At 38.9% G+C, this 144,179-nt stretch overlaps 1 protein-coding gene and 1 long non-coding RNA gene across 31 annotated transcripts; both read right to left on the bottom strand.

Annotated features, from left to right (window-relative positions):
• Positions 1–17,625: 17,625 nt before the first annotated feature.
• On the bottom strand, positions 17,626–19,230 carry LOC149125623 (uncharacterized). The gene is made up of 2 exons (XR_016210922.1): positions 19,181–19,230; positions 17,626–17,941 (listed from the first exon to the last, which is right to left on the bottom strand). It is a non-coding gene; the product is annotated as an uncharacterized LOC149125623 (long non-coding RNA).
• Positions 19,231–23,852: 4,622 nt separating this feature from the next.
• ZNF644 (zinc finger protein 644) lies at positions 23,853–139,968 on the bottom strand. 30 transcript variants are annotated; one of them, XM_070078070.2, is made up of 10 exons: positions 139,599–139,732; positions 138,204–138,805; positions 137,441–137,575; positions 99,199–99,259; positions 98,509–98,634; positions 52,706–55,737; positions 51,929–52,531; positions 49,894–50,016; positions 29,169–29,271; positions 27,620–27,876 (listed from the first exon to the last, which is right to left on the bottom strand). In XM_070078070.2, the coding sequence occupies exons 6-10, from the start codon at positions 55,704–55,706 to the stop codon at positions 27,660–27,662; spliced, it is 4,047 nt and encodes a 1,348-aa protein (XP_069934171.1). In that variant the 5' UTR covers positions 55,707–55,737; positions 98,509–98,634; positions 99,199–99,259; positions 137,441–137,575; positions 138,204–138,805; positions 139,599–139,732; the 3' UTR covers positions 27,620–27,659. The 30 variants fall into 30 exon arrangements, 29 of the variants coding, with proteins under 29 accessions (XP_069934182.1, XP_008263123.1, XP_069934176.1 ...); XM_070078068.2 differs by lacking the exon at positions 137,441–137,575 and having other exon boundaries at positions 139,599–139,901; XM_070078063.2 differs by lacking the exon at positions 98,509–98,634.
• Positions 139,969–144,179: the final 4,211 nt, after the last annotated feature.

Genomic DNA, 144,179 nt, shown 5'->3' with positions numbered 1-144,179 from the left:
TCTTGGAATCCAGCCATGTTGAGAGGAATCTCAGTCTACAAGGAGATGCCAAATGCAAGCATTCCTGCTAAGGCTATCCCAGTTTACAGGCATGTGGGTAAAACAAATGTCTTTATTTCAAAGCCACTACTAATTTTGAGCTGACTTGTTACACAGTAGGTAACTGGAACAAAGTGGTCACTTTAATTTGCATTTTCCTGATGACTAATGAAGTTGAGTGTGTTTTCACATGCCAGCTGGCCACTTAGATATCTTCTTTTGTAAACTGTTTATCCAAAACTGTTTTTGAATGAACTAGTTTATCATCTTAGTAAGTTATTAATCTTGATGCAAGTCATTTTAAAAGAATTATGTATTGTGATTATATCCTCGCAGTCTGCATATCCTTGGTGTTGTCTTCAAAGGGTAGAAATTTTCCATGTTTTACAAAGTAAAATTTATCCTTTTTTGAGTACCTACAATGTTCTATGTGCATTCTGTGTATTATCTTTAATCTCCACAAAGTTCTTGTTTTAAGATTTATTTTATTTGAAAGGCACAATTAGAGAAAGAGGGAGAAACTCAGAGAGAGAAATAGATCTTCATGTGTTGCTTCACTCCCCAATTGGCCGCAATGGCCGGAGCTGAGCCAGGCTGAAGTCAGGAGCCTGGAACCGCATCCAGGTCTCCCCTGCGAGTGCGTGGGCCCAAGCACTTGGACCATCTTCTACCGCTTTCCCAGGCACATTAGCAGGGAGCTGGATCAGAAGTGGAACAGCTGGGACTTGAACCAGCAACCATATGGGATACCGGCATTGCAGGCGGGTCTTTACCCACTATGGCACAATCTCCACATCTTTCTGAGAGGTTAACAGTGCCGTCTTGCAGATGAAACTGAAGGTTAGAGAGGTTAATTTGAGAGTAAGAAATGAGGTCAAATAGTAAGAAACAGTATCAGGGATCCATCCCAGGTGTGTAAGTTACCAAAGCACAGACTTTTCCCTACCATCATGCAATAAACTTTAGCAAAGCCTGTATTTGAAGCTTGTCTCTTTGGCTCAATAATTAGGATCCTGGAAAAGACACTACATCTCTAGCAGCAGGCCTCAGTGGAAAATTCTGACAATTTCTTTTGTTCTTTTATCCTGTTAAGAATGCTATCAAGGTATTATTTTTCTTCCCCCTTTACACTGTAAGATTATTCTTAAACTTTATAAATATAGAAGATAGCATATTTTTAATTGACATTCCCTTCAAATGCCAAGCCTACTTTCCTCCTGTTTACTTCTAATTACCTTCTATGTCCTTTTAAGATCTGTTAGTAAATACAGACAGCAGATCTCAAATGATCCAGACCCATAGAGTTTACATCCCATAGAGACGAACATTGCTCACCATACAAATCCCACTTGCGCCCAGGGGTGGGCCCGGGCAAGGCCAGCACAGCCAGGCCCAACAACTGTGCTTACTCAGACACCCATGTGGGGTGGTGGTGGACTGCGGCTGACACCAGAGGTCAAGGTTACATTATAGGTGGGAACTGCACAGCTGTGGAGGTTTTGCACCATCAGCACAGGAAGACTGACTGATGCTCACCAGTATGTAACCTCCTCAATTTTTTTTTTTATATTTATTTATTTGAAAGGCAAACTTACAGAGAGGCAGAGGGAGAAAGGTCTTCCATCCACTGGTTCACTCCTGCAGTGGCCACAATGGCCGGAGATGGGCTGATCCGAAGCCAGGCACCTGGAGCTTCTTCCGGGTCTCCCATGCGGGTACACAGAACCAAGGACTTGGGCCATCTTCCACTGCTTTCCAAGGCCACTTATCGGAAGTGGAGCAGCCAGAACTCAGACCAGCGTTCGTATGGGATGCCGGTACTGCAGGTGGTAGCTTTACTTGCGACACCACAGTGCCAGCTCCCTCAGTCTTTTCTACAGTTAGCTTCCTCCAGGCTCTTAAAAATGGATAACACTGCTTGTACTAAACTTCTTTGGGGCTACTAGAAAACACCTGCTTAACTAGACTCACTTTTTCTTCAAACTTCTATTTTCTCAAATCATCCCTGGGCATATCGAGGATATGCTGGGTTGAAAATCCGTAGGTATTTGAAGTTAATGAGTCAGTTACTTTGATATTTAAAAAATAGAATTTTAGGCTGGTGCCGCGGCTCACTAGGCTAATCCTCCACCTGCAGTACCGGTATCCTGGGTTCTAGTCCCGGCTGCTCCTCTTCCAGTCCAGCTCTCTGCTGTGGCCTGGGAAGGCAGTGCAGGATGGCCCAAGTGCTTGGGCCCTGTACCCGCATGGGAGACCAGGAGGAAGCATCTGGCTCCTGGCTTCGGATCGGCGCAGCGCTGGCCGTGGCAGCCATTTGGGAAGTGAATCAACAGAAGGAAGACCTTTCTCTCTGTCTCTGTCTCTCAATAACTCTGCCTGTCAAAAAAATAAAAATTAAAATTAAAAATATAATTTTAGATTACTGTTTTTAAGTACTCTAAAATTAGTAAGCTAAGGTATATTTAGTGTGACTTTTACATGTGTTATAAATTTACCTTGTTTCCAATAATTTCTAATTTTATTAAGTCGAACTGTATATTCTGTAATCATTTGGTAGGTCAAAGATGGCTTAATATTAGCAATTCTAATTATGTGAATAAGTAATCTCCCTTTACATGGTGGAAACATCCAATTTACCTATTATTTCTACCTACCTTCTAATGCTCTTAACATTGTCCTTCCCAACCTTAATATTTCTTTTTTTTTTTTTTTTAAGATTTATTTATTTACTTGAAAGTCAGAGTTACACAGAGAAGAAGGCAGACAGAGAGAGGTCCTCATCTGCTGGCTCATTTCCCAGTTGGCTGCAATGGCCAGAGCTGTGCCGATCCAAAGCCAGGAGCTTTCTCTGGGTCTCCCACGTGGGTGCAGAGGCCCAAGGACTTGGGTCATCTTCTGCTTTCCCAGGCCATAGTAGAGAGCTGGATCAGAAGAGGAGCAGCTGGGACTAGAACCAGCATCCCAAGTGGCAACCTAATTGCTACACCAACTGCCCACCCCTTAATATTTTCTTATAAAGATCTCCCTGCCTCCCTCTGTGGTCGCGTCATTGTTATTTCAGTCTCTCCTAGAAATAGTTTACAAGTGCTGTTTTTTTGGTAATTCCAAAAGCGTCGTGAAATCACAGCAGTTACAAGCCTAAAGTAAGTAGTTTTTTTCCCTTTTCCTTCTTGGTCATTTAGCTTAGATGTTTAAAAAAGTAGCCTTTGTAACTAAGGTGAATCAAATTAATGTCCAACTCTTGCAGGGTATAACACTCTGTTCCATGTCTAGTGCCATCTGGTGGTTCTACACACAAATCATACCTCTAGCTCTGGCTTCCACTTAAAAAATTTGGCAGATACCACCAACTGTGGCTCCAGGACTCTCCCAGGGTTTGGAAATCAAGCACACGCTGGCCGTGGCCAGGCCTGCCCTGTATTACAGAATTCAGGGACAGTGGTTCACCTTGGAAAGCCTCCAATGAGACAACATCTTTTCTGATGTGATCTGCCTGCCGTTGAGAGCTCATTACTGTCTAGTGATCTCTGCCCGAAATCATGGAGACAGGCCTCAGAACACCTAAGTTGTGTATCCCCTGCCCCCAATGAGAGCCAGTGTTTCACTGTGCATCAACTTCACTAACTACTACAGCACTTAAGATTCCCTCAGTTAACTCCTTTCATCCACATATGGAGCTTGTAACTCTGGATAGTAAACCACAGTAACAACCATGTGAGAGCTGGACTCTGACCTAGGCCTTCCTGTGAGGCTTTACGATAGTATGTGTGGTTCACTGCCTAAGTGTCAGGTCAAGGTGAATGATCAGGAGACCGCTGTTTCACTTCTTCTAGGGAGCTAGAATGACTGTGATCTTGGTATGCTCACCTGATATTTCTCCTTCCTGCATTCTTCCACACTGTCCTTTTCCAGTCTCTCCCATCAACAAGTCAAAACCAGCCAATGAATCAAATTCAGTAGTCGGGAGCATTGCAGAATAGGTTGGATCAACTGCCTTTTTAAGTGTCAAGAAAAAGCTCAGGGAAAAATTAAGTCTTGAATATGACCTTGGACATGCAGTGGATACACTAAATTAATAAAATCTGGGTGGGTGTCGTGCACTGAGTTAAGCCACCACTCGGAACATCCACATTCTGTATTGGAGTGAATGGGATCAAGGCCCACTTTTGACAAAGCTCACTATTAATATGCCCAGGAGGCAGAAGATGGGCCAAGTATTTGGGCTCCTGCTCTGTACATGGGGTTCTAGCTACTGGCTTCAACAGCTTGGACTCAGCTATTGTGAGCATTTGGGCAGTGATCCAACAGATGGAAGTGCTCTCTCTCTTCTCTCCCTCTCTGCCACCCTACCTTTCAAATATAAAAATTTTAAAGTTATTTTAAAATAGTAAAATGCACTTAGAGTTGTGCTCACCAACTGTGATTAAGTAGAATGTTTAAACAACTAGCTAAAAAGAGCTCAGCAAGCCAAACAGACCTAACAACAGATATTATTAGGACCATGGTCATGACCTGATTTGGACTTAAATTTGCTCCTAACGTTAAAATGATGTTGTCTTAATATGAGTGTTTATAAACCCTGCCCACCGCAGGTCAAATACTAACTGGTCTTATCCATTTTGACAGACTCTATTACACCTCACCAACAGACAGCACCTCCCGCCTACTTATTGAGTAAATATGTATTGATCATTGTAGACTGGACAGTGAGGTTTTGTTACCAATGTTCTTGGGCACTGTGTAGTGGGAAGGACATTAACAAATCAATCTAGCATGAGTTATTTGACACTGGACATGTGACCTTAGCTCTGCTACATTTTCCCATCTGTAAAAGGATTCCTATCTGAGGATAGTTGTGAAGATCCATGAGCGAATGTTTTCACGTTTACTGTAAATGACATCACGTTACTATGAATGTTAGTAATAGTTACGAGCATCAGCCATACCCTGAGTGGAGTTACTGTTGCTTTAGGGAACTTGTTTTGCACTTGCCACATAATTTTTGGCGTTTTAAACATTTATTCAGAAGGCAGAATTAGAGGAGAGAGGAGAGAGAGGTAGATACTGATCTTCCATAAACTGGTTCACTCCCCATCAGGCTACAGGAGCCAAGAGCTTCGTTCAGGGGCCCAAGCGCTTGGGTGGTCTTCCACTGCTTTCCCTTGTGCGCTAATAGCAGGGAGCTGTATCAGAAGTGGGCAGCCATGTGGGATGCTGTCATTGCAGGCAGTGGCTGCAACTCCAGCACCATGCTTTTGTTTTTTAAACAAAGCAGGAATTTGTAAGAAAATGTGTTAGCAACTGGAGAATTTTATAGGCAGGAACCCAGGTCACTGGGCATTCTGATATTGCGGAGGTAAAAGTCATTTTGTTTTCTAGAGTCACAAACAGATATGCTAATTTAACAGTTTTACTGTTTTAAAAAATAAGCTTATAAATAATACTCCAGAATGGCTGTGAAATGCATCTATAGTCAGGATTTTTATTAAATGATATTTCTTGCTGTGTGATTCTTTTACATACTAAATCTAAAATAAAGCATGCTTACCAACTCTTTTGAAAACTTGTGATGGTTGTGCTTACTCATCCCAAGAATCAGTTCTACTGACTGGTAAACTGATTTCATTTTCTGTTTCTAGCACCGAGAACATGTAAGTGCCTGGGGGACATTACTACCAACAGCAGTATCACTGGAGAGTCTTCTGCTGAAATAATAAAAATCTTCAGGATTTATGGTATATACTCTTTTTTTCTTTCTTTCTTTTTTTTTTTTTTTTTTTTTTGACAGGCAGAGTGGAGAGAGAGAGAGAGAGAGAGAGAGAGACAGAAAGGTCTTCCTTTTCCATTGGTTCACCCTCCAATGGCCGCTGCGGCCGGTGCGCTGCAGCCGGTGCATCGTGCTGATCCGAAGGCAGGAGCCAGGTGCTTCTCCTGGTCTCCCATGGGGTGCAGGGCCCAAGCACTTGGGCCATCCTCCACTGCACTCCCTGGCCACAGCAGAGAGCTGGTCTGGAAGAGGGGCAACCGGGACAGAATCCTGTGCCCCGATCAGGACTAGAACCCGGTGTGCCGGCGCCACAAGGTGGAGGATTAGCCTAGGGAGCCACGGCGCCAGCCAAAAATCTTTAGGATTTAAAAAACACATCACTCAGAGAAGCCACGTGCATGGGTGCTTTTACAGTTTATCACAGGTGGGGGAAATTCTCACTGGTTCTGACACTAGTGGCTGTCACTGAATGACAAAATGATCAATCTGAACTTTGGTGCACATCTGACACAGGATCACCCATGTGCTGGAGTTAGCAGAGACAACAGTCCACACTCTTCTGCCCTCTGCCTTCAGTGATGTCACTTTGCTAGCTCGCAATCAGCCACAGTGGGAGCACGTACATTACAGCATCAGCTGACGCCACAAACAGGGTACCTGTGCACACTCTGTGACTGGGAAACCAGGTGTTAATATGAACTGGCACAGCCCCGCACAGGCACTAAAGCCTCTTGAAGGCTGTTACTGACGCGCAGGATGTGGTTCTTTAGGTTTAACACTTTTGAAGTCTAAAAATGGTAACCTACCATACCACTAGTACCTTCTAGATCTATACAGCAAAAACGGTTCAATCTTAGGACTCTAGTTCTTAGCATCTAACTGCTCAGTGTAGTACACCTGGCATCAGTCTTGTCCCCTAGAGTTCTCAAGAGTCTCTATGACAGCTTCTCGAAGTCAATCTTCTCGAAGTCAAAGGCCCTTAGATGATAAACAGTGAGTTTCCTAAAAATATTTCACTGATGCCAAATATTTGCTTGAAAATCCTCAGACACACCAGTGAGAATCAGGCTCAATTCAAAACTGTGTCTGACAAAAGGCAAAATGAAGACTGCCTTACTATCCAAAAGCAATTAGCACACTTTTCGTGGTCTGAACTAAATATAAAGATGATGGAATATATTCATGTCTCCAGTCTTGTGGTTAACGTATGTTTGTGCTTCTACCTTGTTATTAATGTGTGCATACTGATTACTGCCCAGGCCAGAAATTTCCAATTCTTGAATAATGCACCCTCCCACTGCAGGGCTACCCATGTCCCAGGCAGACAAAACTGTTTTGAGGACAGTAACGAATTTTCAAGACTATCACAAAGTTAAGATTCACTCAGTAACCCATTTCAAATAGCAATTACTTCCTTATTCATTGCCCAAACCCCTCACACTGAAGCTTATGTCTATTTCTTGTTGTTTGGAACTCAAGGGAGATGGAGAACAGCTGGTCACCATCTTTTACATAATAGTCTCTCATATTCCTATTTGGGTGGGGCTTACACCCGAGAGAGCAGCTTAGGGCCCAGTATCAAACTGGCTGAATAGACTTTTTTCTTTAAAAATGTTAACACTGCTATTACCAGTCTACTGCACTATGGAAGTTCAAGTGACTAGACACTGGACAATATCAGCACTACGATGTACTTCTGCAGCCCCCATTCACCTCACCTCACCTCACCTCACCACCCTTCACTATCACTGGGTGCCACAATAACTCAGGTCAGTTTTTAAAATGCACTAGGAGACATGTGATCAGTGCCTCCAGCCCCGAAGATGCCCAGCTTAAGTAGGCTTTCCCCAGAATTCGGTATGGTTTCTTACTTTCAAAGTTCTAAGCTTCATTTCTACCCAAATTGAATTGAACTGGCATTAAACTGAAATAACCTTGGCATTAAAACTAGCATTTCTTGCTTTCTCAATCAGACTATATTCCTTCTTGTGTTGTATCTAAAAAATACTTACATCTTTCCGCCGTTAGATACAGCTCAGTTCTTGAACAGTTTTGTTTTATTCCAATAAAGGGCCATGCTTTTATGTAACTTTGTGGCAAGTTATTTTTATCACAATTTCCACATAATGCTCCTTCTTTAGCATCTTTCTTTGTCGGAAAGAGGAGCATAGACCATCAAAAAGTTCTCTTAGTATTATCTAAGAATCTACATTTGGGGTGCTTTTCAAATGGAAGAGATATAGTCTCCTTCCCTCCCAACAGCCAATAAAATATTTAAGTCTCAGGAACGTCAAAGAACTGCTAGAATACCTTTCCATTTAGGCAAACCAGGAGGCAATGTAAAGATTTCCAAAACAATACAGACTGTACGCCAGTGAAATCACTCCGTAAGGTGGACACTAAAAAGTCAGATCCTGGAAATTCTGGAGTGGCACCCACTTGGCACCTCTTCCCAGGAGGGTGTGACGGAGAACAGAAACTCTCGTTTCTGGAGCTCTCTGCTTCAACTCCTGTTTAGAGGGTCAGGTTACCTCATCAGAAACAGTAGTTACTTCTAACTGAAAGTCTTATTACTTTCACAGTTGAGTACATAAAGAATGAAATTTTAAAAACACACTAATTGGCTTCTCAAAGCAAAATTTAAAGTATTTTTTGAACGTGTGGCTTTGATAAAAGATCAGAAGGCAGTTGTTTCAAAAATGTCCGCAACAGCGGTTACAGAATGTAAAATGGGGGTCATCTCCAACCTTTGTCATGAGGTGATGATGTGCTCATGTTTAAGCAAATTGGGTGCATCCCACTGGGTTATGTGTCATTCATGGAGATGAGATGCCGGAGTCTGGAGCCAGATGGTGGATGCACAAGTCTTTTGCTAGAATACATCTCTATAGAGGATGATGTCGCATTGGACTTGGTGACCAGGCTGACACTGAATGCAACTTGGTCACGGTATTTCAATCACATTAAGGCTCTCTTTTATTTATGGCTCTCCCTGTGATTCTGGCTGGCCTTATGTGTAATTGCTAGCCTCCATGTGGCAATATGATATGCTGGGAGTTCTTTTATGTTTGCCAAAATTCACTGTTACAAAAACCAATTATAAGGACACCTTATTTTCTTAATATATTTTCATATTCTTAATATTCTTAAAGGTGTTAGCCTAGGTACTTTCAAGTGTAGCTACAGAATTTTAAGAGTGTAAGACAAGAAATTATGTAGTCCATTCCCTAGTGATACAGAAACTAAAACCAATATGAATTCTGGGTCTCATGTTTGGCTCAAGCAGGGAACACAGGCTTAGAAATTGAATTAAAACTGGTTGAGTATTCTCTCCACTACTGCCTAGCTTCTTGCCAACAACTAAACTTCAAAATTATCTTCAGTATTACTACTTCATCATCATCCTTGCCATCACCAGCTGGCTGCAGTGGGAAATATTTATTAAAACCGCAGAAAAAAAGGCCTGTTTGCAATATTTTACTCTTTCTCATGGTCAAGGGAAAACTGTTTATTCACAAAGAGCCAACTATGGCTGTTATCATTTGAGTGTTCCTAACTAGTACCAGAGAAAATAGCTGTGTGAAAACCTGTAGTAATGACAGACAGCTGCTCTCCAAACAGAAGCCCCCTTCTATCAGCTTGAAACAAATGTTTATTTGAACATCTCCCTTTTCCTAAGCTCTAGTCTGTAAGTAAGCAAGGTTACTGGTTATTAAATTTTTCCTGCTTGGTAGATCCACTAAGGTTGAATCTGAAGCTGCTCTGAAGGAAGTGTCCTTCCTAACACCCCCTCAAATGCTGGTTCTAGTTTTTCTGATATCTATTCTTTTTAAAGATTGTAAGTCATAATTACAGAGAGGGCGAGACACACACACGCAGAGACAGAGAACGTATCATCTGCTGGTTCACTCCCCAAATGGTTCCAACAGCAGAGGCTGGGCCAGGCCAGAGCCAGGAGCTTCGAGCTTCTTCCAGGCTTTCCCCGTGGGTGCAGGGGACAGAACACTTGGGCCATCCTCTTTTGTTTTCCCAGGTGTATCAGCAGGGAGCTGAATCAGAAGTGGAGCAGCCAGGACTCAAACCCATGTGGGATGCCTGTGCGGCAGGTGGAGGCTTACCTTGCTGCACCACAGGATAGCTCCCTGATGTCTACTTTCGGAAATTAGATTCTCTTCAATCTATCCAGCCTGTAGAACCTCATCATGCTTTCCACAGCTCCTACTCAATACATACTCCCTCTGGCACAGTTCTTAGTTGTTTGGCTTCTACTTTTTCCTTATCTACATTACTGGCACTGGGATCTGTTATAAGGATTAATAATTCATCAGTTTAAATACTGACATTTACATTTAATATGTGTAAAAGTCCCTTTCCTGCAGCAGGAAGTGGCCACAGGCAATACAAATACAACCTGATTCATCAAGTAAAGCCTGGGCAACAGATTCTTAAATTATAATGTTGGCCTTCATAAGCCTTGAAAATATTTTTTAAGCCATTAACGTGAAAATGTTTTATTTACAGAAAATGGTTAGGCCAAAGCCCTAGACAGATTTCTAGTCAAACAGATTAACTCACCCTAAAAGCATACATTTAAAATTCTTAAGTCATATCTCTACCAACAAAGGTATATATTTTCTTCAGAACCCAAGTTATGTTTTAGGTATTACTCCTAAAGGACCAATGAATATTTGTTCATTCAGTTTGGTTCAGTTTGGCAAACTATTCAGCTGTGTATTTTCTAAGAAATAAAACTTTCACAGTGAAAAGTAATGTGAAAACAGTTTGATTTTCCACTATGGTTAATATGTAGCTCAATTATTTTTATTCTTTCAGTGATTCCTTTTAAAAAATATTTTATTTGATAGGCAGAGTTAGAGAGAGGGAGAGAAAGATCTTCCATCCGCTGGTTCACTCCCCAGATGGCCACAATGATTGGAGCTGGGACAATCCGAAGCCAGGAGCTTCTTCGGGGTCTCCCACATGGGTGCAGGGGTCCAAGGACTTGGACCACCTTCTGCTGCTTCCTCAGGCCATAGCAGAGAGCTGGGGATCAGAAGTGGAGCAGCTGGTACATGAACCGGTGTCCATATGGGATGCCAGCACCACAGCATACCCCTCTTTCAGTGATTTCATACTAACGCTAGCTCCTTTTAGGCAGATTGAACTTTTCATTTTGAATACAATTTCTACATTTTTACAAACTGAATGTAATTAATATGGGTACAGGACACAGAACTATAATTTATTTATTTGACAGAGTAAGAGAGAGAAAGGTCTTCCTTTTCCGTTGGTTCACCCCCAAATGGCTGCTGTGGCCGGCGTGCTGCACCCACCCAAAGCCAGGAGCTTCCTCCTGGTCTCCCATGCGGGTGCAGGGCCCAAGCATTTGGGCCATCCTCCACTGCACTCCCGGGCCACAGCAGAGCTGGACTGGAAGAGGGGCAACCGGGACAGAATCCGGTGCCCCAACCGGGACTAGAACCTGGTGTGCCAGCGCTACAGGCAAAGGATTAGCCTAGTGAGCCGCGGCGCTGGCCAGGAGACAGAACTATAATTGGGGCACGGTGGGTGGGCAAAACCTAAGAAAAGCCTACCTATTCTTTATAATGGGGATTTTAAACGATCTTCAACACAAGGGTGACGTCAGAGAATGAACAACAGGAACAAAAGATCAAAACCAACAACCCCACTCTGGTACGTGGATGGACTCCATAGCCAGCCTGTACACTCAGGAGAGGGTAAGACAATCACAGCAATCCTTCCCCCTGTCGGTGACCATTTAGGAAGGGGAGCTTTGTCATGCCTGCTAATGACAATGTGCAGTCGGCTAAAATGATTGGCTTTCCCTTACTCTTACAACATAATTTTGAGGATTTACTATTTAACATTTTCTAAGTAGTTAGAAAAGACTCATAGTGTTTAACTGAATTTCTTCTGTCCCAAAATATGAATGTAGCAAAGTAAAATGTCTTCTAGGGACATATCACATTAGGAGCTAAAGAAAATTCCAATTCAAGGGTTTTTAAATTATGGTTTTTTTTTTTTTTTAAGATTTATTTATTTGAAAGAGTTACAGAGAAAAAAAGAGGGAGAGAGTGAAAGAGATCTTTTGGCTGGTTCACTCCCCAAATGGATATTATTCCAGGGCTGGGACAGGTTGAAGTCAGGAGCTTGGAACTCCATTCAGGTCTTCCACGTGGGTGCAGGGGCCCAAGCACTTAGGCCATCTTCTGTGTTTTCCCAGGTGCATTAGCAGCGAGCGAGCTGAACTGTAAGTGGAGCAGCTGGGACTTGAATTGGCATTTAATATGGGATGGCTTAACCTGCTCAGCCATAACGCCTGTCCTCTCCCCTTCCCCCGTTGTTGCAATTCCCTTTGATAGGAAGTATAAGGCCCCTGATTTTTTTTAAAGATTTATTTGAGAGAGAGAGAGAGAGAGAGAGAGAGAGAGAGAGAGAGAGAGAGAGAGGTCTTCCATCCGCTGGTTGACTCCACAGATGGCTGCAATAGCTGGAGCTGTGCCAGGAGCCAGGAGCTTCCTCCCAGTCTCCCACGTGGGTGCAGGGTCCCAAGAACCTGGGCCATCTACTGCCTTCCCAGGCCATAGCAGAGAGCTGGATTGGAACAGGAGCAGCCGGGATCAAAACCAGTGCTCATATGGGATGCTGGCACTTCAGGACTTTAACCTGCTGCGCCACTGCACCGCCCCCCTCCCCCCCGCCTCCAGATTTTTTTTTTTTTTAACCAGAAACCTATTATACCCACAGATTCCAAAGAAGCAACTACAGAAGGAGCAATTCAGACAGAGAAATCATGCTTATCATTTATCACCCACCTCAGAGATTCTTTTTTCTGGACTAGAGATCAGGGTGAAGAGTATTCCCTATCTTTTCTTGAGAAACTCCTTTGGTTCCTATTTAGCCAACTATGCAGCATGTACAGGGGGTAGAATTTATGCTGCCACCAAAGACAGCCAGCCTTTAGTCCATTATTAATGAGCTTACATGACAGGTAAGAGAGAAGTGCAAAGTACAAAGAAACTAGAAAGTGCTAGGGGTCTGAGATTACTCAGCCTAGAAGCAATCACTTTTAACCCTCTGGTAACATGAAAAACTCCAGCTTACAACATAGAGCCTGAAAGTCAGAACCTGGTGGCACCACTCTCGTGAGGAATGACTACTAGCGAAGGTATATTGATTTTTGGAAATCAAGGTGTGCCATTAACATGTCTACAGAAGAAATGGGATTTATAACACTTTGTTCTCTTAAGTGTTTCTTTTCATCTACTCTAAAAGCAGAGTGGGAAGACTGAGAGCAAGCGAGCATGTAAGCAACTCCATCCGCATCTCCCATGTGTGTGACAGGGGACCAAACACTGGAATCACCATCCGCTGCTTCCCAAGATACATGAGCAGGAAGCTGAATCTGAGGCAAAGTATCAAGGCGCAAACCAGCACTCTCTATGGGACGTGGGCCCCTCACACAGCAGCCTATCATGTCCATCCCTCTGCTTGTTGTCATAATAGTTAGCTGCGAAGGCGCTGATGTCAAACTGCCTGTATCTGAGTATTGGCTTGACTATCTATCAGTTGCTGGGAAAGTACTCCTCATGCCTTGTTTTTCTCATTGCTAAAGATGCTCTATTCTAGTATGTAAAATGTCAGGAGCAGTGCCTGGCACGTAGCAAGTACTCAAGAGCTATCTAGTTTTTAAAATATTATCATTACAATGACTCTTACAACTGGCTAGACAAGGAGTTTTCCTTTAAAGGGGAAAAATAGTTGCTAGAAGGGACAGAAGGGGCTAAAAGAGGTTTATAATTTTTAGATGGCAAAAAAAAATTTTCAAGTGTACAGAGGTGGTTTAATTGGGGTTGGAATTTTGCCAAGATGGCACAAAAAGTTAAGAGACAGACAAGGGATGAGTGTTTGCAAGGAAGTGATCTTGATGAAGGACTAATGAACATAATTTGGGCAAAAGAATGAGGGAGAATATGGTATGGGTAGGAGGCTGAATCAGTGACAACGTGGTAAACCAATGGATGGTAGGCCCTGCAGGGTTGAAGAATTACTCAAGTCAGCATAAAAAGAGAATAAAATTAGAAGGATACAAAGTGGTAATTCAGAGAGAAGGAGTATTGAAGTATTAAAACAAGGAAAAAAATGGTGAAATTGCAGTTACAAATAACAGGCAAGGTTCACAGCAGAGGTGGAGAACCTGTTTTCTGCCAAGGGCCATTTGGGTATTTATAATACCATTTGCTAGCCATACAAAATTATAAAATCAGCCTGTTATATTATTGAATTTTGAGTCATGCCTGCAGTTCCCTTGGCAGGGACAGACCAAATGATTTCGTGGGCCTTATATGGCCTGTGGGATGGACATTCCCCACCCCTAGTTTAGAGGATGACTCTGGGAGTAAGAGGCCAAGGTTAAGTTTGTTAGAGATCCAATCTCACATTCTTTAACAATGGCACAGAGCCCCAGCACTACTACTCTCTCTCCTACTTTTCTGTTGCTTTCCTCTAGCTGTTCCTTCAACACACCAAGCACGTTTATGCTTTAGTCTTCCGTATGTGTTCTTCCCTCAGCTCTTGGTCGTTTTCCCCAAGATAATTACATGGCTAATTCCCTCACCTTCTTTGGCAACTTGCTCTAACATCACTTTCTCATGGATGACAATCTTCAAAGCTGAGGATATGAGTAGTGTTGTAGAAAGTGACCAGGAGCTAAAAACGTATCATGCTTTGACATATTGGGGAATTGTCAGATGACTGAAACATGCAGTAATATAGTCTCAAAGGATGAACTTCAACAAAGCTGAGCATTTTCAGAGTGTAGGGAGGGAAAAGAGTCTAAAAATATCAATGAAGAACAATTAAGATCAGACTTTTCTTCCCCCTCATAAGAATAAAATGAAACTTACATGACCACTCAGCTTTGGAATTGGTAGTAATGATGTGGGGAACAGATATCCTTTTAAATTCTGTACAGATTAAATAACACATAGATTATATATTCTACTAGATTGCCAATTATCACTTCAAATAGCCACATTAGCTGTGGAGAGGAGAAAATAGAACACTAGCAGGTACGTAACAGAGAAAATGGATGTTTTTAAAGTTCCCTATGAAATAATGTAAGTTTCTCCCATCTTCCCAGTGAATGGTGTTAAATCCTTAATGTACTGGCATTCCAGGGGAGAAGAGGTCTCATGAAGCTATGATCTGTGATCTACAGATCTCCCCAAGGCATTATGTAGGATAAGAGCAGGATCTAGAAAAAAACATCTTCACACATATGATATTTCTCAAACCTTTGGTAAGTATTGTTTCAGTTCCAAAATATTATTTAACAGAGAAATAAATAGCCATAAAATAACAACTTCTAAAAACAACTCCCCGAAAGCAGATTACAAACTTATATCACAGGATAAAAAAAATTCACTCAATCACTCTTGTTTATGGGGCCAGCACTGTGGCATAGCAGGTAAAACTGCTGCCTGCAGTGCCGGCGTCCCATATGGGCACCAGTTCGAGTCCCAGCTGCTCCACTTCCCATCCAGCTCTCTGCTATGGCCTGGGAAAGCAGTAGAAGATGGCCCAAGTCCTTGGGCCCCTGCACTTGCAGGGGCACCTAGAACAATCTCCTGGCTCCTGGCTTTGGATTGGCCCAGCTCCAGCCACTGCAGCCATGTGGAGAGTAAGATCAAAGACCTCTCTCTCTTCCTCTGCCTCTCTGTAGCTCTGCCTTTCAAAAAAAAAAAAAAAAAAAGCCTTTTAAAAAAAGAAATCACTGTTTAAAACAACACTTTTAGTTCTCATCTATTTCTATCATCTTTATGAAATATATATTTCTAGTGACTGCAGAGAGCAGAAGGAAAACATTGTTCTAATACCATTAAAAAGACTGACTTTGTAAACTATATGCAGAAAAAAAAAAAAAAAAGAGGAAGTGATTAAAAAGCCCACAGCTTTGAAAAATAACTACCATGTCTTGTAATATAGTTTCATAATGGCTCAGGGATACGGTATGTTACTCTAATTTTCATGAAGTATTCTCCTATGAGTTTAAAAAAGGGGAAGGAGGCTTATATTGCAGGATCCTTTAATCCTTAAAAACTAACAAAAATTTACAAAGTCCCTAACATTGTTGGGAAAGAAAAGTGTATTTTGGTTAATCAGAAATAATGAATAATTCCTGAAAAAGCAGAAGACAATGCAATCTGGTTCAAAGAGGAAACTTTAACCCACACCCTTCACGGGAGAACTGCTACCACCAATGGGAAAGGCTCTAGAAGTTGGAGTGTCTTTCAGACACGGCAGAGGGCATAGCACTGATCTATGATTTCAAAGAGTTCACATTTCTAGAAGACTCATTATTGATAAGTTGTTTACTTTCCTTATAAACAATACCAACAGGCAGAATTAATAGAATATTTCCAGAAAGGCTACCAAGGAAGCTAAAACATAAGATGTACAAAAAAGAATGAACAAAAAGGAGGCCCACACTGTAGCACAACAGCTTAAGTTCTGGCCTGAGACACCAGTGTCCCATATCAGAGTGCTAGTTTGAATCTTGTCTACTCTGCTTCTGATCCAGCTTCATGCTAACGTGCACTGCAAGGCAGAACACAGCTCAAGTGCTTGGGGCCCTGCAACTCATGTGGGAGACTCAGATGCAGTTTCTGGCTCCTGGGCTTCAGCTTGGCCCAGACCTGGCTGTTGCAATAATTTGGGGAGTGAACCAGCAGATGGAAAGTCCCTCTTTTTCTGTCTCTCATTCTGTCACTCTGCTTTCAAGTAAATAAATATACTTTTAAAAAAACAGCAAATTGGAGCACTATCCCTCTGTCTCTTGCTTCTTGAATTAAAAAAATATACAAATTAAAGAACACAGTATAAAACACCCTGTAATCAAATAAACATGTTGCTGGATTTGAAAAACACAACGGAGATGAACAGAATAGATTCCAGTTGCAGATCAATCGATTTATGATAATTTGATACATAAAAAAGATGTAGCTCAATTCTGTTGGACAAAGAAAAACTATAAAACTATTTAATAAATGGTGCTGGATATAGCTAGTTATCCATTTTGAAAGCAGAGAGAAAAGGATTCTTGTGCAGTACTGTAATTCTAGTTTGAAATCAATTAAAGGCCAAATTAAAAAAAAACACAATGTCATCAACAGAAGAAAAAACTGAAAATAAAGTATTGGAAAGAAAAAAGACAAACTTATTTCCATTTGAAAAATTGAACATTCTACCAAGTGGACTGAACAGTCATGAACCTCAGTATAATTAAAAACAATGTTTGGAAATACAGAAAGCAAAAACTGAGGATGAGGAGAAACTGACACAATAGTAATCATACTGGGGTCCTAACCTAGCTTTCACCAAATCTGACAGGTGAAGCAGAAAACCTATCTGATATGCAGCTAATTTAAACAGTATCACTGAAATCCTAAACATAGATAATTTATATAGAACATATACACAGGACATTAAAAATTTTGTGGAAATACATATTATAAAAAGGTATGCATGAATTTAAAAATCACTTAGCATCCAAAATAAACTCAGACTGATTTGTTATAATATGTCTGAATAGGATCTAGTCTGGGATACTAGGGGGAGTTATCAATGTGAAAACAGCCCCTTATCAGAGCAATGTGAATTGTTTAAATTGAAACACGAACAAATTTCAAATTTACGGCAAAGCTTGAGTAGGAGAGTGATGAAATCACTAACGATGTATAAAAAGTTTATGGGTACAATGACTCACGGAAATCAGAAGTTTATGAACAGATAACTCATTTTTTTTATTTTATTATTTTTTAATTTTTTGATAGGCAGAGTGGACAGTGAGAGAGAGAGACAGAGAGAAAGGTCTTCCTTTTGCCGCTGGTTCACCCTCCAATGGCCGCCGTGGCCGGCGCGCTGCAGCCGGCGCACCGCGCTGATCCGCAGGCAGAGCCAGGTGCTTCTCCTGGTCTCCCATGCGGGTGCAGGGCCCAAGGACTTGGGCCATCCTCCACTGCACTCCCTGGCCACAGCAGAGAGCTGGCCTGGAAGAGGGGCAACTGGGACAGAATCACTCCCCGAACTGGACTAGAACCCGGTGTGCCGGCGCTGCAAGACAAAGGATTAGCCTATTGAGCCAAAGCGCTGGCAGATAACTCATCTTAAGAAAAGACAAGAAAATGTTAAAGATGAAGCCTGCAGCCGCAGACAATTCACATCAATTGTGAGGGAAAAGTTCACCTTGCTCACGCCCATATTTAAAAGGACTGGCAATTAGCAGCAGAAATAACAGCCAACACCATAAATATCTCAATGGGTTCAGCATACATAATTCTGACTGGAAAGTGGAGCAAACTTTCAGCACAATGAGTGGCAAACCTGCTGTGCCCAGATCAACTACAGACAATAGCAGAGTTTCTATGGAAATTTTAAACAAGTGGAATCAAGATTCTGAAGCATTTCTTGAGAACTGTTGTAAGAGATGAAACACAGCCTTACCAGTGCAATGCTGAAGACAAAGCACAAATAAAATAAAGCCTACCAAGATGTGGGAAGTATTCCTGTCAAAGCAAAAGCACATTGGTCAATAGCAAAGGTCATGACAACAATTTTTGGGACACTCAAGGAACCGCTTGTTGATCTTGATTGAAGGGCCAAAGGACAGTAACACTTGCTTAGTAATAGTGTCTTGAGAAAGTTAGCCAAAGCTTTAGAAAGCTCCTTAAGAGTCCTTCTCTCCCACAGTAATGCACCTCGTTATTCCTCTCATTAAAAAGCCTAATTTTTTGAAAGTTTAGACAGGAATTCACTAGGCTTCCACTTTGGCTCCTTGAGATGTCTTTTTATTTCCTAATTTAAAAAAAATCTTAAAAGATGCTTTTTTGTTTTTTCCAGTTAATAGTGTAAACAGACTACACATGACATGATTAAATTTCCAGGACCTTCAGGTTCTTTATTAGGGATGAACCAAATGGCTGATAGCAACACTTAGAAAAGTGTCTTCAACTATGGAGATTATGTTGAAAAATACTTTGTATTTTTAACTCCATTTTACACAAACTTGTGAAGTCCCTTTATACATAAATAAACAGCATAATATATAAAAATTCCATACCCCCAAACCCAGAGATTTTTACATTATTTTCAAACACATTGAACATTATCAAACAATTATATATCTTAGACCACACAGAAAACTGAGAAATTCCTAAAGGTAGAAATTTGTTAAAAAGGAAATCAAAGTTGAAACATAATCAGTAGATAACAGTGATAGCTTTCATGTCTAAACCTGTGGGATATTGGCAAGTTAATACACACAGAAAAACATGCAGCCTTAAATGTACTTACTAGAAAAACCAGAAAGCCTGGAAATAAACTTCAAGTTCTGGAAGGTAGAAAAGTTGAGTTAATGAGTAAAATACCAAGAGCAGGTTCTTGGAAAGACTAACAAAAATACATAAAACGGTAAGTTCACTTGAAGATACAGACAGCAGTAAACATAAATGAGGAAACAATCATAGATATGAACATTAAATAACTGGTAAGAAGACACTATTAAAAAGTTTATCACACCAAAATTTTAAAAATACAAAGTAAATACTCTTTTAAGGAAATACTACTAAAATTGACTCAAAACCAGAGAAAAAACGCTTGACAACCTGTGATTATAGAAGAAATGATAAAAATAATTGAAAGATCTATTGCTCAAAAGGTAATAGATCCAAATTAGTTTGTGGATGGATATTATGTAAGAAAGCAATATGGTCCATTTAAGAAAACTATCTCAGAACAGAAATTTAAACTTCCTAATTCATTTTATGAGGGAAGCACGGTATGTTTTTATATTTATCTTTGTCTTTTAAGCCCTACAGGAAAATCCTACAGTTTTCTTCTGGAGAATTGAATATTTCTGTTAAAGTTTATTTCAGTTTTTGTTCCTACTGTATTTCATTTCAGACACAAAATCTAGACAAACAAAGCAGAAGCAAAGATCATTACTAATAAACACACATGAAAAAATTTGTCAATGAAATAGAAATACATCAAGTTCACAGTATTAGCCAATATATAATGATAAAGAAGAAATTTTGAGGATGGTTCAATGTTTAAGAATATGTGGCCAGCACTGTGGCATAGCAAATAAAACTACCATGTGTGATGCCAGCATCCCTTATGGGTGCCTGTTCAATGTTCCAGCTGCTCCAGATCGGATCCAGCTCCCTGCTTGTGGCCTGGGAAAAACTGGAAGATGGCCCAAGCATGCCACTCTTGTGGGAGACCTGAAAGAAACTTCTGGTTCCTGGTTTCGGCCTGGCCCAGCACTGGCTGTTAACATCTGGGGAGTGAACCAGCAGATGGAAGATCTCTCTGTCTCTCCCTCTCTCGCAGTAACTGACTTTCAAATGAATAAATAAATAATTTTTAAAAATGTATTATGCATTTTATTACCATCACCAGATAAAATAAGAAAAATCAAACGGCAATCTCAAAGAGTCTGAAGGAATACTGGCTAAAATGTTATTTTTCATTAAAACTCATCCCACACAAAATGAATTTTTCCAACTCAATAAACTGTATCTACAAGGGACATCCAACAAAATTACATTTAATAATGAAACAGATTCATCAGAAATTATCACTAGTATTGTACTAGCAATTTCTGATAAGAATACAATTAACAATAGAAATAGAAATATCAGAAATCAAAAGAAGTAATTATCAATTTTCAGATGATCTGGCTACTCATAAATTAAGAGTAAAATGTGAAAAAAATAATAAGAGTTCTGTAAGGTGACTTTAAATATCAGCAATATTGATATACAGAAAATCAGTAGTTTTCCTTTAGATCAGCAGTACTGAATTTGAAATTTCTAGAAAAAAAATCCATTTAGAATAAGAAAAAACTAAAATATATAGAAATAATTTTTAAAAGTAATGTGCAATTCTCCAGTATAAAACTGCAACCTTCCTGTAGGGATCAAAATACAAATAGAAAAACAAAGCATACTCCCAAAATGAAAGATTCATAATTTTTCATTTTCCACAAACTGCAGTGCAGAAGTAGTAAGCAAAATCTCAAGATGTTCCAAAGGCATAAGTTCCCAAATTAATTCTAAAATATGTGTGGGAGAGAAAAATGCTCAAGAATAACTTTTAAAAAGAAAAACAAAGGGAAAACAGATTTTATACCCCATTTAAATTTATCTTAAAATAGTTCATTCATTTAATCACTTGATAAATGCTTTACTGGGTGCAAACTTTTAGGAAAATATAAGTGAACAAAACACAAAATCTTCAACCTCAGAAAATTCATATAAATATTTCTTAAAATGCTGGGTTAATAAAAAGAAAACAATACAGGTATCAAAGAATTAACAAGTTAGTGAAAAATTACTGAGTCAAACAGCTAAGAGAAGCCAAAAACTCAGTGAAGATATCCAGGAGAGAAACTTTTCCCTTCTACCATGAGGATATTTACTATCGTAATAAACAGCTATGAAACTGAGTTGTACTTCCAACAGTATCATGGGCTCTAGGAGAATAAAATTATATCCACAAAGTAAAAGCTAAACTAGATGTATCCCATTCTTCCTATAATGCAGCTCTTATAGCCTGAATTTGGGTCATCTGAGTAGTCCAGGTAAACTCAAAATTTGAGCTCAGATTAAGGTATTCTAAACAATTAACATTCCTGGACATCTGCAGGAAGAAATGCAAATCCTCTGAAGGAAGAGGCTATCCTAGGACCCAAAATTAAACTAGGTTCACTCATAGAAGGTTAACTGTTAAGAAAAGCAAACAAATGGTTTTTAGAAAAGTGAGAATAGTGGAAAAGGTAAAGAGAGAACTGGGGGGGTTCTGGCAATGTTCTGTATCTTGTCCTTTTATAGAAATTAAAATATTTCTTTAAACAGAAACACACTGGGGCCAGCGCTGTGGTGTAGCAGGTTAAGCTGCTGCCTGCAGCATTGGCATCCCATATGGGCACCAATTTTATTCCTGGCTGCTCCACTTCCCATCTGCTAATATGCCTGCGAAGGCAGCTGAAGATGACCCAAGTGCTTGGGCCCCTGCACCTATGTGGGAGACCCCAAAGAAGCTCCTGGCTTTGGCCTGTCCCAGCCCGTGTTGTTGCACCCACTTGGGGAGTGAACTTGCAGATGGAAGCTCTCTCTCTTCTTTCAAATAAAATAAATATTTAAAAAAACAAAAAACTAACATGTTTATGTACTTTATCTCACAAGGAAATGATTTAAACAAGAGGCAATTTGTGTATACTTTATAAGAAATCTGGCTTGTAAGACTAATAGTTCAGCCTTCTAAATCCAATTTAAAATGTGTATAGATGAGTAATCAACTTTTACTTCTGATTTTAAAGTAGAAATTTTAAAGTTATATGAGGCACTGAAATACTTAAGAGAAATCAAGGTTCTACATATTACAGAGTTTAATTTATTGATTTGCAAGAGATATTTACATACTTCAGAGGTTTTAAATTAGGAAACTGAGGTTCTTGAAACAGAATCAATATACTGAATTTATAAATGCACTTGAAAATATCAAGTTTAATTAAATTATAAATGAAACTAAACATTTTCTAAAAGCTTCTTACTTAAAAATACTCACTGAAATTTACTACTCAAACTCAACAACAGAAAAAAAAATCCAAGAGTTTGACCTTAAAAGCTTAAGAAAGAACCAACTCTTTGGGTATCTTTAAGAAATCAAACAACTTGTAAGAACAAATTTCTGAACAATCTTCTACAAACTTGTCAGAAGATACAAATAGTTCACAATATCTCTTTTCCGCCACCATGCAAAAACAAAACAAAACCCTATACCGTAAGATTTTGAGGGTTAATTTTAATTAGAATTTGTGTAGAATTATTCTCAAAAACATAAACCACTTGACAGTTGACATGATGACATGTATTACTTTCAAAATAGTTACTCTTTACTTTTTGGGGGAAGGGTGCAGGGGTCACAGACCAATTTGAGTATATGACAAGTGCTACAGAACTCTCAGAAAAATGAACACAGAGACACACAAAAAATGTTGGAATCAATAAAACAGTAAAGATCTCTTGAAAATACTACAGGTTAAGGACATTCTCTATTGTCCCAGTAGCCAAGTATGATATCAGAGTTGAAGTTACTTTAGACACATTATCTAGCAGAACATAATTATTCATATTATATACTTAACATCTTAAGTTAGATATCTAATACCTGTAAAATCAAAAGTTCACATTCATTGTTTTCATAAGGTATCACTTCTTACCTAACAGTTTTATTTTGTTTGGAAGAATATAATGACAAGGACTAGAGGATTTGCAAGCCATTTACTCTCATAAACTGTAGGCAAGAATAAACAGTTATATGACCTTTCGGAAAAACAATTTAGAAATTCATATACAAAGCCACAACTAAGTGAACAATATTCAACTGTTAGATCTTGTAGAAACTCATCTTTATGATCAACAGAGAAGTAATTATATATGGTATAATAAATACCATGCAAAAATTAAAAGGATATTTCATAAAGAATATTTAGTGGCACAAAACTGTCCATGGATTTATTGTTAAGAGAATACAATATTGGGCTAGCACTGTGGCATAGTAGGTTAAGCCTCTGCAACGCCAGTATCCTACATGGGCATCAGTTTGAGAGCTGGCTGCTCCACTTCCCATCCAGCTGCCTGCTAATACACCTGGGAAAAGCAGCAGAAGATGGCCCAAGTACTTGGGCCCCTGCACCCATGTGGGAGACCCAGAAGCAGCTCTGGGCTCCAGGCTTTGGTTTGGCCCAGTCCCAGCCTTTGTGGCCATTTGGGGAATGAACCAGAGGATTGGAGATCTCTGTCTCTGCCTTTCAAATAAATTTTAAAAATAAATAAATCTTTAAACAGAATTCAGTGTCAAGTTCTATATAGCAGGGCTCATGTTTTTTGAAAACGAAAAAGTCTATAAGCAGAAATAAGAATAGTGAAGTTTATAACAAATGTTTAATGTCAGGGAATTTTATGTTTTTTTTTTTTCTTTTTAGTGTCTAAAATTTTTACAAGGAAACAAATTGGTAATTTATTAGATTATCTGTACTCTTTGTACATCCTGATTTTTGGCCTAATCTAGTAACAACCATGTAGTATGAGATCAATCTTGTAAGTTTCATTATTATTCTTGTTTGTTTAAGCAATTGAAGGCATTACTTAATAAATTTGTGAAAATCAGAACAACTCAGGTTCTACTTATCTCCAAAGGACTAAGAACTTAAAGGTATTATTTGAAGATCTGTGACTGAACTTGGCTGATCCTCAAAATACGAAAGCAAGCTCCCACTGCTGAAATTAATATGAAAGCTATGTTCTGCAGCAGAGGTGATAATCAATTCTATTCTAATCCATAATTTGAAATATTATTGATGCTGACTGGTTTTTGTCACAGTCAAGTATAAGATTCAAAAACTAGTTTATGCAATGCAGCCCTCAAATTTAGAAACCAATGTAGGAAAAAAGGATGTATTTTAGTACATTCTGATCATAACTACTGAGATAATATGAGAAAGAAATGCATAAGCTGTTAAAAGTAGATGTTGAGTGATGATACCACAGGTGATTTCCTCCTTTTTTCATTTTAACATTTTGAAAATGAGCATATATTACACTTTCTTATGAAAAAACATTTGACTAATATCTAATATGTTCTAACTGTACAGTCCCTGAGAAATTATGTATATGATCAAGAAAAGTTTGCATAGTAAATTATTACTGAAAAATTATCATCTCCCTATACCATAATTAAGTGAAACCTAAAATAAAGATATGAGTTAAGCCACCATTCTTATATTCTAAAGAAGCAAAATAGAAAACATTACTGTGTAGAAATGAACTTTTTTGTCTTGTTGCTATTAAATAAATCAACTCTTCTGATTGGATTTATATTAAAAAAGGTCCTATAGCTAAAGAAGTTTACATATCTAGGCAATGATAAAATAATTAAAATTAGTTAACACTGAGAATAAATTGTTATTAAATTAATACCACATAATATGTTGACATAAAGACCTATCATGTAAGTTGATGTTTTATACTCCTTCTTCTAGTGGAATCTAAATGAAAGCACATTAACATTACACTTGCCAAATAAAAGGTGAACTGTGACTATGTCCTAAAGAATTTGTTAAATTTTGTAATCCAAGTATCTTTACTATGAAAGATGTTCTTTACTTTTTAGAAACCTTGTTTTACTGTTTCTAATTTAAATTATTCTATTTTATGATGAATTCTTCTTACATCTAGAAGGAAAAACAATTACTTTTAAAATAAACAAAAAATTTAACATAGGTTTGATTATGAAACTGTGGCCAAACTCACTCAGATACTAGTATTCACACATCTTAGTAATTACCTTGATGAGACAAAAATCATACAATTATAAGAATAAGGCTAAAAGTGGTACTAGTGATTGCTAGCCTTCCCACCAGGAACCCTATATTTTCTTTTTTTAAAACTTCTGAACTCTACTTCCTACGTAGTTTGTCTTCCAATATAAAAAATTACATATAACTATCAATAAACACTGTTCAATAAGATATAATCAGTATACAGAGACTAGGCATATTTTCAGTCAAAAGTAATGATATTTGATGTTTTAGTCTCCCCATTATAGATAAGTGCAGTTTCTATCAGGCCATTTGCAAAACTGCAAATAACTTACATCACCCTGTCCTTATCTACTTGCCCCAGAAATCAGGAGTCTGGCTAGGAATGACTCATGAATCAATCTCCTAATTTCAGATTTAAAATGGTTCTGGATTTAGAGGTCTAATTAATTATGAAAGGGGAGAGAATCCTGTGAACATAGTAACCTGCTAAAGAGAAACAATTTGAATAAAAATGAAACAACTTTAAGTGGACTATTTCCATCCATGATAAAAATAAATGTTTCACATTATAGACATTATCATTTTAAGTTTTTTTTATTTAGAGATTTTTCTGGTAAGGATATACCATAGAAAGCGATTTCACTGGCAGTGAGGTATGTATATACTCTACCAAAATACTCCTTATTTTAACTGTTGTTAACTTTATTTACATATGAAGAATAGTATCAATGCATATCCTGGGTTCAACTATAGTATTAGCCAAACTACATGAAATAAAATAAAATGGTGCTTGCATACAAAACTGCTATTTGTAGAAGAATCTGATTTCAGATAAAAAGAACTAATCTGTTTTTGAAAAGACTTTAAAAGGATAATCACAATTTATCATGACCAAGACACCTGCACCATATTTTCCATTCCTCACAGCACATTTATTTCAGTAATTCCGTTATGTCGGTTCTTAGCATGAGCATAGTGTTACACGATTTTTGTACATATAATCACATCCAAAACAAGTTCTAAAATTTAAATTGTAAACATTCTCATCATAAGTAGAAATATTTTAATTGGTGTATTAAGTTTTGCTAACTGATCAAATTTGGAAGATAATATAAATGAGAAAGCCTATTCTAAGTTGTGTAGTGAGCACTGTTTATTAATTACATTTCTACAATGTTAAATAAAGAGGCAAACCTGTCCTGTAAGCATGTCAAATTTTAGGTAAAACATTAAAAAGAAACAAATCTGTTAACAAAAAGATGTCTTGCAATAAAGAACATTAGATTTTTTTAAATCTATTATGATACAAAAATGTAAAGGGTAAATAGCATCTTTGTTGACAAAGTAGGAGGTAGCATGGATGCACCACTTTATTGTCTGAGAAATGCAACTGGAGTAAAGAATATTTCCTTACCACAAATAATTTCCAGGACTATGTACATATTTCTTTTAGAAATACTTGTTTAAACAAATCTCCCTCCACTTTTTAGTATAAAAAAAACCGTTCCATGTGATTTTAAAAAAACACTTACACATCTAGATAGAATAATACTCTGCCCTATTTGAATGAACAGTCTCAAACTATGAAGTACATGATATTTAATGCCCTAAATTGAGTAAATTTAGTTAGCAGTTCCTGGTATTATACAAAACACTAAATACATACAAACAAAATATAATATCTTATTTTTCTATGCAAGTCTTGTGGGGAATAAACAGAGCCTTGATTCTGGTAACACTGAAGGAAACATAATTTCAATAAATCTGTAAGTATCCATGTGCAACAGTTTATAAATGGCTGCTTACATGTACTGATCTCTTACTGAGTAAACATGGTTAGCCAACAAAAGTTAGTAAGCCTTAAAAACAATCTTCCACCCTATATAAAATATATAGACTACTTACTGTTTTAAGTATTTGATTTGCTCTGATGTCACTGGAATTCACTTTTCCCCATTTTGCTGCTTTAGTAAACGGATAATTTAATGTGGCTTAAAAAAAAATTTCAAATTTACATCCAATTCAAATTTGCTATGTAAAAGGTTTTCCTGGTTCTATGAAGCTGCTTCTGCCATTAGTAGAGAAAATGAAGTTTCTGTAATGGAGGCAGGCTTTTTAAGTAGTGATGTGACTTCCACCATGCCAGCTCCAGTCCGTGGAAGATTAGCGTTTACAATGTGTCGTTGTAAGTGCTTAATCCAGTCCTCCTGAACAGACAATGGTCCTCGAAAGACTAGTCCACAAAACCTAATGAAGAAGTTGGTAATAATTCTCTTAATATGACCAATTCCCTTTTAAAAAAACCGATTCACATAAAATCCCTAAACAGAAAGAATAAACTTTACCATATATTGGAGATAACACACACACACACAAAAGTCAATTACTTAATATTCACCGTATTTTTTTTAAAGATTTTATTTATTTATTTGAAAGCGAGAGTTACCGACAGTGAGAGGGAGAGACAGAGAAAGGTCTTCCATCTTCTGGTTCATTCCCCAAATGGCCGCAACAGCTGGAGCTGAGCAGATCCAAAGCCAGGAGCCAGGAGTTTCTTCCAGGTCTTCCACGCGGGTGCAGGGGCCCAAGCCCTTGGGCCATTTTCCTCTGCTTTCCCAGGCCATAGCAGAGAGCTGGATCAGAAGAGCAGCAGCAGGGACTAGAACCGGTGCCCAGATGGGTTGTCAGCGTCGCAGGTGGAGGATTAACCTACTGCGCCACAGTTCTGGCCCCTAATTCAACATTAAAATTCCCAACTCCTATGTTTATTAACAGCTATATTGGACTTAAGTAATCTTTGTAGATGCAGGAACAATACTAGATTAAAACTAACTAAATATGTGGTACAGCAGATGAAGATACCATGTGACCCTGGCATTCCCTATTGGAGTGCTAGTTCAAGTCCCAGGTGGAATTCAGCTCCCTGCTAATGCACCTGGAAACCAGCAGAGGATAGACCATGTGCTTGGGCCCCTGCAACCCACATGGGAGATAGAGATGGAATTCCTGGCTCCTCTGGTCTAGCCTTGACTGTTGTAGCCATTTGAGGAGTAAACCAGAGAAGGTATCTGTCTCCCTCTGCCTTCCAAATACATAAATATATACATATTTTTTTGAAATTAGCTGGTCCTAGGGCTGGTGCTCTGGCTTATTAGATTAAGTGTCTAGCTGCGATACTGGCATCCCATATGGGCACCGGTTTGCATCCTGGCTGCTCCACTTCCAATCCAGCTCCCTGCTGATGCACCTGGGAAAACTGAGGAAGATGGCCCAAATGCTTGGGCCCCTGCACCCACGTGGGAGACTGGGAAGAGCTCCAGGCTCCTGGCTTCGTAAAGGACTAGCTCCAGCCATTGTGGCCATTTGGCAAGTGAACTAGCAGATGGATGATCTCTGTCTCTCCTTCTGTCTGTAAATCTGCCTCAAGTAAATAAATACATCTTTTAAAAAAATACATCTTTTTAAAAAAATTAACTGGTTTTAAAACCTACACATCTTAATTGACTTAAAACAACAATTACTCCAAAATGTGTCATTCTTTAGGAAAGACTTTTCCCTAATTCACAAATCCTTAAACTACATTGTGTCATTACTTGTTTCTTTGAGGGCCTATGAAGGAGGTATGAGGATGAGGGGAGAGAAAATATGTTCCCTATGGGCAAAATCTCAAGACTGTAAAACACTAACTAAACAACCCAAATCAACAAACCACTTTTATAATCACTGTATAATAGAGATGCTTGGCTAATGTAAAAAATTAGATTACTTGAAAAAAATTACAATGAATATACTGAGTTGAATAAAATTTTAAAACTGTTTCCAAAGTTCATTTGTAATCTAATTGTTGCGATATCCTCTGCCACAAATTAAAAAAATCTCAGTAAAATAACTGATATGTCTCAAAGCAAAAATCTGATATAAATCATCAGATATGGCCATAAAGTCATATACCTGCATCGGAGAATGTAAACCTCGTCAGCACCATGAGGTAATGTTAGCATTTTCTTCTTGCTTCCAGATCTTGACCTTGATTTCTTTTGCTTACAATCTAAAGCTAAAAAAGGAAAGAAAAGACTTAACATTCCTTATATATTTCAAAATATACAACACACATATTTCTAGAGGTCAGACCACCTAAATTAAGTTAGAAAAAGTTTGCATTCATTTTTCTATTTCCTGAGGCATGCACTAACTTGCAGTTGATTTTCCAACGGTGTAAATATTATCCACATACATTCGCCCTATATGGTTTGTTTCAACTGATGCTTTATCATGCCAAACTAGAACTGGGAAAATCTAGCTAAATAGAAACTACTAAATTAGACAATTATTACAAAAAGGGTAATTTATAATCACACATAATTTTAACATCTGGCTAAATCTTCCTTTATTTCTGGGGAAATTAGAACCTTTTAAGACTATTAAATAACTTTGTACTTGCTTACTACTCGGCTTAGTACTTCTCACTTGATTCGAAAACTTACTAAGGTAGTATCAGTCATGTAATCTAAAAAATGAAAAAAATCAATTTTCATACTGATCTGTAAATAGCTCTTAAAAGTATATACAGGTCCTATTTTTAAAATGGCAAAACAAAACTTGCATTTTAAAATTTAATCTGTATTGTATTACCTGTATAGCCATGCAATCATACAGGCTTTATCTTATTAGAAAATATAAATCCTTACAACTGAATGCAATGTTTAATGCTAACTATATTTTTTATTTCACATTTTTCCAATAGCTTATTTTTAAATGTGATGAAAAGGAAAAAGATTTTTATACCAAAACACAACAAAATGTTAATGCTAACTGTTCTTGAAACTTTTTCATTACTCGATGTTTCCTTCAATCATTTATTTTTAAAATCATAATAATAAAGAAAAAAATAAATACTTCTAATAGTTAGAAATAGATAGGATATAACATGTAATGGGTCATTGAATACAGCTACACCATTCCTTTGGACAAAGGGATGATAATAATCCAGGGTGCTGCTGGTCAATTAGCAGGAAGAGAACATAAGAGTTTACATCTGCTGATCCAAGGGAGAGGGATACAAATGTAACAGAAGAGTTACCCAAATGGCTTTTCTTCTCTTATCCTGCCCTGTGAAATTCCCTGGAAAAATTCTAAGTAAAGAGAGAACAGGAATTGGCTACTCAATGATTCTGTGAAATGAGTTGTTCCAAAAAGAACAGATGCTACTATTACAAAAACAGTAAACATAGTTCCTTATAGTAAAGTGGCAATGCTAACAGAAATGCCACACAGAAAATTAAAAACCCTGAGAAGCCTAATCTCATTTAAGCCACTAGTTTCAGCTTCTTATCATTTCCCTGTTTAAAATCTAGGATCCACAGTCTTTTCCTGTTTAGCCTGAGAAGAAGAATATAGTAAGAACTGCTGGAATTCAAGTCTTATTATTCAAGAATGACTAATTCAAAGTAAACATCCAAAATCTGGAATAGAAAACTTACAAAGTTCTCATTAGTTATTTCAGTCAAGAGCCTGGCACATAGTACGAACTCAACAAACAAACAAAAAAAGCAAAACTTAATCATTTAACCACTAGCATTTAGACAGCATCTGAATGGAAATCTGCTCTACTATGTAACATAGGTAACATTCCTAACACTTCTGCATCATTTGCATTGCTGCAATCATGTATTATTCATTATTATAAATTTAAATCACTGACCAATATAGCTTATACTACTACGAAGAGCAAAGCACTAATGTGCATTATAATCATTACTTTATTTTCCCTATATCTTCTGATGAGCAGCTTGAATGTAAGTGAATTTTAAGTGATTTCTTACACAGGAAAACAGAGTTCAGGGAACTCATCAAAGGGTAAATGTTACTAGATGTCAGTTACTGTACCTGTATAGGAAACCACACATAATCCCTGTCAGTTACATAGACTAGAGTGAGCATGTGGGATTATCATGAAATTACAGGTACAACCTTAGATGAGCTTGCTGGTTGTCAAAATTGCCACAACATATTCAACTTCTTTAAGATGCAAATAAATTACTGTAAGTTACAAATGGAATTGTAACAATTGTTAAAAAAAATTCTGTTCACAGAATGTTAGGGGTGTAACACAAATTGAGGGAGAAAGCAGAGGATGGTTGAAGAAGTAGGCAAAACAATGTTTCATCAGTTAACAATGCACCTAAGTTACACTTCGCAGTTGGGATACTTTAACTTACTCTGAAGTGCAGAAAATAAGTGTGACCTTTTCTTCTATAAAGGAAAAAAGAATTTTATGACTTTTGATGCTGTATGGAGTCAAGACAAGAAAGACAGTTTTTATGGTAATTAAGGTATTACATTTTTAGAAAGCAGGACAACTCCACCAGCACATGACTGCTAATCTCTAGCACCTAGAATTCCAAGTAAGGATAGGGAATCTCATGCATTGAGAACCCTTAGATTTATCCATAAGATAATAAAAACCTGAAATCTCTGGTAATTAAACCTAAATTTACCAGGGTTTTTATTTTAAATTCCTTATTCTCTGAAATGTTATTTAGCAAGTAAAATATGAATAAATTTTGTAAGAGTAGCTTTTCCTAATACCAATATCCAGCCTTACCCTGTAACATTTACAAAAATCTGTTTAAAAATGAGCATTTTATACACACACACACATACACACACAGCATGTCAATATGGCTATCCTATACAGAAAAAGCTGACGTGCACAAAATATTTTATGTCTATTATATAATTCATTTAAAATATTTTATTGTATCTTCAGGGAAGAGCAGTTCTACTCTGGACTGTATCGGGCATCACTAGAACACCAGACACAGCATCACTAACACATTCAGGTTTAGTACAATGGGGCTTAGCACTCATCAATATCTGATAAACAGCCAAAGGTTTAACAAAGTTGTTTATATGAACAATCTGCCAAATAGATAACACTATCATAAAGTTTTTCTTTCTAATAGGATTTTACTTGTACTTGTTAGGGTCAGAAACACAAAACAAATGAAAACAATACAAAGTGTTTTAAATCTAACGTTTATATAAGGATACAAAATAACAGATTAGTTTTAGAAACTCTTCATTTTCTTCTCCTTAAACATAACTATTTAGAAAGGAATAAATCCAGTCTCTCAAACCTTCCTGTGGTCCCTATTCAGGGTGGCAGAAGTTTTTCAGGTGATCAACCAGAAGACTGTCAAAAATATTTAAAGTTACCTGATTATATTATAAAGTATCTAAATTGTTAATAGGGATGTTTTATTTGTAAGGAGAATGAACTGTTGTAAAGTTATATACAAAAATTTTAGAAAATACCTTTCACAAGACGGCTGTTTTGTCAAACAGAAAAATACAACAGTCTTCTAAGTCCTCAAAAAGAACGCCACACAATTCAATGTTAGGAAATACAGTATCAGATTGGTGAAAGCAAATCAATAGATAATATAACAGAAATTTAAGTCTGTTTTCTGAGTAATTACTTAGTCTTACCCACGGAAGAAAACGAAATGACTTGGCTCTAACATTAAATATTTTGCCCTTTCATCTTTCTGCCCCTTATAAACAATGCTGGCCTCAATGGATTTCTGTTTTATCTTTCACTATACAAATGACTCCAGAGAATGAGGATTTATTTGATGAAAAAAAAAACACCTGAAGCTGTTTTTTTTTTTAATATAAAGATTTTATTTATTTGAGAGATAGTGTTACAGAGGATAAGACAGAAAGGTCTTCCATCCGCTGGTTCACTCCCTAAATGGTCATAACGGCCGGGGCTGAGCTGATCCGAAGCCAGAAGCCAGGAGCTTCTTCAGGGTTTCCCATGCGAGTGCAGAGGCCCAAGTGCTTGGGCCAACTTCTATTGCTATCCCAGGCCACAGCAGAGAGCTTGATTGGAAGAGGAGCAGCTGGGACCAGAACTGGTGCCCACATGGGATACCAGTGCTGCAGTCAGAGGATTAACCTACTGCACCACTGTTCTTTCTTAACTGGCTGTTGCCACCACACATGTCTGCCTTCTGTGACTACAACAGAATTACTACAGTTAAAGTATAAACAATAAGGTTATTTGACTCATGGTCTGAAAGCTGTGGAATCTAAGAGCGCAGCACCAGTATCTGGCAACAGCATTTGTGATGCATCACAGCATGGCATAAGGGCAAGCCACATGTGTGAGGCAGCAAAAGGAAACCAGCAGAACCCCTCCTTTTCTAGGAACCCATACCCTGCAGCCCTCCTGACCTAATCACCTCTAAGAGGCCCTATCCTCTTAATACTGTTACATTGCAATTAAATTACAACACGAGTTTTGGAGGAGACTTTCAAACTACAGCATTCCACCCCTGGCCTCACAACACTCGTGTTTTCATACACAAAATACATTTAAGACATCAATAGCCCCCAAATTCTTAACTCTTACTAGAACCAAGTCCACAGTCTCACCTAAATCAGCTCTGGGTGAAACTCAAGGCAGGAAACTCTCCTCACCTTAAGGAAAATTTCCTCCAGTAGCAAGCCTACCGAAATCAAAACAAGTTACCTACTTTTTTTTTTTTTTTTTTTTTTTTAAGATTTTATCTGAAAGAGTTACAAAGAGAGAGGAGAGGCAGAGAGAGAGAGAGAGAGAGAGAGAGGTCTTCCATCCGCTGTTTCACTCTCCAATTGGCCACAACAGCCAGAGCTTCACCAGGAAACCAGAAGCCAGGAGCTTCTTCCAGGTCTCCCACACAGGTACAGGGGCCCAAGGACTTGAGTCATCTTCTACTGGACTGAGTCCTGAGCAGCCAGGACTCAAACAGGCGCCCATATGGGATTCCTGCACTGCAGGTGGTGACTTTACTCACTCCACCACAGTGCCGGCCCCAAGTTACCTACTTTCAAAAGAACAGTGGGATAGACCCGGGATACATTTTCCCATTCCACAGAAGAGTCAAGGAAGGAGCAACTGTTTCAAAGTAAGCCCAAAACCAACAAGGAAAACATTAATTCTTAAAGCTCCAGAGTAATTTTTTATTCCATGTACCACCTCCTGGCACACTGGGGGCACGTGGGTCCACAGAGGGCTCATTGGGCAGCCCCAACCCTAAGGCTTCACCTCGCTCAGGTTAGTCTTGCGCCTAGTTTCCTATGCATGCTGCTGGTCCTGTACTTCTGGGGCTTCAGGAGCTACTCTACTCTAGACTCCCATTGCGCACTGCCATAGTGCAGCTTATTTTCCACTCAGCATTGCCCCAGCAGAGGCACTCTGCTCTGCCCCTGCAACAATTCTGAGTCCTCAGGTGATCTGTAATATCATCTGAAATCTAGGTGATGACAGCCACGCTCCTGTAATTCTTGCATTCTGCAGGCTTGCAGACTTAGCATCACATGGATGCTGCCAAGGCTTACCATTTTTATCTTTAAGACCTTAGGCCAGGGACCCGTGCTGTGGCGTAGCAGGTTATACTGCCGCCTGCAGTGCAGGCATCCCATATGGGTGCTGGTTCAGGTCCTGGCTGCTCCACTTCTGACCCTGCACCTGCATAGGAGACCTAAAGGAAGCTCCTGCCTCCTGGCTTTGGATAAGCGCAGCTCTGGCTGTTGTGGCCATCTGGGGAGTGAACCAGCAGATGGAGAACCTCTCTTCTCTGACTCTTCTTCTCTGTGTAACTCTGCCTTTCAAATAAATAAATAAATCTTAAAAAAAAAAAAAAAGTTAGGCAAGGGGCCAGTGCTGTGGCATAGCAGGTAAAGCTGCTGCCTGCAGGGCTGGCATCCCATATGGGCACCAGCTTGAGTCCTGTATGCTACACTTCTGATGGATGCAGCTCTCTGCTATGGCCTGGGAAATCAGTAGAAGACGGCCCAAGTCCTTAGGCCCCTGTACCCACAAGGGAGACCTGGAGAAAGCTTCTGGCTCCTGGCTTCGGCTTGGCACAGCTCCGGCTGTTGTGGCCATTTAGGGAGTGGAGGGAAGCAGATGGAAGATGTCTTGTCTCCCTCTCTGTAACTCTGCCTTTCAAATAAATAAATAAAGAGATCTTAAAAAAAAATATGTTAGGCCAAGATGCATTAGGATTTGCTTCACTAAGAGGGCAGAGACAGTGTTGTGCACTGAGCCTGCTGAAGGCACCCTGAGCCAGTTCCCCCAAACCAGTCTGCCCTGTTGGAGCACTTAGCCTGTGGTGGGAAGGGTAGCCTCAAAAATCAATGTTTTGGGGGCTGGTGCTACGGTATAGCAGATAAAACCATTGTCTGTGATGGCAGCATCTCATATGGGTAGCAGTTTGAGTCCTGGCTGCTCTACTTCCAATACAGCTTCCTGCTAATGTGCCTGGGAAAGCAGAGGAAGATGGTCCAAATGCTTGGGCCCTTACAACCACCTGGGAGACCAGGAAGAAGCTCCTGGCTCCTGGGTCTGGACTGGCCCAGTCTGTGTCACTGCAGCCATTTGTGAAGTAAACTAGCAGATGAAAGATTTCTCTCTAACTCTGCCTTTCAAATAAATAAATATTTTCAAAAAACAATGTTTTCATTGATTTTCAATTCTCCCATAGTCTTGACAAACAGCACCTGGGTTCTTCTATCTAAGATACTCTCTTTAGCAACCAATTGCTTAGCTATGCACTTATTTTCTAACCATTTCCATTCTTTACATGACCAGCTGCTTCTCTTTTTTAATTAGAAATTCCATTCTGAATCATTTCTTTCCTCTACGTGTCACTGTAAGCAGTTAAAAGTAACCATACAGTTTCCTGAATACTTGGCGCTTATGTATTTCTTCTATAAGATCCTAGTTCATCAGTATCAAGTTCTGCAGTCCATGAAGTTCTAGGATACAGACACAATTCTGAAAAGTTCTTTGTGAAACAGTAAAGGTCTTTACTGCACTTTGTACTATCTTGTTCTTTCTATGTGAAAACTAATCAGAATGGTCAGTTCTGATCATATTCCTACCAGCATTCTAGGCGTGATCACCTAAGTCATCTCTAAGAGTTAGACTTCTCCTACAGCTGCTTCTTGTTAACCCCTACTGCTCCATTCATGTCAATACAGACTTTTTCTAACTTGCTCCTCCAAATTCTTGGAGCCTCAACCCATGACCCTGTTTTAAAGCTGCTTCCACATTTTCAAATATTTATTATAGGAACAGCCCCACTTTTTGGTACCAATTTTCTTAGTCCATTTGCTGCTGCTATAACAGAACACCACAGACTAGGTCAATTATAGACACAGAAGTTTACTTGGCTCATGGTTATAGAGCTGGGAAGTCAAGCGCATGGTGCTGACATCTGGCAATGCCTTTGTGCTACACCATAATATGAGGGGAGGGCAAATAAGTGCATGTGAAAAAGAGGCAGAAGTCTATTAAGAACGCACTCCTGTGACAATGGCATTAATCTCTTCATAAAGCAGAACCCGCATAGCATAATCACATCTACAAGGCCCACTTAATACTGTTAATACTCAAGGGATGAAAATTTTTTTCTTTCTTTTTTTTTTGACAGGCAGAGTTAGACAGTGAGAAAGAGAGAGACAGAGAGAAAGGTCTTCCTTCCGTTGGTTTACCCCCAAAATGGCTGCTAAGGCCTGTGCGCTGCGCCGACCCTAAGTCAGGAGCCAGGTGCTTCCTCCTGGTCTCCAAATGTGGGTGCAGGGCCCAAGGACTTTCACTGCACTCCTGGGCCACAGCAGAGAGCTGTACTGGAAGAGGAGCAACTGGGACAGAACCGGCGCCCTGACCGGGACTAGAACCCAGGGTGCTGGTGCCGCAGGCGGAGGATTAGCCAACCGAGCCATGGTGCTGGCTGAGATAAAAATTTCTTCTCCATTTGGCCTGTGTTAAGTCTTTTTTTTTTTACAGGCAGAGAGGACAGTGGGAGAGAGAGAGAGACAGAGAGAAAGGTCTTCCTTTGCCGTCAGTTCACCCTCCAATGGCCGCCGCGGCCAGCACATTGCGGCCGGCACACCGCGCTGATCCGAAGCCAGGAGCCAGGTACTTATCCTGGTCTCCCATGGGGTGCAGGGCCCAAGCACTTGGGCCATCCTCCACTGCACTCCCTGGCCACAGCAGAGAGCTGGCCTGGAAGAGGGGCAACCGGGACAGAATCCGGCGCCCCGACCAGGACTAGAACCTGGTGTGCTGGCGCCGCAAGGCAGAGGATTAGCTTATTGAGCCACGGCGCCGGCCGTGTGTTAAATCTTTAGGTAACAGTCATTATGAGCTCATTCAGGAAGACAACAAGAAAAAGACTACACAAACCATATTCTACCACCATTAAAAAGCTGGTGGTAGAGGTGGCATTGGTGAGGCGGGCAGAGAATGTACATGTTCTAAGACACACACAAGCGTGAGATAAACTAACTCAAGTCTGATGTCACTAACCTTCAAGGCTTACAAGCTTCACATGTATAATAGATTGTGCATATACTATTTTCTTTTTTCTCTGAGGCACAACTGAAAAAGAATCCGGGCTTTTTTTTTTCCTTAAAGAATCATGTTAGCAGGCATAAAAGAGAAGAAGCCATTTAATGAACAGCCAAACTTTAATTTCTTCATTTTATGCTTTCTTTCCTCATTGCATAAAATGCCTACAGCACCAGCCTTGCACATGTACAACATATGCAGTAGCATAGAGTTGTACACTCAGTTTAACACTCAGCCATTGCGGTCCTGACTTTCTTAGTAATTTTAAGGGGTATCACTTATTTATTTTACACTGGACTCTGCAAATTACATAGTCAAGTCTGGGTCCTGAGGGCCTACATTCAGTTCCACCCCTAATCTCTTGTCTCATAAAGTAAGTAGGTATTAAGAGAAAATGTGTTAATCTCTACTATGCATTAAACTTGGAGAGAATTCTCCTACTCCCACCAACATCAATTCTCTGCTCCTGGCTATACCAATGTAATCAAGCCAATCACTATTCCCAAAATGAGAAGTTAAAATGGTTAGTTGTTATGAAAAGCAATGTTCCCCCTTCCAATCAGGAAATTAGGCATATACAATCAGTAACTTTAGAAGCATTTTAACATCATTTCCCTGAAATACTTTCACTCTAAAACTGGGTATTTATTCAGTGCTACAAGTCACTTCCATCAATTTTTAAAGTTTCCACTACCAATGACTAAAAACAACCAAACGTCTCAATTAACTCAGAATCATATAACAATCAGTTATTAAGTTAACCAGATCTTGCATGCTTTAATATTTTACTTGAAGAGGATGAATTGCAAAGCATCTGCACTTTGCTTTAGCTGAGACAGGAAGCTTGAGTTTGCCCCATAAGTAGGATGTTAAGAGTAGTAATAGCCTTATAAGCTTGGTTCAGGTAAGAGTTACGCAAATGAAAGCAGCCGTTTATTTAAACTTGGGTCTACTCAGAAGAAAAAAAGTAGAATTTGTAAAGCTTTTGCTATTTCAAAGTAGCAGAATATTTTGAGCAAGTGTATCAAGATATAAAGAGAAAAGCTAGACATAAATGATACATCATTAACATCTTCATAGAGAAATTAGAGACAAACTAGTTTAACTGGCTAGCCAAAAGCCAAAAAGGCTAATCCCCCAGCTATAAGTGATTTACTTGTCAAGTAGGAGATAACAGGATGGTAAAGATACTGTATTTCTTTGTGGAGGTAAGAAAATTCTTTTTCTTTTCAAGACAAGTTGGACTTGCATATGCTGTTTTATTAAAGCAAAATAGGTACTTGTTATGAATATTCACCACTTCTAGAACTAAATCACATTTCAAATGAGAATAGACATTAAAGTACAAAATGACAAGTCTGCTGTCTAGCTTGTGTTTAGAATGATTTAAGTGTAACCATAGACTACTTGCTCTCAAAATCTCAATATTTCTAAAATACCACTTCAGGTGTAGAAGAATAATTAAGTAATCATTCTTAATTAGAAAATTAGATAAGGAAACCACCTTATTTTAAAATTCCTTTTAAATTACCTTCAATATAATCACATTCAACTTAAATAGGGCTCACAATCTATATCACTAGTCCATAGTCCCAATGGATCTGATTTGGCTTTCTAGTTTTGTATTTCTACACATTCCAGCTAAAATCTGAATTAAAATCACATGCCCAGGGCTCACTGGGTATTTTCTGTTTAGCTAGTTTACAGCTATGGTCACAAACATACACAAGGTCTTCAAAAAGTTCATGGAAAAATGTGTATCATGAGAAATACTTTTAATTCAACTTATCCACTTTTTCATCTACTTGAAGGGCTCACTGACACACACACCTTCCATCTGCTGGTTCCCGCAATAGCTAGAAGCCTAGAACTCAATCTGGGTCTTCCACATGGGTAGCAAGGGCAAAGCACTTGAGCCATCTTTTGCTGCCTCCCAGGATGCATTATTAGGAAGCTGGACTGGAAGCAGAGGAGCAGGACTAGAACCAGAGCTCTAATATGGGCAAACAAAGCGAAACTTAACCCACTGCACCACAATGTCTGTCTTCTGATATATTTTAAACATTGGATAGTAATATTCAACTTGTTCCTCAAAACCTAGGTACAACAAAGAAATAAGGGATTCTACTTCTGTACTTCCCGATTAAGGGACTACCTATCTCAAACAAGGCACCCTCTTCCATAAACTTGAGAACAAATTCACCCTAAAAGGCTTGCAAACCATTCAAGAGAAACACTATTGAGACCTACCTGAGTATTGCCTAGACAGAGCTATTAGTTTTCTTAACCAGGTCAATCTGACTTGGGTGATATATGTGTATAAAGTCTGTTTACTCTTGGCCATCTATAGCAAACTCACACAATCCTTTGTTCCTAATCTAATATTCCTTATCCATTCCCAGAATTGTTTTTATTAGAATAGCCTTCCTTTCATAGCCTTCTTCTCAGAGATAGTACCCAGTTTCTGATGATATTTATAACCAATTATGTCTTCCCTCCCTCCCTCTTTGTAACTCTTTCACATAAAAAAAAAAAAGTCATTGGTCTTCTGTCCCCTAGTTCTAGGTCACTCATATTCTGCCTTGAATAAATCTTTTAGTAATCTTTTTTTTTTAACAGAGTCTGTTTAAGTCTTGTGTATTATTTTATTATTACATAGAGTCAACTAAAGCAGATTCCCTAAAATTTAGCTCTGACCAGCAACATGTCTATAAGGTCTATCTTAATCCAGATTATATTATAAAGAGAATTAAAAAAAACCCTCATGTTAGAATATTAATCACAGCAAATCCAACATTACAATTGAGGATATAAAGATTTTAGATGCATTTAAAAACCCCAGGGATGGGCACTGGCTCAGCAGGTATGAAATCCACATCTCATAAGGGAGCCCAGGCTCTACTCTCCATCCCCCCTGCAAATGTGCATGTAGTTGGGTCCCTGCCATCTGCTGAGAGAGCTAGATTGAGTCCAGGCATCTTGGTTTTAGCCTGGTCCAGCTCTGGCTGTTAAAGAGTATCTGGGGAATGAGCCAGTGGATAGGAAATCTCTTTCTGCCTTTCAAATAAATAAACAAAAACAGCAAACACCCACCCAATCATATAAAATGCAAACCCTAGAAAAGCAGTAAGCAACAAAATCATTAGGAATCCTAGGTGACTGATTAAGACAATGAGAAAAAAGATGACTGTCAAAAAAGACAATCAACCAAATACAACTAAGTTTTGTAACCAATGATAGTAAAAACAGGCTTATTCTATTCTCCTAAAAACAAACTTACTGATTCAGTAAGTGTGGTGGTTATTTGCTTTGGCACAGTGGGTAACTGGGTGATGATGTTGCTAGAACTTCACTGTCTTGTGTAACCATTCCCCCAGCAACAAGTTTTGAATCCTTTTGCCATCTCAGTCTCTTCCTTATTCTTCCCAACCTAACCTGCCAAGCATTGCTTACTTTTCCTTTCTTAATATTATCCCTCTTTTATAGTTCTAGTTTCTCCTCCTCCTGCAGAAATCCTTTTATTTAAAAAGCACTTTCAAAAGCATTAGATTCTTTTTAAAAGGACAATTGCTCCTCACTACAAAGTTAATTCCAAAATTCCAACAGCTTAGAATAGCATTCCATGTCCTCTACCTTTCTCCCCTTATCATAGGAACTCAGTTCCCTTATCTCCTACTTTCAAAACTTCCCACATTCTCCCTTACTACTCCCTCCTTCAACTCAGTTCCTTTCCCACCACTGACCTTTATTTCCATTTCAATTAGGTATCCTAAAAGGTTCATTTAAAAACTACTGTCCACTTCCAAAAGCCTGGCTGGGTCTCAGTCTAGATGAGAGTGCCTTCCTCATCCCCTAAATTTCTATAGTATCTCACACATGTCACCAGCACTTACAATATGCTGTTACTATGGTTATCAGTAAGGTAATTAATCAAAGTTAGCAAATTTTCTAGATAATGAAAGACTAACGCTTTAAGTGTCAAACTGGATTTTACCATTTTGATGGTAATCTTTCCAAAATGTTGTCTGATTTCTACCCTTAAAACACAGTAAACTAAAGACAATTTCAATGAATCAATTGAGTATTTAGAGCAACCTTTCTACAAGGAGGGTCTTCAAAAAGTTTATGAAAAATGCATATTATGAAAAAACTGTAGATATTTTAAAATTTTTATTTTGGTGCAAAAAAAGCTGCAACCCTACATGCTTAAGTGAAGGGCAGTACCACAGAGTTAAATTATAGCCAAGAAAATATAGAAACCCATCTGTGTCTCATGCATAGCTTTTTTAAACAGATTTATTTATTTACCTGAAAGAGTTACACAAAGAGAGGAGAGGCGGGGCAGGGGGATGTCTTCCATCTGCTGGCTCCTCCCACGCGGGAGCAGGTGCCCAAGAACCCAGGCCATCTTCCACCGCCCTCCCAGGCCACAGCAGAAAGCTGGATCAGAAGTGGAGCAGCCAGCGCCCATATGGGATGCCAACACTGCAGGCAGTGGCTTTACCAGCTACGCCACAGTGTCAGCCCCCATGGCTAGCTTTTTAAAATACAAGTATGATCTTGTCATTCCCTTATTTTAGAAAAACTTTTCAATGACATTTTCAATTTTTAGCAAGTATTCAGATCACCAAACCCATCTTCCTGGCATTACCATCTTCCCAAGCATCTATATAAGTTAATCTTCCCATCATTCTTTGAAAATTCTACCCCTGATTGGATTTCACTTCCTCTTCCAAAAATTCTTATCCATGTTCAGGGTCTCAATTTTTTTTTTTTTTTTTTTTAAAGATTTACTTATTTGTTTGAAAGTCAGAGTTACAGAGAGAAGGACAGAGAGAGAGAATCATCCAACTGCTGGTTCACTTCCCAGAAGGCCACATCAGCCACGACTGGGCCAGGTCAAAGCTAGGAGCTTCTTCCTGGTCTCCCACAGGGGTGCAAGTGCCCAAGCACCTGTATCATCTTCCATCGCTTTTCCCAGGCCATTAGTAGGGAGCTGGCTTGAAAGTGGAGTAGCTGGGACACAAACCAGCACTCATATGGGATGCTGTCTTCACAGGCAGCAGCTTTACTTGCTTTGCCACAACACCGCCCTGACACTACTTTGTGGCCTACTGCGCCTCTAAAAGGCCCGTATGGGATGTCAGCATCATAGGCAGTGGCTTTACCTGCTATGCCACAGCGCTGGCCCCTATCACTGAAATCTTATAATACTTTGTCTACCAGTGTACTTTTACTTGTCCCACTAAGTCATGATTATGTTAAATAATGACAAGAAACATACCAGCATGAATTTTTTCCCTCTTCTTTTAGGCAAATTATTAATAATGAGACAATTGTAAAGGCAATAGGAAAAAAGGAGTTCTATTTAACTCCCAGTTGCCCTCAAAAGGAGGCCTAAACTAAATAACCTGAACCCCTCACAGCACTTATGGTCAGGACACCATTTAACTGTATAAATATTGCACAGTGCTCTAATTTTGACCATTTTATGTGTTGTCAATAACCCTTTCCTACGTTCTTTAATGGCAAGGAGTTGTCTCATACTTCTCACTTATCCCCCCACAGATATTTACTTTAAGTAAAATCTGGTTTGCTCCTTTAAATTTTAATGTTATAAAGATAAAATTTTTCTACTTATATTCTTTCAGGCCAAAAGAAATCAACATACAAGCAAGTAATTTCTTGAACATACAATGTTTTTGCAAAAGACCCTGAAGAAGGGACAGGTAATTTAATGCACGTTAGAAAGCTTTTACAAAAATAATATTTTTTCCTTATCAGAGCAGGAGAGTACTTTCCACAATGTAGGAATGACTTCTCTAGTGTTTTACAAACACACTGAAGACCTGGCACTGTGCTGTATATTATCAGCACTTGTCACTGCAGACCTCTATAGCCAAATGTATCATTAAAGCTGAAAACAGCAAAGGACCTACTTTGTAACATGCAATCTATTATTACACTTATATCAAAAATAAATGTCATAAAAATAAAGCAGTTTAGTTTTTTAAAACAGAATGTATCTATATTGCACTAGTGGTACTGACAGAAAGGCTACGATACCAATTTTTAACTATTTTTTTCATAAATTATGAGTGAGTCATCTGTGTGTTGTAGAACAATTATGCTCTATTCCCAAAATGCTACTAAGAAGTGTTCTGAATACAACAAAATGAAACCTTTCCCAAATATACCACATATATACAAATATTTTTCTTAAATTAATTTTAAATAAGTAACTAGAAATCTCCAATTTACTTTAAATCTCAAAGGTCAGCATTTCATTTTAAAAATGCAATCTACAGAGGCTGACATTGTGGTGCAACAATTAAAGCCCAAACCGGCGGTGCAGACATCTCCTATGGGCGCCTGTTCAAGTCCTGGTTGCTCTACTTCTGATTCATCTCTCTGCTATGGCCTGGGAAAGCAGTAGAAGATGGCCCAAGTCCTGGGCCCCAGCACCCATGTGGGAGACCTGGAAGACGCTCCTGGCTCCTGGCTTCAGATTGGCCCAGCTCCAGTCACTGCGTCCATCTGGGGAATGAATCAGCAGATGGAAGACCTTTCTCTTTGTGGCCCTGCCTCTCAAATAAAACCTTTTTAAAAAATGTGATATACAGGGGCTGGCGCTGTGGTGTAGCGGGTAAAGCCACCGCCTGCAGTGCCGGCATCCCATAAGGGTTCTGGTTCAAGTCCTGGCTGTTCTACTTCTGATCCAGCTCTCTACTATGGCTTGGGTGAGCAACAGAAGATGGTCCAAGACCTTGGGCCCCTGCGCCCACATGGGAGACCTGAAAGCAGCTCCTGGCTTCGGATCGGTGCAGCTTTGGTCGTTTTGTCCAACTGGGGAGTGAGTCAGCAGTTGGAAGACCTCTCTCTCTCTGCCTCTCCTTCTCTCTCTGTGTAACTCTTTCAAATAAATAAATTTTTTAAAAATTCCATCAATAGATTAAAATATGAATAAAAAGAGAAAATTAAATTCACATGTTGCCACAAAAGTATTATTATTTCCAAGATATCACTATTGTTGGTTCTAGTCAATACCAGCCCCTAAGAGAACCATTTAAGGCAGTGTTTAATCTGTAGACAGTGACTTCTCACTGAATAGTAAATCAATTTACTGGCTCATGAACTGTGTTAATTTTTAATAAAAAAGAAAATAAGAGTGCATCATATTCAAATTAGGTGAGTGGAAGAGTGAACAAGGAATTGTGTATTTATATAAATGTGTTTATACACAGGGTCAAAATGTAGTCCCAATAAAATGTTAAATGCTATCACTATTAGGCCAGTGCCGCAGCTCAACAGGCTAATCCTCTGCCTAGCGGCGCCGGCACACCAGGTTCTAGTCCCAGTCAGGGCGCCGGATTCTGTCCCGGTTGCCCCTCTTCCAGGCCAGCTCTCTGCTATGGCCCGGGAGTGCAGTGGAGGATGGCCCAAGTGCTTGGGCCCTGCATCCTCATGGGAGACCAGGAGGAAGTACCTGGCTCCTGCCTTTGGATCAGCGCGGTGCGCCGGCCGCAGCGCACTGGCTGTGGTGGCCATTGGAGGGTGAACCAATGGCAAAGGAAAACCTTTCTCTCTCTCTCTCTCTCTCACTGTCCACTCTGCCTGTAAAAAACAAACAAAAATGCCATCACTATTTTTCTTTCCAAGAGATAACAGAATGCTATGTATGTGCGAAATGCATCCAGCTTACAGACACATTTCCTTTCAGTCTCTCTACTCTGACTTTATTTCTCTTTTCTCACCTGTTGAAATTTCTCACCTGTTGAAACTTATTTTGACATAAAAAGTTTCTTATTCTGGATTGAAGATTAGGTCAGTAGAATATTTTCAGTGTTTTAGAAATTTTAATAACCAGGATGACTACATAATTTATCATCCAAGCCAAGACCCTTGTGAGTATAAGAAAGACAGTTATTACCAATCTGGGACAGCAAGGCTAAACCAGCTTGTACAGTCACTATATTAATAAATTTAATATGTGTTTTTAATATTGCCAGGATTAAAAAAAGATATCATTTAATTAAGATATTAAACACAAAAAGCCAATACTTAAAACAAAGGTCAAAAGCATTTAATATAAATTGTATCATGAAAATTCTGATTTTTCATGAATTTTTCATAATGTTCTTAACAGACTGTATATAAAATTAATCAGGAAAAAACTTGTATGAACATGTAAAACAATCTAAAGAGAACAAAATCTGAAAAAGAAGCCTACTATCAGTGCAGTCCACACTAACTGGAGTAAATTCATGAAAAATAAGAAGTCTACCTTGAATTCACCATATAGAACAAAATGTAAGCTTCTTGATACTAGTCTCTTTAAATAAAGATCCATTTTTTTTAAGTTAAAATTGTTTCATAAATTATCTACAAGACATGAAAATTGTTAAAATAATTTATCTGAATCTACCCAATAGACGATAACCTGTCAGTTCTAAGCAAAATTTTAATCTGTGAAATTTACTGTTTTTGACAATTTAACTGTCCCAAGTATAGCTACCTCTTTCACTGTCAATTCAAAAGCTTTCCTACTTTCTTCATCAATCCTTTTACTAACACTAGAGAGGATGTATTTTAATTTACATGTGTGAGCACAGAATTAAATACACAGTCCTTGTATCTTAAGCATCTTCTACTCAAAACAAAACAGCTTCTTTGGGCTCCTGAGTTCTGTGTTCTTTCTACTTCATTTTTATTCTGGCATCTCTCCTTTCTTGATTTGACACCATAGGAAGGGTCCATAGATGATAGCCTTCACAGTCAAAGCATAGAAAAAATTTTTATTGGTGGATGAGAAAGTGCATGTTTCTGAGAAGGAGCCCAGAGCTTTGATAAAACTCTCAACAAGGTCAATGACCTCAAAAAAAAAAAAAAAATTAGAAGTACTTGTGTCAACAGAAAATAGATATATTGGGAAGCAGAAGGGTATCCATTTCAAGTCTATTCAGGCTATCAGAGATAATTAGTTACAAGGAATATTTCTTCTCCTCCAAAGGATATTAATTTCCAAAGAAAAGGCCAAGAGCTGGTAGCTTCTAAGAAGGCTTGAAATTTATTCTGCCACAAGTAATCCAGCAGTCCATTATCATCTGGGGTATCAAAGTTTCCCTTCAAGAATGGACTATATAATTACAAATCTGGGGAAGGGGTTGTGGTATCATGGGTAAAGCTGCGCCCGTGACACCAGCATCCCATATAGGAAACGGTTCATATCCTGGCTTCTCCACTTCCAGAATAGCTCCCAACTAATGTGCCTGGGAAAGCAGTAGAAGACAGCTCAAATCCTTAGGCTCTTGCACTCACGTGGGAGACATGGATGAAATTACTGGCTTCTACCTTCAGTTTGGCCCAACCCTGGCTGATGCAGCCTTCTGGAGAGTGAACCAGCCAGTAGATGGAAGATCTCTATCTTTCCCTCTCTCTCTGTAATTCTGCCTTTCAAATATTTTTTTAAAATTCTTTAAAAAAATTAAAAATCCACATGAACGGAGTCTGCCCTATAGTGTAGCATGTTAACCACTGCCTGCAGCACCAGCATCCCATATGCCGGCCGGTTCCAGTCTCAGCTGTTCCACTTCTGATCCAGCTCCCAGCTAAGGTGCCTGGGAAAGCAGCAGAGTATGTTCCAAGTTCTTGGTTCTGAACTCCTGGTTGCAACCATTAGGGAAGTGAACTAGCAGATGGAAGATTCTGCTCTCTCTCTGTCTCCTCCTCTCGTTGTAACATTGCCTTTCAAATAAATAAATAAATCTTTTTAAAATATCCACATGAATGAAGGTTGCTTCAAATAGAAATGTAAATATTAAATATCTTTACAGAGGCTTTGTTCCTATTTTCCCTTTATGTTGTGAAACATTTATGTTAAGGAAGGTTTTTATAAAAATGATTTTTTTATTCATCAAAAAATCATCTATCCATTCTTGAAAAGTGATGCTTGTTACTCCCACGATTATATATAACCCAGAAACCCTCTGGGACCATTAAGTTGGAACCACAGCTTTATATAAGTGATACTGATATGGAGGAAGAGAACAATCATGTGGAATTTATGAATAATCCTTTTGGGAAACAAAAAAATTAATAAAACTGGATGAAACTTTTTAGTTTGCATGAATAATCAGGAAAAATACCTTTTGTGTAGCTCTACCTGTGAAGATTTTAAAAACCAGGAGACAATGTTTCAGAATTCCCAAGGAAAGGAAGCATACATCTTTTTTTTTTTTATGATTTTCTTAAGTAGATATTGGATATGGAAAATATCCTAGGTCAGGGCTCACGTTGTGGCACAGTGGGTTAAGCCACTGCCTGCGACACTAGCATCCTATACTGGGCACTGGTTCAAGTCCTGGCTGCTCTACTTCTGATCCAGCTTCCTGCTAATGTGCCTGAAAAAGCAGTGAAGATGATCCAAGTGCTTGAGCCCATGCCACCTAAGTAGGAGACCTGGATGAAGCTCTTGGCTCCTGCTTTGGCCTGGCCATTGTGGCCATTTGGGAAATGAACCTGCAGATAAAATATCTCAGTATTTTTCAGTATTTTTCTTTCTCTCTTGCTCTCTCTTCCTCTAACTCTGCCTTTTAAGTAAAGAAATCTTTTTAAAAAAGGTACCCTAGGCCTTATTCAGCTTTTCATTTCTCTTCTCTTTGCCTAGGAATGCTAAACACTGTATTTCTTTTTAGCATCTCTGACATTTTGTTTAGCATTTAGCTGGTGATATTTTTTCCCTGCTGGCCTATTTAATATTACTTTTCTGACAATGAAGTTTTTAAGATAGTGTTCATTAGAATGAACCCTTAGTCAATGGATGGTATACTAGCAGTTATGTTTTGAAGAATTTTTCAGATGAGGTAAAAACTCTTTCTTTCTTTAATGTACTAAGAAAACCTAGTGTGGTAAAATCTTGTCTTGTTGAATATTTGCATAATCTCTTTGTATAGTCAGAATGGAGTATTTTCTCAAGTCCTTAAAGTCTAATTTAGGCCTATCCATTTCTTGAGTCCCTGTTCTTTCTAATTAGACACTTATTTTTTCAGTCTTCACCAGGATGATACCAACTTCATTTCAGAATTTTCAATTGCCTTCATTTTAAAGTAAGAAATCTAGGAAAAGAACCTCTTGATGAAGGTAGGGATATATAAAAAATATAACCCCATAGTAGGAGGACTAAGCCAGTAAAGAAAATTCACTCAACTCCCTCATTTTATACAAATGGTAAATAGTCATTCCTGGTGATTTTTATATCAAGTCAAGGAACAAAGCAAAGAAGCAGAAGAAAGAAAGACACCAGTATGAACACACATGCTTCTTTGGCATCAAGAACATTTCAAGTGCAAGTCATAAGACATGAGGAAGAACAAAAAAAGTTGGGAAAACAGCAACTAGAAGAAAGCAGAGGCAGTGATCTAAAGACCAAGACAAATTAAAAGACTGAAAAGAGAATTTTGGAAAAGGTTTATATAAATCTGTTTAGAAAAAAAGAGTATATTCTTAGATGCAAAAGAAATGAGATTTGCTGAAGCAGGGCAGGTTGAAAGATACAAATGAAAGAGCAAAGCATTTTGCAGGGTATAAGAAGCGTATTACTTATGAGTAAGCTAATAAAATTTTCACAGATAAGCAATATGAAGAGATATCTGCAAGGTTGGGCTAACCAACCAAAAATAACACAGAAATGTGCATGATAGCACTTATGTGCTTAGCTGTATTTATTAATTTTAAATAAAGTTTAGGGATATTAAAAGAAAAACCTACTCAGTTGTCAACACAGGCCATTACTGAGACTTGCCCCTTCAAAGGTTTGATGTATAGACCAATTGAAAACTCACTAGTTCCTTTAGTTTTATAATCAATCCTATATATTTGAAACTCTACTGTAATTTATTTTCTAATAAAGCATTTACAGGCTAGAAGTGTGATATTTTTCCATCAAAGAGAGGTATCTTACTGAACTCTACTAACAAAAAATAAAAATAGTAACATAAAAAAATAGAATTTAAAAATCAATGGGATTAATGTGGACTAAGAAGTTCTATACCTCTACTGGGTTTTTCTCCCCAAATCAATATGAGCCAATGAAAAAAAATAACTTGTTTAAATTATATCTAACAGTTTACAAGTTGCTGAAATTTAATGTATATTCACTCAACTGCTGCTTACCAAAGAAAACTATATATATCATCTGAATTAGCACCAATTTGGTGAGGAAAATAGTGTATTGTATCAAACAGACTTGCTGTGATATCTGTTCAAACATACCTGTACCAGTCAAAAGTCCAGCACTCTTCTTTCGTGCATAAGCGCGTAAGTGGTTGGACAGGCTAACAGCACTTGTAAACGTCGTATTGCAATGCACACATGTTCTAAGCTTCACAGGCATACCTATCATTCAAAAGAAAACTATAATCCAGTTCTCACTTCAGAAAGTGAAATTTTCTTAAAGTGTGTAGAAATGTACCACAATAAAGATGGTTTAAAAAAAAAAAAAAACGTTCATTGGATTAGGTTAACTTAAAATAAGGAGAGGGAATTAAGTTAACTATTATTAGTTGTAGTTAGTATTTAGGGCCAACCCATGCTCTTTGGATAGATGGAAGAGGAATGACTTGAACCTCAGAACTCCTCTGGATTTAACACCTATCATCACTTTCTTGCAGATTTCTGTGTTACGCAGATCATTTCTTAAACCTACTGAAATACAATCCTGTGATTTGAATACCACAGTTCTGTTGGAAGTTTCAAGCTTACAACCTTACCAATAAAAAGAATTAAAAAGTCTAGTTGACAAAGTGGTAATTAAAGTGTTTTACCCACAAAACCGTAAAAGGCTTGATACTAAATTAAGCTTTCTGATGAAGGCTGGGAGAAAAGGTGGTAAAACACACCACTGAACAGCTGTTAGACACAACATTTTATTCAGGGCATTTTATGTTCATTACTCTGAATGCGTAATCAATAATGAAAGTTAATGATTTGAAGTTTTTTGCAAAAATCTTTGTGCTAAATAAATGATCAACAAGCTAACATCTTAATCATCACTGGGAAGAAAACATCCTGAAACAATAAGAAAAACTCCTAACTTCTCAGACAACTCTCACTCCCCAACACACTTCAATTAGTTTCTTCCACATTACTGTGATAGCCACAAATACACTTCCTTCTCTGAAGTACACTACACCTCAGTCAATACAGCTAATATCCTTCTAAAATATACAGAAAACTATTGACTTTGAAGGACTCTGTTCAAGAGTCCTATAACCAGAAGGCCACACAAAATAAAACTTTTTCAATCACGTGCAATACAAGATAATCTTCCTTAAATCAAAACTGCATTACAAATATTTAGGATATTCCAATGTCTACCCAAGATGAACAAGTCAACAGTACTTTACATAATTTTATTATTAATCCTGTGGACAATACTATTACCTCTGACACACTTAGTCTAGGGTTGTAATTATGAGACCATCCAAGCAAACCTTCAACATTCTTAACCTCCAAAAGCAACCTATAAAGACACTTAAAATTCTAGACTAAAAGAATAAACCAGACTTGGCAATACCAAATAAAGCGTTGTCTACATTATGTGCAATATCGCTTGCCAACACATACAAAATATGCCTTTGGAAAAGAAAATCTTTTGGTGCACAAGCACTAAGCTAAATCATCTGTTCATTTCCATAAAGTCTAAAAGCCCAACCAAATATGTTTTACACTTAGAACAGACCTCCAAAACCAAACTACCCCGCCATACAATGAGGAAATGGGAAGGGAGAGGCTTCTTTGGGTTAATCACCATGTATAACAAGACACCAGTCCATTCAGTTTAAAAAGTCTGTTTTGTTTTGTTTCATGTAAGCAGTGGGGAAAACAACAGCTCAATCTTGAAAACATTATCACTTTGGAGCACTGGCAAATATGACAGAGGTCTGCTTTTTCAGTAATGCTGTTTTTGAACACCATCAACCTCCCATCCACAGCCATCCTCCAACCGCAGCAAAATTTGTTTACAGATTAGATTTCTGTGGTTTTTTTTTTTTTGTAGTTTTCTTTTTCCATTTGTTCTCACCTTACATTCAGACCAAGAAATGAGGCACAGAGAATTCAGTGCTGATGCGCATCAACTGATGAGTTATATAGAAATGACAGTAGAATAACCAATCTGTGTTCTGCAAAAAAAGCAGCTTAAATAAGAAGATTCTGAGAGAGTATTTTTCACATATTCCACTAAAGAAAATATAATTGAACTGTACTTAAGTTATATATGGTGAGATAGCCTTAAATGTACTCTTACCTGAGTGCATAGTCAAGTCCATTTTTTGTGGGTGATACATCAGTGGACTATCTTCATTTAATGGAAGAACACATCTCTGAACAAATCTCTTTCTTGCTGTTTGATTATGGATCTTTTGAGGAGAAATAGCAGAATTTCTTTCTTCTCCCATTCTTTTATTTTTAAGAAGTTCTATCAGTGTAAGAGACTGATTCTTTTTTCCACTGGGCAGCTCTGGTTTTGTTTCATCATATTCATTTAAGAAATTAAGCCCTTCTTCCTCAGATGCTGACACTGACAAAGCTTCAGTCTTTAGGCCATTACGGTATGCTTCAAGAGGTATAACATTTTGAGATAGAAAGTCATCACTTGGAAGTTTTTGAGCCACAAATGGTCTAGGAATAATACGACGACTGTTCAATGCCTTTAAGATTTTTTCATATTTTTCTTCATTTTGCATCATTTCATTCAGAACACAGATTGGAGATTTGTGAGCATCCCATTTGGTCTTTCCGAGTCTTTTCAAGTGGCCTCTAACATGATTTGATAATCCAATTTTAGTATCAAACCAACCACCACAGAGTTGGCAGGTATGTTCAGAAGTGGTTTCAGACTTCTCTACAGCTAAAAAAAATGTTTTAAGAGTGGCATCAGAATTTTTTGTAAGCAGACCACTTTACAATGATTTAACTCTGAAATACAAAATTATGTGATTCTAGCATAACCAGATTCAAACAAAATTTTCCTCTAAATTTGAACACAGACGTATTAACCCAAATTATCTACAAGAAAACTTACCTTTTCTAACTCGCTTAACAGGTGTCCCTGTACTAGCTCTTTTGAAATGTTGCATTTTGTCACTTGTGGCTATTTGTTCTGGTGATACAACATGACGAGCTTCATAGCTTAATCCTGCTCTGTGAAGATGACCCCGGACATGATTCGACAACCCTACACCTGTTTCAAATGTTGCTGGGCAATAAGGGCATGATTTCTTCTCAAGAGACAAATCAGTCCAATGAAAAACAGAATTATGCTTTGATAATGACGTTTCTGCATTTTCTAAATGCTGAGGATCATGAATCTCATGCAAAAAGTTGTTAGTTCCAGCATCTTCATAATATTCAAAATAAAAGCCATCATTTTGATCGTAACTTAGGGCAGCATTTTCTCCAGGCTCTTGACCTTCTACCTTGCTTTTAAATAGAGGGAATAAGTTTACATGATCTTGATTAATCTCATTATAGCTTTCATCTTCTATGGCCTGTGTAGTGTAGTCACCTAGCTCAACATTGTCCCAGGAACTTTCATCTTCTGTTTCATAACTATCTTTCTTTTCAGAATTCAGTTTTTGCAAAACAACAACAGTCATCTTATGCAAAAAATCTGGATAGCTATCCAAGTCTTCTCCTCCAACAGAACTTTCTTTCTTAGATTCTTTAAGCACTCTCTTTACAGCTACACGCCTATGGTCTTTGAAGTTTTCTGGCCTTTTGGTATCAGAGTTATGAGGATCTGAAATAAAACTATTGTGTGAATTACTTGATGATGAAAACAGATGTAGAGAATTTAAGGAACTAGTTTCTTTTTTGAAATGTACAGGATATGATTCACCTGATTTTTTGATCATCCTGTAATTTTCATATTTGTGCCTATACAAATAGTTGCTATTTGCCTTGGCATTTGATTTTTCTCTTGCTGCCTGATGAAAATACTTAGGTTTTTGGTCAATGCTGCTTTTATTCATAACAGTCTTCTGAGGAGAGTTGTTTTGATTGCACATATTTACACCTGATTGGGCAATGCTTTTCCGAGCTTTTTGTATTCTGTGTGGCCGCTTATGAAATTTTGAAAAATTACTTGATTGTGAGCTTGATCCAAATGTTCGCTTCACATCCTGTTTTAAAGCAGAGTTCTTTGGAAAAGTGGCTGACTGTTGTTTGATTAATGGTTTAGTGCCATCAACATCTATGGGCTCTTCAAGGATGTCATTTTTTCTTTTATCAAGTCCAAGAGAACTACTAAATGAATCAACACATGATGATGAATGCAAGTATTCCATGTGTTTTTTTAAAATACTTCTGGCTGAAGTAGTAAAAGGACACACCTTACATATGTAGGAAGCTGACTTTTTGGATGATCCTATGACTGAGTCTTTTATAAAAGTCTTTTTTTGTGTTTTTCTTTGCGCTATATCAGAACTGACCATGGGACATTTTACTACTGCTCCATGGGCAATGCCTCGATGACATTCCAATTCATTTTCTGTCACTGCCATGAAGTTACACTCTTCACAGCAATAGTACCTTTTATCTTTTTCATGGGTTTTAGCATGTTGCACAAATGTTTTAGGGCAATTGGTACCAAATACACACTGAGGACACTGTAATCGTGCACTTCTTCCTTCATCCTGAAGTTCTTTCAATTCACGAATTTCCTCCATCAACTTCTGTCTTCTTTCTTGATGAATAATCATATGCTTCAGAAGTGAATTGCGATCTCGAAATGTCCGTCCACATTCTCTACAAGCATATGGCCTTGGGACATTAAGATGGCGAAAGTGACTATTCCCATCCAAATGATACATCATATGCCTGTGGAGGTGCTTTTTCTCCCTAAAATTCACATTGCACTTTGTACAGGGGTAGAATGATGGCTCTTCAGTACTGAAAGTAGCAGGTGACTCAGAATCACTCTCTTCACATTTCTTTTTTAAGGTATTTGAAAGAAAAGTGCTAGTATGAACAGGTGAACTGTCTTCTCCACACTTATCTGGGTTATAAATTAGATGTTGAAAAGCCTCCACAGATTCCAAGTCTTCTTCAGCTGATTCAGGCTTCACTTTTGATAATGCATATTTCTGTGAGTCTACTGCTTGTAGCTCTTCATTCTGTTCTAGAAAGTCTACTTCCAAAACTTTTGATTTATTGGGAACACAACTGGAATCACTCAAGCAATCCTCTGTGTAACGAGTTATCTTGCTTACATCCATTTTTCGCTTTCTCTTCTTTTCTAGACCTACTTTAGAATGAACTGGAGATTTATCTACTGTTTCTTCATTAGACATAAGAAACTGAATAAACTCTTTTTGGGGATCCCAGTTTGCATTATTTTCTGACCTAAATTCATCTGTACCTGAGGAAATTCCTGTCAATGCATTGACACAATCATCTTTTACCAATAAATCTTCACTATCCTCACCCACCTCTACTTGATTTATTAAAGTGCTATCTGACTTTATACCACTCCCCACTGAATTCTGAACGTCACAACCAACTGAAGTAGAGGTAGGTAGTTTTTTAATGGAATGAGTTGGATTCTTGGCATGTGCTACATCTGATAACAAAAATAAAACTTGGTGTTGACTTGCTTTCTGTGGTGCAGACAGCTGAAGATCAGCTGCTACCTGCAAAGTTGAACAAGATTCTGATGTTGGCTGATCCACAGGCTGTCCAGTGGTTAATGAAACACTGCCTTTATTCATATTGGAAGTCTTAGTTAAGGAGGAGTGTGAAACTGGTCCATTAACAGCAGCTCCTTTAGGCAAGATAAAGTTTTCACTAGAAACAGCAGGAGCACCAGCATGTATAAATAGAGCAGACTGGCCTCCACTTAAGGCTTTTTCAGATTTGTCCTTTGATAGTTCTTCAGGCAGAGCCAACGTATTGTTTTTTTGAAATGATGTCTGACAATCTTTTGGTTTATGAACTCCACTCTCTTTCTCTGAGATAGAACTGTTGTCATCTATGAGTTCTTCTTTAGCACCAGTAATATCGGTGTTTATCTTCAAATCATCCATATTGTTGGCAAGCCCATTTAACACATTTAGTCTAGAAAATGGAAACAAAAAATTTAGATTTGAATCAAAGAAAGGGTATTATTAGAATGGAGAGTTGAAAGTATACATTTTTATTAATTTTCTGTTCTTTATATTGAGAACCTAATAATTGTCCAAGAATAAAGTAACAGTTTTAAAAACTGAAATACTTTTTAAAAGCATCTCAAAGGTTAATATCATTCTTCATCCTAAACAGCAACAATCCAATACTGCAAATATACAAAATATCTAGGGAGAAGTAACACACACACACACACACACACTAAATCAATATGCTATGGACTAGAAAAAAATTTAAAACCTCTTACATACAAATTGCTAATAAAATTTTTACACTTAGGTAGATTTATCAGGAGCCACTCAATACTAGACAATAATTTAAATTAAAGAACACTGTAGAGATGTATAAGCATTGCCACTTAAAGTTCACTGCCAGAGGAATACTAATTGAAGAACTTTATTGGAATGAACATATTTGCAGTCAACATCAATAACTTACATATTAAACAGTTTTGCCTTAAGATGTTTCAATTTCCTGGAAAGTTGTTCTACCAGTTGTAAAAGTGCTTTATTCATAGGATTTCATTTATTCCTTACTCAAATTATCCTTAATTTCAAATTAGTATAGTTAAAACTAATGAAGTTTTATGTTAAATTTACACAATCTGAATCTTCAAATTCTAAGCATTCTCTAAAAGCATGTATACCCCACTTATGATCTGGCAGAATAATGTCTGCAACACCCTAAAAAATTTTACAATGAAACATAAGTACTTACTTTTATTTCATATAAAGTACAGGCAAGTCTTTTCTGGGCATTTTTGCTAACTTGTTTAGTCATTATGAGATGGAGTTCAATATTTTCAAAAAGGAGAGTTCATTTTGGATAGAGTCACACCATGGCTGTAATTATGGCCTCTACAATGAAGAATTCCCGCATACCCTACTTTCATCCTGCCCTAATAAATGTACACTGTACTGGAATTTCCTGTCGTCTAGGAAGAAGATAAGAGTTTTGTGGGCAAGACTATAACCCAGTCAACATAGCATTCCTAGAAACTACTGCAGCACCTGGTGATTGTGCAATGTTTGTTGAATAAAGGAGTAGGTCAGTGTTGAATGAATAAAAAAGACAACTGCCAAAACCAAAGTAAAGTTCCTAAGGTTCAAGAAGGAAAAATATTTTTTCCTGTGAAACAACCTCCACCATGATTCCAACTTCCTGACTCATCCATTGTAGCAAGGTCCTCAAAATATTTAATAATCCTCATATACATCTGTGGGGTCAGTGTTGTGGCACAGCAGTTAAAGCTGTCACCTGCAGTGCCGTCATCCAATTTGGGCACCAATTCAAGTCCTGGCTACTCCACTTCTTATCCAGCTCTCTTCTGCGACCTGGGATAGCAGTAGAAAATGGCCAAAGTCCCTGGGCCTCTGCACCCACATAGGAGACCTGGAAAAAGCTTCCGGCTCCTGGCTTTGATTCAGCCCAGCTCCAGCCACTGCGGCCAACTGGGGAGTGAACCAGCAAATGGAAGATCTCTCTCTGCCTCTGTCTCGTATCTGCACCTTTCAAATAAATATAAATCTGAAAACAAAACAAAAAACCACTGTGCTTTGGCAACCTGGCATTAACTATGTGAAGTACTGGCAAAAGCTTCTCTATTTCCTTTCCTCTTGTACAGAGCAATAAGGGCAGTTTATTCATTCTCCAAATATTTACCGACCACTTACTATGTGCCAGCCTCTGCTCTAGTATTAGGGTTACAGTAGTAATAAGACAGACTAGGCTTCTGTTCTCAGATAAAAAATAAGCCCTTCATACTTTTAGTCTATTTTTATTCTGAATAATGAGTAATGAATAATATTTTAAGACAGCAGAACCTTACAATTCAATAAACTGAAATCAAAACATTTTAATCATGTTTACTATTGCTACTATGCTGCATAGTACCAAATTCAAGCTTTGTAAGACAGTAAATCTAGCTCAAGAGTAATAGTTGTTTCTAATAATCTTTCTTATAACATAAAGCAACTACTTACAATCTTATTCTTTCCATAAAATGCTCAAAACACATACTACCATTAATATTAAAAATATCTTTCTTTGGCTTTGTTATTTACACCAAAATCATTTTTCCACCCCTTGGTTTTTTAAAATTTTGTTGTGAGATTGGCAAACCTCCACAGTAATAAAAATAGACTTCCAATAAGATCATATTCAATGATACCACTCCAAAATGGTGCTAATGCAGCACCCAGCAGGAATCTCTGCATCACATACACAGAAGTTAAAAATGGGCAGCACATAAACATGTGTTAGCAAGGAGTGTGCAAATGTCAAAGAAAAGCAAAGCAAGCCTTGATGTTTTACTATTATCCATTCCTGGTATTTCTCATTGAACTAGGTACAATGCTCAATAGCAAAAATCTCATAAATTTGAAATGAACAACAATTTTTTAAAAAATGTCTGAAAAACTAGCTAATTTCTGTTCTTAGTGTAATCATAAAGGTAGACAAATATATGCTCAGTCAATTTGAAAGCCTATATTAGATTTTCTCAACAGGAAGCAACGTTGCTAACGAAGTGGTAAATTCAGTGTTAATGAGTGGCTTCACTGTTACCACCTCAGAGGTAAAAACCTTCCATGTTCTATGTTCCACCCATCTGTTCTGGTGTTAGAGGTTCAGAGATGGAACAGACGCTTCCCATTTAAAGCAAGTACATTGGTACCCCCTGAACAGCAGGGGGCCAAACTATGAGAATATCATGTCGGCTTGGGGACTGCATCCTCATTACCAGAACAGCTTTGTACGAGCTTTCAAAAGTTCTTATTTTGAAGACGCCAATCTGTTTTTCTTTAAAAACGTACAAAAAACCAGGTATGTGTAATAGATATTTTATATCTAGCAAAAGACAAACATCGAGCAAAGACAGACTCAGCTGAAATACTAGTAAAACAGGAAATGAGGTCTTCAACAATCAAAATTTTCCCTTGCACCTGCAAAATGAAATATGGATTAGTTGCTCTGAATTAAAAATTTCTACTCAAAGATGAGAGAAGTTACTCCTTTTCAGAAAAGGGGAAGACAGCAATTAATATTTAAAGATCAACTAGTTAGAAAATATACTACAACAAACTTACTTGTAAGCTTGTACTTTAGTGTTATAACAATTAAAAAGTTTCCTTGTTTAATTTTTAGAATATATTCTAAGTGTAAAATGTTGCAAGTGCACTTTTTCTTAATACCATTATTCAAGACTCAAAGCTGTTGCACTGAGATACAATGCAGAACAATGGATCACCTAACTCTTTTCAACTGAATAACAGCTAGAATTTTGACATCAAAAATTATTTTCCTACATTTGTGGAGGGTTATGTAGCATACAAACAAGACAGCATCTGACCCGCAAGCTAATTTCACACTATCAAACAGTTTTTCAACTCCTTTCAAATACATATAACAGTCACCAAAATCAATTTATATTACTGTAACAAAGTATAGACATATTTCAAAAGAGGCATTATGCATTAAGTTTTTAAAAAGAGAATCTAATAAATTAAACAAATGGTGGGTTGTTTGGCCTTCCTAAATTTCAATTCGATATATTTGCTCCATTAATTAGATCTTAGAAAACAATGTTTAGAATCCATTACTAAGGCCCTCTCACATAATCATATAGCCATAGAATTCTTTTAACTGAATTTAAAAATGTTCTTTAAAAAAAAAATCACACTCTTAAAAAAAAGCTGCAAATGGAATCTTAAATCTACATAAAACATATTTCAGTTTCTAGGAAATCATAATGAGTTCTACAGCTATAACCGCCTCTAGTTATACACTGTGAGCACTAAAAAAAAAAGTACAAAGGTCAGATCTGTCTTCAAGATGACAGATCATCACTTATATGCCTCAAGCTAGACTTATTGTCTCAGAAATCTCAAACATCAGTATTTTTGCAAACTATCAGCACTTGCTATAACACCCTCACTACACTACATCTTGAGGTTACTACAGAAGAAATGAGGTGATAATTGCATATTAACATAATTATTCTGTAATCCCTCTGAGCAAGCTTCCTAGGTCACTCAGTAATTCAGATTAGTTACAACCTTTCTGTCACCATATCTATGCTGTCCACTTTCTGTTCATAAATAATTCTTTTTAGATAGAAAATGAGTTTAATTTCACTCTTATGTACATTATTAATTGTATTTATTGCAACTAGGTTAATATTTCTGGGTACTTATTACATAATGCCAACCTTTGTCATGTAGTGTAATTTTACATAAAACTATAAGTACAAATTGCCCTCGTCCTACATTAATTCATTAACAACCATACTGCACAGCTATAAATAAATTATAATGTTGCCCACTAGCCGAGTTACATTTAAGATCTGTCAAGTTTTCACAAACCCTATGTTCATTTAAATTAGCCTCAAAGAACACATGACAATTTCAGTTAGTAATATATGAGATTGGGTCAAGGAGAGAAAACCACTTACAACTGTCATTCTAATTGTGAAACAAATTTTAATTAACTACATCCAAATCACCACAGTATACAAGCTTATATTTCCCACACAGTATACAAACATACATACCTAAATCTCATCCAGTATATCATTCAAGAGCACACAGACTACACTACATAACCATATCATCCAGATTAGCATCCTCTTCTAGATGTCACAATGACAGGAAATACATAAAAAATCATAACATTCCTAAGAGTACCCAGCAGGCATGAGAATGACTCCAAGGTCCATGCCATAAAATAAAATGAAAAGATAGGCTATACGTACAAAACTATCAATTAGCCCCATACAATTAACAATATTCAAATAGTTAAAGGTTTGATGTATAGAAGGCAGAATACACAGGCCGGCGCCGCAGCTCAATAGGCTAATCCTCCACCTAGCGGCACCAGTACACCGGGTTCTAGTCCCGGTTGGGGCGCCGGATTCTGTCCCGGTTGCCCCTCTTCCAGGCCAGCTCTCTGCTGTGGCCCGGGAAGGCAGTGGAGGATGGCCCGAGTGCTTGAGCCCTGCACCCCATGGGAGACCAGGAGAAGCACCTGGCTCCTGCCTTCGGATCAGCGCGGTGCGTCGGCTGCAGCGCGCCAGCCGTGGCGGCCATTGGAGGGTGAACCAACGGCAAAAGGCAGACCTTTCTCTCTCTCACTATCCACTCTGCCTGTCAAAAAAAAAAAAAAAAAAAAAAAAAAGGCAGAATACACAATGTGTTCAAACTGTAAAGACATGGATTTCATCTCAAGATTAAAAACAAAAACTGCACCCATTCAGCATTGCAAAGGGTTATCTCACCCAAAGTGAACTGGAATGGTTCAGCATGTTTGACTGACAGAACACTAAATAAGGAATATAGGGTTGGAGATTGGATAAGATGATTTCTGATGTCCCTTCTAACATGTACTATAAAATAATGTTATAATCCTTTAGTTAAGCTGTAATATGTTGAAAGGATGATTCTTAAGCAATGAAAATATGGCACTAAATGGCACTAACCCAATAAGGCCACAAAGCTATTTGTATCACAAAAATCTATATTACAGCCAGGTGATAATTTTCTACTGGCATATAAAATAAATCACTATATTTACCTAAAAAATTAAGATTACAAATTAAAATCAGATATAATGGGAAAATGGTGTTTTAATGCCAGCAACATATGGTACTTGCCATGACAAACTACTGATCTGTGATTTCACCACCTACCACCAAACTACACTAAACTTGATGAACAGTTTTGTACCATCCTCCTTATTTAATAGGACAATATTACAAATAGTAAGATACTATCTCATAAACACATATTAATACAAGGTGATTCTTACAACAATAAATACTAAAGGCTAAACATAATCCAACACATTTGAAGAAACTGCCATATGGTAAACTGATACTGAAAACTACAAAGATGTTAAAGGGGTTTGGGGGAATTCAGGGTGCTATGAAAGTGCAACTTTCATATATAACAATGAGAATTAACAGTAACCAAAATTTATTTTCCTAAGATGATGAGTTTTGCCAGTGAAAAAGGCAAGGCAATAAATTATTGCTGAAACCAAAGGGGAATGCTAAGTCATATTCAGCACAAATGACTGCTTGTTGTGCTGTTTCTGCTTTCATATAGTCTGAACAATGTTAAGTGATGGTCTCAGCTTTGACAGGATAAATGACATGCATATAGTTCCAATAAGAACAATTCACACTTAAAATGAGAGATAAGCCTTTGCCTATACAGCGGGACAGTGGTCTATTTTCTACTTGCTGAATTCTTTATTTACTGGAGGATTAAGCCTGTGACTATAAAATAAACTGAAAGTATATTTTGTAAAAATTAAAATTGAAAAAAGGAAAGAAGGGAGGAGGAGGTGAAAAAATATCACTATGGGCTTACAAATGTTCTTTCTACAAATAAAAACTTAAGAAAACAGTGATAACTTCTTTACATATTTTGCAAACTCATCCAATTTTTGAACCAAACTGTGTATTAACACAGGTCAGCTACTGTTAAACATATCTATCCAGATCTTTACAACTTTCAAAGGAAACAAGGTAGGTAAAATGTGTCAATGCCAGTAAGATGTCAATTTTGCCCTCCATCAACACAGAGTATATGCCATAAACTGTCATTTTACATTGAGTCTTTCAGTATTTTTTAGTGTGTGATGGGTTTGGTATTTGTGTTCAGTTTTAAGCTATTTCATAAATATTAACACATCAAGTCCATTAAGTGAAAATGAAGTGAGTGTCAAAAATTCTAAGAGGACAAAGCAATAATGACAGAGATAACAAATACCAAAAATAATGATAAATATATATGCATATGGAATGAATTGCTTAAGACAGAAATAATTCTAAGGGGTAAAGAAAATTTCATCATTAATAATTAAATTACCATGTTTATATATTTGACAATCAGTAAGAGGCAAGGAAATATGACAAAGGATGGATTTTTGAATACATATCAGTTTCTATTTGATTAAAATTTATTCAAGAAAAGATAGGAATTTCTTCAAGAACTTAAAAAGCTAAGAATTTTCAATGCTCCAACTGTGTGAGTCCAAAGGACCAAGGCAAATTAGAGTATGCAGGTCAAAGTTAGTGGAATAATAGTAAACACAAACATTGTGGCTTTTAAAAGATTCCTTAAAACAACTGAAAAGAAAATCTGTGCTTTAATAGCTTGTCAGTGTAGATCAATTTTGGGAAAAAGCAACCAACAACATTTATCAGCAAGAAGAACAGTATGACTGGACTGATGTGTCTGGAAAGTAATAAATGCATGCTATTTCTTTCTAATACTCCAAAAATTCAGCTCTTTCAAATTAAAAATTCCACAGACTTTAACTGTATACATTTCTTAATCTTTTATATATTTTCAACATTACAATAAAGCTCTTATTTAAGTTCCATTGGCTTTTTTGCTTAATTACATATTAATCATATTTTAAAAATATAAAACAGTTTACAGGCAAATAGGAAACAGAACTTGAACACTATGCCATCTAAAGAATGAATTATTTTACTGATTTGTAATTTAATTTTATCAAAGGGGGATTCAGATTAAACAATTTCTGTAAGTATGTAATAATATATGAGTACTTAACCATTCATCTGTATTACATACATTTCAACTATACCATATAAATTAAAATTTATATGTATTCAGATGGGATAGTGTGATATTCTCTTTGAGAACCAAAAAAAAGATGAAACAAAACCAGAACTTGTGCTTTCTATAATATTTTTATTGAAGGTGAACCCTTGTATCAATGTTATCTTTACTTACCTTTTTAGAAAACAGCTAGATGGGAATGCAAACTGGTCAAGCCACTATGGAAGTCAGTCTGGAGATTCCTCAGAAACCTGAAGATAACCCTACCGTTCGACCCAGCCATCCCACTCCTTGGAATTTACCCAAAGGAATTTAAATTGGCAAATAAAAAAGCGGTCTGCACCCTAATGTTTATTGCAGCTCAATTCACAATAGCTAAGACCTGGAACCAACCTAAATGCCCATCAACGATAGACTGGATAAAGAAATTATGGGATATGTACTCTTTAGAATACTATACCGCAGTAAGAAACAACGAAATCCAGTCATTTGCAACAAAATGGAGGAATCTGGAACACATCATGCTGAGTGAAATAAGCCAGTCCCAAAGGGACAAATACCATATGTTCTCCCTGATCGGTGACGACTGACTGAACACCAAGAGGGAAACCTGTTGGAGTGAGGTGGACACTATGGGAAATGGTGGCTTGATCAGCATAGCCCTGACTGTTAATGAACAACTAAATACATTATCCCTCTTAGTAGTTTTTTTATCTGTTCTACTTAATATGACTGGTTTAGATCTGTAATTGATGCACAGTTATTCTTAAGTGTTGAAAATTAACTGAAATGTGATCCCTGTTGAACATGGTGGTGGGAATGGGAGAGGGAAGAGATGTATAATTTGGGACATGCTCAGGCTGACTTGCCCCAAGTGGTGGAGTTGGAAGCATACCAGGGGGTTCCAATTCAATCCCATCGAGGTGGCATGTACCAATGCCATCTCACTGTTCCAGGTGATCAGTTTCAGTTCACAGTTGGTCATGGTGAAGGGACTGGGAGTCAAAGGGAGCACATAGACAAGTCTAGTACCTGCTAACGCTAACTGATGGAGTAAATAAAGGGGAGAGTGATCCAACATGGGAAGTGAGATACTCAGCAGACTCATAGAATGGCAGATGTCCTAAATAGCACTCTGGCCTCAGAATCAGCCCTAAAGGCATTCGGATCTGGCTGAAAAGCTCATGAGAGTATTTCAGGCATGGAAAGCCAAGACACTCTGGCAGAAGAGCTCTGCGAGTGAGATCCTAGTGGAAAGAACAGGCCATCAAAGAAGGAGGTACCTTTCTCTGAAGGGAGGAGAGAACCTCCACTTTGACTATGACCTTGTCTAAACAAGATAAGAGTCGGAGAACTCAGAGGGCTTCCATAGCCTTGGAAACTCATGACTGGAGCATAGGGAGATTACTGATGCCATAGACAGGAGTGTCAATTGGTAAAGTCAACAACAGGAGTCACTGTGCACTTACTCCTCATGTAGGATCTCTATCCTTAATGTGCTGTACATTGAGATTTAATGCTATAACGAGTACTCAAACAATATATTTCACTTTGTGTTTCTATGGGGGTGCAAACTGTTGAAATCCTTACTTAATGCATACTAAACTGATCCTCTGTAAAAAAAAAAAAAAAAAAAAAAAGAAAGAAATTATCAATTCCCAACTTGACTCTCACTGGGATTAAACATGACAATAGGTCTGCTCTGATTTCATCATCATTTAAAAAAATCATCTATTATTTTTCACTTTATGTTTCTGTGTGGGAGCAAACTGTTGAAATCTTTACTTAATGTATACTAAGCTGATCTTCTGTATATTAAGATAATCGAAAATGAATCTTGATGTGAATGGAAGGGGAGAGGGAGTGGGAAAGGGGAGGGTTGTGGGTGGGAGGGACGGTATTGGGGGAAAGCCATTGTAATCCATAAGTCGTACTTTGGAAATTTATATGCATTAAATAAAAGTTAAAAAAAAAAAAAAAAAAAAAAAAAGAAAACAGCTAGAAAAAAAAACTACCTTCTAAGAAAAATAATACAAAATAATCACTATTCAACAATTATATTTGAATTCACTCTCCCTGAAACAAATTATATTAGTATACTTCTCTCTCATACCACTATGTTAGAAGAAAAAAATACATATTTTTGTGATGGCAAATCAAAACCATTACTTCTTTTCTGATTCACATCTGAACTGCTTACAAGCTTTTACTTATTATATATTCAATTCTGGAATTTAATTTATTAAACTATAGGTATTTGTTATACATTTTAATAAATTTAAAAATGTTCCAGGAAACTGCAAAGTTTGGAAAATACAGTACTGATTAATATCAAATGTACAGTTCTAGTTGAACAATTATTATTTAAATGAATTTCCTTCAAATTTACCTATAGGAGGGAAGGAACACATAATCAAAGAGTGACAAATCTGAACCATAAAAGACTTACAGAATGAATAATTTCCAATATATCAATTCATGAAACAAAAATATTATCAATAGGACATTACTGTTTTGCAAAAGGCAACTAAAGTATACAGCAATTTCAGCCAAGTTTTAATTATTCTTAGTACTAATAAATCAATCAACAGGCATTGCTAGTAGTTTTTCATTTAACTGTACTATTGGTTATCTAACTGAGGAAGCCTATAAAGAACACCAACTTTTTTTTTTAAATAATACAGACTATACACTCTAGTCAAAGGAAAAAGGCCTTACAAAATATCACGGCCAAGAAAAACCTCACTGAAGAGTGAGAATTTTAGCTAAGTTTTATACTGTGCTAAGACAACCACTTGTTGGGAGAGGACTTTGGAGGCAGACTAGGCCTGGGTTTGAAAAATGGCTCCAGAGCCGGCGATGTGGCATAGTGGGTAAAGACACCACCTACAGTGCCAGTATCCCATATGGGCACCAGCAGGAGTCCTGGTTGTTCCACTTCTGATCCAGCTCCCTGCTATGGCCTGGGAAAACAGCAGAAGATAGCTCAAGTCCTTCGGCCCCTGAACCCATGTGGGAGACCTAGAAGATACTCCAGACTCCCGGCTATAGACTGGCACAGCTCTGGCCGTTGCGGCCATTTGGGAAGTGAACCAGTGGATGGAGGACCTCTCTCTCTCTCTCTCTCTCTCTCTCTCTGCCTCTGCCTCTCTGAAACTCTGCCTTTCAAACTTTCAAATAAATAAATAAACCTTAAAAAAATGGTTCCACAACTTGTAGCTCAGACACAGATACTCCATTTTTCTCAAGCTTCAAATCTTTCATTAGTAAAATATGGGTGAAAATTACTTAAAGGATAGTGAGGATTAAACAAGACAATGTGCATAAAACACATAGCAGAGGTCCTGGCATGTAATTTACATTAAATATTACTTCTCTATGATCCTTACCATTAACTTGTTTTATTTACAGAATGATGATGCTGAATTTTGTGCACTGCTCCTGTGTCTAAACCTACCGAGAAGTCTACGTCCCAGAGGTATAGCAAGAGAAGCTACTGTAGCTCCTGAGGAATATGCTGAAATGACTAGTGGTAAAGGACATCCTTACAAGCAGAATTTGATTCTGGAGGGACATACCTGGAAACTTCCACCCCTTGAAAGGAATAATAAACAGAATAAATGGGCAGATGCTAGCAAATCAGAGGAAAAAGCATATTTAAAGGGGCTGGTGCTAAAGCACTTTTACTCTGGTGGGGACACAGTAGGAAATAACACTCAATAAGCAATAAAATAAACGGAATTTGATAGGCTGGCGCTGTGGCATAGTGGGTAAATCTGCTGCCTACAGTGCCAGCATCCCATATATATGGGCACCGGTTCGAGTCCCAGCTGCTCCACTTCCAGCTCTCTGCTTTGGCCTGGGAAAGCAGTAGAAGATGGCCCAAGTCCTTGGGCCCCTGCACCCACATAGGAGACCCCGAAGAAGCTCCTGGCTTCGGACTGGCCCAGCTCTGGCCACTGCAGCCATTTGGGAGTGAACCAGCAGATGGAAGACATCTCCCACTGTTTCTCCCTCTGTCTGTAACTCTACCTCTCAAATTAAATCTTAAAAAAAAAAAAAAAAGTATACATACCATGTAACGTAAAATCACAAATAAAAACAGGTAAGGGCTTCTGGATTGAATAGAGATGTGAATCCCAAATAAGACAAACAAAAGAAAACTAAAATCAAATTTTATGCAAAAGAATGAATCAGAATGGCTTTAGACTTTTCATCATCAAAGACTAAGTGTGAAGTCAATAGAGCAATAACTCTGAAGTTTGGAGTGAAAATTACTTCAACTAGATTCCCATATAGAAATAAATCTAGTAATATGTAAGTACAAGGGCATACAAAGCCTCTAAGTTTACCACTAAATTATCATGTCTGAAAAATTTTTGATGAAGGTTGAATGTGTACCTGTGAAATGTGACAATTGGTAAAACAGTGTGCTAAGAGTAACTTTATTATTTTATACAACAATGAGGTTATACACTCCTACTAATTCTAAATATTGACTAAATACACAAATTTAAATGTTAAAATTATAAGTTAAATCACCGTAAGATTATAAACAGAAAGTACATATACTTAATACAGAGTATTTTAAATAAAAAAGCATACTTTTCTTTGAAAAGGAGACTGACACAGCATTTTGAAATGGAAAATTACTAGCAACAACAAAAGAACTTTCAATAGATGGGATGAAGAGAACAAGGTATTCAGTTGGGGTGAACCGAAAATACTCTTTGAGAATAAACAATTTTTAAAAAGATTGGAGAAAGGATAAAAAGAATGGGAAAAGACTTGTATTACAGATCCACAGATTATATCAAGTAATAGTTACAGAGAAGACGGGGATGGAGAAGAGGACACAAGAGTAAAAAATGTCAGAGCTCAGGAAACACGGAAATCTTCACAATGTGAATAGGGTTCAATGAGTGCTGAGCAAGAGAAGAAAAACAGATGCCATTTGACAAATCCTGGAGAAATTTCAAAACCAAGAAAGTAAAATAAAAAATTATATTTACTTTTAGAAAACAAGGTAAAAACAAAAACCAATCCATCTACAAAGGAATAAGAATACACAATTCACCATCAGTGATGGCTACTGACAAGGGATAATGATTTTTAAAAATTAATCTGAGGGGCCAGCACTGTGGAGTAGCAGGTAAAGCCACCACCTGAGGTGCAGGCATCCCATATGTGCGCCAGTTCAAGTCCCAGCTGCTCTACTTCCCATCCAGCTCTCTGCTATGGCCTGGGAAAGCAGTTGAGGATGACCCAAGCCCTTGGGCCCCTTCACCCACATGGGAGACACAAAAGAGGCTCCTGGCCCCTGGCTTCAGATCAGCGTAGCTCCAGCCATTGAGGCCAATTGGGAAGTGAACCAGTGAATGGAAGACTCTCTCTCTCTCTCTCTCTCTCTCTCTCTCTCTCTCTCTCTCTCTCTCCTTCTCTCTCTGTGTAGCTCTGACTTTCAAATAAATAAGTCTTTAAAAAAATTAATCTGAAAAAATATAAAAGTAGAACATAACTGTTACAATCTCTTCTACCTTCTCCACTCTCTTCTACTTAAGTTAGCAATGCTGATGGTCTGGGTGTGTTCTTCTACTCATTTTCTTACTCATAAAATACCTATATGTATCTTTTTAAGTTTACAGAAATGGAATCACACTATACATGTTATAATATTCATGTATAGATAACAACATAGTAGTGTATTTGATTTCTATAAGGCATTTTTTAAAGTTATACATGTATTTTTTTGTTTAATATGTATTTCCAAATCATTTCCCCAGGTTTGTAACAATTTGCATTTCAACCTCCAAAGCTAACAAACGCTGGTTTCCCCACATTTTTAGTTTTTGCCAGTACAATGATGAAAAATGTGAAAACAGCTTTCAACTCAGCAATCTATAACCAGACAAACTAGCACTCAGGTATAACAACAAAATACAAACAGTTTGACAAGTAAGAATTCTAAAGGTTCGTCATTAACACATGACAGAATTACTCCTAAAGATATTTAGGCATACAATAAAGTGAGTACACGAAAAAGGAAGACATGGGTATCTGCAAATAACAGTAAACAATGAAACCACTAAAACATACAACTTGATCTAATAACTGTTGGTCACTGTCCAAAACTAATTCATACAAAACGAGAAATACATAGTATTTTAATATCTGGGAACTAATACACCAAAAAGGTTTCAACATAGCAAATTAGACTAGTATGCACTGACTTTTAAAAGAAAACTTTTATTGAGTGTTTCACAATGTGAAGGATAATGAATTCAAACAATGAAAGATCAAATGAGATCCAAGGCAAAAAACACTGACCCTGCTAAAAGAGTATTTTATATTAATAAAATGATCTGCCATAAGATATAATATTCATTAATCTCCTTGTCACTAACAAAATGGCCACAAAATATATAAATCCAAAACTTTTAAAAGAGAAAATGACAAATGAACATTTGATACAAATACAGGTTTTAATTACTGTTCCCAAAGGTTAACAAATCAAGCACATTTTAAAATATAAGTAAGATCTGAAAGAACTTGAATTATGTAATTACTAAGATTGATCAAATACAATAGATGGTATGCATATGCTGAAGATATGCATATGCTAAAGACAGATAAAGACCACTCAAGGAAAATATAAGTATTAATAACAATTTCTGTTTCTCAACTGCTATATGTACTCTTTCCTCCTAAAAATGACCTATTTTTTCTATTTACAATATTCTAGTTCTTATCGCATCTCTCCTTTATAGCACACCATCTTATCATCCTATAAAAGAAAAGTATGGCCGGCACCAAGGCTCTATAGGCTAATCCTCCACCTTGCGGCGCCGGCACACCGGGTTCTAGTCCCGGTCGGGGCACAGGATTCTGTCCCGGTTGCCCCTCTTCCAGGCCAGCTCTCTGCTGTGGCCCGGGAAGGCAGTGGAGATTGGCCCAAGTGTTGGGCCCTGCACCCCATGGGAGACTAGGAGAAGCACCTGGCTCCTGCCTTCAGATCAGCGCGGTGCGCCGGCCGTGGCAGCCATTGGAGGATGAACCAACGGCAAAGGAAGACCTTTCTGTCTCTCTCTCTCTCTCCCTGTTCACTCTGCCTGTAAAAAAAAAAAAAAAAAAGTAACCAATCTGTAGTCTTCCTCATTTACATCAGCTGTTCAAGCCAATAATCTTCGAGTAATCTTCATTATTTTTGGCTTCTCACATCTCATATCCAAGCTATCAGAAAACCCTACTTCCATTCTTCAAAATATATCCAAAATCCAACCACTTCTTACCACTGACACACCCGGGTCTACTTTTTATCTCTCCCCTGTATTACTTCAACAGTTTCCTAATCTGGTCTTAGTACATTTACCTTTTCCTGTTCTCAATCTAAACACAGCAATCAGAGTGACTCTTTTAAAATTCTAAGGTAGATGATTTGCTCAAAACCCTGCTATGCCTCCACATTTTTTTTTTTTTTTTAAGAAAAAAGTCCTTACAAGAGACTGTAAGGTCCCAGAAATATACCACAGTAATTCTGACTTTTTTACTATTGCTCTCTGCAATCCGCTCACTGTTCTAACCTTTCTTACTATTCTTGGACCATGTTTTCTCCTACTTTAAGGTTACAGCACTGACTATTCCCTAGCTGGAATTTTTTTTCTCCAACAGTAGATAGTCAGCTCTCACATCTCATTCAAGTCTTTGCTCAACCATTATTATTTCTGAATGATTACTATCTGAACCATTTTAAAGTTACATCTCCAAACTCCCTCAACCTTCTCTGCTCTGCTGGGATTCTCAAATCCCCTTATCCATGGCATCCTTTTATTGCCATCAACATTTACCATCTTACATACTGTGTAATATACTTGTTGGGGCCAATACTGTGGTACAGCGGGTTAATGCCCTGGCCTCAAGCGCCAGCATCCCATATGGGCATCAATTCAAGTCCCAGCTGCTCCACTTCCGATCCAGCTCTCTGCTATGGCCTGGGAACGCAGTAAAATATGGCCCAAGTCCTTGGGCCTCTGTACCCACATGGGAGACCCAGAAGAAGCTCCTGGCTCCTGGCTTCAGGTTGGCATAGCTCTGGCCATTATGGCCAACTGGGGAGTGGACCACTGGATGGAAGACCTCTTTCTCTGCCTCTGCACTGTGTAACTCTGACTTTCATATAAATAAATAATTTTTTTTAAAAATATACTTGTTTACTAAGGTTATCTTGTGCATCCCTCCTCTACAACTAGGTTTCAAAGGAACAGATCTTTGTGTTGTGAAATGAGTACCGCAAGAGTTGAGAAGCAAGCCACTCAGAATCAGCATTGTGCCATGCTCTGGTACATAAAAACCTTTAGTGAACTAAACAAAAGAAGTTTAACACACAGTTTCTTAGGGAGAATATCATGGCAGAAAATATGGACTTTCGAAGGCTACAGTCTTAGATCACTGAAAAACAACTGGAAACTTTGGTATCTGTAAGTCTCTTCATATTTCTTTGTCTCTCTCTCTTATCCCCCTCTCTGTTCCCCAGTTTTAGAATTATCATTCAGAAATGAGAAGTTGTCAACAGTGTCAAATATGAATACTTTTACCTGAACTTTAAAAGTGAAGCCAGAAAATTACAAAGTTACAAAATGTCAGTTGGATTACCTGTGAAGACTTTGTTAAATGTTACATGGCAGACATTTTCTTAAAAGTCAATATAAAGATTTTACAATAAATTAAAGTAGGTATTCAATACATGAACATATAATTATTTTTATTTGTATAAAAAACGTCAAGAGCAAGGTTTGTTTGTCTCTTGTTTCCAGCTCCTGACTCCAGTTTCTTACATATCAAGAAAAGCAGAGGTGATGAGCCAAGTAACTGGGCTCCTGTCACCCATGTGGGAGACCTGGATTATGTGCCTATGTCCTGGTGCCAGCCTTGGCCGCTGCCAACAGTTGAGGAATAAACCAGTGAATGGCAGTTCTCTGTTTCTTAGCTTCTCAAATAAGTTTATTAACTAAAAACAAGTCAGTCAGTTTTTCAGACTGGGGATGTACAAAGAAAACAGTTGAAGACTACTGATCAAATATATAAGAGTTCTATTTAAAAAACTGGACAGTTTTTCCCCAAACACAAGTGGAACATTTCCAAAATCTCTCTATAAATCATAATGACCAGAGAATTTCCAGCAGAAATAGAAATCATTGTAGACAATATCCTGTAGCCACTTAGCAACAAAACCAGAAATCAGACACAACTAAAAGGAGAGTGTTACTAGAAAAAAGGTCAGAACAAAGCACCCACAGAAAAACAAAAATTTTAAAAATGAAGAGAGTAAGAGCCAAAAGGATATAGTAAAATGATCTCACACGTATTTAAACTGAAATTCTAAAAGGGGGTTTAAACAAGCAAAAGAAAAATGACACTCAAAGAGATAACGGTTGAGAATTTTCTAAAACTGACAAGATATCAAGCCAACATTTTTGGAAGCACCAGGAACTCTTAAGATGGATATATAGAAAGGAAATAACACCTAAATACATCACAGTAAAACTGATGACAATAAAAGACAATGAGAAAAATCTTACAAGCAGCCATGGCAAAAAGAATACCTACAAAGAAACAATAATTAGACTGAGGGGAAAAAAGCAGATCTTGACATCTAAGAATTAGTCTGATGCTTTCAGGCAAATCATTATTTTCCTGATGGACACAAGAATATTTCATAAAACATTAATGTTAGACAAGCTCATCATGCAACACAAACCAGCAAACATACCCCACTCACTGAAAGTATAGTTACTACCTCTACCAATTTTAAGTTTAGACAAGCTTCAGGATGACCTCCCTACAGACAAGAAATAGTAAAATGGTCTATTTTATAAGTGAAAAACACAAAATATTAAAGTTTATGGAATGCAGCAAAAAGAGTATGCAGAGAAATGTTTACAGTGTAAATATATACATTAAAAAAGAAGAAAGATCTCAGAACAGTGTTGTGGTGTAGCAGGTAAAGGCACTGCTTATTACACCGGCATTCCATATGGGCACTGGTTGGAGTCCTGGCTGCTCCACTTCTAATCCAGCTCCCTGTTAATGTACCTGGGAAAGCAGTGGAAGATGGCCAAAGTGCTTGGGCTCCTGCACCCATGTGAGAGACCTGAAAGAAGCTCCTGGTTCCTGGCTTCAGATGGGCTTAGCTCCAACCACCGTGCCATTTGGGGAGTGAACCAGTGAATGGAAAATCTCCCTCACTCTCACCCTTCTCCCCACTGTTAATCTGCCTTTCAAATAAATAAAATAAATCTTTAAGGAAAAAAAAAATCTCAAACTAACAACCTAAAATTACATCTTTAGGAATTATAAAAAGAGCAAAACTTAAAGCTACCAGAAGGAAGGAAATAATAAATATTGAAACAGAGATCAAAGAATATAAAGGTAGAATCAATGAAATCAGAAGTCAAAAAGTTATCTGAAAATATCAATAACTTGGGGCTGGCACTGGGGCACAGTGGGTAACCTGCAGCGCCGGCATCCCATATGGGCACAGGTTTGAGTCCCGGCTGTTCCACTTCTAATCCAGCTCCCTGCTAATGTGCCTGGAAAAGCGACAGAGGATGGCTCAAGTGCTTGGGAGACCAGAAAGAAGCTCCTGGCTCCTGACTTGCCCAGCTCAAGACATCACAGCCATTTGGGGAATGAACCAGCAGATGGAAGATCTCTGTTTCTCCCCTACTCTCTCTGTAACTTTGCCTTTCAAATAAATAAATCTTAAAATAAATGAAAACATCAACAACAAAACTGATAAATTAACTAGAGGAGGAACAAGAGAGAAAATACAGGTAACAAAGTAGAAACAAAAGTAGGGACATTGCTCTTAATCTTAAGAGATTTTAAAGAGATTATTAGACTATCATGAACAATCAGATGCTAACAAACTAGATAACCCAGATGAAACAAAGATTCCTAGAGGGGACAGCATTGTGGTGTAACAGGTAAAGCCTTTGCCTGCAGCACCAGCATCCCATAGGGCACCGGTTGGAGTCCTGGCTGCTCCACTTCTGACCCAGCTCCCTGTTAACAAACCTGGGAAAGCAGTAGAAGATGGCCCAAGTACTTGAGCCTCTGCACCCAGATGGGATACCTGGAAGAAACTCCTGGCACCTGGCTTCGGCCTGGCTCAGCCCTGGTCTTTGCAGCAAACTGGGGAGTAAACCAGCATATGGAAGATCTGTTTCTCTCCCTCTGTTAAATAAATAAATCTTTAAAAAAAAAAAAAAAAGATTCCTAGAAACACACAAACTACCAAAACTAACTCATGAAGAAAGAGAAAACCTTCATGGACCTATAATGGATATCTTCATGTTCTTGTTTTGAGGAAAAATTCACATAATACACAATTAACCATTTTTAATGTAAAACTGGGTGGTATTTTATGTATTCACACTGTTATGTAACCACCAGATGTCTCATTTCTGAACTGTTCCATCACCCTGTAAAAACTACCTCTATCCATTAAGTAATCACTTCTTGCTACCCACTTCTACCACCACCTAGTAACCATGACTTTCCCTAAGGATTTGGCCATTCTACTTATTTAACATAAAAGGAACCACACAGTAGGCAAACTTTTGTGTCTGGCTTTTTTCATTTGGCATGGTTTTGAGGTTCATCCAAGTTGCATCATGTACTTCATTATTTACTATAGCTGACTAATACTCCATTATATGGATATACCACCATATGCTTATCTAATTACTCCTTGATAGACATGAGTTGTTTCCACATTTTGGCTTTTATGAATACAATTGCTATAAATATTTGAATGTAAGTTTCTCTGTGGACATGAGTTCTAATTTTTCCTGAGTATATATGCAGGACTTGGATCATATGGTAATTTTGGTTAGCTCTTTTAACAAACCAAACTTATTTTCCATAACAGATCTGAGTATCTTACAGGGTATGAAGTAGTATCTCACTGTGGTTTATTATTTTTATAAAGTATTTATTTGAAAGGTAGAGATTGAAGAAAGTAGGGAAGGGAAGGGAGGGGAGGGAGGGAGAGAGAGAAACTTATCTCATCTCATGGGTTCACTTCCTCTCACAGCTACAACTGGGCCCATCTAAAGCCAGGAGCCTGGAATCCCATCCATGTCTCCAATGTGGCTGGCAGGAGCCCAAGTATTTGGACCATCATCTTCTGCTCTCTCATGAGCTGGATGAGAAGCACCATATATGGGACTTAAACCAACATTCCTATAGGGGATGCTGGCATCACATCACAAGTAATAGCTTAACCTGCTGCACAATGGCAATCCCTCATTGTGATTTAAAAATAAGAAAGCTAATCATGATGTTCTGACAACATCCAATCAAGAAAAAAATTCCAATTTCTTAAGATTCTCCAAAATCACCTAATCAAAGCTCAAATCATTTAAGAGGCTCTTTCAGAAATAATATATACAAAGACTGAGTATAAAAGAAAATAGAAAAGTCCAACTAAAATTAAGATCTTCCTGTCATCAAAAGATAACATAAATAAGGAGTCAAACATTAAGAGTCAAAGCAGAATAAATTTTTCTAACAAATGCACTGAAAACTTATATCCAAAAGGTCCAAGCTTCTAAAAATAAAGGAAAAGCACAGAGACCCCAATTGGAATAAAAAAGGGCTTATATCCATAAAATATTTTTTCTATTTCTTAAAATTTTTCATTTTTATTTTATTTATTTAAAAGAGTTAGAGATGTAGAGAAATCATTCATCCACCATTTCACTTCTCTAATGCCCATAACAGCCAGGGCTGGGTTAGGTCAGAAGCCACTTGAGAACTCAGTCCAGCTTTCCATATGGTTGACAGTGACCCAACTACTTGAGCCATCATGTACTGCCTCCCTAGGTGTGCATAAGCAAGAAGCAAAAAACAGAGCTGGAATTTGAACCCAAGTACTTTGGTATGGAATGCAGGGATCCTAAGCAGCAGCTTAGCTGTTGTACTCAACGCCTGCTCCTATAACTGCTGTAAATCAGCAAGATAATAAAAAAAATTAATAGCAATTCAAAGAAAAGGTAGAGGAAGAAGAGAATATATTTTGGGGCTGGCTCTGTGGCGTAGAGGGTAAAGCCACCACCTGCAGTGCCGGCATCCCATATGGGTGCCGGTTCGAGTCCTGGCTGCTCTACTTCCAATCCAGCCCTCTGCTATGGCCTGGGAATGCAGTGGGAGATGGCCCAAGTCCTTGGGCCCCTCACCCATGTGGGAGACCAGGAGGAAGCTCCTGGCTCCTGATTGGTGCAGCTCTGGCCATTGCGGCCATCTGGGGAGTGAACCAGCAGATGGAAGACCCCTCTCTTTTTCTTTCTTTCTCTCCCTTCTCTCTCTCTCTCTGCATCTCCTTCTTTCTCTGTGTAACTCTTTCAAGCAAATAAATAGCTAAAAAAAAAAAAAAAAAGAGAGAGAGAGAGAATATATTTCACAAAACAGGATATTCAAACAACAAATATTTTTATGAAAGAGGGTTCAATTTCATTTGGAATCAAGGGAAATACACCCTCCAGAAGGGCTTAAATTAATCAAATGTTGGTGAGGATACTAACAAGAACCCTTACATACCAATTGATAGGATCATTTCAACCACTCTGAAAAAATCTGAACATGCGTAATAAACCAATGGCCCAGATTCCATTATTGGTATGTACCCAACATAAAAGGCATGTGTATCCAAAAACAGGTGCAAGAATATTCATGACAGCATCATTCAACCCAAACGTCCTATCGTCAAAAGATAAAATGTGATAAAATCATACAAGTGACTTATAGCCAGATCTGACATTCCTGTATGTCTAAAACATAATGCTGAGCAAAATCAAAGATACAATAATAGTACTGTATAATCCTACTTCTATAAAAGTTCAAAAATAGGTTTTAAAAAAGTTACGTTCTTTGAAATCAGGCTGGTTGTTATTAGTGATCAGGAAAGGAAACACAGGGGGTGTCTATATTGCTGACAGTACCTTATTTCTTCATCTCTGGTGGTCATGGAGTGCACAATTTGTGGTGATTAACTGAGCTAGATATTTACAATATATGTACTTTTCTGTATATATACCTTAATTTTTTTTTTAAAAAAAAGATACATGGCACATTTTTATATCCTGTACATGCAAGCCAGAAAACAATACCTTTACACAAAGACTTTATATGGTATCAGATAACTGTTTAGTAATAAAAAATCATGTCAAGGAAAATAAGAACTTTCTAATTCTTACACTTCAAGACGTACTAATTAAATAAAACAAAGTATCTTGGAAAGGACTGCTTGAGTTTTCAACATGTTGTGTTGAAAGTCATAATTAAATATATTTAATTTTTCTGATTTCCTAATTTTACTTCTTTTTTTAAAGATTTGTTTATTTGAAGACAGAGTTACAGAGAGGCAGAGGCAGGGAGAGAGAGAGGTCTTCCATCTGCTGGTTCACTCCCCAGATGGCCACAATGACTGGAGCTGCACTGATCTGAAGTCAGGAGCCAGGAGCCAGGAGCCAGCTTATTCTGCGTCTCCCATGCAAGTGCAGGAGCCCAAGGACTTGGGCCATCTTCTACTGCTTTCCCAGGCCATAGCAGAGAGCTGGACTGGAAGTGGAGCAGCTGGGACTCAAACCGGCGCCCATATGGGATGCCGGCGCTGCAGGCCAGGGCTTTAACTGCTGCACCACAGCGCTGGCCCCTCCTATATTTACTTTGGACACTTGAAAACAATCAGTTTATCTTTTTGTAAAAAAAAAAAAAAAAAGAAAGAAAGAAAGAAAGAAAGAAAGAAAGAAAGAGAAAAGAAAAAAAAAAAAAAAAAAACAAAAACAAGTACTTTGAAAAATGCCAATATTAAAAGGAAGTTGAAGCCGGCGCCGCGGCTCACTGGGCTAATCCTCCGCCTTGCAGTGCCGGCACACCGGGTTCTAGTCCCGGTTGGGGTGCCGGATTCTGTCCCGGTTGCCCCTCTTCCAGGCCAGCTCTCTGCTGTGGCCAGGGACTACAGTGGAGGATGGCCCAAGTACTTGGGCCCTGCACCCCATGGGAGACCAGGAGAAGTACCTGCTCCTGCCATCGGATCAGCGTGGTGCACCGGCCGCAGCGCGCCAGCCGCGGCAGCCATTGGAGGGTGAACCAACGGCAAAGGAAGACCTTTCTCTCTGTCTCTCTCTCTCTGTCCACTCTACCTGTTAAAAAAATAATAATAAAATAAAATAAAATCTTTAAAAAAAGGAAGTTGAAAAGACTTCTCTAATATTAGAAATGTTTTCTCACATTTATAAGCAGATGAGGATTAAAACAGAATGAAAAATGACACCAATTAAAGAGGCTTCTGTGAAAAATTTACATACTTCCCTATCCAAACTAAGCTTCAGTTTATATCTTTATTCTAAGAAAACCCTATTTTATACCAATTATTTTATTTATAAAATGAGAATCAAACATTTACAATATCAAGTGGTTCAACACCAAATAGATCCCCTCTGAATGTAATCATTTATGCAGTACATTGTACAGTTAAGAATAGGCAATTTGTTTCATTTTCAAGCCACGTAGTGCCACCAAGTGGTAGCAAACACATTTTCCAAAATACCACCTTGAAGCAACAAAAAGTTATACGGTAATATTATATCTGAATGGAAAAATCAATAAACAAAATTGTGAATTATCTTGGTATGAAACTTTAAAAAAAATAAGAGTTCTTAGAGACACAGGGGGAAGCTGCCATCTATTGGCCCCATTCCCAAATGTGCACAATTGCTGGGACTATTCCCAGCCGAAGTAGAAGCCAGGAATTTAATCCACTTCTCCCAAATGGGTGGCAGGAACCCAACTACTTAAACCATCACCACTGCCTCCTAGAATGCACATCAGCAGGAAGATGCAGTCAAAAGCTAGAGCTGGGAATCAAATCAGGCACTTAAATCCTAGGCCAACACATACCCCAAGATGGAGTTTAAAAGTTAAAACTATCTTGGAAGAAAAGAAACTGTGAGTATAGTGCTGTAGGTATTTACGTTTTGTTGCTTTTTGCTTTTCTAATTCACATTTCATTAAAAAAAAAAAACTAAGTTGCTTTAGAAGTTAATAATACCCAGAGTAAAAGTTCTAGAAAGTTTCCTAATAATTACCCTTGTTAAGTATGAAGGAGTGAGGAGAAGTAAGAAAAATAACACTTTTGCTGTTTAATGCCTGTATGAATTTGCTAGGACTGTTTTAACAAAGTATTGCAGACTGAGTAAATTACACAACAGATATTTATTTTCTCACAGATCCGGATGCATAAAGTTTACAACCAAAACATCAGTAAGATTGGTTGCTTTTGGGGCCAGCATTGTGGCATAACAGGTTAAGCCTCCACCTGCAATCCAGCACCCCATATGTTCAAGTCCCAGCTGCTCCACTTCTAATCCAGCTCCCTGCTAATGGCCTGGGAAAAGCATCGGAAGATGGTCCAAGTGTTTGGGACCCTGCTACCCACCTGTGAGACCTGTATGATGCTTCCAGTTTCAGCCTAGCCCAGCCCTGGCTGTAGCAGCCAGATGGGGAATGAACCAGCAGATGGAAGATCAATATCTCCTCCTCTACCTCTTTCTCCAGCTCTGACTTCCAAATTAAAACAAAGGCAGGCGGGGGGAGCCAGCACTGTGGCACAGCAGGCAAAGCTGCTACCTGCAGTGCCAGCATCCCACATGGTCCCCAGATCAAGTCTCAGCTGCTCCTCTTCCGATCCAGCTCTCTGCTATGGCCTGGGAAAGCAGTGGAAAATGGCCCAAGGGCTTGGGCCCCCGCACCCACGTGGAAGACCCAGAAGAAACTCCTGGCTCCTGGCTTTGGATCAACGCAGCTCTGGCCATTGTGGCCAACTGGGGAGTGAACCAGATGATGGAAGACCTCTCTCTCTCTCTCTGCCTCTCCTCTCTTTGTGTAACACTTTCAAATAAATAATCTTAAAAACAAAACAAAACAAAACAAAACAAACCGGTTGCTTTTGAGGGCAGTCAGGCAAGCACTGTTTCCAGGCCTCTCCTTGGTTTACAAATTGCCATCTTCTTGCTAGGTTTTCTCACATCATTTTCCTCTATGAGTAGTTTGGTGACTAAATTTCACTTTTTCATATGGACACCAATCATAACTGGATTAGAGACTATTCTAATGACTTCATTTTAACTTGATTACCTCTGTAAAGCTCCGACATTCAAATAAGGTCATACACCATCTAACACACAGAAGTCAGGGTTTCAACATTTGAATTAGGCAAGGAATGACATTTTAATCCACAACACCACCAAATTCTATATTTGAACTTTTGGGATATGAGTATTTTTCTTATGATAATAGGATGAAAAATAGCTTCGAAAAGTTGTTAAATACCATTTTAATTTCATGAAATGTTACCAGCAAAAATAAATGATTCCATTTTAGCATAAAATTATATATATGAAATATCAAAGTGTCACAGTCTATGTCCAACACAGTTATAATGAACTTGGTCCTAATCCTCATCTCCTGCTACTCTATTTCTCACTGTATTCATAGTAGCCACCTTAATTCCTTAAATATACCCCAGGTATTCAGCACCTAATGTTTTCTGTCTGAAGTTCTTCTTCCAAATATTGTATGCATTAGTTCCTTCTCATACTTTTGCTTAACATTCCTCTTAGTTCCTCCCAAACCATCCTAAATATAATAGCACTCTTGTTAACTCTATTCCTTTCTTTGCTTATTTTTTCTTCATAGTAACAATAAGTATATCGGTATTCTAACACTTGACATACTCATAGATATTAGTTTTTTCTCACTACAAAGTGAGCTGTTAGAAGACAGAGACATGTTTTGTTCACTGATGTACCCCCAGAATCTAAAACAGTAAGTAGTGCATTGAATACAATTGGTATTCTTTTTTTGCATGTATGCATTATCATAGCATAAAGAATTTTTAAAAGTTAATGCATCTTGGACTTTTAAATGGAATCTAGTGGCCCCTTTCTAATCATTTTCCACACCATTTCTCCTACCAGTTCTCAGGGATCCAATCCATCCCACTGGGTCTCTCAAATTATTCAATGCTTCTCTTCACAGGGCCTCCATACAAACAATTTCCTTAATCTGTAATCCTTTACCCTCTTCTTCTCAGCCCTATGTCACACAAATCCACTTAACTTTAACTCATAATTTCCCTTTAGATTACAGCTCTCAAGTTCACGTACTATGGGACTTTGTGTCAAGTTATCGATTAATATCTATTCCAATAAAGCTAGGTTCCAGAAAAGTTCTTTCCCATGTCCCAAGAGACCGTGTAAGCTGTGCTTTGAACACGTAAGGTGATGGACAACCTAGATGAAGGGGAGCACATAAAAAACAGGATAACTACAAATGACCAATAAAGCTGTGCAACTTGTTGATTATGGGGAATTAAGCCAAGCAAACTTTCCTTATTCTGTCTCACAGTTCTGGAGGTTCACAGTACAAAACAGCACCACTGGTAGCACCACTGGTCTGGCATCTGATGAGAGCAGTGAGATAGTAAACTGTGCAGAGGAAGTATTACATGATGAGCGAGGAAGTAGACAGATGGGGAACACACTCCTCCTTCATGTCTATGGGTTTCTCTTAAAGCCACCAGAATTTGAACCTGGAGGCCCCACCCCAGCAATTTAATTCAATCTAATCACTTCCCAAGGCCTTGACTTTCAGACATTGAAACTGGATGAAGTCTTCACCCTTAATCCACTAACCAGTAACTTTGATCTATTAATTTACAACTTTGGGAACCAAGACCCTACCACATAGGCCTTTGAAGGACACCCAAACTAATATCAAAACTAAAGCAATAAGCTTATTTTAATATTCAGTTTTTCAATCAATTTAAAAGTATAAGGAGGGGCCAGCACTGTGGTATAGCAGGTTAAGCCTCCACTTGTAGTAGCACCAGCATCCTATATCGGCACCATTTTGAGTCCCAGATGCTCCACTTCTAATCCAGCTCCCCGCTAATAGCCTGAGAAAGCAGTGGAAGATGGCTCAAGTGCTTAGACCCCTGCTACCCACGTGGGAGACTTGCCCGATGCTCCTGGCTTCAGCTTGGCCCAGCTCTGGCTATAGCAGCCATCTGGGGAGAGAAACAAGAGATGGAAAACCTCTCTCTGTCTCTCCCTCTTTCTCTCTATAACTCTTTCAAATAAATAAATAAATAAAAAGTATATGGAAGTAATAGGATTTCATATTACACACCATATCTTAGTGAATATACACAAGTCATTTTACCCATATACTACATTACCAGTTATTTTCTAACATGCTATGTAAGCACATGACTTACAAAATGTCATCTATGTACAAGTATACTGACAGATAGCAAAAGGCTGCCTATATGACATAATTTATAATAAAATAACACCAGGCCCGTGCCATGGCTCACTTGGCTAATCCTCTGCCTGTGGTGCTGGCACCCAGGGTTCTAGTCCCGGTTGGGGCGCCGGGTACTAGTCCCGGTTGCTCCTCTTCCAGTCCAGCTCTTTGCTGTGGCCCGGGAGGGCAGTGGAGGATAGCCCAGGTGCTTGGGTCCCTGCACCCGCATGGGAGACCAAGAGGAAGCACCTGGCTCCTGGCTTCAGATCGGCACAGCGCCGGCTGTAGCAGCCATTAGGGAGTGAACCAACAAGGAAGACCTTTCTGTCTCTCTGTCTGTAACTCTACCTGTCAAACAAAAATAAAATAACACCAAAGTACATTATTTCATTGAGAAAAAATATTACTCTTCTTACTTTAGAACTAGATAATTTCCTTTCAAACTTTATATAGCATTCTTTCTAATATGCTTTCTAAAAGTTCCATTTGAGAAGCAGGTATCTCATTTTAATGTGGCACATGAGAAACAAAGCAGTCTCTAGACAATGTTTCTAATACTAACCATTACTATTTCTGGAGAAAATAAGAACTTAAATATCAGCAGCATTTATTGTTCTGTCATTAGTTTTGTGTTGCCTAACCAATTTTTATCCCCAGATTGAATTTATAATTATGACTGTGAGTGCAAACTTTTCCTTTTTTTGTTTTATTTGAAAGAGAGACAGAGAGAGAGAGAGAGAGATTCCATTAAGTGACTAACTCTCCAAATGCTCACTACAGCTGGGGTGGGGCCAGTTGAAGCCAAAAGCTGGGAATACACTCTGGATTTCTCACGTGAGTGACAAGGCTCCAAGTTTTGAGTCATCATCTGCTGTCTCTCAGAGTGAACATTATTGGGAAACTAAACTGAAGTAGAGGAGTTAGGACCTGAACGAGGCACTCATATATAGAATGTGTGCATCCCAAAAAGCACCTCAATCATTGCATGGAATGCTCAAACCACTTTTACTGTTTCTTTGTGACAATATAAGGCTAAAGTAGTCCAAAATGTATTTTTTAAAATAAATTTATACCTTATGACTATATAAATCCCTCTAGATTTATGACTCTTTTCCTAAATACTTTAATAAAACTTTCAGATATACTGATAAACAGATTTATATTTACATCCCATACCAAACCAAAAGTTAAATACCTAATTCGATGCATTACATCTTGGTATTACATTCTAAGGGTACAGTTAAACATTCACCACAAAAATCAGAGTCATTATTTTTGACAGATGTTCTTCAGTAATCAGCATCTGATAAACAATTCCAAATAATTTAACTCAATCCATTAACTCATTTGGTTATACAGGAAAGATTCTAAACTAGATCACTGTTACAGATTGAATTGTGTATACCCAATTCCTATGTTTAAGGCCTAACACTCAGTAACTCAGCAGAAGGCCCCTAAAATGAAGCCACTTGGCCATACCAATCTAACTAGTGTTCTTATAAAAAAAGAGATCAGGACACACAAAGGCACACCAAGAATGGGAACGCACAGAAAAAAGCCCATATAAGGAAAGAGCCATAAGGTAGCCATCTGCAAGCCAAAGAGATAGGCCTCAATAAAAATTTAACCTGCCAACATCTTTACCTCAGGCTTCCAAGCCTCTAGAAATGTGTGAAAATATATCTCCATTGTTTAAAGTTACCCAGTCTGTGGTATTTTCATATGGCAGTCCTAGCATAAGATACCCTCATTTTGGAAGGACCAGTGAGAGGTTTTAAACCATGCTGCCTATGAAAGTTCTACTGTGATATAAGTGAATGACTTGTTAATTTCTATCCTCTAGAAAAAAAAAAAAAAAACAAACCAAGGTCACCTTCACTATGCATTATAGAAAATACTGAGAAGTAAACAGAGGATCTGTTTGGCCATTTGAGCAGATCTGCCTAAGAAAAAAAATCAGTCCTATATACTCATCTTATTGCAAACCTACAGCAATGAGATGAATCTCTACCGACATATACATCAATGGTTACAAAAGAACATCTTATCTCTGATATACCTGATACACAGGACATACAGCTCTCCTTTCTGCCCAAACAATGGAACACAAATGTCTGGGCATCTTACAAATTATCTTAATGAAAATAATTTGCTAATTCTCCTTTATGAAGTTAAAAAAAATCTAAAGTAATGTTAAAAATCTAACTGTGCTGCAGAAAAACTTGGGAAACCTTAAACAATAGCACAACTTCGTCTCTGAAATTTTATTCAATTTCATTAAGACCTGTGGGTTTTTAGTTAAGTACCTCATACAACCCTATATTTAGCAAGGATCATCTAGAACAAAATTCTTAAATGTGTCTGTACTTGAAGACCTTTTAAAAAATACCACCCAGCATTCAGTGTCCATCTGAAAAATCTGAATCTAAGTAACAACTAGTAATGATTCATACACACACAAAATCTCCTATGGCATTGTAATGTGTAGCCATGATTAAAAATTATGATCTAAGGGCTGGTGTTGTGGCTTAACAGGACTCTGCCTGCAATGTCAGCATCCCATATGGGCACTGTTTCAAGATCCAGCTACTCGACCTCTAATCTAGCTCCCTGCTAAGGCGCCTGGGAAAGCAGCCGAAGATGGCCCAAGTGCTTGGGCCAATGCATTCATGTAGGAGACCCAGAGGAAACTCTGGGCTCCTAGCTTTGACCTAGCCCAGCCCTGGCCCGCCCTGACCATTGCAGCCATTAGGGGAGTGAACCAACGGATAAAAGATCTCACTCTCTCTCTTAACTCTGCCTTTCAAATAAATAAATAAATCTTTTAAAAAGCAGACATATAAACCAATTCAACAAAATTAGACCAGAAGTACTCATAAATCCATGCATTTATGGTAAAATGGTTTTTGCCAAGGGTGCCAGGCCTACACAAGGGGAAAAGGACAGCTTTTCTAAAAACTGGCTCTAGGAAAACTGGATATCCACTTGCAAAAATAAAGAAGTTGGGCCTTTATCTAAAAGTAACTCAAAAGATAAAGACAAGGGACTGGCATCTGGCCTAGCCATAAAGATGACCACAATCCCGTATAGTAATGCCAGGTCTGAGTCCAGGCTTCACTGCCAATCCCAGCTACCTGCTGATGCACACTCTGGGGTAGGAGGTGATTACTCAAGTAGCTGCATCCTTTCCATCATCATGGGAGACCTGGATTGAGTTCCTGGCTCCCAGCCATTTCAGGAATGAGCCAATGGATAGGGAACTCTTAGTCTGCCTCTTTCTGTTTCTCTGCCTCTCAAATGACAATTTAAAATTTTTCATTTATTTTTAAAATTTAAAAAAAGGATAAAGATTAAATCATAAGACCTAAAACTATAGACTTTTGGACAAAAACATAAAGCAAAATCTTCATGAAATTAGATTGGACAATGACTTTGTGGATATGACACCAAAGGCATAAAACCAAAGGGAAAAAATAAATCTAGTGAAAATTCTAAAATTTTGTGCAACAAAAGACAATATAATGGAGTAAGACAATCCCAGAAAAGGAGAACATATTTACAAATCATATATTTGGTAAGGAGTTAAAATCAAGAAAAGATATGGAACTGCTACAACTCAACAACAGAAAAACAAATGATAGAATTTAAAAATACTCAGGGGCAGCCACTTGGCCTAGCAGTTAAGTCCTCAAAAATCTCACAATAGTGTACCTGTCTTCAAACCCCAGTTCTGATTCTTATTTTTTTGTTTTTTATTTTACTTTATTTATTTAGAGGTAGAATTATAGACAGTGAGAGGGAGAGACAGAGAGGAACATCTTCCATCTACTGGTTCACTCCCGAAATGGTTGCAATGGCCAGAACTGGGCCAATCTGAAGCCAGGAGCCAGGTCTCCCATGCTACTGCAGTGGTCCAAGCACATGGCCCATCTTCTACTGCTTTCCCTAGCCATAGCAGAGAGCTGGATTGGAAGAGGAGCAGCCGGGAATTGAACCAGCACCCATATGGGATGCCAGCACTGCCCACAGAGGATTAACCTACTGCACCACAGCGTTGGGCTCCCCCAGCTCTGGTTCTTAATACAGCTTCTTGCCAGTGCAGACACTAAGAGGTAGCAATGATGTTTCAAGTAAGTGGATTCCTCAAGTGGGAAACCTATATTGAGTTTGACGTTCCTAGCTTTGACGCCCCAGCCATTTTAGGGGTCTGGGGACTGAATCAGAGAAAGGGAGCTCTCTGTCTCTGCTCCATAAATAAATAAAAGGGGTTGCATAGCACGTCAAGCTACTGCTTAGGACATCTGAATCTCATATTGGAGTGCCTGAGATTGAATGCTCTCTGATTCTGATCCAGCTTCCTTGCTAATGCACCTCGGAGGCAGCAGAGAACGGCCCACATGTTTGGATTCCTGCCACCCACAAGGGAGCCTCAGATGAAATTCCTGGCCTAGCCCAACTGTTACCGACATTTGGGGAGTGAATGGAAGATCAACCAACCTCTCTCTGCCTTTCAAGTAAGTAAATATTTTTAAAATGGGCAAAAGACTTGAATAGAAGTATCTCCAAAGAAGATACACAAATGGCCAATAAGAAATGATGCTCAGCATCACTAATCATTACAGAAATGCAAATCAAAACCATGAGACACCCATTAGAATGGCTATTATCACAAACACAAAGTATCTAGTATTAATAAGCAAGCAGAGAAATAGGAATGTCTGTGCACTAACGTGTACGCCAAATTGTACAGCCACTATGTAAAACAGCATGGGGGCCAGTACTGTGGCATAGTGGGTAAAGCTACAGCCTGCCATGCCGGCATCCCATATGGGCGCCAGTTTGAGTCCTGGCTGCTCCACTTCCCATCCAGTTCTCTGCTGTGGCCCGGGAAAGCAGTAGAAGATGTCCCAAATCCTTGGACCCCTGGCTGCAGATCAGTGCAGTTCCAGGCATTTCGGCCATCTGGAGAGTGAACCAGTGGGTGGAGACCCCTCAACGCCTCCCTCCCTCTTTCTCTCTGCCTCTTTCTCTCTGCCTCTGCCTCTCTGTAACTCTGCCTTTCAAATAAAATAAATAAATCTTAAAAAAAAGAGAAGCTCTGGGAAATGCACCATGTGAATAAACCTTGAAGACACTGTGCTATATGATGCCAGTAACAACAAGACAAATATTGTATGATTTTTGCCTTTTTGAAATGAAATAGTCAAATTCAAAAATAAACACTGAACAGTGGTTCCAAGCCCTGGACAGAGGGAGAATGGGAAATCACTGTTTAAGTGGTAAAGAGTTTTGGTTTTATAAGACAGCAATAAATACAGACAGTGGTGACAGATGCACATCATAAATATATTAACACTGAACTGTACAGGTATAATGGTTAAGATGGCACATTTTATGTTTATGTATTTTATCACAATAAAAAAGTTGGAAAAAATTACCAATGGGGATAGGGTGGGGACAAATAAAGAGGATGGAGAAATACATAAGAATATATGTTTATATACATTATATGCATGATTTCTTCTTTTTAAAAAAAAAAGATTTTTATTTGAAAGTCAGAGTTACACAGAGAGAGAGAGAGGTCTTCCATCCAATGGTTCACTCCCCAACTGGCTGCAATGGCTGGAGCTGTGCTAATCCGAAGGCAGGAGCCAGGAGCTACCTCCCAGTCTCCCACGCGGGGGCAGAGGCCCAAGGACTTGGGCCATCTTCTACTGCTTTCCCAGGCCATGGTAGAGAGCTGGATCGGAAGAGGAGCAGCCAGGTCTCGCTGGCACCCACAATGGGATGCCAACACTTCAGGCCAGGGTGTTAACCTGCTGTGCCACAGCGCCAGCCCCTCTTCTATTCTTTCATACCTAAATTATTTTACTGCTCAAATGAAAACAATATAACATTAAGAGCACAGACTCAAGTTTGACTACCTGGTTCAAATCCTAAGCTCTTTTGCTAAATTATTCATAATATCAATTTTGCTATCTGTAAAATGAGGATTACATTAATATGTAAAAAGTATTTACAAAAATGCCTGGCATACAGTAAGTACCATAAAAATGTTAAAAAGCCTCTGATTATGGTTCTGTTTTTCAATCAATCAGGGAAAAAAAAATCTTGAGTTTTTCAAGCACTAGCTAACAAAAAAATACTGGGGCTGGTGCTGTGGCGCAGCAGGTTGAGCCACCATCTGCAGCACTGGCATCCCATACTGGCACCAGTTTGAGTCCCAGCTGCTTTACTTCCAATCCAGTTCCCAGCTACTGCTCCTGGAAAAGCAGCAGAGGATGGCCTAATCCTGCACCCACATGGGAGACCTGGAAGGAGCTCCTGACTCCCAGCTTCAGCCTGGCCCAGTTGGGGCCACTGCAGGCATTTGGGGAGTGAACCAGTAGATGGAAGATCTCTCTCTCTCTTGCAGTAATTATGAATTATAAATAAATTTTTAAAAGGTAAACATTATAAAAACTTCTATTAAAAATAAAAACTAAGGTTATCATGGTATTAATTTTTAATCATTCAAAAAATATAGCCTGTCAACCACAGAGGGTACTACAAGAGATGTCACTTTTTATCATCTAGCTTACCATTTTATCACACTTTTAAGTCATTCAATCAATAGGTGGTTCAGTTTATAAACACTAAAGACATCAAGAGAGAGTAACTTTCTAGTGATGGGATACAGAAAATAGTACTCCAAGCTATGGCACTTTGAGCAAACAGCAGAAGCAGAAAGGTCTCTCTGATCTCCCCTGCTGTTTTCCAATCATTCATGGACCTTCTGTCTCCCTTCTCACCCATGTGATAGGTGTCTTACCCTATATGGAAGGGAGGAATGTCATGTAGATGTGAAGAACACGAAAAAAAATAAATTTTGCTAAGATCCCCCAAGACCAACTAAAACATACCCTTTTCCTTCCCAACATAATCCTGCATGACTGTCTGTAAAAATATGAGTTTTTACCTGTTTTGGGGGAGGGGTGTCTTTTTTTCTTTCATTCTTTTTTTTTTAAGATTTATTGATTTACTTAAAGTCAGAGTTATGCAGAAAGAGGGAGACACAGATCCTCTATCTGCTGGTTCACTCCCTAGATGGCCCCAATAGCCATGGCTGAGCCAGGCTGAAGCCAGAAGCCAGGAGCTTCACCCAGTTCTCCCACATGGGTGCAGGGGCCCAAGCACTTAGGCCATCTTCTGCTGCTTTTCCCAGGCCATGAATAAGGAGCTGGATTCCAAGTGGACCAGACAGGACATGAATCAGTGCCCATATGTGATTCTGGCACTGCATGCTGAAGCTTTACCCACTACACTACAATGCCAGCCCTGGGGTCTTTGTTTCTAATGGCTCCCATGTGTCATAAAATTTTCACCAAATAAAATTTTTCTTTTTCTTTTGTTAATCTCTCTCTTGTTAGAGGGATCTCCACCAAACACCTAGTGATGAGAGGAAAGAAACCTCTTCTCACCTATACCATAGATTATGTCACCTCAAGGCAAACGCAGGACTTAACACTGAGATTTTCCACATGAAATAAATATCAAGAGTAGAGTTAACCAGGGATGAGACTAGGGAGGAAGATATGAATAAATGTGAATGTGTGAGGATTTCCAAAGAACAGTGAGAGGGCTGAAGCTGAGGCATGGCAAGTAAAGCTACCATCTGCAATGCCAGCATTCCATATGGGTGATAGTTCGAATCTTAGTTACTCCACTTCCAATCCAGCTCTCTGTTAATACACTTGGAAAGCAGTGGAAGATGATCCAAATCTTTGGATCCCTGCTCCCACATGGGAGACCTGGATGAAGCTCCCGGCTCCTGGCTTTGGCCTGGCCCAGCTCCAGCTGTTTCAGCCATTCAGGAAGTGAACCAGCAGCTAGAAGTTCTCTCTTTTTAACTATGCCTTGCAAGCAAATAAATCTTTTTAAAAAAAATAAGCAATAAAGCAGCAAAATGTTTATAAAAAAAACCAGTAGCATACTAGGTTAAGCTTCCACCTGCAGTGCAGGCATCCCATATGGACACCAATTCAAGTCCCAGCAGCTCCTCTTCCGATCCAGCTCTCTGCTATGGCCTGGGTAAGCAGCAGAAGATGGCCCAAGTCCTTGGGCCCCTACACCCACGTGGGAGACCCAGAAGAAGCTCCTGGCTTTGGATTGGCCCAGCTCCAGTCTTGGTGGCCATATGGGGAGTGAACCAAAGGATGGAAGACCTTTCTCTCTCTCTCTCTCCGTCTGTAACTCTACCTCCCAAATAAATAAATAAAATCTTACACTGAACCAAATACTCTTATACATACCAAACAAGGTAAGCAAAGACAGATTTTTCATACATGAATGCAACAAATGATGTAAACAAGATTAATGGTAATTAGAATTTTGAGAAAACATGCTATATAGATAGAATAAAAGCAAAAAGACCTAGTAATTGATCAAATCTTTAAGATAAGAAAGTAAGGAATGTAAATATTCAGAGATTTTAGCCTCCATGACAAGAGAGTGGTGACCACAATAATAAAAACAAAGATTTGAAAGTGAAGGTGACCATTTCAGTTTTAGACATGGTGATGTCAGAATGTGTAAGTGAAAGGGTCTAAACTGCTCCTACTATAAGACATGTTTCATAGATCTCAATAAAAATGTTCTGATTAGACAAATACATCTTTTTTGGCACAAAAGTTGATACAAGGAAAGTAGTATAAACTGTTACAGGGTAATTTATGAGGGAAAACACTAATGAAAACTATAATCCTTCAGGTTAGCAATAAGACCTTTTCTAAGGACTAACCTTTAAAAAGCCAGTCTGCCACGATTACTTAACTAAAAATAAAATTTGGTTAGCTATTAAAGCATTGTATGTCAATACTGATTACTCCACAAATATTTATTGAGGACCTGTGTGTCGACAATTGCCCTAGAAATAGTATATAAAAGCTAACAAGACAGACAAGATCTTGTTCTCACATCTACCTTGTATCCTAATGCTTCGCTAGATCATGATTAACGTAAAGACTTCAAGAGTACCTTACCCTAAACTTTATTATTAATAATGTAAAATGTTTCCATTATAAGAATTCATATTCAGTTCATATATTTTTAGAAACTATTAATAAAATTATAAGACTTAATACACTTATATACCCTTAGGTATTCAAGTATTTTGGTCAGATTCATGTCATCAGTAGTATAATGATTTACTAATGATAAATAAAATCTTACTTAGGAAAAAGCAAAGACCAAAATCTCTAATAAAAATATCAGCTAACAAATCTATATGGATCAAATCACTTTTCAACAATCTTTAGGTAAATTTATAAATATATTTTTTAATATTTTGCAGGAATAACAAAAATTGTATCTGTAAGATATGATTTAATGTTAGTAAATCTTAGATCTCTCAAGCTATAGGCCTTATATCTGCCACCTGACATTTCTACTCAGATGTCCTGAGCTACTTCCAACTCAATATATCTAAAACTTCGCTCTTGTTCTCTCCATTATTCTTCACAGCTCCTACTTGTGAATGTAGCACCACTGCCCAAAATGGAAACATTGATCATCCTCTAACTCCTTCCTTACTCTCCTACCCCAAACTCCATTTAACTGATCACCAAAAGTGATTTATTTTATCTTCTAAATTAAAATTAAATCCAACCAGATCTTCCTAACTGCACTACTGCCGCTCTTAAGTTAGTTAGAAGTTAGACCTCCCTTTACTGACTAGGGCATCTTGATTCCAACCTATCATCTATGGTAATCTGTTCATATTTTACTTAGGTTACATCCCTTCCTCAAACTTAAAATTCCTTCAACTTTTTCTCATCACTCTGTTAATCCAAACTTCTTATTTTTTTACAGCCTCAATAAAATGGCCCAGCCTTAATCTTTTTTTTTTTTTCAAAGAGGTATTTATTTGAAAAGCAGAGTAACAAAGAAAAGAGATCTTTCACATACTGGGTCGCTCCTTAAATTGCTACAATGGCCAACCTAGGCCAGGCTGAAGCCAGGTCCCAGAAACTTCACCTGGGTCTGGCAGGCAGGCAGCAGAAATTCAAATACTGAACCATCATCTGCCTTTCCCAGCTTCATTATCAGGAATCTAGATTGGAAGCAAGGATTCGAAGCAGCACTATCTAAGGGAGACCAGTGACACTGTAGTAGCTAAACCTGCTACACCACAACACCAACCCCCAGTGGGAACATTTATGGAAAAATGGCAGGGAAACTGAACTTACTCTGGTTTTTCTTCTGTAGTTCCTTAGATTTCAGAATATCCTGTTATCAGGAATCTAGCTATTATTAAGGCGATCTGTTTATGAATCTTTTTAAAAAGAAGACATTGATTATATTGGACCATTATTTTTTTCCTTCTCTTATTACACAGCATTTTTATTACAGTGTTAAGTCTTAGTTCTTATGCCTTTGGGCAGAAAGTTTATCAGTTATTTTAAATGAATTTTTCCCTGGCTTTGAAGCTCAGTCTGTAAATGTGATATTACCACAAAAGAAAATACTTGGGTTTGCATTACTTGAATACGTGAAAACTGAAACTGATAAGATGCATTTTGTAAAGAATTAAGATTTTATTTCTGGATAAATTAGAAATGAAATAAAGATTTTTTTCTGATTTTTTTTTTATTTTGACAGAGTTAGACAATGAGAGAGAGACAGAGAGAAAGGTCTTCCTTCCACTGGTTCAGCCCCCAGTGGCCACCACAGCCGGAGCTACACCAATCCGAAGCCGGGAGCCAGGTGCTTCCTCCTGGTCTCCCATGTGGGTGCAGGGCCCAAGCACTTGGGCCATCCTCCACTGCCTTCCTGGGCCACAGCAGAGAGCTGGACTGGAAGAGGAGCAACCGGGACTAGAACCTGGCGCCCATATGGGATGCCGGCACCGCAGGTGGAGGATTAACCAAGTGAGCCATGGTGCCAGCCCCCGAAATAAAGATTTAAACTACTTAAATGATAAAAACAATGATAGTGCTTATAGGCATTATGAACCCTTTTTTGTTTGAGGTATTCAAAATTCAAGTGTTTACTAGATTTTTCTCCTGAAATCCTGCTCTTCTTTTTTTGTGCTTTATGCATTTATTCTTACTATTAATGTTGTAAAAGAGCAGGGTTAAAGTGTCATTATATCTGTGTTCACTGTGAATCCTATAGCTTTTCTAGTTAGGAAAAAAGTAGTCTCAAAAATACTCAGTGTTGGGGCCGGTGTTGTGGCATGACAGGTGAGGTCGCTGGCTGCAGTGCTGGCATCCCATAGAGATCCCGGTTCGCATCCCATCTGCTCCACTTATGACCCAGCTCTCTGCCATGGCCTGGGAAAGCAGTGGAAGATGGCCTGGGTCCTTGGACCACTGTACCCGCATGGGAAGACCCAAAGGAGGCTCCTGGCTCCTGGCTTTGGATCAGCACAGCTCCGGCCATTGTGGCCAGTTGGGGAGTGAACCAGCGGATGCAGTACTTCTCTCTCTCTGCCTCTCCTTGTCTATTTAACTCCGACTTTCAAATAAATAAATGAATCTTAAAAAAAAAATACTCAGTATCATTTTTTGGTTGATATTTTACCCACTGATATTTTAGATAACTTTAATAATTTTAATAAGATGTCTATAAAATTTTAAAACAATACATACTGTATTTGAACTAGTTCATGAAGAGTAAGGGGGAAAGCTAGCTTATTGAGACTGTAGAAGTTCCATTAGTTAAATTTCAAAATTTTTAATAAAGGACCTTTCAGAGATACATTGAAACCTGGTGGTATTGACTAAACTAGCTTCTGGGACATTGAAAAGAATCCTGAAAGTAGTGGAGGACCTGTGAGGGCATTTACTTGCCATGGTTATGGTTGTAGTATGCTTCTATGTAAATACAGGTAGTGACACACTGACATTTTTGTTGTCCAATAATCTGGAGTACAGTCCTGCATTTATCTGTACTAAAATAACTATAAATTAATGGAATCTACAAAGAAGAAACTTTATGACTGTACTGTATTTGGGAGCCTTTGTACAGCTAGGTAAAGTTTCCACAATACAAAATATTTGGATTTTAAAATTTACTATTATAAGGGAGAAGACATGGCATTATTCCATGTGCTTAAATGATAACTTGCTTATTGAGTTTAAGAAAAAAAAGTGGAATGAGTAATTGTCACTGCACTAGTTGTAATATTAAATTGGCAAGTTGTAGCATAAAGCTTAAATCTGTGTTTCTCAAACGTGAACCATAGTAATCTAATGCTGCTTTTGTATACTGTAGCTGCTACAAATAGTCTCAGCACTGGACATGTATATTTCTCAAATGAATGCAACCTTTGATGTAGGTGTTTTGATATGCCTCAGAAAGTATCTGAGCGTCTGCGAATTTATTAATCTGGTAATGAAGATACTTCCTGTTCTTTTGTTGTTGTTCCATATTTTCATGTTTGAATTTTAACATTTTTATTACTATTAATTTAAATACAATTTGTTCAATGGTTAAAATGGGGTTGTCAATGAGGAGACTTAAAAACAACCTCATTCATGTAACTGCTTAAGTAAAAACTATATTTTGTGTTCTATGTTCATACATGATGATCATACATTAATGATCTGGATCTCTGTTTAAATATAATTGATGTTGCTTAAAAAATAAAATGCATATAAAAAAGAAAGAAATACCAATACTATTGCAACATGGACATCCAGTTAAATGGAACTGTTTTTACAAAAATAGGAATTTTTTGGTTAATATTTTACCCATGTGCCCTCTGATCATATTTTCTCAAGGTCCTCTCCCAGTCATAATTCAGTTCTCTTCTTCAGGGCCTAACTCAAAGAGTCTAAAACTGAGGTATATGTACTAACTTCTAAGAAGAAAGTCTAGTCTAAAATCTTTTACTGACATGTAAGTCATGCAATAAAAGTCAAATTCCTCTGGGTCCTTAAGTCTTACCAACAAAAAAACTGAACACAAATCATCTAGCATGAAAAGAAATAGCCAAGTTTCCACATTCAGTAATAATCTAAGAAAATTCTTGTGGGAAGACAGAAGGAACAGCATAAGATAGGCACAATGTCCAACACTGTTCAACCCTTACAACAGAAGCTACATTGAGCAAAACACAAATTGATTCCAATGGGGAAGAATCTCTCCTTGCTTTGGACTTGCTATAGGGCAAGCAAACTTGAGGTATAAAAATCCCCAGATGACTAAATAACCAACCCAACTAGTCAAATTCCAAATAGAGATGAAAAAACAAGTGAAAATGCTTTAAAATTTTAGAAATGCTTCATCTCTTTATACGCATGCATGTGGATATTACATATCCACAATGTTAAAAAAAGAAAACCTTAAAAAAACACTTTACAGCAACCTTCCTGACCTACAGGAATCAAAAAATGCCATCACAGTCCCAGACTATGGTTCTTCAATATCTTCCTTAATCCCAACAGTTGTTTTTAAAGTTTTCTTTACTTCTTACATGTGACCAAAGTAATTTTCTACTTGTTGTAATCTAAAATATATTTTAAAATCTTTAAAGAAGTGACTAGTACTAACTCACAAAGAGAATACTCTTAGAAGCAAACACTTCATTTTCCACAACATAAATAAATGGCTCCACATGGAAACAGCAATCAAAGCCAATGCTGACAGTTTTATGTAAGGTCTTAACTAATAAACACAAGATTACTGCAATATGGCCAAGTCTGGCTCAAAGCTTCTAAGATGATAATTTTGGAAGATAAGCTGACAACCTAGGATAGGGCACTGACAACGGGGGAGGCAGGGAATTGTTGGGAGAAGAGTGACAACATGTACTTAAGAGTATAAAGCATTAGTTAGTTGATGGCATAATTCTACAGGGTTTATATTTATTCTGCAAGTGATGGAGGACAATGAAGGGAACAGGTAGAGAAAGAAAAACAGTGCAGGTAAGTTAACAAGTGAGACCACAGACAGAGAATCCAGTAAACAGAACGGACTTATGGTACATTAATATGAAAGACTATTAATCTGTAATTTAAAATACAAACTAATGATATATTTACAAGATGGATAAAACCCAAAACATTACACTGAATAAAAGAAACAATATACAAAAAAGTACATACTACATACATTTATGTATATGAAGTCCAAGTTCAGAGAAAACTAAACTATATTGATAGAATTCAGAAAAATGCTTACCTCAGGGGAAAGGTTATTGAATAGGACAGGAGAAGAACACAAAGAGCTTTCTAGAATAATAAAATATTCTCTATCTTGATGGTGGTTTCATGTGTGAGCACACATGTAAAAAGTCATTCAGCCTTATAGTTTAAAATGCATATGCTATAATAAATTATACCATAAAACAGAAAAAGTTTATATAATTTTGATAGAATATGGCCAAAGTAAACCAGCTTTATTTCATAAGCAATATCACACTTTGAAATCAGAACAAAGGATCTAATAGACATTACACATTTAACTAACAAATAAAATCCTTATAAGATCTAAAAGTACAAAAGTTGGGTCAGCGCCGTGGCTTACTTGGTTAATCCTCCACCTGCGGTGTCGGCATCCCATATGGGCGCCGGGTTCTAGTCCCGGTTGCTCCTCTTCCAGTCCAGCTCTCTGCTGTGGCCCGGGAAGGCAGTGGAGGATGGCCCAAGTGCTTGGGCCCTGCAACCACATGGGAGACCAGGAGGAAGCACCTGGCTCCTGGCTTTGGATCGGCGTAGCTCCGGTCATGGGGGCCATTTGGGCAGTGAACCACCGGAAGGAAGGCCTTTCTCTCTGTTTCTCTCTCTGTCTAACTCTGTCAAATAAATAAATTTTTTAAAAAAGTACAAAAGTTTGTTTTATTTCCCATTTCAAGAAGATACAAGTGTACTTAATAAGGATCATGGAAAATAGAATTAAAATATAAATTTATTTTGGTGCAAATTCGGAAATCCATGTACTTTCATATAAGCAATTATACTGGTAGAAGCAAGTATTTGCTATAATAAAAATAAAACTAAAATATTCTAAAAAAATAAATAATATCCTTCCTAAAGAAAAATGGCTTACTATTAATCAAAATATAAAAATCTTATGTATGGCAAACCCTTCACATAGCGGGTACTATGATTAATAAGGCATGAAAACTACGTAAAAGAATTGACAGCATATTATAATCTCTTCAAACTACCACTGTCATTACTATTACACAATAGCAATAAAATAGCCTCAAGGTACACCTAAACCAACAACTGAGATTATATTATTTAACTGCACATTACTCAATTACGGCACTTCCCATCCTAAACTTTTTTAAAATAAATATTGATATTAGTAAATTTTTTTTAAACTTTTTGACAGGCAGAGTTAGAAGACAGAGAAAGGTCTTCCTTTTCTGTTGGTTCACTCCCTAGATGGCCACCACGGCCAGCGCGCTGCACCGATCCAAAGCCAGCAGCCAGGCACTTCGTCCTGGTCTCCCATGGGGGTGCAGGGCCCAAGCACTTGGGCCATCTTCCACTGCCCTCCTGGGCCACAGCAGAGAGCTGGACTGGAAGAGGAGCAACCGGGACAGAATCCGGCGCCCCAACCGGGACTAGAACCCAGGGTGCCGGCGCTGCAGGCAGAGGATTGCCAAGTGAGCCACAGCGCTGGCTGAGATTAGTAAATTTTTGACAACCGAAACATATGGTTAGTTTACATACAGAAAGATCAAGTTAATTAAAATTCTGTCAGGGTATTCTTTTTACTATGTTTATAACCCGAAGGCATGTTCACTTACCAATAGATAATAAATGTATTTTGTTAACATTTCAACAGTTTATGCTATTGAAAAGCTTTCTTTCACACAGCAGGCCAAAAGTAAATGAGCACAATTTAATTTTTGAAAGTCCGCAGTCTTAGAAAGCTAATCAGAATGAAATATTAGGAAAGTTACTCAGTAAAGACATCCACAAGAAAAATATTAAATAGTAATTTACAATTCTAAACACTATGTAACAGAAAAAAGTCACAATTTGGCAAATCTAACCAACCTGTAGAAGTACTTCATTAACAGAAATAACAGTAAAATTCACAAAAGCAAAGACTACTCATATACTATGTCAGCTAAAGAAGAGACTAATGGAGCAACCTAACATCTCTTACTGAGCTGATGAACAATTTAATATGTGGTTAAACTAAATATCAACTTAATTTTCTAACACATTGGAACAATCATTGGAAACTTACATGCTTTAGGTAACCTCAACACAAAAGGAACACTAACAATTTAGTTCCATAATTTGAAAGTTGTATTTTTACTCCTATCAAATCAACTGGACCAAGAGTGTCAAAAAGCCAATTCTTGGTACTTCAAAATATTATTAAAAACTCTTTGATCCTCGACTTGAAAGTGTATTTTTAAAACACAAACGTTTTGTACTATTCTTACCTTGAAATGCAACATTAAACAAAACAGTCTCCTACTTACCTAGTTTTTGTCTTATTAACATCTCGCTGCAAGAACAATCTCATTCGAAATTAAATCAAACCTGAAAGAATATATGTAAAGAAAACATTGCTTAGTTTTTTGCTTCAAGCTATGAATGACATCTGTGACACACTATTATTTTAAATTAAAAGAGCGAATCAAATCAATTTTTTTTTCTCAGTATAACATGTTTTAAAAAGTGCCCCAAGTAAAACATGATGACTTTAACCCTCAGGAAACTACTGCTTGGGACTTTTCTTTGAGGAACAATAATCTACTTGAATGAAAAACTTTCTAGTTCTCAAAAAACTCCTGAAAGTACTATTTTTTTTTCATTTAATAGTACACCAATGACAATAGTTACAAATCAGTACATAGTTGTCCCCTCAGTGGGGCACTGGTTGCAGAAACACCATGGATATGCAAATCTGTAAATGTTCAAGTCCCTTAATATAAAATGTAGTATTTGCACATAGCCTATACACATTCTTCCATATAAAGCATTTCCAAATTACTTACAATATTTAATACAATATTAATGCTTTGTAAATAAGCATTACAGTTTTGTTAGGAAATAATGACAGTAAGAAAAATCTGTACATGTTCAGTTTAGACACAATTTTTGTCCAAAATGTTTTGAATCTATAGATGAAAATCCAAGGATATGGAGAGCCAATTATAATAAAACACACTTCTTTCCAGGTTAGTTTAATTATTATGTACATACCAGTAAACTTAAGACCATAAAACAACATACAATAATAACATGGAAGTAAATACTAAAAGTAATTATAATAATAGGTAACACTGATTAGGTACTTAAAAAAAGGTCAAACACTATTATTCCAGGCAATAACATGTTATTGATACTCTACTGCTTCCTCAATTTAATTCTAAATCTAGCATAAAATGACTTCTGACCCAACATATTGAAAGTACACTTGCCATAAATTTGCCTACTAATTTTACATTTCACAAATTCTGAAAACTCAGTCCCACCCTAAACACACGTCTTTTCCTTCCTTGTTGTTCTGAATTCTCTCCAAACATGGCACCACCTGCTTACTTCCATTCTAAGCCTAGATTGTTTTAAGTAGTGTTTTACTCCCAAACTCACTATCACCTCAAATTTCCCAAACTCAGTATCATCTCAAACTTGTCTTTCCTAGAAATATGAATAATCCTTTTATATTGTCTATCCTGAACATGTCGTCTCTGGGCTTCAAATTCAATAGTAATAATCAATAATCCCAGCTTTAGCTACCTTCAAGCACAGTATGTTTCTATCATACTACATCTCTTCAATTCTCAAAATGGTCCTATGATCTCTGAGCAGTCATGCCTTTTCACATGATGAATTCTAACTATCTACTGGAACTACTTCCTGTTTCTAACTTTGCCACCACCTTTTTACTTTTAATATTTAGCTCAGCAACCCTGGCAGATCACTCAAATTTCTTCAGCATGTACAGTTAGATCTCAAAAGCAAGTGATCAAAGTTCTATATCAACCCTGTTTACTTGTGTATTTCCTGAACTACACCATAGTGTGAACACAGTGAGAACAGGGCTTCATTTATTTCATCAATTTCATTACCTGGCACATAGCTAAAATATAATATGTTTGATAATTTTTTCTACTGCATCCCAAAATGTACTTAGAATATAAAATACAAGTTAAAACTCAGGCTAATGAGTTTAACTCACATTTTCAAGGACTAGAGGGAAAAAATATGATCACTCTGCATATGCTACTATTACTTCATGGAATAACTTCATCTAAGTGAAAGTGAGAAGGGGCAGGCAGCCATTTGGTCTAGCAGTTAAGAAGCAACTTGGGGGGCCGGTGCTGCAGCACAGGGGGTTAAAGCCCCAACCTGCAACACCAGCATCCCACATGGGCACAGGTTCGAGTCCTGGCTGCTCCACTTCCAATTCAGCTCTCTGCTATGGCCTGGGGATGCAGTAGAAGATGGCCCAAGTCCTTAGGCCCCTGCGCCCCCATGGGAGACCCAGAAGATGCTCCTGCATCCTGACTTTGGATCGGCAAAGCTCCAGTCTTTGCGGGCAAATGGGGAGTGACCAGCAAAATGGAAGATTTCACTCGCTCTCTCTGGCTCTACCTCTCTAACTCTTTCAAATAAATAAAATAATTCTTAAAAAAAAAAAAAAAAATAAGCCACTTGGACTGCATCCCACATAGGAGTGCCTGCTTTGAGTCCTTGCTGCATTCATGATTCCAGCATCCTGCTAATGCACACCTTGGGAGGGAGCTGGGAATGGCTCAAGTAGTTGTGTCCCTATCATCCATGTGGCAAACCCAAACTGAGTTCCTGATTCCTAGCTTCAGCCTGTCCCTAGTCAGCCCTGGCTAGTGTGGGCACTTGGATGGTAAACCAGCAGAGGGGAAATCATTTCTCTGTTTCTCTCTGCCTTTCAAATAAATAAAAAAGCTTAAAACAAACTGATTAAAAGCCTCATATAATCTTTTATTGCATGTTTTAATTAATTTCACTGATTAAGCAGTATCAACATTTTGGTACTAAATGTTTCTATCCCTACAGAAAACAATGTTTGTGTGTCTGAAACATTAGGCTAATTTAAGTATTCAGCTTAAAGAGAAAAGGATTGGAAAGCAAATACAGTGTTAGTACTACTCATGTCAATAATTTGGACAAGTAGTTCTGAAACTTTAATGTGCAGCAGAATCACCTGGAAGGCTTATTAAGCACAAACTGCTATGTCCTTCCTCCAGAGTTTCTAATTTAGTGGGTGCAGGTGGGAGCCTAAGAATTTGCATGCTGATGTTGTTTTGGGGACCAAACACAGAGATCTATAAACCCAAAAGGGTCTAAAGTGCCTAGAAAAGAGGAAAATACTCTCTCTACCCTCAATGCCCTCAACTCCCACCCACCAGTAACTGGACATTAGGACCTCTTACAAACTAATGTATAATTCAAAGTGAGAGCCAAAGTCTACCATAAATTATTGAGAATAACGGGCTAAAAAATGGCCCCACAAAAGATATTTACACTGTAATCTCTAGAACCTATGACTGTTATCCTGTCTGGGGTTGGGGTGGGGGAGGTGAGGAGAAAAGGTCTTTGAAGATATTAAGGATCACAGATTATCTAGATGAACCCTAAATGCAATCTCACGTATACTTGTTAACGGTGTGGGGAATATGCGACTACATACAGAGAAGGTAATGAGAAGATAGAGCAGAAAGTTTTTTTTTTGTTGTTGTTGTTTTTTTTTTGACAGGCAGAGTGGACAGTGAGAGAGAGAGACAGAGAGAAAGGTCTTCCTTTGCCGTTGGTTCACCCTCCAATGGCCGCCGCGGCCGGCGCGCTGCGGCCGGCGCACCGCGCTGATCCGATGGCAGGAGCCAGGAGCCAGGTGCTTTTCCTGGTCTCCCATGGGGTGCAGGGCCCAAGCACCTGGGCCATCCTCCACTGCACTCCCTGGCCACAGCAGAGGGCTGGCCTGGAAGAGGGGCAACCGGGACAGAATCCGGCGCCCCGACCGGGACTAGAACCCGGTGTGCCGGCGCAGCTAGGCGGAGGATTAGCCTAGTGAGCCGCGGCGCCGGCCCAAGCAGAAAGATTTTTAAATGCTGGCATTCAAGAATGGAGGACCTTTCTCTCTGTCTCTCTCACTATCCACTCTGTCAAAAAAGAATGGAGGCATGTATCCACAACCAAGAATGCCAGCAGCTACCAGTGTCAGGAAGTAGCAAGGAATGGATTCTCCTCCAGAGCCTCCAGGGACAGAACAGCCCTGTCAACACCTTTATTTTGGGCCAGAAATACTGATTTCAGACTTCAGGCCTCCAGAATAGAGAATAAATTTGTTGTTTTAAGCCGCCCAGTTTGTGGAAATCCGTTACAGCAACTGCAGGAGCCTAATGTACTGTAGATGACAGGTTCTCAAGGAAATAAATTAGAAGCACTGCTACATAAAGGATGTGAAAGACTGATTTGCACCTCATCCCAACTCCAAAAAAATCATACTGAAACCCTAACCCTCAATATGTCTATACTTGGAGACAGGGCCATTCAGGAGGTAATAAAGTTAGATGAGGCCATAAGGATGGGCTCCTAATCCAGTTTGACTGGTGTTCTAATAAAAAGAGACACATTAAGCATAAACATAGAGGAAAGACCATCTGTAAGGACACAGACCCCAGGAGAAACCAAATCTACTAACATCTTGATATTAACCCTCCAGTCTTCAGAACTGTGAGAAAACAAATTTCTATTCTTTAAGCCACCAGTATGTGTGTATTTTGTTGTGGCAGCTCTTAGACTACTACATATACAAGGATATATAATAAACATGGTTGCCTAAAAACATAAACGTACTTAATGCCATGGAATTGTATGCTTACCAGCAGTTAAAATGATAAATGTTGTAATGTACATTTTAACACAATTAAAAAATGAAAGCAAACACTATACACACGTATCAATTTTAGCTATTTTCCTTTTTTTCTTACTCTGTTCAGTTATATCACAAAAACCTTCAGAAAACTCCTAATTTGTATTTGCTGCCACAAAAACCAAACCAGCAAATTTTTTAAAAATTGATTTAATTGAATGGTGGAGTAACAGGGGTGAGGGGATGCAGGTAGAGGGTTGGATTCATCTGTTAGCTCACGCCCCAAATGGTTGCAAGAGTGAGGTCTAGACCAGACAGGAATCATGAGCCAGGAACTCCATCCAGATATCCCACATGAGTGGCAGGGTCCCAAATACATGGGCCATCATCTCCTACCTTCCCAGACACATTATCAGGAAGCTGCACTGGAAGCAGAGTAGCCAGTACTCAAACCAGCACTCTAGTTGGGATGCTGGCAACAAAAGCAGCATCTTAACTCAATGTGCCAAAACACTGGCCTCAAACCAGTACCAATGTCAGAAGACACATTTCTGAAACTTTTATTTAAGATTTTATTTTTAGTTTGACAAACAATAACTGTATGTATCATATCTTTATGGGATACCATGTAATATTTTGATATGTGTTTACTTTGTGCTATGACTGAAACACAAATTACCTTACACTTACCGCTTGTAATGAAAACATTTGAAATCTACTTTAAGTAAATTTGAAATATACAATGCATTAGTAATTATTATAGCCACCATTCTATACAATAGCTCACTAAAGTTCATTCCTCCTACCTAAACAACATCTTTAACACCTTGATCAACAACTCTTTCCCCATCCAAATCCAGGTAAACATCAATCCACTCTCAACTTCTGTTAAGCATCTGTCTTTACCTGCTTGGCTTATCTCACTTAGCATATGTCCTCCAGATATATCCATGCTGTTGCAAATGATAGAATTCCCTTAAAAAAAAATGCTAAGCTGGCACTGTGGTGTAGCAGGCAAAGCCTCTGCCTGTAGGTGCTGGCATCCCAAATGGGTGCCGGTTCGTGTCCTGGCTGTTCCTCCTCTGATCCAGCTCTGCCTGGAGCCTGGGAAAACAGTGGAAGATGGCCCAAGTGCTCAGGCCTCTGCACCCAAGTGGAAGACCTGGAAGAAGCTCCTGGCTTCTGATCGGCTCATCTGTGGCCACTGCAGCCATTTGGGGAGTGAACCAACAGAAGGAAGATCTCTCTCTCTCTCTCCCTCCGTCTGTAACTCTACCTCTCAAATAAATTACAATTTTTTTTAAAAAAAAATGCTTAATAGTATTCCAGTGCTTATCAATTCATCAATGATAGACATCTCAGTTGTTTCCATTATCTTAGCTGTTATAAATAATGCTGAAATGAACACAGCAGTGATCTTGTCAGCGTACTCATTTCAATTCCTTTGGACAGGTTCCCAGATGTGGGACTGATGGGTGATATAGTAATTCTACTTTTTTATTTTCTGGGGAGCCTCCATTCTGGTTACCTACAATGGATACCTTAATTTACATTCCCACAAACAATGCACAAGGGTTCTCTTTTCTGCACACTCTTGCCAATACTTTTTATCTTTCATCTTTCTAATGACAGAAGTTAGACATATTTGTAAAAGAGATTCTTAAATTTAATTAAAAATACCTTTAGGGGCCGGCGCCATGGCTCACTTGGTTAATCCTCTGCCCACGGCACCAGCATTCCATATGGGCACCAGGTTCTAGTCCCCGCTGCTCCTCTTCCAGTCCAACTCTCTGCTGAGGCCTGGGAGGGCAGTGGAGGGCAGCCCAGGTGCTTGGGCCCTGCACCCACATGGGAGACCAAGAAGAAGCACCTGGCTCCTGGCTTCAGATCGGCGCAGCGCTGGCCATAGTGGCCATTTGGGGGGGAACCAACGGAGGGAAGACCTTTCTCTCTGTCTCTCCCTCTCACTGTCTGTAACTCTACCTCTCAAATAAATAAATAAAATCTTTTTAAAAAATACCTTTAATTCCATACCTTACAAAGAATAAAATAATTAGAAAATTATTTTCATAAGTGCTGGGAGGGAATACAAGAAAATATACGAAGCAACTGGTATAGCTGGTTTTACCACAGCATGATTTTAAAGAGTTGAATACTAAAATGTCAAACATATCCTCCCAAAAATTTACACATTCAAGTCATGATCAAATTCCAAAAGAGGAAAATTCTACAATACATCTGGATCAACACTCCTCAAAACAAATAAGGCCATAAATGACAAAGTTTTTAGGAGTCTAAAAAGAAATGACAAGTAAATGTGATGTGGTATCATGAACAGAAGAACATTAGGTAAAAACTAAGAAGATCTGAATAAATTATACTCTTCAATTAGTTAACACAAAAAAAGTTGGTTTATTAACTGCAACAAATGCAAATATCTAACATAAGCTGTTAAAAGAAAATGAGAGAATATGGGAACACACTACACTACCCTGCTCAAATTTTCTGTAAATGTCTATTAATTTCCAAAAACATTTTAAACATATTGAGAAGACATGAATGTATTTTAGAAATGAAACACTGACAATTCAGAATGGCTTCAGAATTAAATCTAGAAGTGCAAATACACATAAAAAAAAGAAAAGGTCTATAAAAAGTTTATAGAAAACAAATCATGAAGAAACTATGCATGGACTATGGATATGAAAAGAACAAAAGTAAGGACCAAATTTCCAGGGGTCTGATTCCAGGGGTCTGATGGAAATTTTTAGCAAAGAAGTGAAGAAAAAAAAAAAAAAGACAAGGAAAGAAGAGACACCAGTGCAGCCGGCTGCGTGGCACAGCCAACTGCATGGCACAGCCAACTGCAAGCCACCAACTCATCACATCAAGGTAGGCAGAAACTGTCACACACCCTGCCGCTCACAGGTTGAGCTAAGAGGGAATGCCACAGTCATCCACTAACTTTTACTTCAGTGCAGAAAGCTGACTGGAGTCTAAGCAACTGCCTGGCATGGAGCAGGAAAGCTGCATCGCTTTCCCTCCTTCCCCCACCTTCAGAGCACTACACTCCGCAGTGAGAAGTCATGCAGCATGCCCCTGTTCTGCTCCTACCAGCATCATAGAATCAGGGCAACATGTGAAGCAAAGTACAGATCCCCCACATCCTGCAACTGTGGGAGTTTTTGGACATTAGCCCCAGAGCTACACTCATACACTCCAATGAGCCAGAAGGATTCACCTTAGCTTCTGGGGCCTAACACCAGAAGCAGCTCATTAAGAAAATCACTCCCACCCTGAGAGATCTGGGTAACAATTCCACTATACCTTGTAACATCAAGAGTCTAACAAGTTGTTCTAACTTTCCTGGGATGCCACTGGAATCTACCCAGTGGACACAGGGAAGAATGTACCTGCATTTCTCCTCTCTGGATTTACACCCCCCAGAGTGGTATCTCCTGTATACTTCGTAGTTATTCTGTAGGACTGGAACAGGGTTCAGTTCACATCACCTATGGTATTATACACCACAGCAAACAGTTGGGTTCTCCAGCAGGACCTGAGTAAGGGTCTATCTATATATCACACAGTCTAGAGCTACAGCAGTTGGCATCACAAGCCCTGGCATCACTCAGGCTTGACACAAGGACAAGGGGAAGCCACACTTGTCTCCTTCAGCACCAAGAACAAGGCCCTAGCTATTACATTCGTCAGGGAGACTGACACCAAATTCTGTGGACCAAAGACACACAGCCAAGGAAACCTTTATTCATCTCAAAGCCACACTTCTATCCTAAGGAACTGTAGCAGACTAAACCACTGCGTCCTTTACAGACACAGCTGATACTGATTAAGACTAAAGAAATCACTCAGAGTATACTCCTGGGCTCACCCAGAATCAAAGCCAAAACAACAAGCCAAGTGATACCCTGCATTCCAGCTAAACCATAACCTCTTTTCCAATAAAATCTACTCCATAAAGAAGAGATGAGTACACCAGGTGGGCAGACGTAAACGTAGGGACACAGGAGACAGGAAGAAGCAAGGTAGCATAATGCCTCCAAAAGAACACAATAATTCTCCAGAATTAGATCCTGAGCTGAAGGAAATCCATGAACTGAGAGATACAGAATTCAAATTAATGATTGTAAGGAAACTGAAGAGGATGAAAAGAATACAGATAGATTAAGGAAATGGGGGAATCAGTGAGTGACATGAATGAAAATATTACTAAGGAAACAGAACTCATTAAGAAGAACCAAATAGCGGCCGGCACCATGGCAGAAAGAGTGAGGCTGCCGCCGGAGGTGCCGGCACCCAATTTGTGCGCCAGTTCAGGTCTTGGCTGCTCCACTTCTGATCCAGCTCTCTGCTGTGGCCTGGGAGAGCAGTGGAGGATGGCCTGGGTCCTTGGGCCCCTGCACCCATGTGGGAGGCCAGGAAGACACTCCTGCCTTCGAATCAGCGCAGCTCCGGCCATTGTGGCCAGCTGGGGGACTGAACCAGCGGATGGAAGACCTCTCTCTCTGCCTCTCCTCTCTCTGTATAACTCTGACTTTCAAATAAAGAAATAAAAAATCTTAAAAAGAAAAAGAACCAAAGAGAAATTTGAGATGAAATCTCCAATTCGTGAAGTAAAGAATATAACTGAGAACTTTAACAGCAGAATATCCAAGTGGAGGAAAGAATTTTGACCTCGAGCTCAAGAATTTTGAAATAACCCAATCAGACAAAAATAAAGAGAAAATAATTTAAAAGAATGAAGAAAGTCTATGCAAAATATGAGATTCCACTAAATGTCCAAATTTTCGTATTATAGGTATTCCTGAAGGAGAATGAAAGGAAAAAGGCATTGAGAATCTGCTAAATGAAATAGCTGAAAATTTCGCAGGTCTTGAAAGAAACAGGGACAATCAGATACAAGATCAAAGAACCCCAAGCACATTCAACCAAAAAAGTGTTCTCCAAGGCATATCGTTGTCAAATTGTCAAAAACTTTTTAAGACAAGAATCCTAAAGACAGTAAGAGAAAAGCAACACATTCTATAAAGGAGAAACAATTAGATTACCATCAGACTTCTCAGTGGGAACCCTACAGGCCACAACAAAATGGGAGGATATAGTCAAGATTTTAAAAGAAAAAAACTTTCAACCAAGAATATTATATCCATTACAGCTATCCTTTAAAAGTAAAGGAGAAAATAAGTATTTTCCAGATAACCAAAAACAAGAGAATTCACCATCACCAAACTAGCCTTTCAAGAAATTCACAAGAGCAGGTAGAATCATTATCCAATCAACCACATGACAGGTGTTAATTGTTATCTGTCTATACTACCCTTGAATGTAAATGAATTGAAAAGACAGGTTGGTTGAATGGGAGGAGGTGAAAAAAACCCCAACTCCACTATATGCTGCCTATAAGAAACTCACTTCACAAAGATACACACAGACTAAAAGTGAAGGGTCAGAAAAAGATCAGGTAACTTGAAACCAAAAGCAAGCAGCCATAGCTATCCTGATATCAGATAAAATAGACTTTAAATTCAAAACTGTAGAAAAAGATAAAGAAGGATATATTTTTTGATAAAAAGTCCAATTCAGCAAGAAGCCATAGCAATCATAAAAATCAACAACAACTGAACACTCGTAAAATCTTGGAAATTCAACAACATGTTACTGAATGATCAATGGGTCACTGAAGAAATTTAAAAAGGAAATTAAAAAATTTCTTGAAATAAGTGAAAATGAAAACAAAACATATCAGCCGCCAACGGAGGCAGCACAGCCGCCCTGTCTTCCAGGGCCAGCATGAGTGCCATGCAGCGTGGTGGAGCAGCTGAAGCTCCAGGCCAACGTGGAGAGGATCGAGGTCTCCCAGACGCCAGGTGAGCTTCAGCAGTACTGCATGCAGAACCTGTAGCAAGGAAACCCAGCGGGAGGGCGAGCCAGCCGGAAGCAACCCCTTCTGGTGTGCTTTACTCTGAGGACCGTAGGGAAGAAGTTCACTGAGGAATGCCTTCAAGCACAATGACGAATGACTGCCTCCAAGTTTCTAGAAGACATTTTCTGCAGCCAAACGACTTTTAGACATTTCAGACTTCCAAAGACCTACAGAAAGGAATGAGTTTCTACTTAAATAACAGAATCCAGTGAACGAGTAGAGTTTTCAATAATAATGGCCTGAGTGGTGGGGTGAAGTGCTGTATATTAAGATAAACAAAACCTTTACCACCAAATATACCAAGTCACACATCCTCTGTGAAAATGTCTGGTGTTTCTAAGCCTAGAATATGTTGTATGTGCTATTTACATTTCAGGAAGAAAAACATTTTTGTTTATTAAACAAGTGAATATTTGTAAGTTTTTTATACCATAAAATTTTTTTCTCATGAATTTACAATCACTAAGAAAATATAAAATTAAGGGGCAGAGTAGGTTTTACTAAGCAAATGATGTCTTGATTTTTCTAAATGAGAAAACTGTTTCACTTTTAACACTGAATGAGGGAGATGTTTCATAGCAAATTTGTTTGGAAAGATTAATGTTATGTTGTGTATTAGGTTGCCCCATTCTGTGTGTGAAGCAGATTTGATCTTTGTCTTAAGTTCACTTACTTTATAGCTGTAACCATACTTTTAAAAAATGCCATTTAAAATGTGACCTACATACAGATCATTGCAAATGGTTAAAAACAATGTAATGTGAAAATATTATAACCTAAAATAATTCTTCATGTTACAAATGTTCTACTTTGATGATGTGCCTTTGAGTTAATGTGGGACACTTTTAGGATACTTTGTGTTTTAATGTTTGAAAAGCTTGGAAATAAAAATTTCTGCTTAAAAAAAAAAAGCAGTGTTAAAAGGTAAGTTAATAACATTAAGTGCTTACATGAAAAAAAAAGAGAAATGTCTCAAAGATCTAATGATGCATCTTGAAGACTTAGAAAAACAAGAACTAAACCCCAAATCAGCAGGAAGCATGAAATAATAAGAATTGGAGCAGAAATAAAGTTGAAACTTAAAAAAAAATTGAAGATCAACAAAACAAAAAGTTGGTGTTTTGAGAAGATAAACACAAGAGATAAACCTCTAGCCAGACTAACAAAGAAAAAACTCAAATAAAATTAGAGATGAAAAGGGAGACTTTATCATCAATACTACTAAAATACAAAGCATCATAAGAAACTACTATTAAGAACTATATGCTAATAAAGTGGAATTTCAAAGAAATGGATAAATTCCCAGATTCATATAACCTACCAAGATTAAATCAAGGAGCTGGTGCTGTGGCATAGCAGGTTAAAGCACCAGCCTGCAGTGCCAGCATCCCATAAGGGCACTGGTTCTAGTCCTGGCTACTCCACTTCCTATCCAACTCTCTGCTATGACCTCAGAAAGCCATGGAAGATGGCCCAAGTCCTTGGTCCCCCAAACCTGCGTGGGAGACCCAGAGGAGGCTCAACTCCGGCCATTGCGGCCATTTGGGGAGTGAACCAACGGATGGAAGACCTCTCTTTTTCTCCTCCTCCTCTTCCTTCTCTGTGTGTGTGTGTGTGTTAGTGTGTATGAGTGTGAGTATGTGTGTGTGTGTGTCTACCTCTCTCTGCAACTGTCAAATAAATAAAATAAATCCTTTAAAAAGATTAAATCAAGATAGACAACCTAAACAGACCATAACAAGCAATGGGATTCAAGCAGTTATCAAAAGTCTTCCATGAAAGACAAATCCAGGAAGGCTTTACTTGAAGGCTTTACTACTGAATTCTATAAAACATTTAAAAAGGAAGTAACTCTAGTACTCTTCAAACTATTCCAAAATATTGAACAGGATGGAACTCTGCCAAACTCTTTTTATGAGGCCAGCTTTACTTTTATACCAAATCTAAACAAAGACACAACATCAAAAAAAAAAAAAAAAATTACAGACCTATATCCTTACTGAACACAGATGCAAAGAGTCTCGACAAAATAGCAAATCAAATCCAAAACCATATCAAAAATATAATACATCACAATCAAGTGAGATTTATCACAGAAATTCAAGGACGGTTCAATATTCACAAATCAACAAACATCATAAATCACAACAGAATGAAGAACAAAAACCATATAGTCATCAATAGATGCAGAGATAGCATTTGATAATATTCAATATCTCTTCATGATAAAAAAAGAACCCTCCATAAATTAGGCATAAAAGAAACATTTCTCAAAATTATAAAGGCTATTCCACAAACCAACAGCCAATAGCATACTGAATGGGGAAAAGCTGAAAGCATTTCCTCAGATCTGGAACAAGACAAGGATTCCACTTTCACCTTTCTTACTCGATATTGTACTGGAAGTTTTAGCAACAGCAATTAGGGAGGGGAAAAGAAAGGGTATCAAAATTGGAAAAGAGGAAGTCAAATTATCCATGAAATATTGTTGTGAATGGAAAAACCTCAACACTCCAGCAAACTACTGTTAGAATTGGTAAACCACGGGGCCAATGCTGTGGCTCAGTAGGTTACTCCTCTGCCGGCAGGGCTGGCTTCCCATATGGGTGCTGGTTCTAGTCCTAGCTGCTCCTCTTCCAATCCAGCTCTCTGCTGTGGCCTGGCAAACAGTAGAAGATGGCCCAAGTCCTTGAGCCCCAGCACCCACATGGGAGACCCAGAAGAAGCACCTGGCTCCTGGCTTCGGATCGGCACAGTTCCGGCCTTTGCGGCAATTTGGGGAGTGAACCAACAGAAGGAAGACCTTTCTCTCTGTCTCTCCCTCTCACTATCTATAACTCTACTTCTCAAATAAATAAAAATCTTTAAAAAAACAAACAACTGGTAAACCAATTCAGTAACATTTGCAGGTTACAAAATAAACATATCAAAAACAGAAGCTTTTTTTGTATGCTAATGAACTCACATAAAATCAATAAAGAAACCCCATTCACAACAGCCAAGAAAAAAATATTTAGGAATAAATTTAACCAAAGAAGTGAAAGATCTCTAAAATTAAAATTATCAAACACTGATGAAAGAAATCATCAAGGACACAAAACAATGCAAATAGATTCCTTGCTCACAGACTGGAAGAATCAATATCATTAAAATGTCTACCTACCTAAAGCAGTCTACGGATTCAAAGCAATCCCTATAAAATACCAATGACATTGTTTACAGAATTAGAAAAAGCAATCTTAAAATTCACATTGAATCACAAAAGATGCAGAATATTCAAGGCAATCCTGAACAAGAAAAGTCAAGCTGGAGGCATCACAATATCCAACTTCCAAGCATACTACAAAGCTAATGTAATTAAAACAACATGGCATTGGCATAAAAATTGATAGATCAGAGGTACAGAATAGAGGGCCAAGAAATTAATCCACATACATACAGCCAACTGATTTTTGACAAAAGTGCTCATACCAAACAGTGGAGTAAGAATAATCTCTTTAACAAATGGTGCTAGCAAAGCTGGATGTGTATTTACACAGGAGAATGAAATTAGAGCCTTATCACTCACCATATACAAAAATCAACTCAAGATGGATCAAAGATGTAAATTTAAGACCTGAGACTATGAAGTTGCTGGAAGAAACTGTAGGGGAAACACTCCAAGACACTGGTGTGAGGGAAGTCTTCTTGGACAAGACCCCCCAAAGCACAAGATACAAAAGCAAAACTAAACAAAGGACTATATCAAACTCAGAAGCTTTTGCACAGCAAAGGAAAAGACCAATAGTGTGAAGAGATAGCCATTAGAATGGGAAAACACATTTGCAAACCACCTATCTGACAAAGGATTAATATCCCAAATATGTCAGCAACTCAAAAAACGCAACAACAAAATATCAATCCAGTTGAGAAATGGGCAAAGGACTTCAATAAACAGTTCTCAAAAGAAATACAAACGGCCAGTAAATATATGCAGAAAATGCTCAACATCACTAACCATCAGGGAAATGGAAATCAAAACCACAATGAAGTATCACCTCATTCCTGTCAGAATGGCTAAAATCCGAGAGAGAGTAACAAATGCTGGCAAAGATGTGAGCAAAGAGGAACACTTAGACACTACCAGTAGGAATATAAATAGTGCAGCTACTGTGGAAAATAGTGTGGTAACAGACTTGCCGTATGATCCAGCAACCCCACCACTGGGTATATACACAAAGACTTGAACACAGTGTATCAAAGAGATACCTGCACCACCATCTTTATAGCATCACTGTTCACAACAGGTAAAATGTGGAATCAACCAAAGTGTCCATCACCAGATGAATGGATAAAGAATATGTGGCATATTCATACAATGGAATATTATTCAACTGTAAAAAAAAAGAAATTCCACCATTTGCAGCAAAATGGATGCAACTGGAAGACATCATGTTGAGTAACATAAGCCTGATACACAAAGACAAATGCCACATGTTCTCCCTTATATGTGGGAGATAAAATTTTTTTTAAAAAGTCTCAAATATAGTTTTATAAAACTTTGTGGGGGGTGGGGGCTAGCGCTGCGGCTTACTAGGTTAAGCCTCCTCTGTGGTGCCAGCTCCCATACGGGTGCCAATTCAAGTCCCAGCTGCTCCACTTCTGATCCAGCTTCCTGCTAATGGCCTGGGAAAACAGAAGACAACCCAAGTGCCTGGATCCCTGCACCTACCTATGAGACCTGGAAAAAGCTCCTGGCTCCAAATCAGCCCTGCTCTGGCTGTTGTAGTAGCCATTTGGGGAGTGAACTGCTAGATGGAACACTGAGCTGTCTCTGAAAGTCAGTAACTCTGCTTCTCAAATAAATAAATCTTTAAAAAACAACACATTTTGTTTCATACCTTTGCCAAACCAATGGTTAAGAATGCTGTACTACTATAGCTTTAATGATGTGTGATTACTTTAAAATTTACTGTACACAAGTGAAATGGTCATTTTTCCATTCAATTATTGTTGACAGTCATTATCTATATTCATAATAAACTAGGTTCTTTTTGGTTTTTACTGTCAAACTTACTCTGTGAAATATTAGGCCTTTTTACTGTAATATAAACTTAAAATATGTTATTTCAAAACCAAAAAAAAAAAAAAAGAGAGAGAGAGAAGGAATGAAGAAGGGAGGAAGGCAGGAAGGAAATACTATCTTCTTAGAATTGTATCTACAGAGGCCAGTGCTATGGCAGAGCAGGTGGAGCCAATGCCTCCAGTGCCAGCATCCCATATGGGTGCCGGTTCAAGTCCTGGCTGCTCCATTTCCAATCCAGCTCTCTGCTTTGGCCTGGGAAAACAGAATTAAGATGGCCCAAGTTGTTGAGCCCCTGCACCTGCTTGGGAGACCTAGAAGAGACTCCTGGCTCCTGACTTCGGATCAGTACAGCACCGGCTGTTGCAGCCATTTGGGGGTGAACCAGTGGATGGTTCTCTCTGCCTCTGCCTCTCTGTAATTCTTCCTTACAAATAAATAAATCTTTAAAAAAAATTGTATTTACAAATCACACTGAATCTGTTAAAATTAAAAATTTTAAATGAAAAGATTTTTATATTTATTATATATAGCCAAAAAGTCTCAAATTTAGTTTTAAAAAATTAAAGTACAAATCGCAAAAAATTCAACTACAATAAACACAAAGAACTATTTATTTATTTATAAAATAATCAAGCAGCAAAAATCCAAAAAGATCATCTTGAGAACAGCCAGAGAAAACTGACTGCTTACATAAGGGAAATGACAATATAATTGATGGCTGGCTTATCGTAAGATAACTTGTGGAGACAGTGGAACATCATCTTTCTACAGTGACATCATCCTTCAAAAATGGTGACAAAGATATTTGCAGATAAGCAAAAATTGGGTTTATTGCCAGCAGATAAAACCAAGAGTTTGGAGGGTAGCTGAGGGATGAGGTAATAAAAACACTTAATACAAAAGATTGCAAGAAAGGTGAGGAAAAAGGCAGGATAAATACATCATAATTTTATAAAACCTAGATGTACTTTGTTATAATTAAAAGACAAAAGAAAGGCCGGCGCCACGGCTCACTAGGCTAATCCTCCGCCTGCGGCGCGGGTACCCCGGGTTCTAGTTCCGGTTGGGGCGCCGGATTCTGTGCCGGTTGCTCCTCCTCCAGTCTAGCTCTCTGCTGTGGCTCGGGAAGGCAGTGGAGGATGGCCCAAATCTTTGGGCCCTGCACCTGCATGGGAGACAAGGAGGAAGCACCTGGCTCCGGGCTTTGGATCGGCGCTGTGCGCTGGCCATAGCAACCATTTGGGGGGTGAACCAACGGAAGGAAGACCTTTCTCTGTCTCTCTCTCTCTGTCTAACTCTGCCTGCTAAAAAGAGAAAAGACAAAAAAGATTTAATTGAAAATAAAAACAATGATATCTCAAATAGCCCTAAAACACAGAAAACTTTAAAACAGAAGATTGAGAAGGGGAAGTAGCCACAAAAACTAACCATAACAAGGCTAGAGTGGAGCTGGCACTGTGGCATAGCAGATAAAGCCACCACCTATGATGCCAGCATCCCATATGGACACTGGTTCACGTCCCGGCTACTCTACTTCCAATCCAGCTCCCTACTAATGGCCTGGGAAGAACAGCAGAAGAGGGCCCAAGCGTTTGGGTCCCTGATACCCACATGGTAGACCTAGATGAAGCTCCTGGCTCTGGCTTGGCCCAGCCCTGGCTGTTATGGCCATGTGGGGAGTGAACCAGTAGACAGAAGATCTCTCATCTTTCCCTTTCTCTAAGCCTCTTTCAAATAAATAAATAAAAATCTTTAAAGAAAAATAACTTTTTAAAACAGGCTAGTATGCGGTAGGCATTTTGCCTAATGGTTAAGATACCCAAAAGATGTCCAAGTTCCATATCCGAGTACCTGAGTTGGAGACCCAGCTCCACTCCTGATTTCAATTCCCTGCTGATGCAGTTGCTGGGAGGCAGCATGCAACTGCTTAAGAAGTTGGGTCACTGTCACCCACATGGTAGCTGGAATGAGTTCCCAGCTCCAAGTTTCAGCTTAGTCCAGTTGCAGCTATTGTTGCCATATTATGGCCATTTGGGGAATGACCTGGCAAATGGGAGAGCACTGGCTGGCGCTTGCTCATTCTCTCTCTCTCTCCCCAAACCAAGAGAGGGAAGGAAGGGAGGAAAGAGAGGGAGGGAGAGAAGAAAGAAGATAGGGAGGGAGGAAGGAAACTCAAGAAGGTAGCTAGTATAGTTATGTTATTAACAATCAAGGTAGATTTCAAAGCAAAAAGCATTACCAAAAATAATAAGAAACAATTAATGATAAAAGGTTCAACTTATCAGAAACATAAAACTTCTAAAGACAAACTCATAATGGCTACAGATTTTTAAATCTTTCTAACATGATTAGCAAACTGACTTAACAGACTGCAGTAAACTAAATGTTTGTATCCCTCCACAAATTCTTATTGAAATCCTAAACCCTGGGGCCAGTGCTGTGTCATAGTAGGTTAGGCCTCAGCCTGTGGTGCCAGCATCCATATGAGCACCAGTTTGAGTCCCAGCTGTCCACTTTTGATCCAGCTTCCTGCTGATAGCTTGGAAAGCAGTAGAAAATGGTCCAAGTGCTTGGGCCCCTGAACTCTCATGGGAGACCCAGAAGAAGCTCCTGGCTCCGGGCTTCAGACCAGCCCAGCTCTGGCCATTAAGGCCATTTGGGGAGTGAACCAGTGGATGAAAGACCTCTCTGTCTCCCCCTCTGTCTGTAACTCTGCCTCTCAAATAAATAAATCTTTAAAAAAAAAAAAAAAGAAAAGGAAAAGAAAAAAAAATCCTAAACCCTAATGTGATGGTATTACAAGGAAGGATCTTTGCAAGGTAATTAGGCTCAAACAGTGGAGTCTTCATGAATGGGATTAGTGCCCTTGTATAAAGAACCCCAAAAAGCTGTCTCACACAAGTGAGGATTATAATGAAAAGATGGCAGTTTGCAATCTAGAAGAGGAGTCTCATCAGAACCTGACTGTGCTGGCACCTAGATCCCAGACTTCCAGTCGCTAGAACTGTGAGGAATAAATTTCTGTTGTTTGTAAGGCACAGTCTATGGTACTTTGTTCAGCAGCCCAAACTATGTCACAATACAGCACTCAAAACTGCAGAATACCTATTCTTTTCGAATACATAAACCTGGACATAAAACAAATAAAAAGGTACCTGATCACATTTAGAGTCAGAGAAATGCAAAATATAGCCACTTATTAGATATCACTACACACCCTCCAAATGGGTTAAATCTAAAGACTGACAATAATAAAAGTATAAAAACTTTGAATAAAAACTTTGCTGATGAAATTACATATTGCTAACTTTTTTTAATATCCTCTGAAATTGAACATAACTTTAACTTATAACCAAGGAATTAAACTCCCTACTAATTACTAAATATAAATGTGTACCTGTTTGCCCTAGGAAGCAAGTGCACAGCAACCCACAGCAGTATTATTCTTAAAAACCTAAAGCTGAGAACAAAACATCAACCACAAAATGAATAAACTGTGGGATATTCATATAATATGCTATACAGCAATGATTATAAATGAACTACAGATACAACCAATAACAAAGATAAATCTCACAAGCATAATGCTGGAAAAGAGCCCAGGACTCATTTACATAAAATTTTCAGAGCTGTAGAAAAAAAGGTCTAAAATGTGTTAGTAGGTAGTAAACAATACAAAAAAAATGACTACCACAAAAGGTAGGCTAGAAAGTGGGAGAAGTTTTGCTTAGAATAGAGCAATGTGGGGGATCTGACAATACTATAATCTTGAGTAGGTGGCCATTAAGCAATTGTTCACTTTTTAATACTTAAGTGGTATTTTTTCTACGTATTGTTATTTTTTATTCACAGTAAAAATGTTTCAAAACTCAACTATTTAAGGTTCTGAATTTATCCCTAAGGCACATATTTTACTCTGTAATATATCCTATTTTTAAGTCATCATAGTTATACAAATGCATGTTTTAAAAATAGGCTTTTTATGAAAAATAGCAAACTACACTTCCCTGAATCGCCCCCTATTTCTAAATAATACATTTATAGTGGTATCTTAATTTTTCATTTTAAATCCAAATACCTATTTAAGAACATGATGACTATCTTACAGTATTCCTGTAACTCCTCTAGACTGCATCACTGCCACGTATGAGTTTGGTCAGCTGATTTTTGAGAAGCTAAAAAAAACAATTCAATGGAAAAACAAACATAATAAACTAGAGAACCACACCTAAACACCTAAAACACAGTGAAACTATCAAAGAAGTTAGAAGGAAGAAAATAAAGATTACAACAGAAATAATTGAGAAACAGACAAAAATCATGAAGTCACAAGTTCTTTGAGGGGCCAGCGCTGTGGCATGGGGGGTAAAGCCACCACCTGCAGCATCCCGTCTGGGCACCAGTTCAAGTCCTGGCTGCTCCATTTCTGATTCAGCTCTCTGCTATGGCCTAGGAAAACAGTAGTAGATGGCCCAAGTCCTTGGGTCCCAGCACCCACGTGGGAGACCCATAAGAAACTCCTGGCTACTGGCTTCAGGTCAGTGCAGCTCCAGCCACTGCGGCCATCTGGGGAGTGAACCAGAGAATATGGATGATCTCAAGATCTCGGTCTCAGGGTGTCTCTCTGTCTCTCTTTCTGTCTCTGTCTGTCTGTCCGTCTTTCTCCCTGCCTGCCTGCCTCTGCTTCTCTGTAACTCTGCCTTTCAAATAAATAAATCTTTAAAAAAAAAAAAGGTTCTTTGAACAGATAAAATATGACACACTTTCCGCTAAACTGATTTTTTTAAAAAGATTTTTAATTGCTAGTCGGAATTGAAAAAGATGTCCTAACTAAAGAATACATAAGAAACAAAAAGGATTATAAGGGAAATCTATGACCTGTATGCCAATAAATTACTTAATGTAAATCAAATGGAAAACTTCCTAGAAAACTAAAAATTACCAAAACTATTTCAAGAAGACATAAGAAATACTAACAGACTTACAACAAATAGAGACTGAGTTAGTAACTTAAAAACTCCTTACAAGGGCTGACATCATGGCATACTAAAGTCACCACCTAAGAAGCTGGCATACCACTGGGTATCGATTCATGTCCCCAGCTGCTACATTTCTGATCCAGCTCCCTGCTAATGACCCAAGAAAAGCAGAAGATGGCCCAGGTACACTGGACCATGCCATACAAATGAGAGACCTGAAAGAAACTCCTGGCTTTGGCCTGGCCCAGCCCCTTCCATTGCGGCCATGTGGGGAGCAAACCAGTGGATGGATCTAACTCTTTCAAATAAATGAACCTTGAAAAACAAAAACAAAAAACTTCCCACAAAGCAAAGTCCAAGATGATGGCTTCTCTGATAAAAACTGTATTTAAACCAATGTCTAGAATTGACATCATTCCTTTTCAAGCTCTTCCAAAAAATTAGAGAGAAAAAACTTTCCAATTCATTCTATGGGGTAAATATGTCACACAAGACAAGAAAACTATAGCCAAATATGCATCATGAATTAAGTTACAAAAATTCCCTCTGTTTTTTCCCCTGAAGATATACCATGTAGATCCTTCAGTCCTCCTGTCCCAATCTGAACTACTCACTCTTCAGATTGTCCACATAGTCACTACGCTATGAACTGCCTTAACTATCACCCTAAGAATTCTCTTCCTACTATTCCATGGATCCCTCCTCATTTTGTTTCACCCTACCACTTTGGCGAACCCTTTTAGTAACTTCCTAAGGTACAATACATTCTAAGTAAACCTCACATGCTTCAGAATTTTGGCCTCCTCCCACACTTGACAGCTTGATAGAGTATAAATTGAAGAGTTTGAAAATTCTAGAGGAAAGTTATTTCCAATCTATTATTCCATTATTGGAATAAAATAGTACTTTCTAATACTACCAATTCCTAATCCCTTTCATATGTTCCACTTCTGAAATTTGTAAGAATATTCCTTTTATTTCTGGTGTCTGAAATTTCACCATGATGTCCCTTGACATTCTTTTTTAAAATCACTATACTGAGCACTATGTAAGACCTTTTATTGTGGAAACTTTATTACTTCTTTGAGAGCGAAGTACAGACAGACAGGAGAGGCAGATTCATTCCTTGAATGCCCATGATCCCTGGGGATGGGCCAGGTCTGAAGCCAGAAGCTGTGGATACAACCCAGGTCTCCCAAGTAGGTGGGAATATACCATCACTTGAGCCATCAGCACTGTGGGTACACATTAGAAAGCTGGAGTCAGGAGATGAAGCTAGGAATGAAACAAAGGGAAAGGAAGGTCCTCCAACATGGAATGCCAGCAGCTTGACTGCTAGGCTAGATGACCACCCATTCCCTAGAAATTCATTTAGTTGTTCAATTATTCTTAAAATATTTCCTCCATCTGTTTTGTAATTTTTTTCATATGTTAAACCTGCAAGTGTGATCTTCTAATTTTCCTATTTTTCCCCTTATTCCCTTCTCTATTTTTATCTTGCTTTATTAGCGATATTTTACCTTCCAATCTTAAGAATTTAATATTCTAAATTCCAACTTTCCTATTGTTTTGTGTTCTAAATTTCTGTAGTGTCTATTAAATATTCCATATTCTAAATTTCCAAGAGCTCTTCAGTGTTTTCTAACACACTTTGTTTCAAAAACTCTCCCATCGGGCCGGTGCCACGGCTCACTAGGCTAATCCTCTGCCTTGCGGAGCCAGCACACCAGGTTCTAGTTCTGGTTGGGGCACCGGATTCTGTCCCAGTTGCCCCTCTTCCAGGCCAGCTCTCTGCTGTGGCTCAGGAGTGCAGTGGAGGATGACCCAAGTGCTTGGGCCCTGCACCCCATGGGAGACCAGGAGAAGCACCTGGCTCCTGCCTTCAGATCAGCGGTGCGCCGGCTGCAGCGCGGCGGCCACTGGAGGGTGAACCAATGGCAAAGGAAGACCTTTCTCTCTGTCTCTCACTGTCCACTCTGCCTGTCCAAAAAAAAAAAAAAAAAAAAAAAACCACCTCTCCCATCAAATAAAAGCCCAGGACCAGATGATATCACTGCTGAATTCTACCAAACATTTAAAGAAGTAATCTTTCTTAAATTATTTCAAATAATAGAAGAGGAAAGGAATTTTTCCAGATTCATTCTACGAAGCCAGCATTACCTTGATACTAAAACCAGACAAGGACACACCAAAAAAAAGAAAGCTACAGGCCAATATCCTTGATGAACATAGATGCAAAAATCCTTAATAGCCCCCCCAAAATAACTAATTTAAAAATTCCAGCAAACATTTCTCAAAGGAAAACATACAATGGTCAACAGGAACATGAAAAAATGTTCAACACCACTATGCATCAAGGAAATGCCAATCTAAAGCACAATGAGGGGGCCAGCTCTGTGGCGCAGCAGGCTAACGCCCTGGCCTGAAGCACCAGTATCCCACAGGGGTGCCGGTTCTAGTCCAGGCTGCTCCTCTTCCAATCCAGCTCTCTGCTGTAGCCTGGGAAAGCAGCAGAAGATGGCCCAAGTCCTTGGGCCCCTGCACCCACTTGGGAGACTCGGAGGAAGCTCCTGGCTCCTGGCTCCGGATTGGCACAGCTCTGGCCGTTGCAGCCATCTGGGGAGTGAACCAGCAGATGGAAGACCTCTCTCTCTGTCTCTACCTCTCTCTGTAACGCTCTCAAGTAAATAAAATAAATCTTTTAAAAAAAAAAGAGCACAATGAGACACCATCTCACTCCAATTAGATTGTCAAAAAGACAAAAGATAACAAGTGTTGGCAAGGATGTGGAGAAAAGGGAACACTAATACACTGTTGGTGGAAATGTTTATTAGTACAGCTATTGTGGAAAAGAGTATGGAGATTCTTCAAAGAACTCAAAAGTAGATCTACCATATAATTCAGCAGTCCCACTCATGGGGACATATTGGAGAAAAATGAAATCCATCTGGCAAAAAGACATCTGTACTCCCATGTTTATTAAGCACTATTCACAACAGCAAAGAAACGAGAACAACCTATGTGTCCATCCACTGGACTAAAGAATGGATAAAGAAAATGTGGTACATATACATAATGGAATATTACTCAGCCATAAAAAGGATCAAATCTTGTCATCTCCAACAACATGGATGGAACTGGAGATCATTACGTTAACAGAATAAGTCAAACAGAAAAGACAAAATATCATACAATCTCACTCATTTGTGGAGTCTAAAATCTCATAGAAGTTAAAAATATAATGATGGTTACAGGAAGCTGGGAAGAGATGAAGGAAGAAGTTGATTAAGTTAGGAGTAAGAAGTTCTGGTATTCTACTGCACAGTTCGGTGACCACATAATGTAAATATGTGGTACACTTCTCTACCAAAAAATCTGGTAACATAGGATTTTTAATGTTTTCATCATAAAGAAATGATACATGCTTAAAGGGTTAATATATTTTCCCTGACTAAACGCTATACAATATATACAAGTAATGACACATCACATGGTACCCCATAAATACATATAATTTTCCAAAGGTATTAATTTGTTATAACAAGTTTTCTTCTATTTCTTTCCATTTCATATTGAGGTTATTCTCAAATGTTGGTATCCTTAATCTCTCAGAGTGAGACACTTAAAAGTTGCCTAGAAAGTGTGTTAATAAGTAGCCACCACTGTAGGTTAGTCATGCGGGGCCATTTCCCTGGCGGATCTCTACCTGGAAGTAATAGGTGACCTTTCTTTCCTGAGCTCATCACTTTGCTATAACAGGATTAATATTCCATCTTTGGGTAGGAGCCTCACAGCCAGCACTCCAAAAACAAGGGAACGTAAAAGAGGATGGGGACGATTCTCAGTTCAACATGTAGATTTCTACTCAATTCTCCATTTTTAGGTATGATGCCTTAACCTGAGCAGTGCCTAGTGTTCTTAAGCATACAGAACTTCCAGGTAAATGTCAGTGAAGAAATAAATGAAAGGTAACAGATCCTTTCCTGGCACCACAGTGTTGCCTACTTGCTGCACATACTTTTAGTCAATCCTTTCCAAAGCACCTTCAGCCACAGTTCCTGAAGAACTCTAGGGCAGTGTAGCACCAATTCTAGGACTTCCTCTGATCTATAAAATAGTTATCACATTACCATCCAGCCCAAAGTCTTACTTTTGCAATCAAGCTTCCAGTTTACTGTGTCCTTAAGAATCTCTACTATCATTCTAATGGGGCTTGACAGCAAAGTAAATGGTTCTGTAATCCAACATGTTTATCTGAACACTCACCTCATCACTTTAGATGTGTAATCTCCTTATTGTCATTTTTAAATAATATAAAACTTAGGCTCCAGTTCCACATAAAATCATCCAAGTGGTTACTATCAGTTTGGCTTTAATTACACTACACTACAGTTAAAAAAAAAAAAAAAAAAAAAAACCTGTATAATTCCCCTTATGTAAAATCTCAAGTTTTGGCCGGTGCCGCAGCACACAGGGTTCTAGTCCCGGTCTGGGCGCCGGATTCTGTCCCGGCTGCCCCTCTTCCAGGCCAGCTCTCTGCTGTGGCCAGGGAGTGCAGTGGAGGATGGCCCAAGTGCTTGGGCCCTGCACCCCATGGGAGACCAGGAAAAGCACCTGGCTCCTGGCTCCTGCCATCGGATCAGTGCGGAGCGCCGACCGCAGCGTGCCAGCCATGGCGGCCATTGGAGGGTGAACCAACGGCAAAGGAAGACCTTTCTCTCTGTCTCTCTCTCTCACTGTCCACTCTGCCTGTCAAAAAAAAAAAAAAATCTCAAGTTCTTTTTAAAGCCTAATACACAACTTTAAAAAAAAAAGAAAACCACAGGTCAGGCATAAAAGGTTAAGCCTCCACCTGCAGCACTGGCAGCCCATATGGGCAACAGTTCAAGTCCTGACTTCTCTACTTCTGATTCAGCTCCCAACTAATGGCCTGGGAAAGCAGAAGATGGCTCAAGTAGTTGGGCCCCTGCACCAAAAAGGGAGACCCCAGAAGAAGCTCCTGGCTCCTAGCTTCGGAATGGCCCAATTCTGGCCATAGTGGCCATCTGGGGAGTGAACCAGCGAATGGAAGACCGCTCTGTCTCTCTGTCTATAACTCTCCATCTCAAATAAAAAAAAAAATTAAAAAAAAATACAGGAATTTGAAAAGCATTATATATTCTCTTTTAGGAACAAAGTTTGACATGCCTTTTTAAATAAAACATACTGTTCTTCAAAATCTCTATAGCCTTAATTTATGTTTATCTAACTTAAAAAATTGTGAGGTGAATGAAAATCTCCTAAGCAGACTCATATTATCAGATTCTCTAAAGAAATTCTATTGCATGTCTCATTGTTTTTTTCTTTTTTTAAAATTTATTTATTTGAAAGTCAGAGTTACTCAGAGAGGGAGGAGGGAGGAGGGAGAGAGCAGTCTTCCATCTGATGGTTCACTCCCTAATTGGCCGCAACGGCAGTAGTTGCGCCGATCAGAAGCCAGGAGCCAAGAGCTTCCTCCGGGTTCCCCACATGGGTGCAGGGGCCCAAGGACTTGGCTTTTTTTTTTTTTTTTTTTTTTTTTTTTTTTGACAGGCAGAGTGGACAGTGAGAGAGAGAGAGTGAACAGAGAGAGAGAGAAAGGTCTTCCTTTGTCGTTGGTTCACCCTCCAGTGGCCACCGCAGCCAGCACACTGCGGCTGGCGCACCGCGCTGATCCGAAGCCAGGAGCCAGGTGCTTCTCCTGGTCTCCCATGGGGTGCAGGGCCCAAGCACTTGGGCCAACCTCCACTGCACTCCCAGGCCACAGCAGAGAGCTGGCCTGGAAGAGGGGCAACTGGGACAGAATCCATTGCCCCAACCGGGACTAGAACCCGGTGTGCCAGCGCCACAAGGCGGAGGATTAGCCTAGTGAGCTGCGGCGCCAGCCTTGGGCCATCTTCTACTGTTTTCCCAGGCCATAGCTGAGAACTGGATCAGAAGTGGAGCAGCCAGGTCTCAAACTGGCACCCATATGGGATGCCGGCAGGCGCTTCAGGCCAGGGCGTTAACCCACAGGACAGGTCCCTGCATGTCTCATTGTTATTTGAGTTTCTTTATGACACAAAATTCAAATCTGATATTGTTTAGCAGATCTAACTTTTTGTTAATTACAAAATTCCTTTTTCATTTAATGATCATGGCCTACAATTACCTTATCATCTCATTTTTTTAACTTGCAAATTTTAATTCTTACCATCTTATTTTCAATATTTGTATCATTCTGTTTAAATAAGTCCTATAAAAACAGCACAAATTTGAAATCAATCCTTTAAGGGGATGAAGGACATGGGGGGATGGGGGAAGAAATCAATTTAGATTAAATTAGAAAGCTGGTTAAAGAGTGTATACAGGGCCGGCGCCGCGGCTCACTAGGCTAATCCTCCACCTTGCTGCGCCGGCACACCGGGTTCTAGTCCCGGTCAGGGCGCCGGATTCTGTCCTGGTTGCCCCTCTTCCAGGCCAGCTCTCTGCTGTGGCCAGGGAGTGCAGTGGAGGATGGCCCAAGCGCTTGGGCCCTGCACCCCACGGGAGACCAAGAGAAGCACCTGGCTCCTGGCTTCGGATCAGCGCGGAGCGCCAGCCGCAGCGTGCCAGCCATGGCGGCCATTGGAGGGTGAACCAACGGCAAAGGAAGACCTTTCTCTCTGTCTCTCTCTCTCACTGTCCACTCTGCCTGTCCAAAAAAAAAAGAGTGTATACAGGAAAGTTAAGGAATCAGACTTGGAAAAATAGATGAAAACCAGGAGAAAGTGAGGTAAACAATATTCCACTATAGGAACTGCACCACTGTGAGTGTCATTTGTATCACTATATCCATCTGTATCACTGTTAACATAATGGCTACTTTTGGACACTGTCTAGACTAAGACTTCTGAAAAGTCACAACCACTAAGGATCTCCTCCACTTCTTCCTTTTATGAGCAGTTTCAGTAGCATCAATGCACTGACAATAGTTTGGTTACCTACTCCCCTCTTTTTTCAAATTGCTCTCTCTCCTCTTGCATGTTAGAGATTATGCAATGTTTTTCAGCTTACAGAGACCCAAAGCAAAGTAAACAGGTGATAGTGGATACATATCCAAGAACTCTGGATCCACAGAGAGGTCTGAACAGGGGATTCTACTTAAAGAGATTGAGTGCAGAGCTTACAGGAAAACTTCCTGGGGCCCACGCAGTGCAATAGATTAATTTTCCAACTGTGGCACCAACATCCCATATGGGCACTGGTTCAAGTTCCGGCTGCTCCTTTTCTGATCCAGCTCTGGCCTAGGAAAGCAGTAGAAGATGGTCCAAGTGCTTGGGCCCCTGCACTGGCATGGGAGACCTGGAAGAAGCTCCTGGCTCCTGGCTTTGGATGGGGCTCAGCTCTGGCCATTATGGCCATTTGTGGAGTGAACCAGCAGATGGAACTTTTCTCTCTCTCCCTCTCACTGTCTGTAACTCTACCTCTCAAATAAACAAATCTCAAAAAAAAAAAAAAAAAATTCCTTATTCCTACACCACTAGTCATCAGGATAATCAGGAAACAGTACATAAGTCTGCTGTGACCCATTCTCACATTATCTATGCTGAAATCTCAAATGTCTGTGAAGAGATCTCAGAGTTCCCAATGACAACAAGGGGCACCCCATTCTCTTTTGCTTTAGGTGGATTTGTCCCAAATGGTAACTTGGACAGAGTCTGATATGCCTCTTTATTTTACCATGTCCCCAGAAGCATCAATATTAATGCTTTACTAACTGAAGTCAAGCCTATATTACCTGTGAGAATAATTAGGATACCAATTTGTTATAATTAGTATACTATTTTTAAAACTTTAAGATTCCATTAACTCCCAAATTTCTATTGCCTCTTTTAAAATAAGCAGCAAAATGTGTCTATTACTTCTGTAATTTTTCCAGTTCTACAAATGATCTTTATGAAACATAATCACACTCAATTTCGGTTTTTTTGTTTTGTTTTGTTTTTTTGACGGGCAGAGTGGACAGTGATAGACAGAGAAAGGTCTTCCTTTGCCATTGGTTCACCCTCCAACGGCCGCCGCGCTGCGGCTGGCGCATCAAGCTGATCCAAAGCTAGGAGCCAGGTGCTCCTCCTGGTCTCCCATGGGGTGCAGGGCCCAAGGACCTGGCCCATCCTCCACTGCACTCCCTGGCCACAGCAGAGAGCTGGCCTGGAAGAGGGGCAACCGGGACAGAATCCGGCGCCCCGACTGGGACTAGAACCCGGTGTGCCGGTGCCACAGGCAGAGGATTAGCCTATTGAGCCACGGCTCCGGCCAATTTAGGTATCTTAAAATCACCAATAGAGACAAACATCTTAAAATCTTAAACATCAAAAAACACTATTTTCCACAAGGAACTACATTTCAAGGATTTTGTGCCTAAAAACCAGAGTGATCTAAATGTGACTATCTTTGAAAACAAATACCTATTTAAAAACAAATATTGACACTGGTAGACTAAATTATTAATTTCTATTACCTCTTGTTTTCCCACCAGCTCCTTTATCAATCAGACTATCTCTAAAGTCATGGCAAAAATGTACTTCAATAACTCAAAAATTAACATTACCATTCCAAGTTCTCCTTACCATTCATTTCAAATATTTTTTACTTGCAAGTACCAGCAATTAGGAAAACTTCACTACAGCAAAACTTTCTTGCAAGGTGTTACTTATGTTTTCAAACCAAATATATCAGAAAAAAGGCTGATCACATGTTTATTGAAAAGGGTAGTTATCTCAATTACTGTTAATAATTTACATGCAAATTCTTTCTTCAAGTAAATTTGAGTACTATAAAATGATAAAATTAGTTTATTCTAACTCTGCACTACAAAATACTTAGGAGCCACAAGCTTACGCAATTTATTTTAAACTCTCCACCCTCACCCAATATGCCCATCCCTATCCACCAAGATAATAACCTCTACCTAGCCTTCCTCACTTCAATATCTGTAATATCTGACTGTGAACCTCTTACATACTTCTTGATGAAATTCTGTTCAGCAATCTAATTTCTAATCCAAACTTCCATAGATTCTTCCAGCTCATGCTACAATCAAGATTATTTTTCATTACATTTAAAATAGACACTACTTTAACCAAGAAAAAATGTGTGTATATGCCATGATTCCCATATCTGTGCTTTTCAACATCCTTTTCTAACTCTTTGATATTCTCTTCATTTACCACCAATCCATACAAGGGGCACTTCAAGAAGTTCATGGATTCAAGCCAGGTCTCCCATTTGAGCAGCAGGGACATAAAAACTTGAGCCATCACATGCTGCTTCCAAGGATCTGCAATGGCGGGAACCTAGAATCAGGAACCAGAGCAGGAAATCTAACCCACATACTATAAGATGAGGCCTTCTTAAATCCAAGGCAAATGCCCACACCTTGAATTTTCTTATTAATGTAATCCTTGTACACTTTTTATGGGTATGCCATGAAATATTTCAACACATGTATACAGTTTAAACTGATAAATAAATTTCCTAATTGCCTGATTTTTCTTGTCTGTTTACATCCTAGCAGCTTCTCTTCCAGTTCTTTACATATACATAATACATAACTGTGAACTATATTCCCCCCACTATGCTATCGAACACTAAATATATTATTTCTATCTAAAAGTGTTTTGATTAATATTCACTATTTTTAAAAAATTCATTTATTTGAAGGCAAAGTTAGAGAGAGGCAGAGAGAGAGAGAGAGAGGTCTTACATTCACTGATTCACTTCCCAGATAGCCACAAAGGCTGGATCTGGGCCAATCCAAAGCCAGGAGCCAGGAGCTTCTTCTGGGTCTCCCACGCAGGTGCAGGGGCCCAAGGACTTGGGCCATCCTCTACTGCTTACCCAGGCCATAGCAGAAAGCTGGATCAAAAGAGGAGCAGTTGGGACTAGAACCAGAGCCTATATGGGTCACTGGCACTGCAGGTAGTGGCTTTCCCCACTATACCACGGCACTGGCCCCACTCTTCACTGTTCTAAGGCACACTTTTCTAAAATTTCCAAATGAGTATTTTAGCCTTTTATACTTCACAAAACCTGTATTTAGAAAAGTTGAAAGGTCCAGCACATGGCACAGCAGGTAAAGCTGCCACTGGCAGTGCCGGCATCCCAAATGGGCATTGATTTGGGTCCCGGCTGTTCCACTTCCAATCCAACTCTCCGCTATGGCCTGAGGCAGCAGTAGAGGATGGCTCAAATCCTTGTGCCCCTGCACTCGCATGGGAGACACGGAAGAAGCTCCTGGCTCCTCACTTCAGATAGGCCCAGCTCCAGACATTGCAGTCATTTGGGAAGTGAACCAGCGGATGGAAGACCTCTGCCTCTGCCTCTCTGTAACTCTGCCTTTCAAAAAAAATAAAGTTGAAAGATGAAGTTTTATTATTTCTTCAAGACAATTATTAAAATTCTTAGACCAAGAGTACATTCAACAAACATTACATTTCTGCATAATTTACAAAATATATCCATTCTTCAAAACTATGTACACATTCTAGATTGAAAAGTAGTATTTTTGTGGCACAGCAGGTTAATGCCCCAGCCTGCAGAGCCAGCCAGCATTTCATAGGGGCGCTGGTTGGAGTCCTGGCTGCTCCACTTCCAATCCAGCTCCCTGCTAATGTGCCTAAGACAGCAGCATAAAACCATCCAAGTGCTTGAGCCCCTGCAACCATGTGGGAGACCCAGAAGAAGCTCCTGGCTTCGGACTGGCCCAGCTCCAGCAGTTGTGGCCATTTGGGGAGTGAATCAGCGTATGGAAGACCTCTCTCTGTAACTCTTTCAAATAAATAAAATCTTTTTAAAAAATATTTTCATTATCATGTACTTTTTACAGCTTTATTACAAGTCATACACTATAAGGCTTTCACTGCTCAATACTGATGAACACTAATGCTCCAACTATTAATTCCATTTGGAGAAACACTGATTCAAGCACTAGAAGTAACAATAATAATCAACAATTTTATTTCATTTTGGTTCTCAGTCAACAGTTTCCTCTATCTGGATTTTAATCATTCAAACTTTTGTGCAATTGTCCATAAGGTAATATTCTAGTTACTTGTACACAAACGTCAAAATCCTTCTATTTGAGAGGTACTTACCTGTAAACACAAGTACAACAATTTATTCCCACCTCTACATCCACAATAAGAAAAAAACCAAATATCTTATTAAGCAACCAGAAGCCTCAAAGCTAACTTACGTAAGACCTTGAAGCTACAGTTAGAGAGGCTCCAAAAGGCATCTATATAAGGAGGCAATCTAAGACCTCTTCCACCTACTTCTTGGCTATATGCCTACAGAATACTGTAATGAAATCTAACCAGACAGCTACACTATCAGTGGAGGCAACTCAAATCTCTACATTCTAAGCAAATCTGCAAGACATAAAGCTAACCTCTAACGGGTTAGCATTAATGCCAACAGAAAAATACCTCTAAGCTTGGCATAGACCACAGTGGAGAAAGAGAGAAAGGCCATGGTACCAACTGCCATCTCATTTGCCTCCAAACTTACACAATGCCAAACAAGGACAAAAAAGAGGGAAACAGATTCAAACATTAACTGTCAATACCCTTCTAAAGGAGGACAAATGTGCCATAACCAAGTTTTAAAACAAGCAAAACTAATTTATGGTAACAGAGATCACATAGTGATTATTTCTGTGAGGTGAATAGAAGCACACGGCACTTTTTTCAGTGCAGAAAATGTCCTCCCTCTACCAAGATCTAGGTAGAAGCTACCTGAGTCTGTCTATCTATCTATCTATATCTATATCTATATCTATATAAATTCCCTGAATTATACTCATAAGATTTGTATACTTCAGTGTATATCTCTTATACTTAAATGAAATAGTTAAAAACAAGTCACCAATAATGGCCAAACCCTTTTCCCAATTCTCATTTTGATCAATCTCCATCATATTACTAATCACAGAATACCAATATTCCCTAACCAGAAGTCTTTCCCCTTAGAAGATCCAAAAGGCTTCGTTTACTAAGTTTCTTCTAGGATTTTTCTTATTCTGTGTTGTTAATTCAACCATCAAGTACTCATGGATGAGGCACCTTCCAATATACAATCTACCCACTCACCCAAAACAAATCAAATTTCCTAAATTGGATTTAAGCTACTCTATTATCTAGTTTCAAATTGTATTTTTTTTTTTTTAATTTGAAAGTCAGTGTTGAGGGAAAGGAGGAGAGAAAGAGAGAGAGAGATCTCTATCATCCATCTGCTGGTTCACTCCCCAAATGTTCCCAATGGCGGGGACTGGGCCAGTCCAAAGCCAGTAGCTCCATGTGGGTCTTCCATGTGGGTGGCAGCAGCCCAAACATAGGGGCCATCTTCTGCAGGCTTCCAGGTTCATTAGCAGGGAGCTGAAGGGGAAGAGGAGAAGCTGGGACTAGAACTAGCATTCTGATATGATGCAAGCATCGCAAGCAGCAGCTTAAGCCTAAACAGCAGTGGCCCCCGTATCTCTTTGAATTCCCATCACTTTTCTTTTTTTAGTATCTCTTTATTTACTTGAAAGACAGAGTTAGAGAGAGAGAGAGGGAGAGAAAGAGAGCATCTTCCACCCACTGGTTCACTCCCCAAATGGCCACAATGGCAAGAGCTGGTCTGATCTGAAGCCAGAAGCTTCTTTCAGGTCTTCCACACGGGTGCAGGGCCCAAGGACTCGGGCCATCTTCCACTACTTTCCCAGGCACATTAGTAGGCAGTTGGATTGGAAGTACAGCAGCCGGGTCTTGAACCAGCACCCATATGGGATGCTGGCGGCACCTTTACCTCCACACCACAACATCAGCCCCTCCCATCACTTCTTAATAGGAATATCCTCTTCTTGGCCATTCTTTAAGGTTCAGTTCAATTTCTGCTGTATCCTTTCTAAATACCCCTACAGAACTTAAAATTTGTAACTGCACTGTCCAATACAGTAACCACATATGGCTAGTAGCTACTGAGCACCTAAAGTCTGCTTAGTCCAAATTGAGAGGTAATGTAAGTACACAATACCACTGTATTTTGAAGATTTAATATTGGAGGAAAAAAATGCAAAATATCACAATCATTTATATTATGGAATGATAGTATTTTGGACATACTGGGCTAAATGATATTTCACTTCCTTTTCTGTAACGTGGCTATAAAAAGTTTTAATCGCATTTATGGGTCAACATATTTCTTTGGTCAGTGCTGACCTATAATGTCTATTTATAAATGTCCCACAAATTATCCTTTTTATTCTTTTACTCAGTTATTAAAATGACAAATAAAAACTATGTACATCTATGGTATACATATTTTGAAATATGCATACATTGTAGAACAATTAAATCAAGATGATTAACATAGACACTGCCTCATACTTTTTTGTAACAACACCTAAAATATATCCTAAGAAATTTTCAAATATACAATACTAACTAGTCACTATGTCCCACAAATTATCTTTTAATATATGTCATCTTGGGAGCTGGCACAGTGGGTTAAGCTGCTGCCTGCAGTGCCAGCATCCCTTATGGGTGCCAGTTAGTGTCCTGGCTGCTCCACTTCTGATTCAGTTCCCTGATGGCCTGGGAAAAGCAGCAGAAGATGGCCCAAGTCTTTGGGCCCCTTCCACCCACATGGTAACAGATGAAGCTCTTGGCTTCGGCCTGATCCAGTGCTGACCATTGCAGTCATCTGAGGAGTGAACATCTCTATGTAACTCTGACTTTCAAATAAATAAATATTAAAAATGTATATATATATGTGTGTGTATATATATACACATGTCATCCTCCCAATGAGTATAAGAGTTCAATATTAAACTAGTCTTTATTTGACAGTAGAGTTATAGAAAGTGAGAGAGAGATAGAAAGAAAGGTCTTTCTTCTGTTGATTCACTCCCCAAAATGGCTGCCTCGGCCAGCACTGCGCGGATCCGAAGCCAGGAGCCAGGCGCTTCCTCCTGGTCTCCCATGTGGGTGCAGGGGCCGAGGACCTGGGCCATCCTCCACTGCCCTCCCAGGCCACAGCAGAGAGCTGGACTGGAAGAGGAGCAACAGGGACTAGAACCCGGCGCCTATATGGGATGCAGGTAGAGGATTAACCAAGTGAGCAACGGCGCCGGCCCCTTAAGCTAGTCTTTTACAAATTAAACATTATTAGAAATCAATGATAGTAACTAAATAGCATTTAAGTGTCCAATTAATATTGCTGTATTTTCAAAATGTAAAAACGTAAGTTGTTTTCAGAAGGGTCTAAATTGTCTACATTTTGTTTATATGCAATCTGGAGTTAAATGTCCCAGCAGAAAGGATAGACAGCATGATTAAACCTGAGTAATCCTAATCCCAGAGTATTAATTCTGATTAAGCTTGATTTTTTTTCATTTCAGACACTCAGTAAAGAAAAGAACAGCCTCCATTTTGGCTAACATCATTGTGCAGGAGCCAAGACAAAGAGTCTTTATATGTATGAATAAACAATGTGGGAAGTAAGATATCACTTGAAAAGGGGTAGGCAAAAAATGCTTTTATAATGTAAAGTTTAAAATCCAGAGAAAAATCTCACAAATTGAAGAACAAGCTGCCCTCTACAACTTTGTTATAAAGCTTAAAATGTGTGTTTCTCGTGGGTGAAGTAGGTGGTAGAAAGAGGAAATGGTAACTTTAACACTAAATTAGCATACACATATACAAAACAAAGTGTGGAGAGGAAAACAGAGGGAAATGTTTGGGGGAAATGCCCTCACTAAGCAATGAAAAGATCACATTCCCCTCTTCCATCTAGCTACTGTGCCAACCACTCCTCACTCGCATCTACAGTTCAAATGCATATTACATACAAATATACTCAGCCACTCACCGCTTTACCTCTACTTAAGGTCACCATTAGGGTCAGAAGTTTATTAAAGGAGTAAAGAAAATGAAGAAGTAACAAAGACAAAAAGCACACATTGGCTGGAAAGTAACCTCACTAAAATGCACTCACTCCCAACTGCATCAGTTCATAAGCACAGCAAGAAAGGGAACACATTTCTAAAATGTAACCTGGTTTCAGGTTTTGCTAATAGAACCGGAGAAGGCACATTTTGATGCCTGTCTCTCACTTTCTTTATAACACTGTCTTTATATATATGGCTTTAAAAGGTACCTTAGTGGAAGTATACAATTCTAAATTATAAAAATTTCAAATTACTGTCAAAATTATTGTTAAACAATAATAGTAACTATTATTATTCTAAAAGCTGTCAATTTCTTAGCTTTCTGGCACACAGTGAATGCTAAGATCTTTATATGAATTACATAACATAAACCTTACACCTCTATGAAGATGGTATTACCATCAACCTATTTACCTAGTGATCACGCGGCTAAAATTGAACTCTACTAATTTTGCTTTAAGGCCTACACTTTAAACATCACCCCGTCTTGCTTCTTAACACACACATAATTACAAATGCAAATGTGATTCTGTATGTGTGTATGTGTATACAAGTATGCATGGGTTTCAAAATTTTTTGCACAAATAAACATTTTTCTATAAACTTTTTGAAGTTCCCTGATACATATTGTGAGTGTGTGTGTGTGCGTGTGTAAAATATTAAGTCGGTAGTAAGCAAAAGGCAATTAATTTCAATTTTGCCACACATTTTATCCATTGGCACACACCAGTCAACAGAAAGGTGTGAATCACTGTCACTAAAAATGATGATCTGAAGTACTAGTTATATTTAACATCTTCCTCAAGAAGCTGATAAAAGCAAGTAAATAATAAACACTATAGACAAAAGGATTAAAAGATTAATCATTTTAAAATATTAGATTATTAATATGTAAAATACTTTAATCCTAACACTTCATTGGACATTTTTAATTACAATCAACTGTGTGGCTCATGAAATATAAACATTTATGTTTATAAAATCTGTACAAATAATCTTTAATCAACTTCAATGCTACAAGTCTCAAGGAGCATACTTTCAAAGAATCCCAAGTGAAATAGTAAGGCTACAGCTTGCAGACAGCAGAAGCAGGAAGGGATAATAAAAAGGAAATCTCTTCAAAAAGTTAGCCTCAGTTCAGTCTCACTTTCCCCCATGCAAGAAAAGCATGAAATGCTGCTGCTTCTGCTTTGGCAGGACCCTCCTCTTCTTCTTGAAAATTCTCATGTTTCTCCTCCTCGAAAGTTATCCTACAGGACTTTTTGTTCTTGATAATCTCTGATTGACAAAGGGTTTACCTTGGACTTAAGAGTAGGGAAGCATACCAACTCTCCATTACTCACATAGGAGTTCTCAGTTAACTTCAAGAAGGATAGTACCTCCACAATTCAACTTAGGCAACAACTGAGAAACAAACAGCGGAGCAACCAAGGCCTTGGGGAGGGGAACATCTTTTCCAAGGGGACTCTACCTTTCTCTGGGTCTCCTGTCCTATTTCTTTTGAGAAGGAAGAGGAGAAATACTTTGGCCAACCAGCAGGGTGAGCTAGTGCTAGATTCAGTTCCATAACTCAATTCTCTGAAAACTCATAGGTGTAAATGGCTTGCAATATTAAGAGCAGCTATTTCCCTCTAAATAAACCTGAATTCAATACCTCACTTCTAGCACTGTTCCAGTTAATGCTACAAACTAATAATATTCAACATTTATAGATTCTCCATGTACAAAACAGATGTCTTTTCTAAAGCAAAGAAATTAATGAAAACACCAAATCTTTTGAGTATCTATCCAAAGTATTACAGCACCCATCCTTATTTTTGTTTTATTTCAGAAGACTACAACTTTAAAAATATTTGTTAACTTAAAAAAAAAAAAGATTTCTAAAATTAGTGTTCAAGATTAGGGCTGGTTAATTCAACATACCAATTTCTGCATTTCCTGCAAACTGCCTGAAGATCTGACTGAAAAGCAGTCCCGAGAAAAACATTCTCCCAAGAATAAGATACACTCTTTTCCTTCCAGCATCACATTCTTTAGCAAATAATTCTAAACACTGACAGTGTTTTGGGGATGAAAGTAAATCTGAACTTTCTATAAATTGGAGATACCCTCCATCATCTTGTGACTCTCCTTGAGACTTTCTTTTCCCCTCCTTTTACCTATTACCAGTCTCAATGCAACCAAATCTCTCCCTCTTGTAACCTGAATGACGAATTAAGTCTGGAAAATGTTTAGCTCTATAGGAGACAGATTTTATCATTACAAATAATCTGAGAGTAACCCTAGTTAACACAAAACCAAAGTAATTCAATCCACTCACAAAGTGTTAAGAATTATGAGTTTCTCAACTCTTTAGAAAAGTCAATAAGGTAAAAGCACCTTTAATTGACCCATGAAAGCGTTACAACCTTGAAACAATGTAGCCATTTTTGCTAAATCTTATATCCAAAGAAGTTGAACATCACTGTAGGACACCACCATTCATGACCTTCCTGCTTGTTGCATGTCTAAGGGACATTACAGATCTACCACTCAGTAGGAGTACTAAATCTTAGACAGCTGTTTTAAACAGGAGCCACCTGAGTGGTGTGTTCGTTTACCTAACCAAAACAGCACTGCAAAACGAAAGGCACTTGCACCATTGTTTGCAGCATTTATCTCACTTCTCATGCAACTCAACAAGCCATCAAGGCAGTTATTTCAAACTTCCAAGCAGTTTATCCAATACCTGGTTGCTGTTGTTTTTGAATTTTTAAAACGTCTGGGCCAAGAAAGCTTTTGGAAAATTTCAAAATTCAAAAACGACAATGCTCTGAAATTTCTATATTTCGCATCTGAATTTGTTTCACTGTAAATCACTTTAAAAATTAGGTCACACACACTAGCATTAAACAGTTAACTTACTGTCACAGGAGTTCTTGCTAATGTAATTGTATTTAATTAACAAGGATTCTCAGCAACACTCCTTTGTTTCATTTTTTAGCCATTATTGGTTAAGTGGTTGCAGTATGACAAGTGAAAACAGCAATGAGGCAGAAGCTGAAAGAAAATTTTCTATTATGCCACTAATAATAATCACTAGTAATAATTGATTATTAATGAAAGGCAGGTAAGGGCAGTTGCTCTTTGAGATTTCGTCCACTGTAAAACTGATCAAGGAATACACTGCTAATATTAATGCATCTCCCATTTACTAAAAGAAGATAGTGCTCTATTGGGAAAAACTAACTTAAAAAGAGAAGCTATATATCTAAAAAAATAAACAAGGAAAATGACTTTTAAGTAATGGTGAAAAGTTCAAATTTCAATTTGAACAGAGATCCAAACAAAGTTAGTGCTCCCAATGTGTTTAAATATCCCTTCAAGTAATTTTGTTGTTAATGGCAAAAAGAAAACATTAGCTGTTTCAAAATTTTGTGCTTTGCTATCAGTCAATACCAATATTACGACATTAGTGCGGTATAACTTTAAATTGCTAGAAATCCAAGAACTCAAATCACCTCGATTTTACCAGTGGCAGGTATACCTACCACTGCATTAATACTAGTCAAATCTTCATGTTTCACCCATTAAAATGATTCGTTAGCTAACTTATAACCTCAATATAAAACTAGTTTTTCTTACCCAGCCTACATGGTTGCTGCCATCAAGTTCCCTGGATACTTACACATGGCACTGAAGGTAAAATAGCAGGCTTCCTTTCCTTGTGGAACTTGTCTATTTTTTGAAATGCTTTCTTCTTGTGGGACCAAAAGAATGTAAGTACAGTAAACTTACTGCAGGGAGGGAATTCACGATTAAGGCAAATCTAATCTATCATCCAGATGCAAAAGGCTTGGCCTTAGTCAGGACTGGCCCAAACAGGCGGATGGTGTTTTGGTATTTCCGTTGAAATTATCAACTTGTATACAACACAGGACCATCATTTCAAGCCTCTAACCGTGTTGATCCCCGGGTTGAGCAAAATGATCATACAAAATCTCAAGTCTAAACAGAAAAGTTTTGTAACAACTCTATTTACGTAAAAATTACTTCAACAGTTCGAGAAAAACTTTTCCACCTATGTTGCTAAACCATGGATGGATCCCAACACGAGAGTCGTCTGCGGAAGTCTGGTAACAAGAAACCTTTAGCTCCACCACCTAAGTCTCCAATCACTGAGAAGGGTCGGGGGCAACTCATCTTCAGGTTCACGGGAGGAGTGGAGCACACCTGCTCTCCTCTGGCAGAGAGTAAGCTCCCAGGGACACAAAGGCCAGGGAATCAGACCTGGAGAGGCAAAAAGCTTTAGCTGGACACCCACCAAGCCCCTGGCAACCCAACACTTCGAACGATTTACCTCTTGCTGTTACTTCCCGGGCACCTAGCGGCACGAGATCTTGCAGAACGGGGAGGGGGGGAGGGGAGGGCTATGGGGTCCAGTCCCAAATCAGGGGAGGGGTGTGTACAGTACTGCCAGAGCCGGCGCTTCTGGCCAGGACCGAGCAGCCTGGAAGAGGGGCTGGTGACTGCTCTGGGACCGCCCCGTTACCCAGTGCATTGCAATGGCGACCGCCAGGCTCCCCAAGCCGCCTGATCTCGGCCCCTTCCCCCTACCGCTCACTGGCTGCTCGGCTTCATGTGACTAAACAAAACCCCCAAGTCTAGCGCCCAGCTCAGCCCCTTTGTGTCCGCTACCGGATCCTCCGACGCCGCGGCGGAAAAGCCCCCCCACCCCCGCCTCCCGTCGAGTCCCGCCCCGCGGCGGCGGCCGCCGCTCACCTCAGGCTCCGCGGCCCCCCGCGGCCGCCGCGGCCGCCGCCTCCCCGAACCCAGGGCCCGGGCTCCTTGTGTAGCACCAACTCCGCCTCCTCGGCCGCCGCCGCCATCTTAGCCTGTGCGGCAAAATGCGTCCTTTTCGATGGTTGGGACCCAGCCTAGGGCGTAGCTCCCCGGGCCCGAGCGCCGGAGGCCGGGTCCCCCAAGTTCTTCCGCCACCCTCAGTCTCGCCGCCGCCACAGCCCAGAGGCCCGAAACCCACTCGGGCCCCAGCTAACCCGACCAAATAACCCCTGAAACTCACAGTTTGGTGCCGTGTGCGTCAAACCGGGGCGACGTTGGGAGCGCGCGGCGTCCCCGCGTCACACGCCGCTCTGTACGCTACTCGGCTCCAGCGGCCCCCCTCCGCTCCCCGCTTTTCGCCTCCGGCCCCGGTTCCCACGGCGCAGGCGCGCTGCTTTCCCGCCTCTGCCGGGCCGCGGGCCGCGGGGGTGGCCAGCGAGGAGCTCCTGGGCAGCTTGGCGCTGGTGGAGCGTCTGGGCCAATTAGGCAAACGGGGGCAGCAGAAACACTGCACCACTGTTCTCGGGTGCCAGAAACCAAACAAGGTCACCTCCCCCAGCGCTGACCTAATCACTCCCAGGGAGGTTCCCGCCCCAAAGTAGGCACGCTCCAAATATGGTGGTGCCCAAACTCTGTGAGACCCAAACACCAAGCATGCCTAGGCCCTTTAAGGTGGAACAGGCCCATGTTTGATTTCCACGATCACGAGCGTGCCAGAATCCTTTGCATTTTCCTCCTGTTGAGGAAAACAGCTACGGAACGCAGGGTTTACCAGTCACAGCTGTGGAGAATAGCAGAGAGGTTTTTAGGATCTTAAGGAACCAACTGTTAGATGCTTGAGGGCCGGGCAAAGCCTCAAGTGGGGCATCTGAATTACCAGGCCAGCCTACCCTAAAAGATGCCCTGGTGGGAACTAGCTTGTCTCTAGGAGGATACTTTCTCCCTGCATTAGAGAAAGTTTTCCCAAAGTTATGTAGGAAGCACCTGATTGCTAGTTAACCCTTCGAAGAATCAGTAGGTCCCAAGGGGTTCTGGAACGCTTCCTTTTAACTAGCGTTCGCCACAGGATTCTGGCCAAGAAACACTGATTAGGGACTATTCCCTTTGCTTTTGAACTGAACAAAGAAGTTGAAACAAGAAGTTGGTAAGGTGTTTAAGATTAACTCAATCTACTAGTCCTGTCACAAGAAACTCTGGCTTTTCCGAACCTCTGTTTCCTCACTTAAAAGTGGAAAAATCAAAAAGTATCAAAAACTATCATAAACTGTGCTCCTCCAAACCCTCAAGATGCTATTGGCATTCAGAGGAATACACCATAATTGTATTTATTTAGTAAGAATGAGAAATAGTCTCTTATAGGATGGTACCTTGATTGGCAGCAAGCATAAGTGTAAACAACAGATACCTGACTAAATACACTAACTGCTTATTAGTTCATTATATGGCTAATACTCTGGAATACTGGCTATGTATCAAGCACTTTTCTCATTTGTTCAATTTTGTTACATCTAATGAGGCAAAGAGAGATTGGGTAACTTCCTCAAAGTCACATAGCTCTTTGGACTTTGTCAAAATGCAAATGTTCCTTCTTTGCTAACAGAAAACTGTGTATATATGTTCAGCCAATGGATGGGGATGCCCTTTGGATCATTCCATTTGCAGAAGCCATTAAAACTGGACATTCTCAGCTTATTGAACTTACAACAAACAAAAACATTATGCAGGGCATTGTTACAGCACAGCAGGTTAAGCAGCCGCTTGCAATGCCTACATCCCCTGTCTGAGTCCCAGCTGCCCCACTAATGATCCAGCTTCCTGATAATGATCCTGCCAGGCAGCAGATGATGGCTTAAGTGCTCAGGCCCCTGCTACACATGTGGAAAGCCAGAATGGAGTTCCTGGCTCCTGGCTTCCACCTGGCCCAGCCCTGACTGTTGTGGGGAGTGAACCGGCAGATGGAAGATAGATGGAAGATTTTCTCTCTCTCTCTCTGTCTCTCAATCTCGCTAAAAAATAGCATGTACTATGGAAATTCTATTACAACAAAAGCAGTTACCAAGACCAACAACAAAAGTGTTGTGAATGTTCACCACTGACGGATCACACTCCAAGCAAATAGAACCATTTAGAACTCAGCGTGATCAGTAACTTGTCTCTAATGAAGCATCTGTTAGTGCTAGAACTTGGCAACTGAACTATACTACTATAGAAGTGGTAGTGGTAGAAGTAATAGCATCATTTTTAAAAAATTTATTTGAGAGGCAGAGAGATGGAGACAGAGAGAGGAAGCTCCCAATGATTGGTTCACTGGCCAAATGTCCAAGTTGGGGGAAGGAGGGACCTAAGCCAGGAGCCACAAACTCAATCACAGGGGTGATAGGAACCCAATCACTTGAGCCATCACTGCTACCTCCCAGAATCTGCTTTAGCAGGAAGCTGGTGTCAGGAGCTAGAGCTTGATAAGTGAACGCAGGTACTCTGACATGAGATGCCAGTGTCTTAACAGCTAGGCTAAATGTCTGCCCCTGTAGCAGCAATTCTAAAAGTAGAAGTAGTAATAGTCGATGAAACTGTTTATAAGCAAAGTAGATTTCAAAACTCTCTGAGTGGAAGAAAATATAAGAACAGAAAACTTGAATAAAGTAATGCAATATAAAAAATAATAAAGGCAGTTGGAAAAATCCAAGGACCAATACATAATTCAATGCCGATATTTAAAGAATTTAAAAGGAAATTGCTATTGAGAATGAAAATCAATATGCAGGAAACAGTTTGATCCTGGGAGCACATCTACTCATTGAGTAAAATGATGCTCTGAATAAAATCATGCTCTGATACATATACCTGGTGAAAACCTAGAACAGGAAGGAAGGGAGGGAAGGAATGATGGAGGGAGGGAGGGCGAGAGGGAGGGAAGGAGATAAGAAGGAAGGGAAAGAGGAGGGAGGAAGGAAAAGCAAGACCTGGCTACTGATAAAATGTTGGAATCTGACAATATTAGCATAGTTTATTAATTCATTATTCCAGTGAGTGGAATTACTCAATAAAAGATATAAAGTAAGCACTGGTCTCAAATGACTTACTCAAAATGAGAATGCAACTCATTGTTAGATAAAAACAGATAATTCTCCTCCATTCCAACACTTCTGAATTCTAGGCAAAAAGAAAAAATGAAATATCAATCTATCTTTGGAATAAAGTCGAAACAAGTGTTGGGTTTTGCTTAGGACTTCAGTAGTTCTGGACCCACCTCTGAGTGCCAAAACTGAAAGGGAAGTCACTGTTATGGAATTGCAAAGAGTTCATTATGTTTGTTCACTGGGGTGGGAATAGGGAAGATGCTTGGAGTAGACAGAGATGAAGATGTACACAGAAAGCAAGGTTTATATTTATTTTTGTCCTCCTCTGACCCAGCACAGAGCCTTACATAGAACAGGTATGCAATAAATTACATTCAATTCAACCAGCAGTCACTGATTATCTTTCTTCCTTGCACAGATAACACAGTTCCCTGCAGACAATTAATAGTGTTGAATAAATGAGGAACTTTTACAGTTCAATGAAAAAACTGGAAAAAAGATATAGGCAATTCTCAATTTATCAGGGAATGGGGGGAGATGAGGAAATAAATAAAAATTTAAAAACCATAGTTAAAGGGTTGGCGCTAAAGTGTAGCAAGTAAGGCCACCGCCTGCAGTGCCGGCATCCCATATAGGTGCTGGTTCGGGTCCCTGCTGCTCCACTTCCAACCCAGCTCTCTGCTATGGCCTGGGACGGCAGTGGAAGATGGCTAAGTGCTTGGACCCCTACACCCATGTGGGAGACCCGGAGGAAACTCCTGGCTCCTGGCTTCAGATTGGAGCAGCTCTGGCCATTGCAGCCATCTGCGGAGTGAACCAACGGATGCAAGACTTTCTCTCTTTCTCTCTCTCTCTCTCTCTCTCTCTCTCTCCCTCTATCTCTATCTCTATCTCTATCTCTATCTCTATCTCTATCTCTCTCTGCCTCTCTGTAACTCTGTCTTTCAAATAAATAAATAAATCTTTTTAAAAAATCCTAGTTAAAGCCTCATAAATATTGATACATGTTTAGTGAAAAAAAAATTACAACTAACTAGCAACACATTTACTATTCTACTCATCATCATTTCGTAAGTAGATTAAACTGTGAGAGTATATGGAGTTTGTTAATGGAAACATGTAGACAAAGAAAACTGTGGGCCATGGAACCTTAGATAAAAAAAAAAAAAAATTTTAAGGGAACTAGTGTTGTGGCATAGCAGGTTAAGCCACCACCTGCAGTACAGGCATCACATATGGACAACAGTTCTAGTCCCAGCTGCTCCACTTTGGATCCAGCTCCCTGCTAATGGCCTGGGAAAGGCGCGGAATATGGCCCAAGTACTTGGGCCCCTGAGCTCATGTGGGAGACCTGGAAGAAGCTCCAGATTCCTGGCATTGGCCTGGCCCACTGCTGGCGTTATGGCCATATGGGGCGTGAACCCACAGATGGAAGATATCTGTCTGTCTGTCCTTCTCACTCTATAACTCTACCTCTCAAATAAAAAAAATTAAGATTTATTTATTTATTTGAGAGGCAGAGTTAACAGAGAGAGGGAGAAATAGAAAGAGAGGTCTTCCATCTACTGGTTCACTTTCCAAATGGCTACAACGGCCAGAACTTGGACAATCTAAAGTCAGAAGCCAGGAGCTTCTTCTGGGTCTCCCACTTGGGTGCAGGGGCCCAAGCACTTGAGCTATCTTCTACTGATTTCTCAAGCCATAGCAGAGAGCTGGATTGGAAGAGGAGCAGACAGGACATG

The sequence above is a fragment of the Oryctolagus cuniculus genome, chromosome 7 (genome assembly GCF_051225735.1).
Source record: "Oryctolagus cuniculus isolate XC-2025 breed Fujian yellow rabbit chromosome 7, ASM5122573v1, whole genome shotgun sequence".
NCBI lineage: Eukaryota > Metazoa > Chordata > Mammalia > Lagomorpha > Leporidae > Oryctolagus > Oryctolagus cuniculus.
Note: the sequence above shows the minus strand (reverse complement) of the source record. Positions and strands in the feature narration are given on the sequence as shown.

Excerpts from the sequence above, each read along its gene's own strand:
- ZNF644 (XM_070078060.2), bottom strand. The coding sequence starts at position 99,242 with ATGAGATTGTTCTTGCAGCGAGATGTTAATAAGACAAAAACTAG. Across the intron at positions 55,738-99,198 it reads GTTAATAAGACAAAAACTAG|ACTAAATGTGTTAAATGGGC; the intron begins GTAAGTAGGAGA and ends TCCATTTTCTAG. Across the intron at positions 50,017-51,928 it reads GGACTTGACTATGCACTCAG|GTATGCCTGTGAAGCTTAGA; the intron begins GTAAGAGTACAT and ends TTTGAATGATAG.